This window comes from Cydia splendana, chromosome 4, assembly GCF_910591565.1.
Source record: "Cydia splendana chromosome 4, ilCydSple1.2, whole genome shotgun sequence".
In the NCBI taxonomy this organism is placed as follows: Eukaryota; Metazoa; Arthropoda; class Insecta; order Lepidoptera; family Tortricidae; genus Cydia; species Cydia splendana.
The window spans coordinates 11,944,728-12,067,958 of NC_085963.1; the positions used below are offsets into that span (position 1 = coordinate 11,944,728).

At 38.6% G+C, this 123,231-nt stretch overlaps 4 protein-coding genes across 4 annotated transcripts; 2 read left to right on the plus strand and 2 right to left on the minus strand.

Annotated features, from left to right (window-relative positions):
* The first annotated feature begins 7,207 nt into the window (after positions 1–7,207).
* On the plus strand, positions 7,208–36,161 carry LOC134789919 (zinc finger protein 423 homolog). Its single transcript, XM_063760612.1, has 8 exons — positions 7,208–7,732; positions 17,630–17,841; positions 30,861–31,003; positions 32,329–32,536; positions 32,947–33,582; positions 33,774–34,055; positions 34,346–34,648; positions 35,078–36,161. Exons 1-8 carry the CDS (start codon positions 7,630–7,632, stop codon positions 35,885–35,887), a joined length of 2,697 nt encoding a protein of 898 aa, XP_063616682.1. The 5' UTR covers positions 7,208–7,629; the 3' UTR covers positions 35,888–36,161.
* Positions 36,162–36,375: 214 nt separating this feature from the next.
* On the minus strand, positions 36,376–40,795 carry LOC134789873 (inactive CLIP domain-containing serine protease A8). Its single transcript, XM_063760542.1, has 6 exons — positions 40,082–40,795; positions 39,530–39,682; positions 39,354–39,451; positions 38,429–38,689; positions 38,092–38,293; positions 36,376–36,578 (listed from the first exon to the last, which is right to left on the minus strand). The coding sequence occupies exons 1-6, from the start codon at positions 40,793–40,795 to the stop codon at positions 36,417–36,419; spliced, it is 1,590 nt and encodes a 529-aa protein (XP_063616612.1). The 3' UTR covers positions 36,376–36,416.
* Positions 40,796–54,122: 13,327 nt separating this feature from the next.
* LOC134789921 (C-Maf-inducing protein-like) lies at positions 54,123–113,394 on the plus strand. Its single transcript, XM_063760616.1, has 14 exons — positions 54,123–55,483; positions 75,033–75,254; positions 100,926–101,054; positions 101,962–102,012; positions 102,448–102,519; positions 102,802–102,891; positions 103,808–104,046; positions 105,173–105,391; positions 106,413–106,689; positions 107,272–107,370; positions 107,593–107,748; positions 108,599–108,754; positions 109,341–109,485; positions 109,843–113,394. The coding sequence occupies exons 1-14, from the start codon at positions 54,713–54,715 to the stop codon at positions 109,965–109,967; spliced, it is 2,751 nt and encodes a 916-aa protein (XP_063616686.1). The 5' UTR covers positions 54,123–54,712; the 3' UTR covers positions 109,968–113,394.
* Positions 113,395–114,035: 641 nt separating this feature from the next.
* Positions 114,036–121,186, minus strand: LOC134789943 (Golgi phosphoprotein 3 homolog sauron). The gene is made up of 5 exons (XM_063760672.1): positions 120,873–121,186; positions 120,637–120,784; positions 119,206–119,304; positions 118,421–118,596; positions 114,036–116,059 (listed from the first exon to the last, which is right to left on the minus strand). The coding sequence occupies exons 1-5, from the start codon at positions 121,059–121,061 to the stop codon at positions 115,811–115,813; spliced, it is 861 nt and encodes a 286-aa protein (XP_063616742.1). The 5' UTR covers positions 121,062–121,186; the 3' UTR covers positions 114,036–115,810.
* Between the last annotated feature and the right edge of the window lie 2,045 nt (positions 121,187–123,231).

A 123,231-nucleotide genomic window follows, 5' to 3' on the forward strand; every position in this document is an offset into this window, starting at 1 on the left:
TCGCGGTACCAACAGTTACCTAAAACGGTTGACCTCGTACTTTGCATTTTGCCGAAAATCTAAATTGTTCCCCATTTCAACGTTTCCCAGCCCCGCTTAATGCGAGAACGTGTTCTTATTGTCTTTGGATTGCCATTTAGAGATATTTCTTTATGGCACGTATTTAACCGGTCAACTAATTAATCGAATTTGAGTAGTTTAAAAAAATAGAAATGGGCACTAAAATTAATAGTTTGGCACCAAAAAGAGAGCCTTAAAATATATCATTATGAGACAACATTTTATTGCCGTTACAGCTTTTGTTTATTTTTAGGCAGATACCAAATATTTATTTGGCAAATGAATTATTATATTGGAGACCATTTATGACGCACATTTTAAAAAGAAAACGGCTATCTATCAATTAAAAAAATTAAGTTCTTATAAAATATTTTGTTTGGTCACTACACGGTCAACCTAACACGCTCCTCCTCGCTTCGCTCATCGTCGCACCTATCTTTTGACTTGCAGAACACCGTGATAACTATTGAAATTAGTATTTAAAAATTTAAAGACCTAACTATTAGTATTATGGCCATTAGGTGTTTCATGATTAGGAATTTCGACTACAAGTGTAGGTATTGACCATTGGTAAATAAATTAGTGGTGTTTTGTGGATTAGGAAATAATTGAATTGAAACGTAACACGTTCACTGTCCCAATCTGACATGTAAACCTTATGGCTTTTTAATAGAGGCTAGCCGTGGCCCCACGTGAGGAGCACGGGCAGTAAAGGCGTTGAACATATCCAACTATCGGCGCGATTCGGGAAATGAATTAGAGATTAACTAGATACGATATAGTAAAGATGTGTGACGTCCCACGGGTAAAGGTGCCTTATGGCGGTTGGCGCTTACGCTTTATTAACGCCGCTCCAATATTATTGCGGCGCTATGCGACGTAAGCGCCAGCCGCCATAAGGTACCTTTTTCCGTGGAACGTCACATATCCACGTCCATAAAAATAATGATGTGTTATGTGTTTAAATTTCAATTCCACAACAGTATTTTTTCATAATACAAAGTTTTATGGTACACTGTTGCAAGGGGACAATCTGTCCTACTATGGAAAACCAACTTTTGGTCTTTTGGACAACCAATAAAGAACGGGTAAATTGTAGACAAAATGAAAAATCTTGTAATAATATTAATAGGAACATAACGGAATATACTAAAAAACTCATATTTTTATATAAATTTGTATTATCGATCAGGGACACTGTACGTGTGATGTTGAACATATAAAAGTTGATTCACCCTTACAATATTAGTTGCCAACTTATTATTTTAGACGCCAACCTATCAATTCAAGTTCCCTATATTTTTTTTGGGTGGCTTGATTTTGCTGCCAGTTTTTTAATAATATGATGCTTAAATTTGAGGCTAATATAGAATTATATGATTATATGCCCAGTGAAAGTCTCTGTTTAATATTTTAGTTGCCCGGTTAATAATAAGCCTTTCTTTATTCACATTTTAGGCTTATCTTCACTACAGTGGGAAGTTGAGTTAATTTAAAAATACCAATATCATATACTTACGATAATATAGCTTTAGGTAGTACTTAAATGTTTTATTACTGTAAGAAATGTGGTATAACTTTTAGTTTAATTATAATTACTCAACTACGCAATTAGCCTACGGTCAGACCTAGCTAACTGTGCACAGGCATTCAGGCTTTACAATGGCAAAATGTGGAGGTGTCAGCTTAAACTTAAACGATAAATTTCTACCAAAAAGCCGTTTATTATGGTACCTCCAAACTTTGTCACGTCAAAATTGGTGTAGAGTTAGCTTGGTCCGATATTACATACAAATGTAGAGCTTTAATAAATTAGTTTTTTTTACTTTTATTCATACCACGTCGATTGCATTATGATTCGGCCTGAAGGGATGCTGCCGTAGACAATAGACGCTTGCAACTCCAGAAGTGTCACATTGCACATTACCGAAATCTTTAGAAACCTGTACCTAATACAACGCTTCTTTTTTGGAATCCTTGACAGGAAGTTCATTTCACAACCGGAGCGTAGGTACTTTATAATTTATCCACCTCGACTCAATCCTTTATCTAAAGTTAGTGACAAAACTACCCAAACATTAAAAAGTTTCGAGGTTCAGTTTTGTGAATTAAAGATTAACGTGCCGATGGATTCCCGACACCTCGACCGCCACGTTCTTGCTTGAATACGCGCCTCGCGGCTGTCAGTCCGTCTCATCAAATATGCATGGCCGAAGCTCAGGCTTGCTCGTAATTATAACTGGGAATATATTGTAGCGTTTATCACTTCACCTTATAAAATAGTTCCCCGCCGCGTCTGTCTGTTTGTGTGTATGTATGTTCGCGATAAACTCGAAAACTATTGAACGGATTTTCATGCGGTTTTCACCTAACAATAGAGGTTTAGGTGTAGAATTTGTTAATGTTTTCGAGCAAGCGGGGGCGGATCGCTAGTAACTGATATTTCCCACTAGAATAACTTAGACAATAGACTCAAAGACGACATGCATTGCCAGTGGTGGTAGTGGTAATAAAGAAGTTACTTAAGTACCTCTTAGATACAATCTTCTTTTGTGGATATTCATTAGAGTACCTAGACCTAATCACAACATACATAGATATGAGTAAGTATGTGCTATGCCCCTATTAGTATATGGATAAGACAAATTGATAGATATAAGTTCAATACTCCTTATTATCTCACTCCATTAAAAGATAAAGGTAAAACAACTTGATTAAAGATTGATTTAATATAGAGGCAGAAAACAGACAGTCTTATCGCTAAAGAGCAATCTCCTCCAGACAACCTACACACAGACAGACAAATAGTTAAATTTAGCTATTTACGATTTACCAACTTTTAATTTTATCCAAATAGGATGTTTTTGTTAACATTTGTCTCTAAATCACAAAGTGGTCCCTTCAGACTAAGCTTAAAGTGGGAAACAAGTGGAAATATTTTTAGACCCTCATCAGACCGTCTGCGGTCGGCGGGTTCGCGCGATAAGAAGCACTTTTTCATAATACTTTATTCAGTACTCCGAGACTTGGCTCAGTGACAGTCTAATCGTCCATGTCAGGGTAGAGGAGGGGGTGCTTATTAATGTTTAACCCTTTTGTACTCAACCCTGCGCCCGACAACCGACAACTCGGTGTCAATCCCGCCCGGCTTCGCGAACTCTTGCATTTTTAATGTTCATTAATTTGCCAGAATCAGTACGCCCATTAGGACCTTGCTCTACCGCTATGTAATGGTACAAACAAACTTATTAGCTGAATGCGTGATTAAAATTCAACAGTATTTAGAATAGGATAGAATATATTCCACCAATGTGCGGCACGGTGCGGCACAAGCATTTTTGTACTGAATATGCTTGTCCCACACAATGCCGCACACTGGTGGAGTCCCGCCTTTAGATCGAATATTTCAAAAATACATACAACCTAGTAGAAAGCATGTAATTATACATGCAAACAGTCTGTAAGTACAAAGAAACAATAAAATAAAATAAAAGTACACAGGTCACACACAGGGACGTATTTACCCTAGGGCCAAGGGGGCCATGGCCCGGGGCGGCAGGCCGCGGGGGGGCGTCTCGCGGCTTTTTCTGGGCGCCTTTTATAATCAAACTTAGCTATATTTTTTATTATATTTTAATTGACATTTAAATTAATAAACAAACGAACGCTTCAAACCCCACCAATTGCTTAAAATATCTACCAACAAGTACCTAAATTCAGCAACATTTTCTTTCAAGAAGTATTAGGTAGTATGGCGCAGTGCCGGATTTACCACTAGGCTGAGTAGGCTGAAGCCTAGGGCGGCAGATTTTAGGGGGCGGCAAATTTGGGTCAAAAAATATTTTATTTGCTATTCAGATAGAGTCGACCAGAATTTTGTCGCTCCCCTATTTATTTGTAAAATTTAAATAACAAGCATTATTTGTCGATTTTGCCGCCCTCTGTCATGTCAAGACCCTTTATATTGAGACAGACAGACGGCCGGACGGACAAAAAAGTGATCCTATATGGGTTCCGTTTTTTTCCTTTTGAAGTACGGAACCCTAAAAATTTACCTACTATTTGCTCGAAAAAATTTCACGCTCGCTACGCTCGCGTTTTCACTTACGTACCTACATTATTTGTGACCCATCTGACAACATTGGGCGGTTCTTGTGTCTTCGTGGTATTGAATCTCACTAAATTGTTCCGATCCCATGCCGAAACTCAGTAAAGATAGAGTGCTCGCGATATAAGATACAAATACAATACTTTTCATGACTTTCTAGCACCACAGAATGAGGGATAATGGTACGGCCTGTGTAATACGCATCCCTACTACTGTCGTCTACATAGCAATGATTATCATTGATATGCAGCAATGACAGCACAGAACCTAGTGCAACGCCAGCGTTAATGTCCACACTATCGGAGCAGCTTCCGTCTACCATACGGCTCATGTGCGTCTACCGGAAAAAAGCTAGCGATCCATTTGTATAACATAGTCCCTCGAGCAGACTCGATGCCAGATGCGACCGAACTCCTTAGCTATATCCAGCCTGACTGCCAATGCCTTACCTTGATTCTCAATGGCCAAAACCCAGCAGTACCCACCGGTCAGCGATCAGATCAGGCAAATATAACGAGGTCGCATCGTCATTGAGTGACAAAAACGGCCCATATAAATCTGTATCTAGAATAGTGACATTAGTGACGTCACCTTTCTGCACTCAAAAGAATAAAAAATTATCTACCTTCCACTATCAGCGAAGAGCGCCTGAATAGCTTAGCTCTTCTTAATATAGAAGCTGAGCTGACAAACGTTTTAAATTACGACAGCGTCATTGATGATTTTGTCAACCAATTTGTACATAGGAAAACAATGTAAATGCCTATGTGAGTAAATGGTAAATGTTTAGTTTTTTTTATTTCACACCCCAAAGGTACTTGTTACAGGTTTTTTTTCTTGAATAAAATACTTTATCGTTACTGATGAAGGGGGGCAGCAAATCAAAATGGCCTGGGGCGCCAAATTTGTAAGTACGCCTCTGGTCACACAGGTTATCAATCAGGTGATTTCGGATAGGTAATTAAAATGAACCTATTCTTAACCCTTCTTTGCATGATTTTTTTTTGCCCGAAATTAATATATGTGTCACGTAATTGTTTACTGATCCTGGGAAAAATAATAAAAAAATTATAACATCAGTTTTTACTGCGAAATCAGTGTTAGAAATTGAATAGGCTAAATCATATTTTTGTAAATACAATTAGTAAGGGGTATAGGAAAAATCTTACTGCCATCAGAAAGGTACACTATTTGTGATATTCCTATGATACAGTTTGTAAATATAAAATAATTACAAACCCCGAAAAATCTGCCCAAAATCACACACTAAAAATCATCAACTTCCAGGTTTTTCCAAGTTTTCCGACATTTCGTCTTAAAACAAATGTAATTTTTATAAATTAAAATACTGCGTAATAGTTATGTAAAAAATCAGAAAATGGATTAGTGTTGAAAGTTGACAGTCTTAAAAATAAATATCAATCACCTCCGAAAGCACCTTTATTTCATAGGACAATGTTATGATGGAAATTTCCATCACCATGCATAGAAGGGATAAATTAATAGCTCCTATAGTAGAGAATAACCAATTGCATATAAACATCCGAGGTAATTTTGTATTTAATTGTAGCTAATCCTTAATTTATTTACGTTGCTTCATACATCCTATTGTCAGGGGTGCGATTACTTATGAATATATGTCAAGTTAATCCAGAAAGTGACCGCTGCGGCGCCATAGCCGTTGTCCGGGTAATGTATTCCGAACTAAAAGGTAAATAATCGTCGCTGCGGAATCGCTCTCTAGCGGGTCAACATGTCGAGCGCGCGGACACTGCTGCCGTGCCGGCTGGGACCAATACAACTTTGTTCTAACAATATGAATATGACCCGTAAACATTTTGGAAACCCTGTGTGGTTTTGCACTACGGTTATTTCGTGACGATACCACCAATATATTGTAAGATGATATCACTATGTAGGAATTCTAAAAACGAGTAGGTCTTTCTTTAGAAAGCCCGTTAGATGAATACCGATTGACACACAAGTTCACGCCAACTATTAAAATTATTTACATGCCAGCTCATAAAAAACTCTACCTTAGGTACTCTTCCTCTGAAAGTGGACATAATTTATACTTGAATTACCCAAAGGTACTAAATAAGGAAAAAAGCACTGGATAAGTATGTAACGGGCATAACGATGTACACAAGATTCGAATTTCGCTCCTCATTCATGATAGTACAATTTAACTCGTAAAGCCTTTTTGATGACGTGTCTTTTGATTTGATTCACTGAGAAAATTAAATTTACTTATAATAAATAGGTATAAGACATTTATAATGTCTACACAATAATATCAGAATAACACAGTCGTCGTACTACTAATGATATAGTTAATGCACATCACAAAAGTAGAAGACAAAAAAAAGAGTGGTATAGTGAGGTTAGTGAGCGGCGCGCGGCGCGCGGGGCCTGCGCCCATTGGTCGCGCCCACGCCGTGGGAGGAAACGGAGAAAATCCCCGAGACAGTTTTTCTTGATCACGTTCGAAATTCTAAAATTTCTAAAAGCTTTTAGCGTCGTGTGTCATTTAGCGACTCGTCATTACGTCTTGTGTGCTTTATTTTTGAATACGAAATGTGAATGTGTCACGAATGTCACGATTGATTGTTTCTCCCGGGAACTGAATGATATTCTATAGAAAATATTTAGGTGAATATTTAGGTACTTACCGAGTGTTTTTGATTTGTCAGTTTATTATGTATATTTGTACCTGATTCGTGACTTTATGCTAGACAACTTAGGTACTATACCATATCATGTAATTGCATGCTTGACATTACCAGGAGGAAGCGAGCACTAGGATTCATTTAGGATGTGTTTAGGATTTATTGCATACTAGATAGTAGTTTTGAAAACATTGGTTGACATTTTAAAGTTCTAAGTAAGTACCTACTAAAACTTTAAAACTCATAATGGCCTAGATAGGTACTACCTAATTTGATGACCAAATAATCTATCTTTACATATTTTTTCTGAACTAGAGTTAGTGTTGAAAACTTGAAACAGTTTAGGCGTGGGTGCAGTGGAGGGGGGATCGTGTGGGCGGGTCGGAGCGCTAGGCGGGGCGCAGGGTGCCGCGAGGTGCCAGCGCCCGCCGCGGCTCGCCCACCGGCCCGCAGTCGCGCCGCACTCGCCGCCGCCGACGCCGGCGTTCACTCAACCTTCAAAATACACAAAGTAATTACGATCCTCAAATTCACCTGTAACCAAGGTGCATGCCCTAAATGATTGTGGGTAATTAAGCCGATCAGCGGCCACCCAAATAATTGCCGTGAAGGAAGCGCAGCCGCGACGAGCGCCCCGTCAATTAGCGGCACCTGTTCCGCACGCGTACGTTAATTCGCACTCACGATAAACTGCACCCGCAAAAAAGTCCGAAATAAACTGGAACCGATGCACCTGCGGCAATCTGCTCAGTCGCGGTCTTAAGCCCGGGTGCTTCGCCTCGAGCCTCCGACATGATCATGCTATTCAAAGGCAACAGCAGTAGGCTGGAGCACCTCATTGAGAAGATTCAGGCCAACAAGGAGAACCACGACGTGACGTCCGAGGATTTAAAAGGTGAGCCAGGCTTGATTATGTGGACGGACAAGTGTGTATGACTTGTAATAACAATTAACACTTGTATGTATGCATCACTTGCTTATGAGTTAATTTAATACCTATGTGACCAATCTGTGCTCAAATATTTCAATTAATTACTTTATGTAAAGTACATATACCTAACTGTATGCCTTCATGTTTAACTTGATGTTTATACCGGCGTCGGGCAGTCGATAGTATGTAAACTAACTTTAAAGCTTATCTAATTAAGTTTCTTATTGGCTTAATATAGATAACGATACAATTTTGAAACTACGTAGGATTTCGGGTTGCTTTTTGAAACATGTAAAAAAATTAAGAATTTTTCAATTTGGAAACGGAAAATTTCGTTGATCGTATAAAATGTTCAAACCTCTGAAATTTGTTTATGTGGAAAATTTCGAAACTTTCCGTCGGCACGTCCGTAAATACGAAAGTCAACATAGTAGAGTCATTTTTGTCAGTACAAAAATGACTCTACATTGTTGACGTTAAACCAATCTAAGATATTTTATGCCCTTAATAGAGACAAATACCTACAAATATTCTTTATTGCTCAGACACTTATGAATAAATTAAAATAAAACAAACGACAAAAAATGCGACTTCCTGTAGGTAACTTATTCAATAATCGTGATCTGTAACAACTAACTTAAAGTTATGTTGCGAACAAATATATGTATACATCGGTACCTATACCTACCTAGTCAGTCAAACATAATTATTCTATGCAACTATGTAGCTACTTAATTGGTTTCATAAAATTGGTCCGACCTGATGATTATCGCGAAAACATATAATTTTAGGCATGAGATATATCTAATAAGCCTACAAAAAAAATCGAATGTGATTGTTGCCGGGAATTATTCTAGGGTGGTATTCCATCTGTCCAATATCTTGGTCCAATGTCATTGCGTCTCACTCTCTCATTGAGCAAAATGTGAGATAAAATACACATTGGACAAAAAAATTGGACAGGTGGAATACCACCCTTAGAAAAGTACTTCGGACGTTAAAATATTACAATATTTATTCAACCGCCAGATAAAGAAACCTACAAATCGTGCTAACTGACTAGTCAGTCTCATTATAATACGGTCCTTCAGCAAAACAATAATAATTAAGCGGTAATTAATTGGACGAAGCGGTTTGGCACGCGCCACGCGCCGGTCAATCCGCTTCAATCGCGAGGCAATCAAGCAGCAGGTGGATTCTTTTATTTATTTACGTCTACTCTTAGTTCTTTATTTATAAACAATTAGGCAGTATTTTGAAGTCATATAATTGAATTTATCTAATACATTTCAAAATAATAAATAAGTACATCGACATATTTAATTACACGAACGGGTCTACCGCGATATGATTTCATTGTTTTTCCATCACATCATCATCATCAGTACATCGATCCTGTATTTGTTGTACTTAATAGGTTTAGTCCAGAGGGCCTACTGCAAATTGCGGGCATCTTTCTCCTTTACTCCAATTAAGACGTAATTAGAGTTACAGGGGAAGATGCCTGCAATTTGCGAACTTTGGTATGGGGTCATCCATTAATTACATCACACGTTTAGGGGGAGGGAGGGGGTCAAGAAAATGTGACATGTTGTGACAAGGGGGAGGGGGGAGTCATACACTTTGTGAGGTCACTTTAACTTCATCAGTAACCGAAAATGTATTTAAATTATTTTATACGCTAATTATCATTTAAATGACAAGGTTTTGAAACGATAATCGTTTATATTCGTTTAATTTTATTTCTTAATCAGTTTTGGGTTATAAAATTACTAATATTTCTTTTGTCAAAAATATTTTGATAAAATATTAAATAAATATTTGCCAATTTCGTTGAAGAAATGTGACGTCACACCAGGGGGGAGGGGTTTGCCAAATGTGACCAAGTGTGACAAGGAGGGGGGGAGGGATAAAAAACCTAGAAATTCGTGTGACGTAATTAATGGATGACCCCTATTCGCGGTAGGCCCTCAGGAATAGTTAATGTTGACACTTTGACAGACAATTTGATATTCTGTATCATTTTAATTAGGTAGTACACTTTCCTCGTGTCTACATTAAGGCGCCATTCATTTATTACGTAAGACTATTTTTGCCAGTTTTTGACCCCCTCCCCCCTATACTATTTATATTACGTAAGAATCAATGAATACTTACACGTTTGGTTTGGTGGTCTTTATTTTTCAAAAAAAGCATTTTGGGAACGTGTATTTGTACTTACAAAGGTACTGGAGCCCGTTTAAGCTAACTCTGCACCGTGTTCGATAGCATAGAGTGTGGAAGTATTATTTTAAGCGGCTAACATCATAGAAATTTAAAAAATTTCGCACCTTTGTGATCTTACGCATGAACTATGAAAACCCTCGCCCTCCCCCTTGTAATAAAAAATAAGATATATTCGACCCCCCCCCCCCCCTAAATCGTCTTAAGTAATAAAAGAAGGGCGCCTAACCAACTCATTCGGGCTTTGTCACACTAAGATGCTTAAAATTACATCGATAATGTTAATATTTAGCATAAACGTTTTGCATAACGGCTCCAAATTATTTTATTGCACTGACATTTAACATAATTAATGACGATGTCCACAACTAAGAGATACGAAAGATCTCAAGAGGAAACGTTTTAGGTACTATTCCCACACACAAAAATGTAAAAACAACGACAAATTGTGGCGATGTCATCATTAATGATAAATTTCTATGAAAAGTGATGTTTATAATGACAATCGCTCACTCATCTATTTAAGCCAGTGCAAAGTTAGCTTAGACCGACTATATGCATAATAGTTTATCTATACCCCTTTCCGATTGCCTCCCGAACAAAACAAACTACATAGTACATATATATATTAATTATCAATATTGTGTAATATTGACAATCAATTTATATAGTAGGTAGAGTCTGACCAGCGAGTCGTGACACAACCTATTTTTTAAAATTATATGGCAACTTTTTTTCCTATCAAATAAGCTGTCAGTTTCAAGCTGTCATTTAATTTCATAGTAATTTTAATGTCAGGTGCGGTTTGTACTGATATTCCCGCGTTTTATTTGTGCACGACTCACTGGTCGGACTCTACTGGCTGTTGCCCGCGACTTGTTGCGATTTCAAATGTTTGTTATTGCAATTCTTTCTACTTACATTGCAGCAAAAAATAACAGTTGGTTTACAACACTTTACATTCGTCTGACACAACGACTTTCCACAAAATTTCTAGTCCTTCACTCATAGAAATAAGTACCTACAGCTCGCTTGCTCGGATACTTAGGTATTTCTGAGTAAGAGCGAGATGCACTGCGATTAATATCAAATGAATATAAAGTCGAGATCACGTGTAAATTTCGAAGGAGAGTAGGCTAGGCTAGGCCTAGTGATATCACATAAAGGACAATAAACAGCTCGCGATCGGCGTTGATTGCGCAGGCGCCGGTCGAGGTGTCCCAGACGGCGCAATTAGGATGTGCGCTTCCGCCGCCCACCGGCGCCGGCGCCACTCGCTGCTCACTTGCACGGCTTGCGTGGTGCATGTTACTGTTAATTATCCCACCACCAACTCCCCTCTCTAATCCGTACGTGCTAAGTACCGTTGACCGTCCTTACCTGCTAATATCCACAGGATCCTGGTAACGAGTAGGTACGTTTTCTTTACGACAACCAAAAACAAACGTTAATAAGTCAAAGGTAGGTAGGTACTTAATTATACTACTTGTTAGTGCCAATTGGCTACCTAAACAAATGAATTACACTACGAATAATTGCATTCATCTTCTAGGGTTTCAAGGGTTTGGTTACATACAACCTCGTTTTAGCATTGACAAGCTATCTATTTTATAGACTTTTTACATGAAACTTGAACGTCCCGTAAACCTGAAGAGTGGTTCACTTGGACCAACACACTACTTCTATTTTTTGACTTCATTTACCGTTGAATATGAACACTCTTCCGATCCTAGAGAAATCCCTTTGCCGGTAGACCTACAACTACACGTGTAACTGATTTCGAAAAAATGTAGAATTATACTTTAGACAGTAAGTAATCTACGTGTTTTCAACCACAGAAGGAAAATAAATCGTTGGCGTTGATAGATGATGGCGATGATGAATATTGATCGAACAATCTTAACTCAATATCCAAAAGATGTAGGTACAATCGCTCACAGTCCGCTTTAATACCAATTATACCAGGTGTGGCCTGTAACACGTTACCGTAAAAACCCGTTTTTAGTAAAAATGCGAATTTGACTAGATGTACTGTACCTACATACACATTAATCAAGGTACAAAGAAAGCTTTTTTTCTAAGTCGGTTCTGGCGCGCTGTTTGGTACCGTTATGGTAGTCCATACATCAGTTTTGGTACCAAACTGACTATTATTTTCGTAGTCAGTATTATTTATGTATGGAGTGAGCACTCTATGTAGGTACTTTTTTTCTTTGCTTAGATAGAGTCGAACCAAGCAAAATTTGCATGGCATTTGCAATGTCAAAGTATGGCGATGTCATCATTAATGTCAACGTCATCTTTGCAAATATGACGTTAATAATGACATTAATGACACTCCTTCCGTTTGGTCAAATCGGTGCACAGTTAGCTTAGTCGGACTCTACTGACAGACATCGCACAGCCTATACCGCTGAAGGTAGAGTTTTGGAATATGAAACATACCTATTCTTCATAAGTGTTGTCGAGCACCACTAAGAAAGGATTTATTGAAATACATCTCCTATATAAGAGAGGGTGAACGTGGGGTCGAAAGTTTTTACAACTTCTACGAGGACGAAAGTTAGTTTTTAAAAGAATCGCTTTGCAATAATGGCGGTACGTCTCTACAAAATCCGTAGGTCTTTCATAAATCATAAATCATAAATCATATATTTATTTGTAAACATAGGTTTTTACAGATATAATTGTACACTTAAAAAGAGTATCACTATGCTGATTTAAACTTTCACGATTATTAAACATTATCAAACTGCACAACGGGACTTAATCGCGTATTTAAGTTTTAAGATTTACCTCCGACGTTTCGAGGACGGCGTTGTCCCCGTGGTCTCGGAGCAGACCACGGGGACAACGGGGGTAAATCTTAAAACTTAAATACGCGATTAAGTCCCGTTGTGCAGTTTGATAGTATCACTATGTTTAGCCATTAGGCATACCTACAAATATTTTCCAGATGGTGCATGCATATTTACAAACTTAATCTATAAAAATAAAATATAATTTAGTAATTTACATTCCTACATATACCTATATAATTAATATTCTGTATCAGACAAATATTCTCCGATCGAGTAGTATGCTTTCGTAACTAAAAATTTAAACAGACTCTTTTTGAAAATACTAATTTAGTGATATCATCTGGCAGTTTGTTATAGAGTTTAGGGGCCATGCCGAAAATACTTTTGGCCATAAAAGCCGTTTTTATTGATTTTATATAAATTTTGTTGCAACGACGTGCACTATTGGTAACAGAAAATTGGCTAATATTATTTTTGGTGCAATGGTGTCATGGAGCACCTGGTTTTGTACCCTTGTGTACCCTTCAACGGCCAAGTCACACAACATTAACTATAATAATAAAGAAAACGCAGTAAGGAACCTTAGACTTAGCACGACTTTGTCTAGATTTCATTACTTTTTAGAGATAAACAAGCAGCTCCATCGAGACTTGGCTAGTTTTTTACAGAATGTTTTTGGTGGGATTTCACTTCTTTTTGTAGAAACGTGGGCATATTGATTGATTTTTTTATGTACCAATAGGAGGACGGGGCATTACCATATCTCTAATACAGCTGAGACCAGCTGAGGGTTCTTCATCAGATACTTCAGACCTTCGATTTTTGACATCAAATGAAGCGGCCCACCAAGTTGAATATTTTTTGTAAAGGCGGTATGTTGATCTCTAATAGTTTGGTTGGGCTCTTGTGTTTTCTAATCAGGGTCACCAGGTACTCCAGATCTTCGATTATCCTAGTTTTTATAGTTTTCCCTTTATGTGGCCATTAAACCCTAACTCTGTACCAAATTTCAGCTCTCTGAGTTTATGGGAAGTACTAGTTCTATTCTGAGTGAATGTCATAAATGCGAAACTTTGCTTTCGCTTAACTTCGGAACTAAATGACCTATTGACTTGAAATTTTGGATTTTAAGCATGTGATTATAGCTTACTGGATGACGAAAATTTCTGCGTTCTGGTCTTATCCAAAGGTTCTCAAATAGGGGCCTGAAAATGCGGCGAAATGGTTCCAGTAAAGGATGGTACGGCAGTGTTTGCTTCGCGTTCGACTTGGCGGGGGCACTGTCGTGCCCCCCGATACTTTACGGTCAACCAAGTGGGCTAACACAGAATTAGGTCAAAGCGGTAATATAGCATCAAATCATACGGATACTCTGACTAATTGTACAAAAGTTACCATCTTTTTGGGTCACATGGTCAGAGCAGAAGATCTTGATAGTGCGTAATGAAAAACCGGTGTTGCACCACAAACTTCTGACCACGCCTTATCGTAAACTGCATCAAAATACATGATGGTTGTTTAGGAACAAGGTTCCACATATTCTGCTTCATGGGTGATCTCAGTCTAAAAATATGGTATGTGACATTCTCGAATTAGGTACTTAATAGAAGGTTTTCATAAGTGTGGCTACCACCAGTTTGGCACTGATAAGTATAAACGCTATCGATAACGTAACATACTTTCTAATATGATCCCGCTCGTACTCGCATATTAGCGCGAGCGAGATGTAAAAAGTAAATTACGTAGACGTTAGCGTATATGTCAGTTTTGACACTGTCAGTGACTCATGGTACGGGTACAGTTGTTAAAATGTTTGTTACCTACTTAAAAAAAATTACAAAGTCAACCAATCAGTTTCACATTCTTGCTAAAAGGTTAAAAAAATACCTAGCGTAGCGTAAAAGTTATTTTTCATTAGCTTCCTTTAGTTCCTTTAAACAACATTATTATAAATGTTAAATTCATGAGTTGACACAGCTCGGCTGTATATTTTTCAGACGGCGGTGTGGCAGGAGATTGTCGGCACTAATATTTTTTATTTCTTACTTACTTTAATGTCGATACCGGAAGTTTTTGCCCTGTAAGGAATACACTTGATTAAGTAAGTAATGCCATATTAAATCCCTCGTGCAATGAAATAGATGCACGTGGAAATAAAGCAGCCGTAATGGCGCTGCGAACGTCTAAATTCAATTGTTATCATTTTGGCCATTAGGCGCCGCTACCGGCGTCCGGGGCGTCGTGGGAACAGATGGATATTAATAGTCCTTGTTAGGGAACGGGGAGACGCACTGCAAAAATGGTCTCTTAGACAACCGATGTTGCGCTTGTGAGTACCGCTAATATGTACATATTTATATACTGTGTATAGCCAAATTAAAAAAAAAGTCTTAAAGTTGAACTAGCGTATTAAATGGTTTACTTGTTTTTTTCAGAGTAAAAGAGTAAGGATTCGTAGGTAGGGATTGCAATCCGGTCCGGCGGATCCGGTAATCCGGCCGGATCCGGCACATTTTAGGAGCTACCGGATCCGGTTGAAATCACCGGATCCGGACCGGATCCGGGAAAATAGAAAATAAGACCACACGCAGCACCCACTGCGCGTTTTAGGTGAGATAAAGGCGACGGATAGAAGAAAGAAGTTAAACAGAATAAAGAACGAATGAAAAATTCCAAATTTAGTAAAATAAGATGATATTTAATATGACTATGATTGAGAACAGAAGAGGATTTCCTCTTCTTTCATGTTGGTGACACGAATCGGCACGATACGACGATTACTTAAATAATTAGAAGTAAAAATTAAAGGATGGAGATGCCATGGAAGGCATTTGTAACGACCGGTCTGGCCTAGTGAGTACTTAGTGACCATTCATTCAGTGACCCTGCCTATGAAGCCGATGGTCCTGGGTTTGAATACCGGTAAGGGTATTTATTTGTGTGATGAACACAGATATTTGTTCCTGAGTTATGGGTGTTTTGTACGTATATAAGCATGTATTTATCAATATACTATACGTATATATATCGTCGCCTAGTAGTACTACCTAGAGCTAGCTAGTACCCATATTACAAGCTTTGCTTGGTTTGGGGCTACGAGTAGGTCGATCTGTATAAAATTGTCCTCAAATATTTATTCATGAATTATTTATTTATTTGTGATTTAGGCTATAAAACTATTTTCACGGATAAAAAATTAAAGCAAGATAATATTGGAGCGCATTTCATACAATTTTGGTTAAAAGTAAAATATCTTGTTACTAGAATGGATGTCAGCGTTACAAATAATTCCATCAAAGAACAGTTACAAAAACTTGTCCTTTCAAGGAGTTCCATTTCCATTCCCATAATTATCCCATCAAATCAAATTTATATTTTTATTGTAAACGTATAAATTTGAGCAGAGTGTGAATGATTAATTATAATAAAATTAATAAATGACTTAGATTTCAAATATTTTTTTTTTATATTGATATTGACTATGTGACACTTTTTAATACATACTTAGTTTTATTTTATTGTTAAAAAGTTATTTCTTATTAACTTCAAATTGTTGTTTTATGAATACATTTGTAAAAATACCCTTTGTGTCTCATATAACGCATAAAACTTGAAAAATATGTCATTTAATTAACTTTAATATCCTTATACCTAACCGGATCCGGTCCGGCCGGATTGAGGCCAAAATCCGGCCGGATCCGGCCGGATTGAAAATCAATCCGGTTTGCAATCCCTATTCGTAGGTAAATAAATGGACGAGTTATTAGATAAAATAAAAATATACAAATGTTCAGAGTTAATCTGTAAGTTAGTAACGTTAGCAAATGCAAACGATAACTATTTGCGACAATAAATACGAACATAAACTGAATTTATTAGTATACTCTGTATTTAGCATTGCTAGGGTAATTTTCGTTACTTGTAGTCGTGGTTTCTTTTGGTAGGCACTGGCGGGAGCCCGGGGCCCGTGGACATTACTCATCATTTGCGGTGATACCGCTCGTCATTGCGGCCCATTCAATTTGTTTATATTTCACGCGCTCCCGGAGATATATCGCCTTTAACGCTGAAATGTGGGGCTTTCTCGATATTTATGATGGCTTTATCTGAGCCTAGAGCTACGCTGTCTGCCTTAATGTGCTTTACAGCGCCTGTAAAAGCGTCTCAGTTGTCATTTACTGTTTATTCCTTTACTTGGATTTTTTTAAAGAATGGTAGAAGGATTTTATTACTAAATGATAATAATAAATCTGTTTGATTGTGGGTCCGTATGTAAGTTAGGTAGTATTTTAATGTTTCTGTTATCATTATTAACTATGGAAGAATTGTAATTCGGCTTCCATAGTAGGGTCAAACAGATCACTGTGTTATGTCTTTCCTGTAGACATACACAAGAGTTAAGGGCTATAAAGGTTAATTTTCTTATTTAACCCTTATCCACGTGAAAAGGTCCTCCTTTTATTTAAAGAACTATGATAGAATCATTACTTACATGCCCACAAGCTGTTAACTATTGCCCACAGGAGAGAAAACTAGGGTGTTATCGCGAACAGCACATTTTTCTCTCCTGTGGGCAATAGTTAACAGCTTGTGGGCATGTAAGCAATGATTTTATCATAGTTATCTAAATAAAAGGAGGACCTTTTCACGTGGATAAGGGTTAAATAAGAAAATTAACCTTTATAGCCCTTAACTATTGTGTATGTCTACAGAAAAGACATAACACAGTGATCTGTTTGACCCAGTAATTGAGCCTTCAAACTAAGGTGCCTAAACCCAGATGACTCAGCAAAAAAGCGTCAATATCTTCTTACTTATTATAAACATTGTTGTACAGAGGCGCTGGGCAGCGTGGGCAGCACGGCGGGCAGCTCGTGGCCGTCGTCGACGCCGGAGCCGTCGCCGTCGCCGACGACGGACGCCGCCGAGCCCGGCGACGCCGACGCCGAGCCACCCTTCACGCTCGGCGCCACCGAGCACACGCCCTACCAGTGCCAGTTCTGTGACAAGGCCTTCCCGAGGCTGTCCTATCTTAAGAAACATGAACAGGTAAGTAGTTATTTGTTACCATCGACAACAAACACAGGCCTTCACAGGATGCCGCCGTATCTAATATGCACACTTAGTCACACCTCTATAATTAGGGGTTTAATTAGCTGTGGAATAATGTGCGTTTCAGGTGAATAATTTTCACTGGCACGTACTTATTCAAATTAAATTAATTCAGGCATCGGAGTTTTTGTCGCATGGTAAAACTAATAGCAAGCTATGGAGTCGACATTTGCCATAAATGTAAAGACTTATTCATACTCATACTCATGACTAATTTTATTTAATATGAGAACAGATTACTAAGTTACTACGTATATGAGTTTAATTTATTAAACCTCATTTGTTGCAATAAAGCCGAAAGTGAATGGAACTGACACCTATTAAGAAAATAACATTCCGCAATTTAAAAAGTTATGAATTAATTCTATCACTACTGTCATTGATTAGTTGTTTACTTGAAAGATATTTTACGTTTCAACATGTGTCTGTCTATACTTTCATACTTATTTAAACGAGAAATTGGAAAGATTAATCAGATGTGCGATTTGGTACAAGAACGAGAGGAACTTAATATGTATACAAAACACGATGGATATATAATGTATACATATAATAGGTATGAATCACGTATTTCAGTGGACGACGAAGTCGATGTGGATGGTGAAGATATCGTGTTTCCTTCGTATAATTCAGTGGCATAGGCAATAAAATAGTTGAAGTTATGAATTCTATTACATTATAATAGAAAAATATTTTTTATATAATTCGAATAAGATAATATACACGACCGACCGCTCTAAAGACATTTTAAGATAAATTAAATAAATGAGTATGAGTATGAATAATAGTTTACATTTATGGCAAATGTCGACTCCATAGCTTGCTATTAGTCTTACAATGCGACAAAAACTCCGATGCCTGTAAATTATTGTATCTGAATAAGATTGTATCCTAATTTGGAGAGACACAGAGAGTTAAACCAAAATATGTATTACATATTGGTAAAATAGATACTTGCGGATATCATCCTTGGTATGTTTGGGACGAAGCATGTTGCTGATTTGCATTTGTAGCCACCGGACGAAGCCTGCGTTGCGGATTTCTTACATATAACTAGAGATTTTTTTTAAACATTAAAATATATTATTAATAAAGATAAAATAGATTGAAATCTAAAACTTATAGAAAAGGACGAGCTGCTTAAGGTACCTATTAATAGCTGTAGTTACCTACAATGTGGCAATGATTATCATTTAAAATCACCTAGACAAGTTACCTCAAGCGTCTTTTGTGGTAGCATAACCTGGTTGACGGGGTGAACAATGTGGCCATTAAATCCGTCATATCTATGAATTCACAGTCCAGTTTCACCATGCAGCCACTGCGCTTCATTAGCAAGTAGATACCCAAAACGGCCCATTTACAGAGCCGGTGTGTAGATATGTATCTCAGCCGCCTTGCACCGAGCTGGTCTGTGACGTGAGGGCCATTACGCCGGCCGTACATCTCGGTCCCTTTGTGCGCGCCGCTCGCCCGCGATCTCGCTGCGTTACGATTACAACACACACCGCGACAGATCTAGCTAAGATAGGACAAATAGAAACGTCACTTTACATGCCGCCGCTCCCAAATCCGCCTAGATACAAATCACTCGTAAAGCGACAAAAATAACACCTTGTTATGATTTAAGCTAGCTGGTGCAATTAAATCGGCAAAGGTTATTGATTGCTAAAGGATTTCATTAGATTATCAGAAGAAATTGCACAGTCGCCGTTGCGTCTCGGTAGATATCGATCAGTGCATGCGCAGACGCGAACTTGTATCTTAGCCGTGGTCGCCGACAAATGTATCGGGCGATGATCGCGTCGGGCTCGCGCGCGACAGAGCGGTGACGGCCGGAAATAGGCTTGCGATAACAACTCCCTAGCCTGCGCGCCACACCTTTATCATCGCACCGCAGCTTGGGAAAGGCGTTCATTAAAAATAAATCAATTGGCAGTCCACACGCAGCCATTCGTCTCGGGCGAGCAGCGCCTCCGGGGAAATCGTAAAACTGTAAAGGAGAGTGCGTTAGGAATTGCTGTCGGAGTTAATTAAGACGTCTGATACGTATTGTATTTGATAGAGGTTGATCAGTCGGAGAGCAATCTCTGGGTAATAAAGCAGTCTCAGAGACGGCTGTGCCCGCGGTGGTGTGGCGACGGCATCACACCCACTCTGCGAATGGCGTGCCGTAGCCGACGTGTCTTATTGCGATTGCACTTCCAATTAAGTTGATCATCAGTACATCTAGCATCTACTTAAATTGCATTTATAACGTTATCCTTTCCCCAAGCTGGCTGTTTAATTTAAGACCAATGAGTGCACAGCATTGAAATTAGACTAGACGGATAAAGAGCAATAAAAGTGACAAGCACACGTTTCCTTTTTATTACATAAGGTTACATTGATGTCAAGTAGATAATATAATAATAAATAATAAATCTCCTATCCCAGATCGGCTGCTGCAGGGTCTGCTGTTAATTGGCAAAGACACTACTTTTTGCACATACAACAATCTATTTAACCTTCCAATCGGTAGAAACTAGATCCTTAAATTAGGTTAGTTAAGTAATTAGGCAATTTAATCCTGTACAATTAAAAAGTGTAGGTAAATAAATACTGCTCTTAACTTGGGTAAACAACGTCTCCTGAAGATCATAATTCTTATACTATAATACACAGACGTCGTAATAAAAGTCATATATGACGTCCATTGGTATAACTTGTTAGGTACTAAACCCCTGCTATGACTAGGTTAAAAAAGTATTTTTATAAGTTGTGTGCGTTCTTAAGTAGAGTAGGTACGAGTTGAAATTTCCTGAATCTCATTAAAATAAAACATGACACAGAACAGGCCATTATGATACACATCAAGAGTAAATTGTTGTCTAACATACCTATCGCTGGCTTGGCTACACGGTAGGCGCAGTGGGCAATTCTGACCCCGGGGCACCCGCGCGGTGTGAACCGCCGCCGTCGCTCCACCTGTGAAAGTCACGGTGCCACTCAGTAGCCGCCCAGTGCCCATTCCACCGTTTTTATTGACCATCAACGTTTAAAAACTTGTTTTAGGTGATCTTTACTCGGAAACATTCGTTGTGCGCTCTCACGGTGTTGTGGTAATAATAAACCGTGGTTATTCGCGTGTCTTTTCACCATAAACAGAGGTGGTGTTACGGCGAGAGGCCGGCCAGCAGGGCTCCGTGCACCCAGGGGCCGGGCTCCCGCAGCGCGCGCGGCGCTCCGCTTATTGACCGCTCGCACGAAGATGTCGATGCTAGATGAATTTCGCAATGTGTTCGCCACAGCGTGAATCAATATTGTAGAAGGTTCTTTATGTATGATAATTATAGTCGTATTCTATTCACTGTGGGATGCTATACAATTATCAAGTTTCTTTCATTCGCCTTTTAGTTGCGATTCCGTACTTACCTAATTAAATCATAGGCTCTGAGTTATTTTATTATCTACTCATGGCAGTTAAATAATTGCCTACTTTTTGTCTTTAAAATGGAATATTACGATACGATTTCGTTGATTGTTAGACTGAAGGTGCAGAGAGTTGGAATCAGCATTTTTTTGTCAACATTTTGAACGTATCATCGACAAATCGAATCGTAATCCAGATCCATGGAAAGCACTTGTGATTCAGTTTGCGCAGACGCGTGGTCCACGGGCATGAGCGCTAGCGGCTGCGATTTATCGTTTGCGGGCGATTGGATTTATTAATTCTGTCGGCGCGGGATTACTCCAATTAAGCGCGGGGAGTAAACATGCCGCTGTCATGTTTATGCCTTGTGCTTGGATCGCAGACTACTGCCCGCGAGTAGTCGTAAGTTAGTAAAGCAACGATGATGAAAACATCCGAGTTGAAAAAGTGAATCGCCACTTTATGAATGAATTCAATTTATACATCGTGTCCATGCAATTTTGCAGCTCGCTGTTCTTAGCTAACTCAATACTCATTTAAACTGGAAAATAGTGGATAGGATCTATGGAAAAACAAGGTTAGACACGGTCACATGTACTGTACCAATAGTTTAAGGTCACTTAGATTCTTTAGTGATGTCATAAATAATTACTACGAGTAGCAGGCAGTGTGCCCACCCAGCAGGCTGGTCGCGCATTTCCCCGTTGAATGGCGATGCTAATTCCCTGGGCGAAATACTGGCCAGCCCTTTGGTCACTCACCTAACTTTTCGACTCCAAAAGCCTCAAATATATATGTAGTCAAATGCAAGTACGTAGCTCTTAAAGAGCTGCATAAGCTATTTACAGACATGTAGGTACGAGTATAACGTCATGTCATTGTAAGTAAGAAAATACCTACTGATTGTAAGTATTATACTGTGGTGAGAGCGCGCGCGAACTGGCATGCGACTCCAGGGGTTTAGGGGTTTATCTAAACCTACTAGGTACGGGGCAATTAGTAGATTTTCAAAGGGAATCCTTTGGTGGTTATTGGGACTCGTGCTAAATGGTACACTGAGAAAAAAAATAGTTTAAAACAATTGAAATTTTATTAATGTTTATGCTTTAAATAGTTCCATATGAGCCTATCGAACCAAGCAGTCAATTTCACTGTTTGTACGTACGTTACGTACGAACGAACGTACATTAGTTGATATAGTAATAGCAGTTAATTGAGGCTTGCTAACTGAAATCACAAGAGCTACAAATTAATTTATGTGTCTACAACTCTACACCTAACATATAATCGGGTGATCAAGTTTATTTTCCGGAAGTATATAATTTCTATGAGACATGCCCATTATAACAAAGATATTGCCCACTAAGCACATAAGTAGGTACCTTGATTTCCGAGGCAAATGAATGCTTTGAATTTGAAGCAAATGTATATGCCACTGTACAGCTTTTTAAATAATGCGGTAACTCAAGTTAGATATCAATAAGTAGTTAAAGTTCGTCATTTCAGTATGTCTTATTATACCTCTATGTCTTGTGCTTGTGATTTAGTACTGAATTGTCGAATGGCGCCACACAGCACCATCTTCTCCAGCTGCCAATATCTGGTCACGATTTATTCTAAATTTAAATCATCTTAAACACTCAATGAATCTTTAAAAAAAGATCACTATTTTTTTAAAGAAAACAAAAGATGCCAAAAGTAAAAAAACCGGACAAGTGCGAGTCGGACTCGCCCACCGAGGGTTCCGTACTTTTTAGTATTTGTTGTTATAGCGGCAACAGAAATATCATCATCTGTGAAAATTTCAACTAGCTATCACGGTACATGAGATATAGCCTGGTGACAGACAGACGGACATACTGACGGACGGACAGTGGAGTCTTAGTAAGGTCCAGTTTTTACCCTTTGGGTACGGAACCCTAAAAATCTGAGTTTTAAAAATACCTAGTGAGTACTCTGCCAGTTCGATTTATTGCACACCTAGTGTGAGTGATACATAGATCGGTGGAAGTAGGTAGCTGTATTTACCTAATTAAAATGCAGCGGGCTCTTGGCTTAGATTACCTGATGTATGGTGTCCGCTAATGATTTAATTTAGATGGATAGCTTCCCATAGATCCTGCACAGACGTCGCCTCTAAGTTTATTGGCCTTATGTTTATGCACCCATTGAAATATTCGATATCTACAGTTTCATTTTCGACCTATGTACAGTCACCACACGAGATTGTTATGCCATTTAGGGTTCTTGGTAAATTGGAAATTCTATAGCGTAAGTATTGAACAACCAATTTAGCTTGGACCCTAAATGGCGCAACAATCCCAGCATAGTTTAAGGGCCGTCTTAAACTATGCTGGGGCCTTTGGGCACATAATAATTTGGCGCCCTTTTGGAAAGTAAAGAAAGCGAATTAAACTGTATGTGCCAAATACAGTAAGTAACGAAATTTAATAATTTGTACACTTTCTTAGATATATAAGAAACTTTTGTTACTTTATGAAATAAACTACTGGGTTATAAACTTTATTTGTAAGTTAGACACTTAGGTACCAACCTTTCAGTATCTGAAAATCAAAATCAGATTAAGTACCTATGATATGACCATAATCGTAAATAGAGGGAACAAGTTCCTTTCTTGTTGACGGCGGAAGCGCCACCACTTAGTTCAATTAGGTCCTTACACCGCCGGACACCGTTATCCATAATTGCTGCAAAAGATACTCTTACACTTTTATATAGGTACGTAATACACTCATTGCGGTGGCAGCACAGTTCCATTTTTATCGTCTGTCAATATGCCTATATCACTTTCGCACTAACATACGTCATGGAGTATAGAGTATAAGTAGCGAAATCTCTTATGGTAGAACAGTTTTAAAAGCTGGACACTCAGTCAGCTGTAAATAATAGTTCCAAATCTCTCCAGAGTAGCGCTAGAGTAGCTAAGAACGTAGGCGTTATTGACGGGGTGAAGTGCGCTGTCATGATTTGATTTTTTTAAATCAAATATTCTAGGTATTGTAGCGCCACCTATTTTTTAAGGTTTTTTATTGACGGACACTTTTATATACATGGATATTGATTTCCTTACCTCCACCTCCCATAACATACCTACGTGTTAGAACGTGACGGGCATGGGCATGGTGACAGATATAATTAATAAAAATGAGACGAAGGTCGAGTATTTTCGAAAAAAAAAAACAGTGACACTCCTCATCTGATAATAAAAACATTAATGGGCCACTGTAACCTCTTACCAAAAGACGAGTTGTTACGTTTACTACAGTGGAACCTGGATAATTGCAATCTCAAGGGACCGGCCATTTTTTGTCAATTAACCAGGTTTTTCATTTAAGCAGGTCGTGTCAATTAACGAGGTTCAAAAAATCGTTGTGTCAATTATAGAGGTTTTCATTAATAGAGGTTGCGTTCTGACAAATTTCTTTTATGGAGGTGCAAATAACCATTGAAAGTAGATTTACACGCTTACGTTCTGGGTTTCTGGTCTATATATAGCTTCTGTTTATACTTGCACTTTTACACTACATTAATTACTACTTTAGTTTCTTATTACTCATTTGGGTTTTAAAAAATCCCTTGAATTCTAGAAGAAAGTTTTATTAGAATGTAAAAAGCATACTTTGTTTTTGATTTAATCAAAACTATTTCACCTACTACAGGCTGTGATAGATACCCAATAAATAAATTGAATTCTGGATGAAGATATAAATAAAATGATCATTGCTATTAAAATATTGTTTCTGCTGTCTACAACTACATTATTTCAATTACAGAGGTAATAAGTAAGACTCGTTTCAATAATAGAGGTAAAAAGAAGAGCAAAAATAACGGATTTTTTTAGCACAGTGTCAATTATAGAGGTCTTAGTTGCGATGTGGTCAATTACAGAGGCAAAATTACGAAAAGCCCTAAAATCTAAATTGCAATTATAGAGGTTCCAAATTTTCAATTATAGAGGCCTTTTGGTCTCAAGGGACCGGGACCGGACTTTTGGTTGCAATTATTGAGGTTTTCCATTTATCCAGGTGCCAATTAAACAGGTTTCACTGTACTATTATCCTAACTATTAAAATTGACTATAGTGAATGAGCCAAGTTCTGGCGGCTTAGCACGGTCGCGTTTTTATCCCTTGTCACCATGCCTGTCACGTTCTAACAAGTATGTAAGTGCGAAAGGGACGCGCATAGTGATAGTCGATAAAAATGGAACCGTGCTGAGCCCGCAGCGATAACAAATTATAAAAAAAAATCGAATTTATATTCTATATCTATTCTGTATACATTTTTTATTCAATTTGGTATTCGTAATTAGATACCTGCATTCGAGTGATTATTTTTGTATTCCTTTAGTAACCGGTAGTAAGAAGCCTAATGATTGCCAAGATCATAACTCATAATCAGGGTGTCTATCTCCATTTTAGTTGCGCAAGCTCCGGCGGGTCGGGTTGTCGGACTCTACCAATCGTAACAATATCTCGAGATACTAACCAACTGTGTCATCGGTTGCACTGGTTTTGTAGAGCCTTCGTATCAAAAAGCTGCAAAGCTATAATAATAACACCCTGAGGCGAGCGAGCAGTTTGTTTTGCGTCTGTCTGTACCTGCCCGCCGCGGCGCTAACGAATTGAGATGTGGCGCTAATGGCCCGTCCGGCTACCCCGTGGTAATTGGGGGAGCACGAGACCGCAAACCCTTTTGGGCAAACAACAATCTTCCCAAAATATCAATACATATCTATCGATTCTGGCGACTTGTTACTTTATTATACTTGCGTTTCGGGTTCCACGACCATTTTTTTTAATACCCCTGTAGTAACGGTAACGTTAAATAAATACCTATCTAATGTAATTTGGCGATACTTAAGTATTGTTCATATTGTTATGCTTAATTAAAAGAAAAAACAATATACGGAAACGAATCGACAGTGGGCAAAACGCATGCAAAACCATGTGCTTCCTGACGTTATTGATTCGTTCCAAAATCGCTTTTGAAATACAGTTAGTTTGTTTAGAGAAAAATGTTCCATTGCTCAAGAGCGGCGTAGCAGAATAGAAGTCAATCATTCCGAACGCGTGTTTAGCATGATAGTGGACGAGTGCCGTCGAGGTGGTCAATTAGTAAAAGCGTGAAGTGGCTGTCACAGTTTGGGAGTGTATTGTGGTAGAGTCGGGCTCGGCTGGTTTGAGTTCACGTTGGTGCGAAGGCCGATGGCTCCCATTATCTCGCTGCCAGCCAAGATTCATAAGCGCTACATTTGCATCTTCATTATGGACTTATGAATAATCCTTTGAACGTGAAAATTTTCATTTTTACACGTATACTATTAAACAACCACGTCTGGTATTTAGTTTCCTGGTGAAATACAATTACTAGTTTGTTCTTTACACCGATATTTCTAAACAGAAAAAATACTTAATTGTAGCATTGATTACTAAGCATGCAGGTTGGTAGTTTCTTAACGACAAAATTTAATGGTATTAAAACTAAGTAAAAGTACTCATTTATTGACAGCCACCTTGCAGACACCTAGTTTTATTACCAGAAGTTGATGCACACACGGATGAAGGTGTACTTAATAAGCACTAAGTCGGTACCTATCGTGATTAGTTTTGAAATAAGATGATCGAGTTTGTGAACTTTATGAAGTTTGCTGACGTGGTTTACCAAAAAAATCTTAGCCTTTTTCATCGGCTGCAGTTATGTTGTGTTCTGTCTGCTTAGGTATACCGTGATGCTTTCTACTCATTTGGCATGATCAAATGCATTTTAAATACGTCGTATCTCGTATTTTTTTTACTCCTGTTAGTACTTACGTAATCGTTAGGTTAAGTAAAATTTAGTTTTAAGAGCTCGTTCAATTAAGCTAAATGAAACAGCAACCAGAGTTTAGATAATGTTATATTGATAGTTCTATTCTATAGTTCTGATCCGTTATAATAATCGTGCTTGTCACGAATTGCCCAATGAAGATGTTCCGGTGTGGTTTACCGATGTGTATCGAGCGAGCTCCCGCGCCGGATCCCCGGGAATGTTATCGGTTCCGTATCGATTGTTCACGCGCAATCGTGGTAGTGATTCAGTATCGATGTGCTTACTTATCGACTTCTTTTAGCTAGCTGATATCGACATTATAAAATTAGTGCCTAGTTTATTAAACAACACTTTATACCTGAATGTCTAACAGAACTGGGTACTCATATTCAGACAGGCATTTTTACCTACTTACTGCGTAGTGTTCTTAATTTCAGTCGGTCACCTAGATATAACTTATAAAATAAGGATGAGTACGACGCTTGTAATTATACTTATTCTTATATGTTTTTATTGAGTTTGCTCTCACAAAAATATGTAGGTACATGATCTTTAGAAATTTTGCAGCTAGAGTGTAACTAGTGTAAGGTAAAGAGTGGTTTGGTCAAGTGAAAGAAGGAATAGGCATCGATATCGATCTTCAAATTTGATATCTAATTTAAAAGCAAGTATTTCTTAGTCGTTTTTTGGCCTATAGAATACCAATTGTTATAAAATGCCGGCATGGGTGAGCTTCGCTGAGGAAGCCAAGTCATCCTGGGTCGGTTCTCACGACTTTTTATGACTGAAGCACAGCACCCGCACTTATTTCAATTTAATCATAGTATGGCTTACACATTTTAAGCGTTACTTTTACGGGTAGCATGGAAAGGTTTTTAGAATAATTGATATTATTTATTTGATAATATCAATAATTATAATTGAGACTTACTGAGACCTTTTTAACTGACTTAAATGTCTCTTTGTACTTAGTCATATAATACAAATACTAATTTATAATGTAGTAAGTAGCTTTAATAATACTTATATTCTGTTAAATTAAGACCTGCAATATATTGGTATTCGGTATTTCTCTAAGATTCCCACGTTACAGGCTGAGCCTATCGTGGAGATCACTGCTGTACGCTTCTCTTGGTATGCTAATTTCTTGAAACAACATATAAGTAAGTATTTTGTTTATTTTTTTAATTTCATGAGGTAGCATTTTGATATTTGGATCCGAATTAAGTTATCTGATCTGATCCCATATTTTTTAGGGTTCCGTACCTCAAAAGGAAAAAACGGAACCCTTATAGGATCACTCGTGCGTCTGTCTGTCTGTCTGTCTGTCTGTCTGTCCGTCTGTCACAGCCGATTTTCTCCGGAACTACTGGACCAATCAAGTTGAAATTTGGTACACATATGTAAGTTTGTGACCCGAATACGGACATGTAACGTAAACAAATGAATTTTAAACATGGGGGCCACGTTTGGGGGGTAAATGAAAAAATGAAAAAAAAAAATTTTTCAAACTATATCATGTTACATATCAAATGAAAGAGCTTATTGTAAGGATTTAAAATAATATTTATATATTTTTATAATTTTCAAATCAACAGTTTAGAAGTTATTCAAGAAAATAGGCAAAAAATGACCATCCCCCCCCCCCTATCTCCGAAACTACTAGGTCTAAAATTTTGAAAAAAATACATAAAATAGGTATACCTATAGATGACAGGAAAACCTATTAGAAATGTACAGTCAAGCGTGAGTCGGACTTAATTACAGTTTTTAATCCGACCCCTACGGATTTTTTAAAGAGATTTCACTCACGTTTCACATAAAAAATACATTGTTAACAGTGCCGGATTACTTAGAGTAGTAGTTTTCTTAGAGTAATTGGTGATAATTTTCTGATAACATAATCATTTTAAATATTTAACGGTCTTACCTACTTACGAGTAATTGTAAGGTCAAATTAAAATTATGTTTAAAAAAAATGTTAAATTGAGAGCTAGCTTAAAGTTTTTTGTACTCGTCGACTTTAATGGTTGAATTAATAAAGACTTTGTAACCAATAAGCAAAACAAGCACGTGCTTAGGGCACCACGTTCAGGAGGGGCACCAAAATGCCAGGTTGAAAAAGGTGAACAAATTTTAAAATTAGGGACAGACACATCGTTTTTACCACACGAGTTTTTTTAGCTGTCCAAAAGCTAATTTACAAAAATAATGGCGCGTAATTCTTTGGGAAACAATCGGTAGCAGTAGAAGAGTCGTGATTACATGCATAGATTCGATTTCAACCCACTCTTTTGCGGTTCGGTGTTAGGTCTTATGTGAGGCCTTCTGCCTTAATTACACTTGGGCGTGGATCCAAATCCAAGCTTTCCTTTCGCAGCTAGGCCTACTGCCTTTCTCACACTTCGCCAATTCAATTCCAAGCTCTGCTTTCTTGCATATTTTATGCATGAAAACAACCTCGAATATCGAAGCCTAAGAAATATCGAGCCCTATGCGAAGCTAGGCTGATAGAAAACTGTCCCATCCCTTGTCTGTATGAAATCCTGGATTCGCGTCTGGTTGGGACTAAAAGTAAAATTGCGTATATCGAAAAATTTTCGCGCTCGCTTCGCTCGCGTTTTCAATAACTTTATAAGGTATGATAAAGGTGACATTCGGGTGGCGACTGCAGCAACATTACTCTGTTGCAACGTTACTGCTGCAGTACTGTCAACTTCCGTGATAAAATTATGTGACTGATTTCCATACTAAAAGTAAAAATTTACAACTGTCTATCATATTGCGTTTTTATATCGAAAAATTTCCGCGCTCGCTTCGCTCGCGTTTCTATTACTTTCTAAGCTATGATAAAGGTGACATTCGGGTGGCGACTGCAACAGCATTAGGTACTCTGTTGCAACATTACTACTGCGGCACTGTCAATTTTCGTGATAAAATGATGTGACTGCATGATTTCCATTCTCAGCTGTAACGCGGCAATGAACTTCTCTCAATTTACCAAAAAATCAATGTAATCTTGATGACCCGAGGGAGAGGGGGCACCTAGAAATCCTTAGGGCATCAACATATCTTAATCCGGCACTGATTGTTAAAAATTGTGTAATATACGGAACCCTTGGAACGCGAGTCCGACTCGCACTTGGCCGGTTTTTAGGATTGTAAATGGTACCTACTATTATACATATTATGTATCCGTACTTACTCATATCGAGTAAGTATTATGTACAAGTTTATTTTCACCACACCAGCTCGGAAAGGCTTACTTTGCACTTCAAAAACTGATAGCAAAGTTGCATTTTATTCACATGTGAGGCAAAGTAATCAAATGCAAATTTTGAGTTGTTTTCTTATGTTTGCTGGTAGAATAGACTTTTAAATGATATGATTATTATTATGAATGTATTTGGAATTGATTTTGTTTTATGTTTTACATTTAATATTTGCTTCGGGTTGGTGTGGTGAAAACTTTTGTGTTTCACTCGGGGGCAAATTTTGTTTAACCCTAACAAATAACTAGATATTATAATATGCTATAAAATAAATAAACTTATACTAAGTTAAGATAATTATGATTTTTCTGTTATTTTAAATACTATATGCATCGATTACTGAAACCCGGACAGGCGATTCTGATAATTTGCCACATTGTCCCAACTTGGCTTCGTATCTGCCTCTTCAAACATTGCAATGGTTTTTATGTTTGGTTTCAGACCCATTCGGATCAAATGCCGTTCCGCTGCGAGTTCTGCTCGCGGCACTTCAAGCACAAGAGGTCCCGCGACCGCCACGTGAAGCTGCACACCGGCGACCGCAAGTACCGCTGTCCGCATTGCGAGTCCGCCTTCTCCAGGAGGTATGATATGTTTTGCTCACTGATCATACATGCACCAAGGACCAATATAGCCAGATATTAAATTAAATTTCCTGATAATATGTATATTGTATGGATTTTTAAAGAAATGGGCATACCTAGACTAGACAAAAAAACGTTGGATAAAATTAGCGCAAAGATACATACATCCCACAGTTACGTTATGTGTATAACTAGATAAGATATGGACGCATTTGTATACGAACAAAAGTGTGTCCCTAATTCTAAAGAATAATGAGCTTTAGGAGGATCCGTCCTAATGGTTGTCACCATAATTAGATTCTTATAAGTAGGTATTTATGGAATAGAAAAGCCTCGAAGCCAGTAGGATACAATATCCTTAAGTCAAAGCCTATTGATGTTCGTGCGAGTAATGCACACGGTAACGGTAAGAGGACGCGAGGTGCGACAATGGGCCTTTAAGATTGATCACCGTCGTGGCACAAAGCTCGCTCCTCGACCACGATGCGTCACCTTTTTCGTCACCTCGCCGCGGTCACGTGACTAATTCCACGCAATTTGTCGGCCCAACGAACCGCCGTCGAGTGAAAAGAGATGATGCGCTGACAAATGGCGTCGAGGGTCTCACAAAAATGAAATAATGGCCCGTACCTAAACTGGCACGACGAGCCCGGCCATTAGCGGAGGTGTTTGGGCGAACGCCTCTATTCTGTAGTTTGCGTGAAAAGCCTCTTTGTTAGTTCTGTTTGGTTCGTGCTTTATGTGGGCACTTATGTCTCATATGACAAATTGTCATCAGTGGTCACATAAAAGACGACTTTATCTCTCGTGGATGTTTTCGAACTGACATTTACATTTTTTGTGGGTGTAATTTGGGAATGTCTGACGCTCAGCTCATAAAATTAAAAATGAATCTTATTATATTTGTGAGGCTTAAGTATCAAGTATAAGTAAGTATCTGCTTAGAAAGTAAATTGTACCATCACGCTCCGCGATTGTTGCGCCATTTAGGGCCCTAGCTAAATTGGTTGTTCAATACTTACGCTATAGAATTATCAATTTAGCAAGAACCTTAAATGGCATAACAATCCCGTGTGGTGACTGTACTATTAATTAGGTAGGTATCTACACATTTATCTTCAAAATCAAAATTATAAGCATCTAATATGTACCACAGTCATCCATCAGTAAATAGTAAGTATAGTACTGAATAACAAAAATCAGTTAGGTCCTTTTATATTGAAAACTAATCATTTTCTTGCGAGATCCTTAATAATTATGCTTTTTAGGGTTCCGTACAAAAAAGGTATTTTTCTCTGTTTCTTACACGACTTCCTTTTTTCCAGCGATCACCTAAAGATCCACATGAAGACGCACGACATTCAGAAGCCTTTCCAATGCACCGTGTGCAACCGCGGCTACAACACCGCGGCGGCGCTCACGTCACACATGCAGGGGCACAAGCGCGACCGCGAAGGCCGGGAGACCGAACGGCGGCGCGCACTGCGTTGCCCGCGGTGCGGAGACGCTTTCCGCAGGACTGACCTCTTGCAGGTTAGTAATAGTCCTATATTGCTTGTTTATTCGATCGCGGATACAACACCGCGGCGGCGCTGAAATCGCACAAGTAGTGCAACTAGCGCGACCGCGATGGCATCAGGGAGACCGATACCTAAGTGCGGCGCGGCGGTGAGGAGTAGGTACGCTTCCCGCGATAAGGGGACTCTTTCTGAAGGACTAAGCTCTTCTTACAGGTTATTATGTAGTAGCGTACATAATATATTGTTAGTTTATTCAACCGCGAAGGCGCTCACGTCGCACATTCTGTCACATGCTGTTACATATAGGGGGTCACAACCAAGATCACGAGGAAGATCTCGATGAATCCTTAGGATATGATTCAATTAAAATTAAACTTAAGATTTAGTCCTTTAACAATCGGAAAAAAAATTGTCCGTTTCCAGGCTCACATGACCAGCGCCCACGGTGTTGACGCAACGGCACTCACTCCCCCGCGACGCGTCGCCTCGCAGCCGCCACCCACGCTCCTTGCTTGCATCTACTGCACACGAGACACCTTCACGAGCATGGAGCAGTTGCAATTACACGTCCGAGCCGCTCATTCAGCATTACTCAATGGCGAAACCCCTTCAGATCAGGTCGTCGAACAACCCGCGCCTACAGATCTCAGCAGGAGAGCTGAAGAACCGTCGGTCAAGCGTCGACGCTCGGACTCTGCAACGCCCCAACTGGCCTTGTCGCCTGGAACTCTGCTCTGCAATCAATGCGACGCGGCCCTCCCTGACTTTGAAGCGTTTCGCGCACATTTGAAAGGCCACCTCGAAGAGGGTGGGGAGTTGAATCGATCTAGCCCAACGCCGTGCCCTCACTGCGGGGCCTCTTTCGCAGATGCGGCGGCTTCGGAGCGCCATCTCGCCGCACACTATCTGGCGGTGTCCTGCGAATACACGTGCCACAGCTGCGCGCGTAGTTTTCCTACGCCGGACGATTTGCAAAAGCATCTACTGGATCTGCACGCTCATCACCTTTACCGCTGTTCTCTTTGCAAGGAAATTTTTGACTCGAAAGTAGCCATTCAGGTGAGCATTTATAGGTTTTATAAAGTACCTATATCGATTAGGTATTTGTAAGCTCTTACATTTAACTTCATAGTCCACAGCACTATTACTTTTATTTAATAATGATTGTCATCGGTTAGCCGTAAATAATGTGCTTTCGACAACGCGCTTGTTTTTCCTTCTCATAGGTACGATTTTTTCTTGCTCCTCAGGTGCACTTTGCCGTGGCGCACAGCGGCGAGAGCAAAGTATGGGTGTGCCGGTCTTGCGGCGGCACGCCGCTGCGCTCGGAGGCGGAGGGCGCGGCGCACGTGCGGGCACGGCACAGCGCGGCGCGCTGCGCGTGCGGCGCCGTGCTGGCAGGCGCGCGCGCGCTGCGGGCCCACGCGCAGCTGCATGCCTACCGCTGCCCCGCGCCCGGCTGCGCCGAGTCCTTCGCCGTGCAGTACCTGCTCGAGAGGCATATGCAGGCGCACCACGCCGTCACACACCAGGTTAGAAGGACGTTACTATATCACTGCTAACCATCTTCAACGTTTTCTAAGATTTACTTTTACAGTCAGTAGGTGTATAACTATGTTGAATTTTTACACACCTCAACAAACTCGACACACTCAAACACAACAAGTGTTTGATTTCATAATTTTTTTACGATGGTGCAAGAAATCTGAAAGTAACGGAAAAGTTTCAGATTATTTCGTTTTCGACTACCAATGACTTGTATTACTGACAAAAAAAAACAAGTCAGATTTTACAGGAATTACCTATGTTTTTCATACTTTAGGGTTTGAACGGCGACAGCACGCGACCAAAGCGAGTAGAAAACAACAACTCCGGCGACGGCGCGGACGGCTCTTGCTCGCCGTGCGCCGGGGGCGAGGCTGGCGGCGACGAGCGCCGCCGCAAGAACGGCGCCGTCGCGCTGCAGTGCGCCTACTGCGGCGAGCGCACGCGCTCCCGCGCCGAGCTGGAGGCGCACACGCGCGCGCACTCGGGCGCCGCCGCCGCCAGGCACAAGTGCCTCATCTGCGACGAGATCCTGCCCTCCGCTGCCGTGCTCGCCGAGCACAAACTCACGCATTGCAAGGTAAAGAATGCCCAATTTATTTCAAGATAAGAACTTTAACCTGAGTACCTACAGTCACGCCTGAAAATATCGAAAAGACACACACAAGAAAATACCAAAAAATGAAGACACAACTTTATTGCCCATACTATTATTATATTTTAACCCAGGCTGACATTTCAAAAATGACAATCGAATGTCAGTCTTACTCATCGAAAATAGAACACATGTTTGAAGTGCCGTATGTGGGAAATATATATCCCTTAGCCTGGTAAAGGGTTAAGGTACGATTTAGACGTGGCTGTATACCTAAACAACAACATAAATATAAAAACAATATTTAAACACTTCAATTATTTACTTACTCGTATTTGAAACCTTCATTAACTGCACTTCCTTCGTTGAGTTCTTATGGGAAAAATTTAGAATTGATCAAATTCGCAATTTCAGGTGGTAGCCGGTGACACGTGCGCTCGATGCCGCGCGCGACTGCCGTCCGAGGAATCTTTCCTGAGCCATATGGCGCGCCACCACCCTGCGCTGCCAGCGCCCTGCGTCGTGTGCCGCCAGACGCTCGCTTCCGAGGCCGAGGCGCGCCTGCACGCGCGTTTCCACCTGCGCTGCTCGGGTGATGAACAGCGCTGCGCTATTTGTCTACGCGCGCTGCCCGAGGGCGAGGCCGGCGCCGGAGCGCGCGCCTGCGCTGCATGCTACGCGCGCCACGCCGCGCCGCGCGCTCCTCCGCCCGCCGACCACGACTGTCGCCTCTGCCGTCGTGCCCTCGGTTCGCCCACACGTCTGCAGGCCCACCTCATTGAACACACGTTCGCGGGCATCGGCGCATTCACCTGCTACCTTTGCTCCGCCGTATTCACGAGCGCGGCCGGCCTGCAGCGCCACCTACCCGAGCACGCGTCAGCGCCGCGTCCCTACGACTGCGCTCGCTGCGGCCTCAAGTTTTTCTTCCGCGCAGAGCTAGATAACCACTCGTTCGTACATCTCGAAGAGGCAGAAATAGCGCAACGAGCGTTCTATGAGGCGTATGCGCGCGGCGCGGCCTCGGCGTGGGCCGCGCTGGCCCCGCCGGAGCCGACACCCGCCTCCGAGCCGGACGCGCCCGTCAAGCGCGAGCCCGAGATAAAGGAGGAGAAGACGGACGAGTACATCGAGGTGGGCTCGCCGCCGCCGCCGCCGCCGCCGCCGCCCTCGACGCCGCCGGCCGAGCCCGTCGTGAAGCAGGAGAAGCCCGACGAAGACTGAAGGGTCCGTCGACCTATTTCGTCCGTGACGCGGGCCCATCCCCGCTGCAATACTAGATTACGTCCCGACTAGCTTATGTTAGATAGATAGTTATGTTAAAATTAATATAATAATCGTTGAAATTTTGCGTTTAGAACGCCGTATTTTCAGTAAGTAAAAAAATAGCATCATTATGTTGATTAAGTGATGTATGTTTTATAATGTTTACATGGGTATTTGTAAAAATTGTTAAGTTAATAAATTATCCTGTTAAGCTTCATTTATCTAAGCGAAAGTTTGTTTTATTTTAACCTTAAAAAATGCTCAAATAACCATTTTATTATGTTAAGAAAAGACGCTTTCCACGAGGAATTACGTACATACATTGAACAGGTTGTTCCTATCTCTACCGCTCACGCGTAATTATACATATTGCTGTCCCGCACATGATGACGGCGGTCAATGACACTGTGCGGGATAGCAATATAATTATGCGCGTGCGGTTAATATACCATGGAGATAATGACATTCCTCGAGATAATTAATCCTCCTAAGCGGTAGCCACCTGACTCTGTATCCAGGGCAGCAACGCGGCGACGTTGACGTAGGCGGCGGGCACGTTGGCATTAGCGCAGCCGAGCCCCCAGGCCACCAGCCCGACCACCACCCACTGCCCGTTCACTTGGCACACGAGCCCCGAACCGCCGTCACCCTGAAACGATACAACTTCGATTTAACCGGTAATTACGGTACTTAGGTATTGCACGACAGAGGGGTATTAAGGAGTTATTAGGGAGTATTACTGCAATGTTCTGCCGCCAGAGTGCAGCACTAATTTGTTTAGTAAACCATAGACTAATGGTAAAATTCCATTTCTGACCGCAGCTGCACTACTGGTACTGAACGCGTCGGTGTTATTGTCAATTTCCATAGTAAAATGAACGGTAGTGCAGCTGTCGTTGGAAATGGACTGTCACCTTAACTTAAAAATTACTAGGCCTTAAACAGTTTTTTGACAAATTTTCACTATGACATTGATGCATCAAGGCGGTTTGTTTACAGACGGCCTACCGCGAAACCCGAAAATCGATATTTCTTTATCTGCCTCTCCATCGATCGAATAGGCAAGAGTGATAGAGAGGTAGAAACCGAACTTTCGATTGTCGTGTTTCACGGTAGGCCATGTGATTGGCAGAGTCTCTACGCAGAGTTTGCGTAAAATTCCCTTACCTTACCCACACTTAGTTCCGACATACCACAACATTATTAGTTCTAATACGTAGTTGACATAGAGCAGAGGGTGTTATTGAAATCACGTTTAATGAGCGATATTAACTTTGCCCTGCTTGGATGTCCTACTTTTCAATTACTAACGAAGCATGAAGGCACTATTACAAGGGCACTCTAATTTCACAGTTTGTGCTCTAGGGCTTTGTATAGGTACTTATTGGTGTAAATTAAAAAGTAATCATTAGGAATATTAGGGTGTTTGTTGACCACATGAAGTTAAATTTATTTTTCACATCACCTAATCAGAAAATGGATTTTTCTTCCTTGCTAGGAGGGATCAAAGTGGCACTTTTCTGTTCAAGGACATTTCGATGCCAGTATAAAAAAAGCCTGGCAAAAAAGAGTAGAAATTAAAAAGTGGCAACACTGTAGTGTCAATACTAAGATTTTTTTATTTTCCTCATAGTTGATGTGAAAAGCAGTATGTGTCACACGGTATCAAAATTATTTCGTCTTGGGCGTTAACACTTGAATCTCTGATTACGCTCAGGATTCTACTTTAGAATCCCTTACTACGTTCAGGATTCTATTGTAGAATCCATCGCTTCATTCAGGATTCAATGTACGCCCTTGACGGAAATATATCATTTTGATCTCTTGTAACACAAACTACTATTTAGGGATTACGGGGATTACAGTCGTCATCGTTGATTAAATCAATATTATACCTAAGTCTGTTGGTGTATCTATAAGGCCACTTACCTACTTATAATCTTTAATATGGTCACTACTAGTCATTTGTATACGACAAAGCGCGCAGAAGTCTTAATAACTTACAGATAAATATATACCTACCTAATTTTGTGTACTTCTTACTGTAAGCTGTTGTTGCTGCTGGCTGTAGCGTAGCACCCTTCCTATTGGTTAGTTCTTCGCTGTGTTACAGTATCTAAGAATCCACTAGGTATTTAGTATAGGTACTTATAGGTACTTACTGTACATGAATCCTTATTTGCTTCACCGCCAGCACAAATGAAGGACGTGGTGTCAAGAGCGAAGCCAGGACCTAGACGTGCCGCTTGCATTTGAGCTTGGCACGTTGCTGGGTCTACAATCGGCACGTCTACTTTCTTCAAAATCTGCTGGTATTGCCCTTGTAGGCCAAACATATTTTTACCCCATCCAGATACCCAACACCTGAAATCGATTTTTAAGCGGTATTAAAGCAAATTATTAGAGATTCCATAGGTAGTTACATAACAGGTACCTGTGTGTACGATAGTTTACAATCTGTAGATCTATATGTAATATATAACCTACCGTGTAACTTACCTCTGAACAGTATAAGTAGCCGCATTGGACGCTGGCAAGCATGCTCTGTTAATAGTAGTGACAGAACCAGGCATAGGCGTCAAAGGGACCGGTGTCGACAGTCGCAGTACAGTGATGTCATACTGCAAGGTGGTGGGGTTGAAGGAGGGGTGGCTGGACACCTTGGCGACAGTATACTCTTGGTATGGCACCGGCTCGTAGGTGCCGGCGGCGTCCCAATCACCCAAACGCACCTTGACGTTAGGAGCTGTGCCTGATACACTGTAATGTAACAATACTTGGGTACAGTCAAAACGCTTATTAGGATCCCAGGTTACAAGTTGTATGCTAATTGCTGCTACTTGCTGTGCCGCTGGGATTCTTTTGTTTGTTTCTACTGTAAGCGTGAAAAAATGATTTGCAAGACTGAAGTGATCCAATAAGTGTTCCGTGAACAAAGTTTTGCACGGTACACTAATTACAATTAATGAAAAAGTATACTACAACTTAAGAGGAAAGGGGACGGCCGCTTCTCCATACAATCGTAGTCCCTATTTTTCTCTCCAGATATTGATATTATGGAAAATATTTTTTACATAATGTGATGTATATTAACCATAGCTATGCACCTACGATTTGTTTACTACTGTTAAAATTAGGAGCGAAAATCAGATTTCATACAATTTTCTTTAAATGCTTCTAACTCTTATAATAATTTCGAAAAAAAATTAACGTAGGGGCATAGCTGTAGTTGGTAGAGTCTGTGCGGAAAGAGAAGAGTCGTGGAATGTATGGGGCTCAATACATTCTACGACTCTTTTCTTTCCGCACAGACTCTATACAACAAATTGTATCAAAATATTTTCAATAATGTTAATATCCAGAGAGGAAAAGGACTACCTTTGTATGAAAAGGCGATATTCGTCTTAAAGGAAATTGCACTTACACGTATGTAGACAGTCGATGAGTCACTGTTAAAACGTTGAATTGGTCAATCAGCACGCCTCCAGCGATGTAATCGTTCTGTTTTGTTAAAATTAGTGCCTGGAAAAGTAAACCACTGCGCATAATATCAGTACGTCACACAAACATTTATCTGAACGTAACTTTTAATATCCTAACCTGCCACGGATATTCTCCTAAATAGGCCTGACCAGCGGCTGGAGTGATCGCTGTGGCGGGTACTGTCTGCAAAGTGCCGCATGCTATTACTGTAGTCGAGGTGCCACAACAGAGTACCTGCCCGGCAGGACACGTCGGTCCTGATCCACCTCCCTAAAACGATGTGAAATTACACATTTTGTAGCCACAATAACTACTTCATAGTGATTCCTTGCAATCCGGAGGTCGCGGGTTCGAACCCCGGCTCGTACCAATGAGTTTTTCAGAACTTATGTACGAAATATCATTTGATATTTACCAGTCGCTTTTCGGTGAAGGAAAACATCGTGAGGAAACCGGACTAATCCCAATAAGGGCTAGTTTCCCCTCTGGGTTGGAAGGTCAGATGGCAGTCGCTTTCGTAAAAACTAGTGCCTACGTCAAATCATGGGATTAGTTGTCAAGCGGACCCCAGGCTCTCATGAGCCGTGGCGAAATGCCGGGATAACGCGAGGAAGAAGAAGAATAACTACTTCATAGTGATATATGATATAGGTATGCGTCACAACTTACCGGCGTTACAATTCTAATATCAATCAAACCACCTCCAGCATTAGATCCATTATTGCTGCAAGTGCCTGCTGCTACGCACCTGCAACCTGCTTGTCTTTTGCGAATTCGATGACTGGCAGTTTCCATCATGTCTAATCTGTCCAATTTATTGGCAGGAATCGTGTTTAATTTAATACTCCGTCGCTCCCTAGGGAATCTCACAGCGGTGTTGTAAGACGGCACTTGGGCACTATATCCTATAATCGGTGGAACCTGCAACGCCGCTGACGGCGCTGGGGTGGTGCCAAATCGCGGATCGATCGACGGCATGCCTGCAGCGGTTTCGTCAAGATTAATGATACAAACAATATCAGGGTTGTCGCAAAGAATAACAGGTAAAAGTACTCCACCTATTGGTGCCGTCGGAGCTGTAGGAGCGATGGCGGGCGGACCACCGCCACCACCACCACCTGGTGGTACACCGCCACCTGGTGGTACACCGCCACCTGGTGGTACACCGCCACCTGGTGGTACACCGCCACCTGGTGGTACACCGCCACCTGGTGGTACACCACCACCTGTCATGTCCATCGGAGGTCTAGTCATATTAGGGCTCGCTGTGGTTGTCGTTGGCACGAGTATAGGAGTAGGAGGAGCTCCTACAACAATAACGTTTGTAGGGGGCGAGTTGGCGGGCAGCATACCCAAACATGCAGTCAAAAGCCACAAACACATTTTGTCCAGTTAAATTATGATTGTTAACTGGAGTGCGAACCGCACAGCAGATGGTCTGCGACTGATGGTCAGGTATGAAATCGGAGATGGTGATGAGTGGGCATTAAATATGTCCTTACCGGGTGCAATTCATGGTATTCCCCTAACAATTGTAGCCTTCATGGTGTAATGCGCTTGATCACATAGCGACAAATTGTTGCAATTTACAAAATGTGAATAACTAATTTGTTTTACATTTTGTAATCCTATTCATCTTTTGTAGTGCAAGTGTTACAACTATGACATACATTTATTGACTGCTGGGTATTGACCACCTTATTCAAAATCATATGAATAGGTCATAAGCTGTCATGTAATGTAAGTGTCGCGAAGATATTCGCACTCCATTTTGCTTGTACGTGGTATATTGAAAAGGTACAAACCGAAAGGTACTTTTTTAATTTTAGGGTTCCTTAATCAACTAGGATTTTTTTAAGTCAACCACTTAGGCGGTTGGTATAGAAGGTAAAAGTTATGGGGTGATTTTCTAGAAGAAGGTAGCTAAGTTTTGGAACTAAAGTACTCTAGAGTTATAGGGGACTAGGGTAGTTTATTTATACATATGTACATTTTTAATACAAACCAGTTTTTTGCAGCCAAGCCTTCAACTAGTCCGTAGCTGACCATGATAAATTCTTACCAACTGCGCCAGTTAACCCTTAATGATAATGCAAAGGAAGGGGCATAATGTTTACCATCATGATTGACCGAGCGTTTCAGCTGGGGCAAAAATGCTTCCGTATGTCCGAATGTTCTCCTCTACAGGCAGGTCGCAATTCTCAAACGATTCTCGTAAAATTTTGTGAGCAGGTTCGATGGTTAAATATTTTTTTTTTTTCAATTTAGTTTTGGAAATGTTTCTAAGTGGTGGGGGCGGAGCTATACATTTATTCCGTTTTTAAGTTATGCTCGCGAGGTCTACAGCTCACAGAGTCACTAGTTAAGACTCTATATAAAAATGCTGGAATTCAATTTTGCGTAATTTCTAGCATTCTTCTGCCCTCTTTAAAGTTTAACGGTAGACCTTCTACATAGTAATAGGTTGCGTTGGCACCCCATACAACCATTTCCAGTCGCCGTTACGACGCGGTGTTGACACATCTTGTGTCGACACCGTCTGTTTCGGTCACAATTCCAGTCGCAGAGTCGTCGCCGTGTCGACACAGTTACCAGAAATGGGGAAGGGTCGACACATGACACAAAGTGACATAAAGTGTGGTCGCCGTGTGCACACATTGTTTCGGGTTTGCGACTACTTTATGCCAAAATCATTCGTTCATTTTGTTCCTGTCAAATGGAAACTGTCAGATGGAAAAATACTTAAATAAAAATAAGTGACATTAATACGCCATCTCTAAAACGGATTACAAGACGTAATTATATATTGTTTGCATTTATATTACAATAGGACTTAAATTATTATGGGGAATTAAACTGCTCGAGTGATTTGATAAACTAAGTGTAATATAATCAACGCGCCACCACATTGTTTTAGTTTAGCCGGAAATGAAATTGTTTACTTCTCAGTGCCTGTGTTCATAACTATATTATTTGAAGCATTTTTAGTACTTCGATGCGTATACTATACTTAAATAACAGAAATAACGCTTTACATACTACGAATCTTGTTAATTATGATGTATAAATATGGTTTAAGGCTGAGAAATATTGCAGTCACAAAGTAGTTGCAATGTTTCGACTTTGTGTCGACTCTGTGTTGACACATGACACGCGCTGTCAAAAGTAATAACAAAGTTACTGGTATGTTACTGGATTTGCAAAATGGCTCCTTGTGTTGATTTGTTTTCAGATATTCTCAAAGTGTAAAAATGCCGTGGTCAGAGATGGGCATTCATCGATTAACTGTTTATTCGACTAATTAATGGAATAAAAAAAGTTAATTCTCAAATTTTAATCGCCATTAGTTTAGTCGACCTAACATAGATTGAAATTGAATTAATCTGAATATTAATCGAATAAATTATCGATTAAATCTCGATTGAAAGTTGACAGGGGGCCATTTTTGTACGTAAAAATAATAGAAATGTCTTGCATGCAGATGGTAGCAAAACACTTTGTCATAAAAGTCGAGATGGGTGTCGATATATAGGTTTTAGGGAGTGCCGATTTCGAAAATAATGACCATTTTGGAATCCGAAATGGCGGCCATGCACTGTGTCATAAAAGTCGTCATGGATGTCGTTTTATACGTTTTAGGGGGCCCCAATTTTGAAAATGATGACCATTTTGGAATCCAAAATGGCGGCCATGCACTATGCCATAAAAGTCGTCATGGGTGTCGTTTTATAGGTTTTAGGGGGCGCAGATTTCGAAAATGATGACCATTTTGGATTCCAAGATGGCGGCCATGCACTATGTCATAAAAGTCGTCATGGATGTCGTTTTATAGGTTTTAGGGGGCGCAGATTTCGAAAATGATGACCATTTTGGAATCCAAAATGGCGGCCATGCAGTATGTCATAAAAGTCGTCATGGCTGTCGTTTTATAGGTTTTAGGGAGCGCAGATTTCGAAAATAATAACTATTTTGGAATCCAAGATGGCCGCCATGCACTATGTTAAAAGTCGTCATGGATGTCGTTTTATTGGTCATGCATCAATTTCGAAATCTGCACACCTGTTTCAAATAAGGTATCGGTAGATGCATTCTAGTAAGTGAACAACATCTATATCTACTATCGAAATGTACTTTTGATAGTACTTATGTAGTAGTACGAAATGTAATCTGAAAGGAATCAAGTAATATATATTCCTGTACCTAATGAAGAATCGACATTGATTTCTATTACTAGTAATTTGTAGTATTCGAAAAATTGATTCCTGATTCCTCAAATGGAATTGTACTTGGTAATTCGGTATTGTTAGATTACAAAGTAATCTAGGAATCGGTAATCAGATTACAAAGTAATTTCAAGTAATCGTGGAATCAGGAATCAATTACGAAATGCCCATCTCAGACTAAGTAGCACTGCATTCAATTGATCTGTTTGGCGAACCGCGAGTTCACAGTTCGGGGCGATGTATAGGTTTTAGGGTGTGCAGAATTCGAAAATGATGACCATTTTGGAAGCCAAGATGTCTACCGTACACTTTGTCATAAAAGTCGTCATGGATCTCGATTTATAGGTATTAGGGAGTGGAGAAATCGAAAATTATGACCGTTTTAGAATCTAAGATGTCTGCCGTGCACGTTGGTCATGGTCATCATTTTCGAATTCTACTCTTCCTAACACCTATATTGACCTATAAATCAACATCCATGACGGGTCATATGACAAAGTGCACGGCAGACATCCTGGAATCCAAAATGGTCATCATTTTCGAATTCTGCACTCCCTTAAACCTATAAAACGATATCCATGACGACTTTTATGACAAAGTGCACGGCAGTTATCTTGGATTCCAAACTGGTCATCATTTTCGAAATCGACACTTCCTAAAACCTATAAAACGATATTCATGACGACTTTTATGACAAAATACGTAGCCGCCATCTTGGATTATAAAATGATCATCGTTTTCGAATTTTGCACTCCCTAAAACCTATAAATCGACATCCGTGACGACGAAAGTTATCTTTATTTTCAGATCTAACAAATTGCTACAGAATACAAAGGACAAAAAAGAAGCGAGGAGGTAATGAAACAAGCAAAAATACAGATGATTCCTCGACGCAATTGGGTGATTCTTAAATTGTGTCCAGATTTTTTTGGCATAAAAGTTTTTATTTTTCACATATTACTCTCACAAGTTCCGTGACATTACGACCTTTTTTTAAGTAAATGTTTTTGTTTATCTATGAGGATCTCACTAGAATAATATAATCAAGGTATGTTTATATTTGATGATTGAAATAGTAACGCAAAAAAAAAAAATATATTTGTGTCTTATATTCCTGCCGAAGACTTTTATTTTACCTTTTCCTTCTACACAAGTTTGGCCAAGTAATAAGAATTTAGGGCTCTCAATTTTATTTTGACTTCTACAACAGTAAAGCTACGAGGCCATGTTTGGTATCGTTTTCGTATAAATTCGCAGTACCAAATTTAGTTAAGGTATCACATTGACACCATTCCGAAGTAAAAACATATAAACTTATTAAAATACTTTCTTTTAAACTCCTCTTCACGCTTAAACTGCTGAACAGTTTTAATTTAAATTTGGTACACATATATTTTGAGTCCCGAGACAGGACATAATAAGTTATCTCAAAAATCATCCTTTAAAGGTGTGAAATGAGGTGTAGGGGGGAATTCAGAATTGACTTCTTGAAGTTAATACTGTTTAAGTTTAGGTTTGAAGTCATGTTTTTTTATCATTTTTAACTAAATCAAAGATGTAGACCATCCCAAATTTCATATAAATCGGTTCAGCGGTTATTGATTTCCCGTACAAATTTCCACGCCACTTTTCACACCTTCAAAAGATGATTTTGGTTATAAGATCTATCCTATGTCCTGTTCCGGGACGCAAACTATTTCTATACCAAATTTCAACGAAATCGGTTCAGCGGTTAAGCGTCAAGAGGAGTTTCAAAAAAACCGGCCAAGTGCGAGTCGGACTCGCGTATTAAGGGTTCCTTACATTAAGTCCGACTCGCGCTTGACTGCACATTTCTAATAGGTTTTCCTGTCATCTATAGGTAAAGAACTATTTTGTGTATTCAGACGGACATACATACATACAGACGCACGAGTGATCCTATAAGGGTTCCGTTTTTTCCTTTTGAGGTACGAAACCCTAAAAAGATTTTTTTTTATTTTGTGGAATGGTGTGAATGTGATACCTTAAATGGATTCAGCACCCCAGATTTATACGAAAACGATACCAAACACGGCCTGGCACCTTCACTGATATAGATATATCAAGATAAAATTGAGAGCCCTAAATAAACTTTCAAGAGCGGATATCTCAAAAACTATTCAACATATCGAAAAAATTGACTGAATAAACTTGTAACAAATTAAATTAACTTTCATTTTGTATAAGTGACCATGTCGCTGAGATGCATAGTTTCCGAGATATAATCGAAAAACCGGAAAATGGGACCTTCAAAGCCCCCTCTCTCCCCCCCGCTCAAGGGCTACGGCCGGGGACTTTTGATATGTTCACCTCCTAACTTGTCAAACCGAGTTACGGAGTCAAAACTTGTGTTCCGAGCATTTCCCTCTACAACTTTTGGAGCATTCGTTGCCTGACCTAAGTAGCTTATTGCATTTCTTTAAAAACTTTTCTGTAAAAGGTTGAAGGGTGTTGGGTGTTTATATGGTTTCGGTCGATTATTATCATTTGCATTGCCCATGATGACTTACTAGAATTACGAGCACACGAGACACTAATAGTAGTTTGACAAACCTTGGTTTTCAAGAGGTATTTTATATTGACATTTGCTGTCACAAATTTGCTGTCAGATTTAGTCGCAAACCGCACGCAAAGTGCACACAAATGTGTCGACACCTTGTTACGGAAAAGTGTAGACACGGCGACGACACTTTGTTTCGAAACAATTCTAGACACATTGTGTGGACTCTGTTACGACACATCTGACATTTAGTTACCACTTTGTGATTCTGCGACTGGAATGGTTATATGGGACCCTTTGGGTGCGGACCCCTAAGGTGGATGGACGCGGACCCTAACCTATTTATTATACTCTGTATCTTTAGGTATTTAAATAAAAGTAAACAAATAATTTGTACATTTTCAGGTACCGTAAAATGGTCCTACTTTGCTCCTTGATGGGTAACTGTGCTCCATTTAAAAATGGACTTAACGTCTAATTATATTCCAACATATATATTTTTTATATACTCAGATAAACGATATTGTATATATATTTTGAATTGCTACGTTAGTCATAAAATTAATCTCTCTTTTTTGGTGGGGGTATTAATTTGCCGCAGAATGGGGTAACTTTTGCACCCCCAAGTAAACTCTAGGTAGGAGCAAAAATACCCCAAAATATGGGTATCTTGTGCTTCTTGATGGGTAACTGTGCTCCATTTAAAAATGGACTTAACGTCTAATTATATTCCAACATATATATTTTTTATATACTCAGATAAACGATATTGTATATATATTTTGAATTGCTACGTTAGTCATAAAATTAATCTCTCTTTTTTGGTGGGGGTATTAATTTGCCGCAGAATGGGGTAACTTTTGCACCCCCAAGTAAACTCTAGGTAGGAGCAAAAATACCCCAAAATATGGGTATCTTGTGCTCCTTATTCATAGATTCGTTTTATATGAAACAACATTTCATAAAGTTGATTTACCGATAAAATATGTTACATAAGATGTCCTTCTTAATATTCAATTATTCTGAAAAATTGAATAATGAATAGTTTAAAAAAAAATCAAAATTTTCTTAAAGTGGAGCAAATATTGGTGCAAAGTAGGACCATTTTACGGTAGTTATAACAGTTATTAGCTAACCAACCAAATACAAAACCGCCTGGATCTGTCACTGAACGACGTTACCTGACTTTAACCTACATCATGGTATAATAATATACTCCGCTTGGTACTCTCTTCCCGTCTTTTCGTGGTCACGTGACTGACACAAGCCTACGTCATCATGCGACAGCGCTATATGATAATATGCGATAGCGCTATATAAAGTGGCAATGTTATTGTGACGTAGGCTTGTGTCACTCTGGGAAGAGAAGACGTTTTATTAGACTATGACCTACATTATTTGATCGTGTAATTTTTGCATCTACCCTCAACTGGCTTTAGGAGCCATTTGAGGGTAGACTTTGTTTACTTTTATTGAAATACCTAAAGATACAGACTATAGCCATGTAGGTAGGTAACGAAGGTAGGCAACGAAGGTAGGTAGTGCAGGTACCTTCGCTACCACTGCCGCGCTGCCGCTGGCGCGTTTCGCGCTGACAGATTATTCATGATTTTATTTATGATTTATTTATTGCTAGAAAGTCACCGAACCATGTCGTGGTCAAAATAAGTAATCACGTATGGTGCGAACTGTAGAAATTATAATCGTAATCGCAGCGATTATAGAGATTTAAACTGAGTCACGTCATGGTCACGTTCCCATGTTTGAGTAGGTACTCGTATAAAACACTCCGGGTTGGGAAAACCATTTTCGACATTAAGGAAATTTAAAATGGTCAATTTAAATAGCATTTCACACAAAATTATTATACGTAAGTGGAAAAGGGATTATACGAGGTTTATGCCATTATTGTTTCTTCCTATTCGCGATTCTGCACAAAATAAATTCCACATAGCTGAGTTTGATCACACGCGTTTTACTTCACAGTCATTATTTCTACGCAATCTTGTTTCTTCCTATTCGCGATTCTGCACAAAATAAATTCCATACAACTTAGTTTGATCACATGCGTAATGCTTCACAGTCATTATTTCTACGCAATCTTGGTTTTGCCTTTTCACGATTCTGCTCAATATGAATTCCACACAACTGAATTTAATCGCACGTTATACTTCACAGTTTTTAGGGGTTCTTTTTCGAAAAAGAGCCCTTACATAGAGTATGATACTTATTTTAATGTAATAAGTATAAATTTAAAAGTGGAAAGTGGTAATAAGTATGCCGTACGCTATGTAGATTATATAATAATTATGAATGTACCCTCTAGAAGCGGAGAATGAAAAAAAATGTGTGAAGTATAATGCGAGCAATTAAATTCAGTTGTGTGGAATTCATATTGAGCAGAATCGCGAAAAGGCAAAAACAAAAGATTGCGTAGAAATAATGACTGTGAAGCATTACACATGTGATCAAACTAAGTTGTATGGAATTTATTTTGTGCAGAATCGCGAATAGGAAGAAACAAGATTGCGTAGATATAATGACTGTGAAGTATAACGCATGTGATCAAACTCAGCTGTGTGGAATTTATTTTGTGCAGAATCGCGAATAGGAAGGAACGGTTCTGGCCTCGAATGTCCAATTCCTTAAATGTCCATTTTCCTCGAATGTCTAATTTCCCAAATGTCCATTTGCTTGAAGGTCCAATTCCCGGAATGTCCATTTGCTCAAAGGTCCAATTCCCGGAATGTCCATTTGCTCGAAGGTCCAATTCCCGGAATGTCCATTTGCTCGAAGGTCCAATTCCTTAAATGTCCATTTTCTTCGAATGTCTAATTCCCGAATGTCCGTTTATCGAATGTCCAATTCCCTGAATGTCCATATCACCATGGAAATAGATCTACGGCTACAACAACGGGTACTGGGTTTCACGGAGTCGGATCGGACGTAGTGCGAAACTGCTCTAACGGTACCGTTTCAAAAATATACCTAGTATTGAATGTTATTCATTTGTGTACCATTACCAACGGATACCTTTTTAGTTGATACCTTTATTTTTTCTATGTACGTTCACCGATTACTCCGACATCCGTAGTCCGATTTGAGTAATTATTTTTTTGTTTGAAAGGAGCTACCTCCGAGTTGGTCCCATTTTAATTTGGTTCTGTTCTGATGATGGGATCCATGAGGAATTGAGGGAACTCCTCAATTTTTAAAGGCACATGCATGGTGTTTTGGGCGTTTTCTTAAGCAACTCGAGCATTTTCTCCCGAAAACCACCAATTTGATGAAGTAGACCTGATGATGATGATTATTTTGATGATAATGATGATGATTTCTTTAAATGTTACAAGTATGTTCAGCGATTAGGTACCTGTGATCCGATTTGAGTAATTCTTTTTTTGTTTGGAAGAAGTTACCTCCAAGGTGTTTCCGTATTATTTTTGGTTCTAGTCTGATGATGGAATCCATGAGGAATTGAGGGAACTCCTCAATTTTTAAAGGCACGTGTTAAGTGATTTCGGGGTTTTCTAAAGTAACTCGAGCATTTGCTTCCGAAAACCACCAATTTGATGTACTGCAACTGTAGCCTTACCACGAGTTTGACATTGACATATTCGCTAACGTCTTATGCATCTAAATGTAACTTTTTATGCATCTCGCTCACACTAAGGTTAGTACGAGCGAGGTGCATAGGAAGTAAGTTACACACATGCTAGCGAATATATCAATGTCAAACTCGTGGTAAGCTGGTAAGGCTACTGATCGGGGGTTAGGGTTAGGAGTTAAGGGGTCAGGGATTAAGGGGTCGGGGAGTGGCGGTTGAAGGGTTGCTGGTTCAGGATCGAGGGGTTCCTGGATCAGGGGTTGATGTGCTGTGAGGTTGAGTGATCGGGGGGCTGAGGGATTGGGTCAGTGGCGGGGCGGGCGGATGGATTTAGTTGACAGGAATTATAATTTCCCAGACGGACTCGAGAAAATTCCTGATTACATATTTACTAAAGTAATAGGTACACGAATTTAGTGTTAAACATGATCTTGTTTTTTATTCATGCGTCGCGCTCTTAACAATGCGTTAAAACTAAAAATGGTAAAATAAAAACTTTTTATAAAAAAAATGAAACCGACTTCAAAAAGGATGAAATAAAATATTATCCTTTTTATGTCTATGCGTTACCAACTGATATGTTTGAAGTCGGTGCCAAGCCAAGTAGTAACAATACCAGTCAAAAATAATCAGCTCTATGGCTATAAATCCCATTAGAACTGTACTAATAACTATTATAAATGTGTAAAGAATTCTGTCTGCCTCTTTGTCGCCTTTTCATGGCTAAACAACTGAACCGCTTTAGGTGAAATTTGGCAAGAAGGTAAATTCCTTGAATTGTTTTATATTTTGAAATGTAGTCCTCTGGATAAGGGACGGGAAATAACTCAGTCCCAATCCCACACTTGCGTGCTATAGACTGTTCGAGCATGAGTAAGAAATGCTCTTTAAAAAATACTACGGCAAAAAAATGCATTTATATTTACACTAATGTGCCGACAAATATGGTACGGACTGCGCCAAGAAGGTTTGATCGTGTGTTCTGAGGTGTGTTCTTAGGTCCAGTCGACGTCAATGATATGTTTACACTTTTGCACCTTACTCCTTTGTAATAAGGTGAAAAATGTAAACATATTTTTAACGTCGACTGTACCTACAGAAAGTACGTTGATTGTCGTCATGTAAGGCAATCCAACGTATGTAAATCCTTATCGAATCGCACCATAGTCATGGTATGCTTCAAAATTTGGCTTGGCACCGACTTCATACATATCAGTTGGTAACGCATAGACATAAAAAGGATAATATTTTATTTCATCCTTTTTGAAGTCGGTTTCATTTTTTTATAAAAAGTTTTTATTATCTTACTGATCATTAGAATAGCGATAAGAATTGCATGTCGGGTACGACTCTTAGAGTCTGGCTACTGAAATATTACACAATGTTTGGCGGGAAATTCAAAAAATCTTGGGCTGGTCACACTTTGTGTAGTAGGAATTATAGTTTTGATACTAGAAAATATTTTTGATTTTCTACAGTTTGAGTACAGTCAACGATAAATACATAATGTGAACACTTTCTCACCATATACCATTGTAACAAGAAGAAAAATGAAATGTAGTGTAAATAAGACCTATCTCGATAATACCTTAATATTAATCCATCACCAAAAAAAACAACGGGTTGCACTCCGGGAGTGCCGACAGAAGTGAAAACTCAATGACTAGTCCAAAATGTCTGCAGCACTATGTATAATTGACCCATCCTCCTTTCTATTGAAAAACTTTAGTTCCGAAATTGCTGGTCAGTAAGCTTGTTTAAAATTCGAAATTCAAATTTGTAGCGTTAATTGTTTAAAATTCGAATAGAAATTGTAAAGTTACCTTGCAGACCTCGCATCTAAATATATTTGGTCATGATATTTTGAGTTTTATTCACCAGTACTAGAGTTCACTTTTATTAGCGATTTCATCAAGATGTAGCTTTATTGAATTATATTTGAGTGATATAAAGTTAGAATGTAACTGTGAGATCCTCGTATTTCAACTCGTACAAGATTAGAACCTTTTTCATGTAATGTCATTGAGTTTTTCTTTATTGATTTAAATGCCATCTAAATGAGTGGCCATCTAAACCTTACGGTCATGTGATCGCCTTACGCTGTCTCGAGTTTATCATTTTTTCCCCACCTCAAAAAGTGCCTAGCGCCGCTAAAGAAGTTTTCACTTCAAAAATACATAAGTACTATGCCAAATATGCTAAATGCTAAGTATCAAAATATTTATAGGACACCAACCTTCTAATTTGTTTACATTTGTTTAGGAGTTGTAAACATTGCAGTTTTTCGGTATACAACGCTACACGTCGACTTCGCACATTGTCGTCATTATTTACGAGCTTAAATAATAGTTTGCGAACCTCACTCGGTATAGACATTATTAATATTATTTAAAATAAACCCCTTATAAACCGCAAATATTTTCATATCAGTTTGAGCCATGCCACAAAATAATGCGACAGTAAGCTGCCCGGGCAGCTTCCGATGGGCCCCACTTTTTTGGGCTGATTGTGTATCCTGTTCTCTTATTCTATATCAATGCTTTGAAAAATTGCAACTACTTATTGGACGTACGAGGAGGAGGCATTCAAGGAATTGGACATACGGGGATTGGACGTTCAGGTAATTAGACATACAGGGATCGGACGTTCAGGTAATTAGACATACGGGGATTGGTCGTTCAGGTAATTAGACATACGGGGATTGGTCGTTCAAGGAATTGGACGCACGGGGACTGGGCATTTGGAAAATTGGACATTCCAGGCCAGAACCGAAGGAACAATAATGGCATAAACCTTGTATAATCCAGGTAAAGGCCTAAAGAAAGAAATAACCTAAAATATTAATTTACCATTAGCATAATAATAAAATAGAATGGGCAGATAGAGTGGAGGCAGATCTCCGTGTGGACGGCGACCCTGGACGTGTTCTCTGTTTGTAGGCGCTTTTCTCTACAATACGTACCTACCTACGTAGCGTCATGTAGCGCGTAGCTTGCGCTGACAGTGAATGTGTCGCAGTACGATAGATAAAGCCGTTATATAGTTATAACCCTAGGGATATAATTATATGTCGTAACATAGTTATACGAAAGCGATTCATTACTATCTTACTAGGAATATAACTATAATACGTCTTTAGTTTAGTGATATAGTTATATTACTGGATTAAGTTTAGTGAAATAATTGTAGGTAGGAGTGCGGCGGTGCGGCGGAGGTATAGTTATATCCCTAGGGATATAGTTATATGCCGTATAATAAGTATTATAATCATCATATTCGTAGTAAGATAGTAATATCTTACTAGGAATATGATTATAATACGGTATTTGACTAAACTAATGTGGTTAAATGGTTATAAATCTGCCAGGGAATCAAAGAAAACAGTAAGTATATTTACCCCCCGCCGCCGACTCCGCCGCACCCCCGCACTACACTGCTACAATCATAATACTGAACATAATCTAGTAATATAACTATATTACTAAACTAGAAACGTATTATAGTTATATTCCTAGTAAGATATTACTATCTTACTAGGAATATGATTATAATACGTACTATACGGCATATAACTATATCCCTAGGGATATAACTATACCTCCGCCGCACCGCCGCACTCCTACCTACAATTATTTCACTAAACTTAATCCAGTAATATAATTATATCCCTAGGGTTATAACTATATAACGGCTTTATCTATCGTACTGCGACAAATGCACGCCCAATTCGAACAATACTTATAAGATGTCACAGCGGCACGATACCGATCTGTCAGTGTCTAAAGTGACGTTTTTGGTTGAAGACTTTTGACACTCACAGATTGGGACGGTGCTATGCCAGTTTTCGTAGTGCTACGCTCTCGTAGCAGATTCCAGCGTTTTCCCGCTTTGTAGAGGAAAGCGACTACGAATAGAGAACCCGCCGTCCGCCGAGCGGGTTCCCGGTATTCAATGTGTTAATGTCTTAATGTAGGTATGCTGTCGTACGCGAGTACGCGACGCGCGACAATTCAAGTCATGCTAGGGGGGGGGTCGAATATCTCATATGGTGCTCCCACACTGGCATTATTATTATTAGGTTTGTGGGTCACAGTGTTTAAATTCAAAATAATATCCTTTTATAATCAACTGAAATTATAGAATAGAATAGAATACCATTTATTTTAGTATAATAAGTAACAGTTACCTATACAATACATACACAGGAAGGTAGAAAAAAATGACTTATAACTAACTTATACACTGTATTATGACGTATAAATGCGTAAATACTTGCACGGCGTGTGCTATCAAAATCGTTGCAGACTTATCTTGGTCTGACTGTTAAAGCAACAGGAAAATTTTGTTAGCCTGAAAAAATCATGAGAAGATGCCATCTGTCGTTGGAATGGAGAACTACGAAGCTAACGTCATAACAACGGGCGAAGTTTAATTAGAAAACTTCATATCCGGCATTGAAGGCAGCTGAGTCAGCTCGCTAGATTAGGAGCGAGCGACCGGAATACCGATATAGATGGCGCCAGGCACGAACTCGTCGGGCGCCGCTTTCGCGCACGCTGAGCGCCGGCCATACGGACGTCAATACAAACAACAAGACTACAAACGAAACGAGAACGTTACGTATATGTACAGCTTACGACGACAAGCGCAGCCAGTAGACAGCAGAGCTCAGTTTGCGCACTCTGCTTGTATTTAGAGGTTGAGCGTGCACCCACTTGACTTGGGGAGATATCGTTATCGCGTGTTCGGATCGGATCATGACTGATTTGTGCTGTTTATTCTGGGGAACTCTTGCAATAGTTTTTTATACAGTGAGTGAACGCGTTCCGAATATTAGGTTTATATAGTTCAACGATTCTTAGTAGTCGAAATACAATATCAAAGTGTAAGTGTATGTATACTCATCTCGTCCTGATAAAAATGTGCGCATCTGTCGTTTCGATTTGTTTATGTTTACACAATCCAGAGCTCGAACTTCAGCTCCACCAAGGACCTGTCTCAGTCTGCAGGACATAATTAAAACATCGTATTCGACAGTAAGAGTTTTTGACGGGGAGATCAACTTGTTGCCTTTAAAAATGCCTTCATTTAGTCAAGAAATTAACGTGGATCTCAATTCCAACGAGAAAGACACCCTGAAAAATGAGCTAAGCGAAGAGAAGACGAACGGGGATAGTAGATTTGTGCCCACCGATCGAGGTTCCGACAGCGTTCCGGAGGGACTCAATACCGACCAACGTCTCGCTTTCGCCTTAAGGGATTTTCTCTCGGGATCGTCAAATGCAGTCATTAGTGACAGTGAGGGTGAGCCATCCCCTATGGCCTTGGAGCACGGGTTACCATTTATAGATGAGCCGATTGAATCTGAAGACGTGACGCAATCGGATGAGGAACGGCCTGCGTGCAGAGAAACGGAGGAGGTGCTCAACAACGCAGCCTGTCGGCTTAGGCGGTGGCGTGCCGCCTCGCGGAAGCTGAGGCGGCCTAGGATCATTGACAATTTGTGTGGGAGTGAGGACAGGAAGGGTAGCAAGTCGTGTAATGGTGGGCACACGGACCTGGCGGACCGGCTGCGGAGCCTGGCGGTGGCGGGCAGCATGTCGGCGTCGGCAGGCGAGTTGCTTTCGCTAGCGCCGCCGCCGCCGGCCGCCACCGCACCGCCTTCGCCTGGCTGCTTGCTCTCACCATCGCTGGCCGACCAAAGTTCTGCCGAATACTTTGTAAGTAAATTTGATACCAAAATAATTATAATTTTTATGCTGACAGCGAAGAGGGTTGTACTGTGCATCTTTCACTGCATAAGTCAAAGTTTGGCACCTAATTCGCACCCTTACTTAATCACCTACGTCATGCCTATGCCTACCTCATTTTCACATATGTTTTATCGTTACTCTGTGGGTAGATGTGCTTAAATTACCATCACGGTTAAGTTTACAGTGTAAAGATAATTGATAATCATCTACTAATTTATGGTCGGACCATTCCAACCACAACATTGTAAACTTTTAACCGTAATGAGTTAATGACGTTCGAATCTCAAGTCACCTTGAAGCTCACCTAGCATGTTTTCAAACAATACTTTCATTTTGCGATTCGTACGCACGTTTTATTGATATTATCCAAAAGTTTAACTCTGTATGAAGTACCTACAGTCAGCAGCAGACTTAATTATCTAGGCGGTGACAAGTTGTATGAAATGATTTGAACACAACTTTATAAACTGACATGGATGTCATTGGTCAAAAAATCGACTTCTCAACCGAACCGGGTCAAGGTCCGGGTCCGGGTCCGAGTCCGGGTCCGGGTCCAGAACCAGGTAAAGGACCAGGTCGAGGTCTAGGTCTAGGTCCTGGTGCATTCCAGGTCCAGGACCAAGTCCGGGTTCAGGTTCAGATAAGAGCCCGGATCCAGGTCCAGGTCCGACTCTGGGTTTGAGGCTAGGTCCGGGTCCGAGTCCAAGTCCGGGTCCGAGTCCGGGCCCAAGTCTGTGTCCGGGTCCGGGTCCCAGCCCCAGTCCCAGTCCAAGTCGAAATCGAAATCGCCAAACGTGTACTATGATCGTTGAAGAGTTCTGTACTGATCATTCCACTTTATCAAATGCGACAGTTTTTAATGACAATGCTTGATTGTCGGATGCAAATATGCCTTTAAAATTTGAGGAGTTCCCTCGATTCCTCATGGATCCCATCATCAGAACTCGAGCTTGACAAAAATGTGGCTTAAAAACTTAACTTGCTTAACAAACATAACGAAGAGGACAAATCGTCAAACGTGAACTATGCGTCGTAGAAGAGTTCCGTTCTGATCATCATCAGCAGTTCCACTTCATCAAATGTCACTTTTTTTAATGTATTATGCTTGATTTATGGATAAAAACACAAAAATCACTATATGAATGCCTTTAAGATTTGAGGAGGTCCCTCGATTCCTCATGGATCCCATCATCAGAACTGGGTTTTGACAAAAACGGGACCAATCTGTATACATACAATCAAAAAAAGAATTTTCAAAATCGGTCCAGTAATGACGGAGATATGGAGTAACAAACATAAAAAAATACAAAATAAACACAACCGAATTGATAACCTCCTCCTTTTGACATTTGGAAGTCGGTTAAAAAAAATGAATTTTTTAAAAAGTGACCGGGTGGCCGGGGGTGGCGGGTGGTCTCGTAGTCGACAAGATCAAGACGTTAGAATGTATTTCACCTGTCCAATTTCTTTGCGTCTCACTCTCTCATTAAGCAAAACGTGAGAAGCAGACGCAAATACACATTGGACCAAGATATTGGACAAATGGAATGCCATCCTTATCCACGTAAGCCGAAGAGTCTGAAGACGCCGACTCGTGGGGAACCGTTTAATCGCATATCATCGGTGTCATGTACTGATTAGGATTACTTCTGATTAGGAAAAAGTAGGCAAAAACATTTTTTCGTTTCAATTTTTTTGTTCTATGGGGCAGGCTTTCCAAGTCGGCCTATCCCCTATACAAAGGCAACATTTTTTCTGCTAAGTACTTTTCCTAATCAGAACACGATACCGAATATAATCCTCACAATTTTGTAACGCCTTGTATCTAAAGTTGGTCAAGCAGATCTTGTCAGTAGAAAAAGGCGGCAAATTTGAAAAATGTAGGCGCGAAGGGATATCGTCTCATAGAAAATTTGAATTTCGCGCCTTTTTCTACTGACAAGATTTGCTTGACCGTCTATATAAGACACCCATTTCGGTTTATAATAATTTATATATACTAGGTAGTAGGTAGTGTAACTACTTAAAAACTACAGATTAAAAATATAAATATTTAGTAACATAATTTGATATATTCCCTAGTTGTGAACAGAACTTTATATTATGATGTGTATAGTCCGACAAGAAATTGGGATTGCGATGGGACTAATCCCAATAAGGCCTAGTTTCCCCTCTGGGTTGGAAGGTTGGAAGGTCAGATGGCAGTCGCTTTTTATTAGTTGTCAAGCGGACCCCAGGCTCCAATGAGCCGTGGCAAAAATACCAGGATAACGCGAGGAAGAAAAGTCCGACAAGAAATTGTAGAAAATAATTGAGGGCGCCACTTCCTACGTAACTGTAACATTTTTGACGTAAAATGCTTAAACATGGCAACGATTTAGTTTATGGTATGGAATTTTTGGTATGGTATGGTCGCACTATACCTAGTTCATTTGGAATACCTCACCCGCTTAACTACTTTTACTGCTGTCTGTACGTACAATTCACCTTAGGAGCCGTAGGAGTCAATTGTTTAGGGTCATTGTGTTGGTGTTTGAGTATGGTTCAGGCTCGGAATACGGCAGTAGAATGAAATCAGAATAGGTACCTATGCTTAAAGTTCCTATATATGTAAACTCAACTGTACTTAGGTACGTATCGTATGACCTATAGCTATTACCTACAACGTTTTGAGTGCCATAGCCAACCAAACCGTGGCTTATTGATTTTCCATGCTGATAATCTTTACAGTTGTCATTTCTTAGCAGAGAAATAAATTTACCGCGGCCACAAACCAATATGGATAAAGTTACGAAACTAACGGTTATTTTTTTTTTAGTTATTACTAGTAGTTCGCCCCGAACTGAGAACTCGCGGTTTGCCAAAAATTATATAGAGCGATTGACTTTGTTGCACCTACTTACTCGTATAGTTCGACATAAAATAGTAGAAAATAATTTTCAAGAAAAAAAACCGACTTCTACGGGGACCGGTGAAAGATTATTGTACAGGTCCAAGTCCGGGTCCATGTCCGGGTTCAGGTCCAGATAAGAGCCCGGATCCGGGTCAGGTCTGGCTCCAGGGCCAGCTCCGTCAAAATCGAAATTCGAAATCGCTAAACGTGTAGTTATTGAAGAGTTCTGTTCTGATCATGATCAGCAGTTCCACTTCCATCAAATGCGACAGTTTTTAATGCAAATTCTTGATTTTCTGATGAAAATACACAAATCTCTATACGCATGCCTTTATGATTTGAGGAGTTCCCTCGATTCCTCATGGATACCATCATCAGACATCGGGCTTGACAAAAATGTGGCTTAAAAAACTAACTTGCTTAACAAACATAACGAAGAGGACAAATCGCCAAACCTGAACTATGCTTCTTCGAAGAGTTCCGTTCTGATCATCATCAGCCGTTCCACTTAATCAAATGCGACAGTTTTTAATGAAAATGCTTGATTTTCTGATGAAAATACAAAAATCCCTATACGCATGCCTTTAAGATTTGAAGAGTTCCCTCGATTCCTCGTGGATCCCATCATCAGAACTCGAGCTTGACAAAAATGTGGCTTAAAAACTTAACTTGCTTAACAAACATAACGAAGAGGACAAATCGCCAAACGTGTACTATGCTTCGTTGAAGAGTTCCGTTCTGATCATCATCAGCAGTTCCACTTCATCAAATGTCACTTTTTTGAATGTATATGCTTGATTTGTTGATAAAGCACATAAATCACTATATGTATGCCTTTAAGATTTGAGGAGTTCCCTCGATTCCTCATGGATCCCATCATCAGAACTGGGTTAAATATGACAAAAACGGGACCAATCTGTATGCATATACATACAATCAAAAAAATAATTTAAAAAATCGGTCCAGTAATGACGGAGATATATGGAGTAACAAACATAAAAAAAATCACAATCGAATCTCCTCCTTTTGAGATTTGGAAGTCGGTTAATAAATGAGGGTGCCACTTTCTACGTAGCTGTCACATTTTTGACGTAACATGCTTACACATGCCAACAATTTACCTATAGTCTGTCAGCCATTTCCGTCAGTAGAAAAAAGCGGCTAAAAAATGTAGGCGCGAAGGGTTATCGTCCCATAGAAAATTTGAATATCGCGCCTTTTTCTACTGACAAATTTGTTGGACCGACTATATAGTATGGACATTTTAGAGTTCCATTTTATTTAATTTCTACTATTTTATGTCCCACTATAGGCGGCAATGGATCAAAAATCGCGTGGATATACTTGGTCAAGCAGATCTTGTCAGTAGAAAAAGGCGGCAAATTTGAAAAATGTAGGCGCAAAGGGATATCGTCTCATAGAAAATTTGAATTTCGCGCCTTTTTCTACTGACAAGATTTGCTTGACCATCTATATATTGCAAGGTCTGTGGAGCTTTTAACTGATACTGTATATGTGGTAAGCCGAAATATTTCCTGTCAAATGTCAAATACCTATATTATGTTTATTTTTATCTTGCTAATTATTTCAAAATGGTAAATTTAAAAACGATATTATAAAAGTGCAAGCCGAGCACTTTCATTTGATACCATACTCGACCATACTTTCTTGCAAAAAGATGACCAGAATAGCAAGACCCCGCACAAATAGCTTTTTAGCCTTCTAAGCTCTTCTAGCTCAATAACCCCTTGATCGAGCCTGTTCATAATTTAATGACTAAAATATAATGCCCTCAACTACACGATTACCCAATTTCATTTAAATTAGAACAAATTTACTTAAGTTCTTGAGTATCAAACTATCCTCTGATGGTTCAGCTTAAAAACATCGAAATGCCGGGACGTGCCCCTAGCCAGCCGCGTGTCCCAAGTCGAATGTAAGAACTTCGTTCGCTTCGCTCGCTCGTTCGATAAGAGTTTAAAAATTTAAGTATGAAAACTGTTTTTCGCTCCTAATTTTTACAATAATCATAAAATCGAAAAAAGTCAAACGTAGGGTCATAGCTACGGTAAATATACATCAAATTACGTAAAAATATTTTCCATAATGTTAATATCCAGAGAGGAAAATGGGGACTACGTTTGTATGGAAAAGCGGGCGTCCCCTTTCCTCTTAACGTTTAACTTTTAGATTTGTTGTATAATCCAAATATCCATATTTTCTGCATAATTTTTATTTCTTTGTCAATAAATTATAAACAGCAATATATTTTGGAATACTACATATATTAACTAATCTGCGTTTTATATTTGATATCACAAATGTGTGTGCAGTACCATGCAATACATAGGTAGTTGGGCTGTAAGTTCGACAACGCTGCAGCAACCATTTTGCTGACGTCATTACGCGGGAGATCTTCACCTGCGCTGCGCTACTGTTTCCCGACAGGTCCCATAGGTACAACATAGGTACTAAAAGTTAGTGACAATTGCCGCATCTGAACTTGTTGTAGCAAAATAATGGACTAACCCCGCGGTCGCAATTATAAAGGCACTTTGCTTTATGAAAAAACCGGTCAAGTGCGAGTCGGACTGGCGCACGAAGGTTTCCGTATATTACGCAAAACACGGCAATAAAATCATGTTTGTTGTATGGGAGTCCCACTTAAATATTTTCATATCTCATGCTCTGAAAGTGGGTCGTTGTTGTTCTAAAAGGTGCGCAGAAAGTGATACGTTTATGCTCTAGCGCAGAAAAGTGGTGTACTCCTCTGCGTCCCCGTCCCACGAACAACTGGGTGGAAACAAAATGGAAAAATAGTGTCTTTATTTCCTCGCCTGGAATAATTGGTAATGGTTTAATTTTACTAATCCCACGTTGATCCTTTTTTTTATAAAAAATGATGTAAGTAAATTGTTAAAAACTAATTATTCTTGATTTCTTTCGTTGAATTCTTTTTATCGATTTCATAAGGCGGGAACCAAAAGGAATACACCAAAAATATTTTTTTAAACCTTACACTTGCGTAAATGAGCAAAGGCAGAATCTTATACAGCCACAGTTAAACGTTTGTACGATATTAAATTGGTTTTTAAAGTTATGTAGCACTATATTCATGAAAATAAATAAAATACAAGATAAAAAATCTTTTATTATTAATTTAATTGTTATTTAATATTTAAAATACTTTTATTATGTTATTACGTGGTGCGGCGTACCAAGGTCGCGGTGCGGTCTGGTAGTCTGTTGCGGCTTTTATAACGAAAAAGTATAAAATTAAAAAGTAAGAGGCAATCCCGCTGATTTTCATACTATAATGAACAAATCATTTTAAAATTACTGCAGTTTGTTAAAAAATGTGTGTTTTCGTAAATATTGCAATCTAAATGATTTTCGCTAGGGGTTATTAATCTTCACACATGTAAAGTCTCCGATTGCAAGTAAGTCCTAAGGAAAAATATCATGGCCGTAGGTCTATTGGGTACTTCAATTACTGATTTTGCGAAATTGCCTTGTCTGGTTTGGTTTCCTCGCATTCGATATGAAAAGTAGAGTGTTTAACTCGGGTGAAAGGCACCATTTCCGTCTCGGACTATTGGCGCTCTCACTGCGTTCGAGCGCCAAACTACCTCGACAGAAATAGGTTCCTTTCAACCCTTGGTTAACAATCTACTATTATTATATTCTGTTTTTAGTATGATTATTATATAAAGCCGCAATCCGATGATTGATTGACATAATTGTTCTCCCAGAAGGAGGTTCGTGGGGTATTTGACTTTGGTACGGTCGTATAGAGGGCGGCTAAGTGACCCCCAGAAAATTCCGACTTTTGGTCTACCGCTTCCGGTCAGAAAAATGTATAACGGCCTGGCGTAACGGTGAAACCTAGGTGGGGGGTGCTCGACCAAATGTCATAGAGGGACTCTGGCAGTTTTTGAAGCCACCATTTTTTTTTTCAAAATGGCCGAGTTTTTTTTTTCAAGTTTGTCCTAGCGCGCTGAAATTTTAGTCACGAAATCTCGAGGACCCCTAGATTCCTATGAAAAAATTTTTTTTGAAAAATGCTTCAATTGCGGAAAAACTGGCCACTTTTATTTTGTATAGCAACTTTTGAACGGTGCGTGATAGGTGGGGGGTGCTCGAGCAAATGTCATAGAGGGCCCCAAGACAAAACAAACGGCATTAAAAAAAATCAAAATGGCTGACTTTTTTCTTTTTTTATTTCAAGTTGGTCCGAGCGCGCTGAGATTTGGCATACGGCGAGCCTGGCGGCCCAAGATTACTATGTAAAAAATTTTTTTGGAAAAGTCCAACATGGCGGCGGACAGGGGCAAAATTCAAATTTCCAAGTAGGTTACCCTCCTTAGCCTTAGCCTCCACCCCGACTCCCAAAACGCGAGGCCGAACCCAGCGAAGGCCGAAGGCCCGGAGCGTCCCTTACGATTTCCCAAGCATACGCTCGCTCGAAGTGCTCGCATACGGATCTTTTCGTCCTAGCAAAAGTAAAACTTTATTTCTTTTTCCCTTTGGTAAACAAACTACTACACAATTACGACAGCACAAACAACAGCACCATTAACAACAACAGCTCCAACAAAAATACAACAAACAACACGCGCACCGCGGGGCCCTCGGGCAAAATCTAGTTTGTTGTTATAGCGGCAACAGAAATACATCATCTGTGAAAATTTTAACTGCCTAATAGGTATCAAGGTTCATGAGATACAGCCTGGTGACACACAGACGGACGGACGGACGGACAGCGGAGTCTTAGTAATAGGTTCCCTTTTTTACCCTTTGTGTACGGAAGCGGAGTCTTAGTAATAGGGTCCCGTTTTTACCCTTTGGGTACGAAACCCTTAAAGCATATTCGAAAAAAAATACATTTTCTATGAAAATAGGTCCAATCCAGTGAAGTAAAATAACCCACTCATGCATAGGTTTAAGTCACTCTTGAAATCCTTCAGGATTTTCTCAGCACCCTTTATGTACCTATGATTCAAATCTTGAACCACTTCATGCTAATATGGAGGTTATTCTATCTTGGTTATTTTATGAATTCAGCCACATACTATATTTAGGCCAAATTTATTATTAATATTTATACATACACTGGCTACATACATATCCTTCCCTATCTACTTGCAGTGCCTACTTACTTTTGCTTTTACCTAGGCGTCACAAACCCGGTTTCACCGAAATCGAAAAAACCAGAAAAACCGGGTTTACAGCCAATTGCCAAAACCGGGTTTTCACTTTAATAAAACCGGCTTTTTCGAGTTTTTCGATTTTACAGTTTTGTAAACATAGCTTAATTATTTTGAAGAGCAAATAAAAAAAAAAACAATATGTTTAGTGTCCAACGTTATATCTATTTGCCCAGTTTTGCAAATAGGCTGCTTAGGTGCTCCTTGGAGTTAAGGCTTCAATCCAGAATGCTTCGGAGATATTTAGGAAGGAAGTTGTGTCGGAGAAGATTGCGCCTGAATTTTACTCTCAGCTCCTTGTTGGCTATTGTTGCACTGGTGAAAGCAGAACACCTCTTGAAAGTGCTGGGGCACAAACGCCACTGAGAGAAATAGTCATCTAATAGATCGAGGTCCTTTTCCAGGCTATTTAGTTCCATTTCCAAGCTGTCTTTTTGTGTCACAAGGGGCAGGTCATCAGCATAAGCAAACTTCCGCGATGTGGTGTTAGGCAGGATACGACTCAACCATCGGTATTTTCAGACCTATGACAACTAATATTAGGCGGTGTTGAGAGTGTGGAAAATCCGCTAGCACGTACAGCTCGGTGACCACTGGGGTACCGTCTATTGCTCTTGTTGTGAAGACTAGGTCCGGGTTGTGGTCACTTCTCCATCGAGCTGATTTGAACGTTCCTTTGCCTTTGTGAGAAACGACTAAAACAGTGTTGTTCCTATCTGCCCAGTCCATGATCGCCTCCTCGTTGGCATCAGGTTTCCTATTCCAGCTGGTATGGTGGCTATTCAAGTCTCAAATGTAAAGGGATGGCGGGTGTTCCAAGTAAGGAAGGCGTGGAGTAGGCCAGCAGCTACGTGGAGGCTTATATATGCTGCATATCCGCGTTTCGCCGATTTGAATAATCGTGGTGGCGATGTTGTTGCCATCGATGTTATTTGAAATCAGGTTGACCAGGGCAGTAAGAGAAGATCGGCCGTATGTCGAAGTTCTATATTAATTGTTTATGGTATAATGCCGCTACCAAATCAAATCCCGGTATTTTACCTTGTTTAGCGAGTTGGGCATCATCAGCGGTGTATTTCCAGAAGGAGGACTATGTCAACACCGTTGTCATATAATAGGTTGCTTAGGCATTCCGTTTTAGAATTGCTGCTTAGTTAAAAACTTTATTGATGGATTTGGATTAATTTATTGATATGGTCTTGGTAAAGATAAAGTAAATAGAAATGTCGTGGAAGACGTAATATCAAAGCATTGATATTGATCCTAAAAATACTTGCTTCTTTTACAAATTATACGTAAAATCGAAATCACCGAAAAAACCGGTAACCCGGTTTTGCAGTTACACAAACACCGAAAAACCGGTTTTCTAAAATACGCACGGCTTTGTGACCCCTACTTTTACCCCTATGTCGACCTTGCCGGCATGCCGGCGTATTATGGATAGCTTTATCCATCTCTATCCACGTGATAAAATAACTGTCACTGTTTAACACCGTGGGATAGAAAGTGACGGACACCGTTTTATCACGCTGTCACGTAGACAAGAACGACCATCATATCCGTACTGCGGGAGTTGTGGTTAACCATCGCGAAGGTCAAAAGCTGGCGCCGACCGTTGGTGGTTGTCATTGATATTGTATAAATATGTATATGAATATAGATATAGAATATATATATATGATATTCATTTCAGTATTTATTGCGCACCTATTTACTGGTGCAAATGTGATGTGCATCAATTTTTATAATGTGAATATATGCCACTCTAGGTTTCCCAAATATAGATAACTTTTATAATAAATAGGTATCCAGTGACATGTAAAATCAGTGTTAATTTACATACTAGGTAATACCAGGCATGGCTCACTCCGCGATTTCGTCGCTTTGCTACAGGTAGCTAAAAGTACATCCGTTCCACACCAATTTTGGGGAAAGCCATAAGCCGCGCGTGGCGCTGTTGCCACCTAGCGGCCATATCTGTGCTGATCGTAACAGACGCGTTTTGTTAGAGAGTGAGTCTTCTGTACCTAGTACTATTATTATTTGTATGTCTTTCCCATCACGGAACAATGGTGTTCCGGACCTTTGGGAGGCGTGCGCGGAGCCGAAGCCAACACGTAGAGGCCCTTTTGACACTTTAATGAAATGTAAGGGGTACACCGAGCGGATGCTGCCCTTGCCCGTGTCATGGGACGCACGCAGAGGCAGCACCCGCCAGGGTGTAAGGACTATTGAAAGTTGATGGAATCTAAAATGAACTAGGTTATTGGGTGAAAGCGATGGACTAAGAACTGAGCTATGGGGTAAAAAACCGGACGCCTGCCTAATAAAACGGTATGCAATTTTATTTCCGGCAGACGGTGACTCGCCCTCACAAGATGGGCCCCCACAAAAAGCTACATCTAGGATGGCTCAAGGGCAACACCGGTGTGGTGTCGAGAGGTGTGCGCCGCTTCCTACCCAGTGGCTGTTAACAGCCACTGTGCCAACTCGCGTCTTATGCATATTTCACTTCCACCCCTGGAGCTTATAGCTCTAACGACTCCACTCTGGCCGGCCGGCTAAGGCAAGCCAGAGGCAGAGAATCCTGTACTATTATTTATTATTATTATTACTAAGAAGGCAGAACAGATTCTAAAAAGTTAGACCAATTAATATTAGACACTAAGGTGCGTAAGAATTAATTTTGATCCCTGGCATGTTCGTCCATAACAGAACAGATGCCCATCACAGTTAGATTGTATTTTGGGGAGAATTACATGTACTCATCGATACCGTTGAAAGGCAAATTTTATCGAATAAATCAAGTTTCTGACGTCATTTACTCTCGGACGTCGATGGTTAAATTTATTCATCAAACATAATTTAATCTCATGAATTATGACTAACATTCTTGAGTTTATGCAACTAACATAATCTTCGTCGCTATAAAATTATAAGTAAACATCTTAGGGACCTATGTCGGTAGAGAAAAGGGAAGTAGGTAGTATCACTAAAAAGAGGGGCGTATGAAGTGAAACTTAATCATCTAACTAGGTACGTCAAAAGCGGTAATTGCTCATATTTAATTGTACAACATAATTTAAAGTTAATAAGTTTTCCACTTTTAAATTTATTCTAAGCTTAATAGCATCATTCGCAGACGTTTCTGCTTGTTAAAAATTAAATTTATATTTGTATACGATCAGAAGTCTTTTGAAAATAAGCAACTTAAACATTATTTTTCATTTCACATGTTCTGAAAGAGGGTCATTATTGTATTAAAAGTGTGCAGAAAGTGATGTTTCTTTCTGCACTAGAGCATTTAACTTTTTTAAATTTGGTTTTAAATGGATTTGTTACTTATACAATTTCCGTTCTGATATTTAACTCCCCATTCCATAAATCATGATACTTTTACAACACGTGTGTTTTACTGTCCTCGTATTCGAAATGAAAAGTAGAGTGTTTAACTCGGGTAAACGGCATAATTTCATCCCTTTGTTAACGATCTACTTTTCATTCATCACACATTTTTGCGAGGAATTTGCTTTGTACCAGTTGTATCCTGTATGATTTTGTTAAATATCAAATATGTAAATAGCCTATTTTGTCTTTTCATCATCTTTTAATTTGGGGCGCTCTATGCACTAGTTTGTGTTCTGTCTTACCTATGTTATGCAATCCTCGTGTAGTTTCCATAATTACAGCTGGGATGCAGTCCGTCTGCGGTGGCTATAATCGAGTAGAATGGTGACGTTTGTAAATAGGATCATATTTTAATGTTTTAAGCCGTGTCTTGATTATTATTTGTGCATGTGTGATACACTGCGTACCGCCAAGGCGCTCTGTTAACTATGTCAACCATATGGCCCTAAACTACCACACACTTAAACAAGTGTGTGTCGGGTCATACATAAAGGAGGGTTATGTACCATTGCGCAACAATAAAAACGTTTTAATATACATATTTATCTTCCAGACACGAGTGGAAAGTTTTTTGAAACATGTAAAACTTAACGCGTCAAAATATTTTTTATAAAAAGTACCAGTATTCACCAGTACCTACCGTGTTCCACAAATTGTAAGGCGTCACGGTAGACCTCGTCGGAGATGGCGGGACGAGCTTGACGCTTTTGACAGAGACTGGTGGGAGACTTCTAAGGATAGGGATACGTGGAAGAATAAGAGGGAGGCCTTTGCCCAACAGTGGGACAATATGGGCTCATAATAAAACCAGTATTCAAATCCTGGCTCGTACCAATGAGTTTTTCGGAACTTATGTACGAAATACCATTCGATATTTACCACTAGCTTTTCGGTGAAGGAAAACATCGTGAGGAAACCTGCAAGTGCATTACATTTGCGAAGAAATTCAAAGGTGTATGTGAAGTCCCCAATCTGCATTGGGCTAGCGTGGGGACTATAGCCCAAGCCCTCTCGCGCATGAGAGGAGGCCTGTGCCCAGCAGTGGGACGTATATAGGCTGGGTTTTTTTTTTACGAGTATTCTCGTAACTATTTCACAGACAATATAATACGTAATAGGCAGAAGACATTTAATTTATCAGACTAATCACTAACCCATCGTGACAACGTCAAGGATATATTAGTAGGATTATTTCATGTCCATTTGCCTTTGTGGAAACTGCAAACTTGAACATGAATCATTTTTGCTTTCTCCTGCAGTAACGTCATCGGAGAAGCGTCGTCCGTTCTGCTTTCGAGGCGTACCGTGTGTAACAACAACGCTTCTGTCTCATTACGTTAAAAACAATGACTATGAAACGTTTAATATCTTATAAAATATCTGTGATTTAGTTATTATTTTAATTTAAGTATAGTTTTTAATTATAGTTTTATTCATGATGTAGGTACCACACTTACAGCACCTAATTAATAAAACTTCCTAATAAAAAAAAATTGTTGGGAGGGACACAAAAATAAATTCGACCACATTTAAGATTTACATGAGATTTACATAATTATTTATTTAGGTATAGTCTGTCCGCTTATCTAAGATCAAGTGCGCCATAGTAGATCTTAGAAATCGGACATACTATAGTGTAGGTATAGGTAGGTATTTCTTGTAGGGGAAAATTTCAAGCCATAGTTTTGGTACAGGTTATCACTAGGTACGTAATAAACTTAGATCTTTTGTAAAATCGGTGGAACTCCTCAATAGTTATAAGCTCTTATAGTAAAGGTTTAGGCAATTTGGTTTTTTTCAATGCTTCAGGTCTGCCATCTCTTATATTTATTTTAGTTTATGTAGGTATCTATTTAAATACCAGTTCGTCACCATATCATATGACTATATTACAAACATATGTACTTAAATTTTGTAAGATTCCACTAATAGAAATATGCTATTGGAAATAAAAGAAAATACAATTGAATGTTTTTAACGAACCTATTAAATAGTATACATATACATAGCCCAATAAAGATACGGTTACGCAAAACATTAAATTATAATAACCTGCTTTAATATTTAGTTTTTATGAGATATTTTAGAGAGATTAGAGGGATAACATTACATTCCACCCGGATAATGGACCGGAAGTGGGTAAACATAACGGTGTTTTTTTAATAATTAGTATTATTTGCAAGCAGCGATATTTTTATCTAAAACCAGTAAAAAGCGAAGTTGAACAAAATTGATACATAAAGAGCCACTGAATCTAGATACATAGCGCCGGTGAAACGCACTCATTAAGTAACCAAAAAAATATATTTTCTTAAAAATCCAACTTAAAAAGATTTGTAATGTGTGAAAACGTACTTGTGCCGGTAAGAATAATATAATGACAAATTGTTGGGTTCCAGAAAATACATTCACCGTAAGGAAGAAAAACTCTAAAAAAACTTCTATTATACCTCTAAATTATTTTTAAATAAACACAATTACAAATTAAAATAAATTCGACATACTAGCGGTCTGTAAAATGACTAGGGTACAAGTACCTCCATACATGTAGGGGGTACATGTTGTGGTAGGGTAAGATGCTTTAGCACGCGGTGGCCTCATGCATGAAGACCACGTTAGGACCAGCGCCCGCAGCCTGTATCGATTAGTTCTAATGCACAACCAGTTTAATCTTGACCATTCGTCTCGGCTACTTCACGCACTTATGCATGACGTGGAGCGCCGAGAACGTGAGAGAAGTTTGCCAATAAAATACTTAATGCCTTGTTATTAAACGTACGTACTCGTATTATTACGTATGTACCCCATTTATTTTAAAAGATCTTGAAAAATATTACACGGACATATTTACAAAATAGTTTAATAAATTAAATATTAGTCGCAAAGATGTGCGTACGCATATCATAATAAGATATCTCTTATTGATAGCATAAGGTTCACGTCACCGGTATCATATCATATGCGCATTGCCGATTCTGCAAAAACATGTAGGTACGTTCTACGTACATACAGCTGCAAAAGCGCATACCAACTTTATGAATAGTATTCATTCATAAAGTGGGAATAAGGTAAACGTACTAGTGTTCGACATGCTAATGCCCAATAGACGATACCTTGCTGTCACCTCTATTGACAATTACTTAAGTTTTAAGGTGACATGTACTGGGACCGCGTCGAGCACCAGTACGATTACCTTACCATGGGAATACAATTTTGCAGCTCGATGTACCTACAGTCCTTTAGTGAAGAATCATCGTAAAATATCTCGGCACTTTCTAATTACTATCGGAGCGTTCTTGGCACGAAATGCCTCTGTACCTGACTTTTCGCGCGTTATCTTTTAGACTTCAAAAGTGGGAGGAAAAATCACCCTGTCGATAGAGAGGTGCGGTTTTAGAAAGCGGCTATGTGCACATCGTTTCAATCTGATTATAGTGTGGCAAACATAAGGCATGTGACAAAGACTGAATGACAGATTTTACAACAACTTAGAAAGTCATTTTTTTCCAGTCATAATTATGGCTACTTTATAATCTTGTACACTGATATTTACTTTTACATTTTTATTTATTTCCTCAACGTGTCGTTACGGTCACAGTCGTGGTCTTCTCGCGACTTCGGGCATACGACACGTGCGAGGCTACCGTGATAAGTTATTGTACCTTCATCCATTGTATTCGCTATGTTTGGCCTTGGTCTCTGGTTGACGCCATACGCTGCATACAGCGACACTTTGTACGGGAAAGCTGCAACATTCATGAACATTTCTATATATATTAGAACGTGGCGCTGCGCTGTACGCCAGAGTGTTAACTGTACCCGTACTATGTACATACCACGAGTCACTCAGTGCCAACACTAATATCCCAGTACCAGTACGAGCGAGATGCAAAGAAAGTACATAAGTTACGTTATTCACGCTAGCGTATATGGCAGTGCCAAACTGGTGGTAGCTGCACTGGAGACCAAAGTTTTTAAAACGAATACCTATCTACCTGCTCCAACACATCTATCAATCCTGTCATGTACTGAACTCTTGGCTTAAAAACGTCAAACGAAAAAAGGAGGGCTCATGAATTAAATAAATCTAATTGAGTTGTCACTCAAAGAAAACAAATGACGAACATATGGGAAATACCGAAATAAATTAAGGATTTTACGTTTACCCAAAAATACTTGTCGACGTTTGTGTTATGAGTTTATGAGATGTTTGCAGTTGCCAACTTGCCAGGCACTACTTATAGTTCAACAATAATATAGTTTTTATAATTCAGTTTTTTACTTAAGTACATTTTTTTTTATTAATTAACTAAACAACATAGTCAACCCTAATAGTGGTTCTATGGTCCAGTCCAGTACCAGTATAATTTAATACCAATGCTAAGCCGGTTAACACAATTGCATTAAATGCAATTTTCCGCCTTTACTCTATTTTCTCTGGTCCGTACCTAACTAAAGGCAAATTTCATTTCATACATTTTTACCTATCCCATTTGGTTTGTTTTTACTCGAGTCGAATTTGTCACCTTCCATTTAAAGTTTTAAACGTAATAAGCGTTCTCTACTATGTCGTGCAAACAATACGTAGTTAGGTATCTTAGTGTACGGGGATGTTAGCTAACGTATGCGATACACGCGTTTTCAATATTATTACCAGTGATCGTTAATTTTCCAGCAATTTTGGTGCAGCATTGTTGGTTAAAAGCATCTGTATGCCCTACTCTAGGTGGAAGGATAATTAGAGTTAATAACAGTAATATTAACCTTAACCAATCCTCTCCCTAGAAAAAAAATGACGAAAATCCTTTATTTTTACTATGCTGCACCAAAATTGCTGGAAAATTAACGATACCTGATTATTACTATTATTAGTATTTTATGTATTTTTAGATTTCCCATGGGGCTGGTTACTTAAAGTAAAAAGTATGATTAAGTAAATGATCTAACACAATCACGTCTAATATCGAATATTTGAAATGAGTGCATTTCATCCCTCGGTGAATAATCTACTATTAAGTACCTACCTACCTACATCAATGTAAAAATGACCTCGGTCTCTTTAAAGCTAGAGTGAATAGGCTATTACTGAACCGGTGAGCTCCATCTTAGGCTCTGTCTTCACTGTCCATGGTGTGACTATAGAGCCAATCGCCGATCAGTTTATAATAAAAAAAATGTAATCAATTTTAATCGGTAAGTACCTACAAGTATAAGTATACGGACAGACGTTTTGTAGAGAACACAAAAAGAACTCCTTTGTTGCAACGTAACATACCACGACCTACATTGCGCGAATTAGTTTAATTCGTTCCATACGCCGACCTTGTTTGAATACCATTGATCCCTGATCGATAGAGATAGACTTTATAGTAGAGCAAAGATTGATTGTAATAACTAGTAACTAATAATCCGTACTGAATGATATTTATTGTATTAGGTAAATGCTTGTAAGTAAGCAGCTATAAAGTAAATTATCGTTTTATACAGTAGGTCAACGGGTATTCGTATTAAAATATTGATATTCTAAATCGTGACTAAGAAAAACAGGTACTAGATAGTGTAAGACGGTAATCGGGTCGGGAAGGCGAGCGGTGCCGAGCGCGCCCCCGTGACCCGAATTTTCGCAATGACGTCACAGCAGCAGCCCCAGCATGTGGGTCATGCGCCAGCCGGCTCCTCGCCGGCCTCCCGCACAACAGATTACGCCGATAAGATAACAACTGACAGACGCGACTAAACATGCACTAACCTACCTACCTACACACATTTTACTTGTTACCTACTACTTATTTAAAAACAAGGCTTCGAGATTTTCTTTATGACGTTTCAGCTTTTAATGGTGACCATTCACTTCGCCGTGTTTGTAAATCTATACCCGTTTTGCATCTATTTCCGTAGTACCAGAAAAACAAGAACGACGATGAGCCGTGTTTGCGTTTGCACAAATCAAATACACAACATGTTGAATGCTATCTGTTGCGGCGTCGGTAAAGAAGGGGCTCTCCACAAAACTGGAAAAGACATATCATGTTTTTTACCTGTATTTTATCCAATCCTCATGCATGCAACGTAGCGGTTCTTGCACTTTTCTTAAAAGAAAATATGTTTGGAAAGTATGTTCAAAGCTAACGTAGGTCGTTGACCTTAAAATGTGTCCACCTAGATGTATCATTAACATTCGATAACCTAACATTAAAAACTCACAAGGCAGCTTTTATATTAATATAAAAACAATAAAGTTATTTTTTTGTACCTATTAAAACGTGTGCTTAACTTGGAGTACAAGGTCGGAACTGACGTCAATCAGATTCGTTATTGCAGCTAGAGCGGTCGTCGTTTTTACTTCTTTTTAGGGTCCTGTGCTTCAAGGAGAGAATAATTGGATCCGCTCCCTATACTGTCAGTGTAATCGACAATAAATAAATAGAGTGGTGACTGCTAACTTTGGGCCCCTATTTTTTTTAAACCGAACCTAACTATCAATGTAAAAATAATCTTTGTAAATAACAGGCGTAACGATAGATAAGAAAATCTGCGTATATGTTTCTGGACTAATCCAGCATATAGGTACGCAGATTCTCATACAATAATGTGGTACCATTGAGCTTATCTGATGACAACAATGATGTATTGAAACCCGGAAAACGGAACATATGAATCAGTCTAGATAACAGTCTTACATTCCTTTAAAAAAATCGACTCACTCTTTATTTTGTTTTTTGTAGTAGTTTATTGTAGTCTCTCTTGTTCCACGGTCACATGACATATCTACACAAAGCGAAAAGGGAAAAATCATTTATTTACAAACAAGATGTATACAGTGGTATTACTAAAAGAAATTAATAACTATAGCTTAAATCTAAAATAGGCCCTTGAGGCATTGTACCAAGGATGCTGGCGGCATTTCCTCGCTGTATCGCAATGCTGATACGTTGTGCGAGGTAGCCGCCAGCTCTTCGGTCACCAGTTACGTAAGCAAAAATAAAATAGATTGGACACTTCTAAACAAACTATCATCGTGGATATTTTATAAGCTTTGAAAAAAATGGAATTCATCCTCTTTTTGCTAAATAATTGTATAAATAATTACTCTTTAAATAGGTAATGATGTATATACATAATGACTATCTCTTGTATAACGTGAGTGCCCTCTATTTCCATGCCTGTGCCTTTTGTGGCTATAGGATTCATTTTGAATTATTTTTCTGACCTTGAAACAAATTAGCTACATATTTATTTGCAGTAATTAATTCACTGTGTATTAGTAAAGTTTCATATCGGTTAATCTGATTTTGTGATAATACCTTCAAATTACCCGTACGTTCCGCCACGGTTACTTATATACGTGTAATAATTATACCGGATGTGGCCTGTAATATGAGCAAAAAATTAAACTGTAGGCTGTACTCCTCATACTGACCAACATTTGTTCAGCGACTTTTAAAAATAACTTGTGGTTTGATTTTTAATACACTTTAAAGTTTATTCTAAGACGCAATGTACTTATTGCGAATTTTGTTATGTTTTTTAAGGCGTGACAAGCAACGTCAATCACAATGATATGGCGTGGCGATGGCGTCCATTGAAGATAATATTAATTTTGTATGAAAAATAGGGAGTCTAAATACTTCATAATTTTTAAAAGTTGTTGAATAAAAGTGTCCCCGTTTGAGGAGTACAATCTATGTTTTAATTATTTGCTCGTGTTACAGGCCACACCCGGTATACCTAGGCAAATGACAGAAGTGGTTATTTTTTTTTTGTATTCGCTGAACAGTTAAGCTACTGGTTTTTACAATGATAAATCGTTTATATGTGTGTATTTTTTTTTCCTAATAGGTTGTAAAAATATACTTTATTAAAATAATAATCCTTAGTTGGAATACTGATTACACTGAAACAAATTGCCAAATATGTGTGACGTCACACCAGGGGGGAGGGTTAAAAAGTCATGAAATTTATGTGACGTAATTCATGGATGACCCCAAGGATGTCCTTTTGTTCCCAGGGCTCAAGTCCAGAATGCTGTGTGGACAGCGGCGGGTTGGAGAGCAGCGCGCCGGGCCCGCCCCCCGGGCCCCGCTACAAGCTGGCCAGCGAGGGGTCCCTGCGGGTGTGCTCCTTCCAACACACCCGCACCGTCGTCGACAAGATCCTCGCTGCCAAGTTCCTGCGGCGCTGGGAGACGCACGTCCTCTGCCTGCAGGAGGAGCATATAGTTTCTAAAACGGTAAGTCGGTAAGATGCAAATTCTCTGTTCATATCCTATCTAGCTTAAATATAACCCACATCTCAAAAAACCTACACTACATATTCGGTAATAATATATTAGGTGCTACTTTATTAGTTGCAGATATTTTAACAGATGATACTTTACTATAAAACAATTAACTTTAAATAGGATTAAGATTAAGAATATTTTTTTTTTGTTTTAATTTACCGAACAAAAAATTAAATTTCATTATGGTTCGGCGGGAAAACTGCAAAAGGTTATTAGGATGTAGTGGCCAGACAGTTATTAGGTAAAAGAGGTACTAGAATCTGTTCAATATCACATTAACAGGGTGTTTTTACGTAGCAAATTTGTTTTTCAGTTTTCTCCAAAAAAACATCGTAAAAGCTATAATGTTTCATAGTTAAATATACTCCAGGAACCGAGTACTATCAGCTGTTTAAACATCTGCAACTAATAAGGTAGCACCTTATATATACAGTGTGGAAAGATAAGTCGGGCCCTGGAGGGAAACTACCTTAAATCCTTAATCTGCTGGCCGATTTTACTTAAACTGCATTTCCTTTATTTTTAAAAATGAACAAAACTGCATTCAAAGATTTTCTAAAACTCGCTTGCCTCGCCCGGGACTCGAACCGACTAAAAATTGCAAAAAATAAACATTCGCAATTTTATTCTACTAGTCGATACAGTTAATGTTAATGATAACATTTCTCCAAGAAACATTAGGTCTTCCACTCGTCTGTCGTATAAAATATCCATAAAATCTAATATTTAGTACTCAAGATTTTTTTAGACAAGCCAAATTGAAGAAAAAAAGCAAAATCTTTAAATGCAGTTTTGTTTCTTTTTAAAAATAAAGGAATGTCTCCTTTAAGTAAAATGAGCCAGCTTAAGGATTTAAGGTAGTTTCCCTCCAGGGCCCGACTTATTTCCACACTGTATATCCAAAATGACTACCTACCCAAAATTTCTGAGACAGCTAAGTACTTCGTCTCGAAATATGCAGCCTGTGTTCATGTGTCTAGCCAAAATTGTCACCTTTTAACATCGTATAATTGAAACAGATTGTGTCATTATGACCCTGGTGTCGCAGTTACTTGGAAATATATATTACTAGCTTTTGCCCGCGACTTCGTCTGCGTGGAATTAGTAATTTGGGTAACATAATTTTTAAACAAATCTGCTTTTTATTACACCCTTCTTTTCACCCCCAAAATGGATGACTGATTAGTCAAAAATGGGACTAACTTTATTTGTAACGAATGGTCTTTTGAGCCCTTTTTTTAAGATATTATTTTCTTTTATTTATTTATTAATTTTGTATCTTAACTTAACTTCCACCTCCACTCCAACTTGGAGATTCGAGAAGTTAAAGTTGAAGAAGTTGGATAAGTTGTAGAAGTTGGAGAAGTTGAAAAGGTTGAAAAAGTTGGAGAAGTTGAAGTTGGAGAAGTTAAAATTGGAGAAAGTTGAAAAAGTTGAAGAAGTTCGAGTTGGCGAAGTTGAATTTGAAGAAGTTGGAGAAGTTGAAGTTGAAAAGATTGGTGAAATTGAATTTGAAGAAGTTGGAGAAGTTGAAGTTGAAAAGGTTGGAGAAGTTGAAGAAGTTGAAGTTGAAAAAGTTGGAGAAGTCGAAGTTGAAGAACTTGAAAAAGTTGGAGAATTTGAATTTGATGAAGTTGGAAGATAAAGAAATTTAAGAAGTTGAAAAAGTTGGAGAAGTTAAAAAAGTTAGAGAGGTTCAAGAAGGTGGAGAAGTTGAAGAAGTTGGAGAAGTTGAAAAAGTTGAAACAGTTCGAGTTGGAGAAGTTGAAGTTGAAACAGTTCGAGTTGGAGAAGTTGAAGTTGAATTTGAAGAAGTTGGAGAAGTAGAAGTTGAAAAGGTTAGAGAAGTTGAAGTTGAAGAAGTAGGAGATGTTTAAGTTGAAGAAGTTGAAGCTGAACAAGTTGGAGAAGTTGAACTTGAAAAAGTTGGAGAAGTCGAAGTTGAAGAAGTTGGAGAAGTCGAAGAAGTTGGATAAGTCGAAGTTGAAGAACTTGAAATAGTTGGAGAATTTGAAGTTGAAGAAGTTGGATAAATTGAAGAAGTTTAGGAAGATAAAAAAATTGGAGATTTGAAGAAGTTGTAAGTTTGAGAAGTTAAAGAAGTTAATGGTAATATTTATTTACTGACCCAAAAAAAAACATAATAATAACAGCAGAGGTACCTTCAGATCCACAGCGCAGGCTTCGTCATCATACAGATAGCTCATCCACCTCAGGTTTCGTCAAAATAACATGTATACTTTCACATATGTCATCCGCAACATGCATCGTCAAATTTAAAAGGAAAACCTATATCCTAATCCGGTAAGTACCCGGCACAAACGTCCCCAAAATACCAGCGACGTTCCCGCGCTGAATAGCCAACGATATACGCTGGACCAGGTACGAACCAGACCTAGGATCGCAACCCCACGAAGAATCCCAAGAAGTTAATGAAGTTGAAGAAGTTGAAGTTGACTAAGATGAAGAAGTTGCAGAAGTCGAAGAAGGTTAGGAAGATAAAGAAGTTGGAGTAGTTGAAGTTGAAGAAGTTGGGGAAGTTGAAGAAGTTGGGGATGTTGAAGAAGTTGGAGAAGTTGAGGAAGTTGAAGTTGATGAAATTGAAGAAGTTGAAAAGGTTGGAGAAGTTGAAGTTGAAGAAGTAGGAGAAGTTGAAGTTAGAGAAGTAGAAGTTGAAGAAGTTGAAGTTGAAGAAGTTGAAAAGGTTGGAGAAGATGAAGTTGAAGAAGTAGGAGAAGTTGAAGTTGAAGAAGTTGAAGTTGAAGAAGTTGAAGTTGAAGAAGTAGGAGAAGTTGAAGTTGAAGAAGTTGAAGTTGAAGAAGTTGAACCTTAACTTAATAGACGAAAGTTCAGAATAGATCCTGAAATAGATTACTTACTTTTCTTCTTGCACCATTTTTATTACATCTCTGTTTGGCACTATGGTTGACTGGTAGAGAATGCCTTTAGGCATTATTTTTTTTATTTTACTTTATTAGGTACACTAAACAGACATCGTACAATATCATGGGTAATACATTTGCACATTATGGCTTAAATCTAGCACGAGATCCAAAACAAGTGTACACAGCATGTTTTACAATTGAGCGGAAATATTACAAACTAATTAACACCATATTATAGCTACAGTGAAAAATATCAGAGAAGAAATAACTATCTAAACATTACAATATAATAACGAGTAACGAACTTTACATTATAAATACTATTAAACATCACAAATGAAACAAACTTAGAGGATTAAGGCAGATGTCATCAGTTAAGTGGGAGAAGAGAAGAGGACGCCAGCCAAGCACTTTCTAAACCTAGCGATGTGAGGGTCAAAAATATCAATATCAGTATCGTAATGTTTAAAATTAAATATATACCTACAAAAATTTGTACCTGGTGAGGTGTCGGGTCTCGGAGGCTAGACATTTCTAGAACAGTCCAGAATATTCGAGAGTATTCGAGAGCATTCCACAGCATTTCAGAACATTCTGGAATGTTGTCGAATATTCCAGAACACTTTCGAATGTTGTGGGATATTCTGGAACATTCGAAGCCGTCTCGGGTCTCGGTGGCTAGACATTTCTAGAACAGTCCAGACCATTCGATTCGAGAGTATTCGAGAGCATTCCACAGCATTTCTGAACATTCTGAAATGTTGTCGAATATTTGAGAACATTCTAGATCATTGTGGAACATTCCAGAATACTTTCGAATGTTGGAATGCAGTTTCGAATGGAACATACGAAGCTTCTCTTGTCTTCTCTTCTCTTCTACCCCCTTACGGGGACTATAACTATCTGTATGGGCATTTTCATTTAACCTGTACTTTAAAGCGCGACTTAAGTCGTGTTTGAGTAACGTCTAACCGTTACATTCCTGACAAAATGTAAGGGATTTGACATTGACCGTCAGTTTTGTAACGATTGCTAACCGGCCGTTAAAGGTGCACAGTTAAGTGAAAATGCCCGTATACCGACCCAATCGGTTCAGCGGTTATTGATTCCCCATACAAACTTCCACCCCCTTTTTCACCCCCTTAAAGAGGGATTTCTGGGATAAAAACTACCCTATGTCCTTCCCCGGGACTCAAACTATCTCTATACCAAATTTCATCAAAATCGGTTCAGCGGTTTAAGCGTGAAGAGGTCACAGACAGACAGACAGACACACTTTCGCATTTATAATATTAAAATATTAGTATGGATTTTCTCTATCATTAATCATTATACTACAACAGAATCGAAATCCATAAAGAGAGACTGATGAAATCAAATAAGTAGGTAATTACTAAATGATGACGTCATCGCTATATACTAGTTTATCAGTTTTCATTACGTAAATGTATGCTTTCATCGACATCAAACTTATTCTCTAAGCACCTATAACAACATGCGATAAAATTCCAAATCGCATAGAACAATTCGATGCACCTGGGGCTGAGGCTTATTCTAGTGCGTTCAAAACAATATCAAAATGATATAGAAACTAAATTGGTTACACACGCTCATTCGTTGTAAACTGCAAATGCATGTGTACCTATAAAGCACAAATACAGTCCAATTCGAACGTTATCAAAATGACATCGTACTGATGTCAGTGCACGTACGAATTTTATTGGCCTGCTGGTTATTTAAGTTAAAAACTGAGATTATATTGTTATTAATTTTTCGCTTACGAATACGTCTCTTGTGCAGTTATAAAACTTTATTCGTAATCAAACTGCATATACGTAGGCACTTGCTTATCATGTTTTCATACTTCATAAAGTAATTCCGTGAAAGCAGATTGACGCAAGTAAAACGCAGTTAAGCAAAGTTAAGTATGTCTGGCTGGATATTAAAAGTGGCTGTAGGAGAAAAAAAATTAAGGTGCAGATAGTCACTGCACAGGTTTACAGTAGCTGAATACTCGACTTGCACTTGTTTATTTGTTATTATTAAAATGATGTATGTTGTAAATAGTAAATACTAAACAAGACTATCAAGACAATGTAACTGTTTTTGATTGTTTAGCATATACATAAAATACATATTATACTTGCCTGCATTTCAATCAACATGCTTGTTTGGTCGGATAACTTTTGGAGAAAGGCAGTGCCATATGGCATCAAGTTATTTTTTTGAGTTAAATTTAACTTTAAAGATAAATTTATCTTTTAAACAATAAACATTTAACTAATCGAAGAAGAAATAAATATAGATAGCATTTAAAAATATTTTACTTCTTTGTGGTCGTACTTATCCGACATCCGATATCGGGTCGGACAAAGTGAAAACGGTAGGTAACAACAGGCGGACTTATCGCTAAACAGCGATCTCTTCCAGACAACCTTCAGATAGCGAAACTGCGAACATAGTTAAGTGTACATTGGTATTGGTAAGAGTATATTAGTAATAAACTTTTTAATAAGGATTGTATTGTACAACGTGTCTTTAGGTTAGTTATTTTATTTACTAAGTAATCTGCTGATTTCTTACTCTACATTTCTCTTACCAAAAAATATACCAACAATATATGTATATCTATAAATAAAACACTAATCCAGATAAAAACCCATTAACTTAATACAAAACACCGATTACTTACGGAAGGGTTATTATAGCTCTATAAAAGCGATTATTTGACAGCGTATCAACAAAAAATGTGCTAGTATTCGCATCATAAATAATACTTTCACATAACTATTGAATTTTTAAATAGCCTGTAATCTTCTCACCATCTGAACAAGCATAAATATGCGTCAATCCGAAAACAGCATTACTCATCACATACAGCTTGTGCGTAATGTTACAGAAATTGTGATCACTTCGACATTCTGGAATTTGGAGTCATTTGTTTTGATCACTATCGGAGAATAAAAAGATATGCCAGATAATATATGGTTTATTAATATAATTATGAATAATATATATATTTGCAACCGCTTTCCAAAAATGTCTAACATTTTGGTGAAATTTTCAGTATTCAAATATGTACTTATCAATTTTAGAGGACAAAAAATCGATCTATCGAGGTTCGTTGTTTCACCATCAAAGCCTAAGTGTAAGGCCTGAGTGGACGCTCGAGTTGAGCGTGCAGCGGGGCGGGGCGTGCGGCGTTAAACAAATGCAAACGTATGGGAGCGGCCTTAGTGCACGCCGCTCAAATCACGTGTGAGCCCGACGCCACGCTGCACGCCCCGCCGAACGCTCCGCTTCGAGCGTCCACTCAGGCCTTACACTAAATCAGTATCATGGTATAATAATATACTCCGCCTGGTACTCCATTCCCGTCTTTTCTAGGTCACCTAACTGACACGGGCCTACGTCATCATGCGACAGCGCTATATGATAATATGCGATAGCGCTATATATAGCGGCCATGTTGTTGTGACGTAGGCCCGTGTCACTCTGGGAATGGAAGACCATGTTTTATTAGACTATGATCAGTATCTTCAATGAACGAACGTAATAGTAACATTTACCCCCAATGGAACGGATACGATAATAAACTCGTACATGTGTAGGTATGCATATGGGACAAGGTGAGAGGGTGTTTGTTTGTTCGTGATGATTTCTGTAAATGTTGCTAGCGATAGTTCTTAAATAGGATTTACGCAATAATTTAGTCGGTATTTTTTAATTTTGAATTGTACAGTAGTTGTAGGTAGTTAGTAAATATCTAGGTATCTATTTTACATCTGCACTGACTGGCCCAATTACCCTCAATTAATTGAGTGAATAAATGTATGTTTTCCTGAGCGCGTCGGGAAAAAAGTTTAGGGTAGAACAGTGCAGTTTGGATTTAATATATGTAATAATAAAAGTAGTAGAAATATTTTTTTATTCTTCAGTGTTGCATTGAGCCACTCGTAATTAATTACTTAACATCGGTTTTTTTAACTAGTTACTATTAGACATCTAGCCGTTTATGTTGTTAAAACTTATATCCCAAAAACTTTGCCCAACTTTGTTAAATCGATTTTAATACGAAAATAGTACAAAATTAGGATGATTGAGCACTGTACAATTTCTCCATAGAAATCACGCACATATCAATTGACGTAGGTACATACTTATGGGATAGCTCCGGTTAAAATTAAAGAGAAGCAAGCGCACGACGGACTAGTCTGTGTGTGTAATATACAGGTTGAAATTTTAACCAACGTTCATACTGTACCTACATAATGACTTTATAGGTCATACTGAACATCTTTTATTATGGGAACAATGCCGAAATCACGAAAATAATTTGACATTCCGGTGAAAATTTGAGATGTCGCTGATTTTTATGGGACAGCCAAATTATTTTCGCGATTTCGGCATTGGCCCCATGTAACCATGTGGTTAAAATTTCACCCTGTATACATTGTGTGACTAATGGTAAAGTATAAATTTGATGTCAGACGTTTACATGAATTCCGCGTACCTAGTACACAGTTAGTGTACAGATAACAATTATTTTTAATTTCCTCTAGCGACTTGTCACCGTCACCTTTATCTGAAACCACATATTTTCTCGGGGAAATTTTACAAATAAGTACTCATCTTACGAAGAATTTCAAACAAGTAGGTATAAATACGTCATGTTGTTCTCCACAATGCCTAATGGTTACAGTCAGCAGCAGAAGTAGCTAAGCGAGTGAGGTGTTCAAAATTACCTGCTCACACGCTTATTCTCTTAGAGTGGCAAAGGTCATATTGAACAGAGATGGGCATTTCGTAATTGATTCCTGATTCCATGATTGATCGAAATTACTTTGTAATCTGATTACCGATTCCCAGATTACTTTGTAATCTAACAAACCGAATTAATAACTACAATTCCATTTGAGGAATCATCCGATTCCAATGTCTGGGATAATAACGATCAAAAGTATTTTGACATTGAGTAATGTAATTTAGTCTGGAAAATATTACGTAATCAAATTACTGGAGTAATCGATTACGGAGGAATCACGATTACACTTGTAGGTACTTAGATATATTCAATTCCAAAGGAATCAATTACGCAAGTAATCAGCGGGATTGATTACATCAGTAATTTAGATTACCAAAGGAATCGATTACTAAGGAATCATGATTACTGTAATGTAATATGTAATATAATTCCAAAAGGAATTGATTACGCCCAACTCTGGTTTTTAACACCTTTATAGCAACTTCTACTGCTAACTGTACCTTAGTATGTACTAAGTGTATGTGGTCAGGATTTACCTATGTAGGTAAAGCCTGACCAGTCATTATGATCATTGTCAAGACGGCGCTGTTATTTGGGCATTTCTATATAAAGTTGTACCCTCGAATTTTTCTCATGTCCCCTTACATTTTTTGCGATTTACTCTTAAGACTATTTTTTTAACTTGGCAAGTGCGAGTCGGACTCGCGCACGAAGGGTTCCGTACCATAATGCAAAAAACGACAAAAAAAAACGGTCACCCATCCAAGTACTGACCCCGCTCGACATTGCTTAACTTCGGTCAAAAATCACGTTTGTTGAATGGGAGCCCCACTTAAATCTTTATTTTATTCTGTTTTTAGTATTTGTTGTTATAGCGGCAACAGAAATACATCATCTTTGAAAATTTCAGCTCACTATCACAGATCACGAGATACAGCCTGGTGACAGACGGACGGACAGCGGAGTCTTAGTAATAGGGTCCCGTTTTACCCTTTGGGTACAGAACCCTAAAAATGAACAGCTTTAAAAACATCAATAATAGGGTCTAAATTCGATAAAAACGTTGTCCCCTCGAAATCGCAAATCGGACATACTCCGGGTTGGTTACGCAGTTTTCGCAAAGTAGCGATTTTTTTACCAACATTTTAGGTTTTGTTTTATCCTGGCAAACCTGTGACCATAGATAAAGCTTGTTTATATGTTAAATTTGATTTGAAACGGTTAAAATCGCGACCATCGTGGTCTGCTGGTGTTGACATGTAAGTTTACTCAATGTTCTGACTGTTCTGTCCGTTTTGTTCAACTGTTTACGCAGCTTAAACCTTAAGTAACTGGAATACTGATTATATTAAATACGATGTCTCATACAGTTATTTGTTAAGTAAATATGTTGAACATTGCGGTTAGTTTTGTATTATTTTGAATATATTTAATTCTGGTCCAGACAAATCGTTAAGTCCGTTTGGTAACAATTTGAAGCGAAACATATAGCCGGACTAGAAAAATGTAACCAAACGGACACGGTAAAGTCGCATGCACTATGATTATACATATGTATGTCGGAAACCGATGGTCCTAATGGCGGTGGGCGCATGGGCGTAGTACAAATACAAATACAAATAATTTATTGAGAAAAGTATAGTACAGTGGTTGTTCTTAAAGACTAAGAATTTATATAGACACAAGTGGTTTACAAATGCCTGAACTAGGATTCCCTGTGTTTCAGGCAGTGAAGGAAATATTAAAAAAATTTTAATTATTCACTTATAAACTATATGTGTTACACTATATAACTGTAATCACCTTAACAAAGAAGTAGGTTCTTAAGTATTAAATATCACAGTGCAGTAGGTAATCATTTTACGACTATTAGTAGGTTCTCTGTATTATCGTACGTCATTTTTTGACGGGCGGGTCGTAGAGCGTTCTTACAACAAGCATAGCTAAGTAGGTATAAGTCTAGTATTGCATTTAACCTGTTGTACAAAAATGGGCCCAAAAGGACAAATAATCTAGATGAAAAAATATTTTTTTTTGTAAGTCGTACTCGTAGTAACTCGATGTATTGACTTCCCAGCTAAATTAGTATGCTACCACTGCTACCAGTGCATGAAATAAACATTCGGACTCGTTAACCATACTAGCGCCTACTATATTTCAGTACTAAATGATAAAAAGAACTAATCACTATCAGGATGTATTTGGATTTAATTGAAAATAAAAAGATCACATGAAACATTCAAATCTTTATTCAAGCCAAACTAGGCCGGCTCCAACCCTACACCTCTGACCTGAGAAGATTTAGCCCAATATGGGACCGGCAACAAACTCAGAGGGACACATCTTTTCAAAACAACACATAACACATCCTTTCTTTATTTCACAAAAGTAAGCTTCTAATCAAACATAAGAAATCAAAATAACACTTGAAATAAAACACTTAGCTAAATGCTTAAAGAACGTTAGATTCTATAAGCTATCAGAATAAGCCTTCAGGAACGTGGCGAGTTAGGCACGAGGTATGGCTAACGATAACGTCCGATCTCTAGCGCGGTCCGATCAAGAAGAACTACCAGCGGCGGAGCCTCTCTGCTCCCGCCTCAAAGTCAAGTTGGCAAACCTGCTAGACCAGTCTACCAACATACCAACAAAAATGCCACCTCGTACCGAACTTCACGCAAGCTAAACCACTTGACGTTCCAAAGCCTTTTACCTGTCATCTTAGTTCAACAATGCGCCAATAGACGGCGTTATTCTCTACGCAACTTTATTTATTTCGTTACAAGTAATACGTAGCTCAACATTGCTAATCGATTTTATACAGGCGTCTAAAATTATGAACTGTAACGCTGCAATACGTCCTTCTGGAGTCACGCTCCGACATGTATACAGTGTGTTACCAGGACCCGGGCTTTTTTTAAGGGAGGTTAAAATATCGTATATCTATAATGTAACCATGACATTAATTTAATTAATAAACTATATTTCAGATTTCGTTAACTTTCTAACAAAATTTTAATTGCCCGCAATGTACAGCGCAGTAAATTGACAAGTAAGTGCTAATGACAGCTCTTCATACTTTGTTTATTACGAAGTTTATTTCAAGATGAACTTAAGATAACTACACCAAATTAAAGCCACTCTGGTCTCATTGATAAAGACTTTACTACCAACTAAATTAAACTTAAATACAAACTCCACATTTTAATAAAATAATACATTAACCCCACATAATACGAGTACTTGACGTTGGTTTGGTACCTGTCTGAAGTGCTCGAGAATCCTTTCCTCAACTTGCACTGGCATGATCCCGTGCATGGCCCTTTCAGGCTGACCAGGGGCGATTGGCATATTCTCACGAACTCGCTGAAAAGCCGCTGTTATCAATCGAGCATTGTGTGGATGTCGTCGATTTGGGAAGTGTTTCCTACAAAGCCTCAAGCCTTGAGCTGCAGTTCCACGTGTATCAACAACTCTCGAGCATTGTAACATATTTTAAAGAACGGCTAATACCAGTTTTTCTAATATTTTTTGGTTTGTTTTGACAACCCGACGTGTTGACGACTTTTGAAATTGTCATGTCAAAGTTGACAAAAAAACTCTTTAATTATGTATTAAAACCTCCATAAATGAACCCAATGATAAGGACGCCAATAATTTTACGATAGTTGTTACAGTTTTTTACCCTCGTACCACGACATGCCTTGTACCACGTGCGTTAGCGATATGAGTAACGACAATTACGCAGCACACCCACTACATTGCGTGTGCGAAATTTGGAAATTTAATTGAGCAGTTAATTTACATAATTATGATTTGCTAATACACGCAAACAACTGCTAATGGATCATATTATTACCAGTTTTAATAAAAGCCCGCAGGCCGGTAACACACTGTATAGTTTTTACCGTGACTTTATCAATACTTATTTATTTTATATGCGATTAATAAGAAATATTTTATTAAGTAATATTGAGTTTCTAATGTTCAAAACTCTATTTACTGATTTTAGTACATTATTTTGCAGTCCTTTTTTTATTCACTGAGAATTTGTGTAAATTTTTGATTAATTGTGATCTCGTTACATGCATGGTTATCCATTTGGAAAAGTCCCCTTGAATTCAAAAGTATTTTATATTGTTTATTCAAATTTAAAAGCTTAAATATTTAAGTTTTTTGACAATAATCACATATTTTTTAATTCTAATGATTGTTATTCGTCACATGGCAATCATGGCAATGATGCCAATAATTATTTAATACACCTAAAAATAAGGTACGGTTTGGGGTCACCTCGTAAAACCAAACCACCTATTGTTCCCAAAAATGTTTATTCTAAATAGTGCCCGACCGAAGGTTCGGTTTCGGTTTCGGTTTCGGCCAGTTTCGGCCAAAAAATCATGTTTCCACTGGAGTTTCGGTTTCGGCCAAAAACCGGCCGAACCTTTCGGCCGGGCCGAAACTTACGAAATGGTACTTCGGACAAAGACCAAAAGTTGGGGAATAAGTAGGACAACAATATGAATACCTACATATACTGATTCATGTATAGGTACAGAAATTAATTGGTTTATTATAAAATACAATTCCGGTCGACGTTCCACTGGACGGTCGACGCAGTCTTAAGAGGCTGTCAATACCTATAACGCGCACACTGTCTAATTGTATCGGAGTGAATGAGATAGCACTGTCGCATGTTACTGATGGGCCCGAGGCAAGAGAATAATAAGAAAACTCATCATCTTCCTCGCGTGATACCGGAATTTTTGCCGAGTCGTGGCAATGGGAATGGGAGCCTGGGGTCCAATTGACAACTAATCCCAAGAATTGGCTTAGGCACTAGTTTTTACGAAAGCGACTGCCATCAGACTGATATTCTAACCCAGAGAGTAAACTAGGCCTTATCGGGACTAGTCCGGCTTCCTCACGAGTACTCACGACATTAGAACCGTTTAATGGTGATTTTAAGCAGGGCCGGATTAAGCATGTCGGGGCCCCTAGTATCAGGTCGGCCCGAGTCGAACGATGTCTTTTTCGCTCTTATTCACTCACTTATTCAGTCATTTTCCTACATACCTCTAATGGCAAATTTTAAGCGAGGCTAAAGGCTACGCTCAACTAGTGCTGCAAAGTTGATTTTCTCAATAGTTTATATTTTGCGAGGCTGAACAGCTGACAATTGATTAAAACGAAGAAAAAACTCTTAAAAGTGTCCCTAGTACAGTTTATCATACGAATGCTCGACCTTAGTTAGCCTCACTTTTTGCCTCAATTTACCATTGGTTTGTATTCCACATGTCATCTACATCAGCTTAGCATTTAGCCTCGCTGCGCCATGCTCGGCCTGCGGTCTCGCGTTTTAATACAATGGACATTGGTTGGAGTCTGTGCTCAACTACTTATCCTGAAGCCTGAAGCACGGCTTTAACTTCGCATGAAAGTTCGCCTGACTGGGAACTTCGGACTATTAGGCCCAGTTGAAGATCGGTACCCGGCCTTGCGATATTTGTCAACAAAAAATTTCGCGCTCGCTGCGCTCGCGTTTATGGTTTTTAGTTTTTTAGGTTTTTTAGTTGATGTTAGTTTGACTGGTGAATGAATAGAGTTAGACCAAGAAAATTCTACAATGATTTTGATAGCAGCGCAACTAGTGCAAATGTTATTTATACGTCATAACTTAATAGAAGTTTTGACGTTAAAATAACACTTGCACTGCGTGTGTTATAAAAATCGTTCCAGAATTATCTTGGTCTAACTCTAGTAATTTTCTTAAAAAACTTAAGTAACATCAATTTCAAGGACATTGGGTGTTGACAGCCCCATAATATGTGTGTAAAAGCGGTTTTATGACATTTTTTCAACGATTTTAACAAATCTACAAAAGGTTCGGTTTCGGTTTCGGTTTCGGCCGAAACTAGAGCCCAAGCCGAACATTCGGTTTCGGTTTCGGTTTCGGCAAAAAAACATGTTTCGGTCGGACACTAATTCTAAATCGGTCAATGATGATTGTTTTTAGTGTGTTTATTAACATTTATAAACTTTAAGTAACCATAAAAAAACATTTGCTTCAAGTATGTCCTTTATTTACTACATCAAAAACTATTTTTAACCAAACGGACCACAAAAAACCTCTCTTATCCTATTAATATTAATTTTGACTGGTTTACCTACCCTAAAAATATGTCAATTCTCTTAAATGTTTGGTAAATTAAAATATATTTACTCATAGCATTACATGAAAAACTACCAAATAATCCAAATTATATTTCCAACTCGTCAAGTGAGTCATGGTACCGTAAAATGGGGTGAGTAGGTGCAAAACTGACATTCAAACCTCGATAACATTTTATTTTTACATATGCAAACTGAATGGTGTATATAATAAGTGTTCCGGACGTTTGTATTTTAGTTTTTAGGGTTCCGTACCCAAAGGGTAAAAACGGGACCCTATTACTAAGACTCCGCTGTCCGTCCGTCCGTCCGTCTGTCACCAGGCTGTATCTCATGAACCATGATAGCTAGGCAGTTGAAATTTTCACAGATGATGTATTTCTGTTGCCGCTATAACAACAAATACTAAAAACAGAATAAAATAAAGATTTAAGTGGGGCTCCCATACAACAAACGTGATTTATGACCGAAGTTAAGCAACGCCGGGCGGGGTCAGTACTTGGATGGGTGACCGTTTTTATAGATAATGGTACGGAACCCTTCGTGTGTGTGCGAGTCCGACTCGCACTTGGCCGGTTTTTATTTTATTTTGGGTAGTTCCATTTCATAACTTTGACGATAAACAGGAAATCCCACCTCACCCCGTAGTCCCTCGTATTTGGGGTGAATTGGGTTTTCATACAAAGGTGATTTTGGAAGATTGTTGGATCGATTTTTTTTTTATTATGAGTATTACTATAGCTCGATTTTAAATTGGAATACATTATTTTTGTAGCAGTAGCCTTAAAATCCCATCTCACCCCCCTTTCATCCCTTCTCTCCCCATTCATAACCCAACTCTCCCCGCGAACCCTACTCACCCCATTTTACGATACAACTTTAAACAGAAAAAGCCTTAAAATCCCATCTCACCCCCCTTTTCATCCCTTCTCTCCCCATTCATAACCCAACTCTCCCCGCGAACCCTACTCACCCCATTTTACGGTACACCTTTAAATAAATGCCTATTTTCATGTCAAAATTTATACCGAACCCGTTAAATTGACTAACCTTTGCCTCCCCAAAAGTAAGTGAACTGTCGCTCATTAGCGGCATTATGACGTTATTATGACGTTTGTTAACTAAATTAGCCGATTGTGGGTTTATCGTGAACCGCACAACGAGGTCAATCTGTTCTGTAGATAAGGGGGATTGTGTGGCATACGTGCGTCACTGATTTCACAAACCACATCATTTAAACAGCACCCGGACATCGAAATTTCTACACTAACTAACTAGCTACATATTTACTTACTTACATAAAAAGATAGCCAATAATTTGTATTAAGTACGTCCGATGATATGATTGTAGAAATATAACTAGGTGTTCGTCACGGGAAACCCTATTTTTCATTACATCAGTTGTAATGAGTTTTTGAAATGTTGGTAGGTACTAGTACTACTGCAAACGCTATATTAAGGACGTAGCAAATTCAGTATATTTATAATCATCAAAATTAACATTGGGCTTGAAACAGTGCTGAAATTCACTGAAAGATGTTAGTTAAAAATCATATCAACAACGAGTGTAACTTTTTGATGGTTTATAAAATATTGTTTAATCGTAGCGCCTTAGCAGTCAAACTGGTGGTAGCGGTACCTACAGTTGGATTGGTCGGACGCACCTATCGTTTAGTATTGCCAAGAAATGCACTGTGCTGCATTATTTGACGATGATAGGTATAATGGATTATTTAAAAATGGGACTTCTAGCCAGCTTAAAATAGGTATTATTTTTTAGGTCAAATTCTCATTGTCATTAGGGTGACATGCCTAGTTAGTGGAAGGATCTATTATACATGTATTATAACTACTAGCGACCCGCCCCGGCTTCGCACGGGTTAACTAATACACCTGAACCTTCCTCAAGAATCACTCTATTGATAGGTGAAAACCGCATGAAAATCCGTTCAGTAGTTTTTGAGTTTATCGCGAACATACAAACACACAAACAGACCGACGCGGCGGGGGACTTTGTTTTATAAGGTTAGTGATTTTCTATTATCTGGCTGGCGACATTTATGGCTCGTAATCATGCCACCGAACATGAAACATCGCTCTGGTTAGTTTTCAGAGTTTCACATTCAGCTGTTTAAACTCTCTGTATTGCTGGATCTGTCATCTCACGCAGTACCTAAGCGAGCGCTCACGACCGAAAGTACCTACCTAATTGTTTACACCACCTGCCTAAATGGATTTTGTTGATCAAAACACTACTTGACGTCATTCGCACTGAAACTCTGATATTTGCATCTCAACATAGACGAAACGAATATAGCCTTTCAAAAATAGGCGACGATACTTCGGGCGCTGTTGCTTAAGATTCAGGCGTTTCCAGTGTGTACAATGAACACGTCATTCGTGGCGTCCTCGGGTACTTAATGTATGTTTTAACTGTTTATGTCACTTGCAGAATTAAATGATTCAGTTTAGAACCGGCACAAAAACCAGTATTTTGCGCCATGAGTTGCTGTAGTGTTGACAACAAAACATAGAAGCAGAGCGTGAATCTCTCCACCTAAACGCGTAAGCGCCATGAATTTTTACGGCGCTTACCTTTCGACGTTATGGTCGCGTGGTACAGGCTGCGATTGCGACAATTTCATTGTTTAGTATAGCTTCTCTATAGTAATAATAACTCAATGGTTACAAGCATGTAACCATCAGCAGTACTTCATGGAGCTAAGCTCTCTGTATTAGGCGCAAAGGACTCCGTATTTTTGGTACTATTTATGGTATGTTTTATGCCTAAAATCCTGTACGGCTAGTAACCAACTTATCCGATGGATAATAAAAATAGGTTTACATTGCAGAGCATGACTTGCTTTGTCACGCGCGACTCCACATCAAGTGCGACTTTAAGTATTGTATCAGGTACAACAACGCAAGTCATGTCAAGCGCGGTCTGTTTTCGTTACTCTCTATTAATTAACCAAGAACCTAATTCAAAATTCATTAATCGTCAGTATCTTCATAAGTTGTTGACTGTGAGTTCGCCTGACAGCGGACTAATTAACAAAAGACAGTGGCGCGGAACGTCTGCACTCGCAAGATTATCCGCAGAGCGTCTGATGCGGCGCGACGCGACGCGGCGTGTGCGATGCAGCCGAATGTCAGAGGTCGGCGGGTCGGTGGCGGGTCGACTAGACGGAGATGTTCATCGATAGGAACGGATATCCTCAATTTGGATTATTTAGCTACCCTGTATTCTTCAAAGACATGCATATTCATTTATTTATTTATTTATCTATTATTATTCGGAGATCCAACAGCAGTTATTATAGATATATATACTTAGGTTTTACATATATGATAAAAAAGCCAATTAAAGGTTCTCACCTGTAAATACAGATTAACAATAACAATAGGTGGTTAGCACTATTTCACTATTAATTATTATATTTTAACGCCAAACGTGATTAATAAGATGCCCCGAGAAACAGAGGATATTAATAACGCATTTTTTTCTTGGTTATATCTTTATTGTGTACCTATGTACATAAAAGATAACCAAAACTTAAAATGGCCTGATAAAGATTTTTGAAAATAACTATAATGTATATGTACTTTTTTTATATATATATATATACAGGGTGGAAAGGCACGACGATCCTTCCCGGAAGTATTAGGTCGTTTAAGTGATACAGAGACGATTCCAACTTTTATTCAAACTATTATTAAAATTATGTATAAACTAAATAAATTAAAACAGAGACTATTGGTAATGGTAAGAATCGTTAATTGAGTAAAAAATAAAAATTGCAAAAATACTACTTTTTAACTGTGGTGATAACCCTATAGCATGTGCACATGACGGCTAGATTAAGGATCTCCGTCGGGAAAGCTCGGGACTTTACACTTTTTTCCGATCGTTGACAGTATCGCAATGATGTATGAATGACGCATAAATGTCAAATAAATCAAATGCATGCAAAAATATTACAAACAATTTTATTACTTTCTTAGATAATTACTTTTTTCCAATATTTAATACTATCTTCTTTTCACATACGGTGTTCAAATGTACCTCCGTGTATTACAACGCCGCCGCAGCCCGTACCCGAGTATGTCGATGCACATGCGATATAGTGTATGCTCTTCGTCATTTATCCTCCGCAGAAAGCACCAATTAGCCTTTGTCTCATTTCGTCCGCAGTTTCACATTCCGTTTGGTTTGGTACACCATATCTTTTACACATCCCCACAAATTTAAATAGCCACGAGCATCTAACATTTTTATTTGAAGAATATGACATTCAATAATAGACCGGGAGATAGTGACACATTTTACTGGGTCATTTGTACCAGTATGGCGGTTCGTCAGGGGTCTAAGCATGTAATGAAGGAAAGAAAAATGATGGTCATAGCGCTGGTACCGGCGGCCCAATCGCGTGGGCGTTAGTCGAACGTGTCGGATAAAATACGAGTGTCGAACGATTTGTTCCACAAAAATCCTCGTATTTTCCGATAGTCCATAAAAAAGAAGTAGGCGGTAGCGTAATGCCATACTTCTCCGGTGTGACTTACAGCCCGCCATACTGAGGCGAACACATTAATTAAAAAAAAACAATTCAACCATTTGTGCCAAGCTAATTTTTGCACAGGTGATCATCGTCGAGCAGCCATTCATGGACATCACCATGCCATACTCTTCGGACGGTTCCAAATGGCCGCCATACCGCCGCAAGGGAGTTAATTTTTTTTTTGTTAAACGATTCAGCGTTCCCGCGTGGATTGCGATTGAAATTCTCTGCGCGAGAAAGCTGCATGCCCGCGCGGGGGTCGCCCGTTGTCTCCCTCATATTTTATTGCACACCTCACACAGTTAATTAAATTTTTAAATATATCCCTCAAATTCAATTACCACAACACATATGGCGCCGTACACCGCCATCTTCTTACACACACACACACACACACACACACACACACACACACACACACACACACACACACACACACACACAAACATACTTTACACAATCCATGAATTTGATTTCCATGTCAGTAAGTTTATCTGTGAGAGCATGATTGAGCACTGATACTTATTTAAAATGAACTGGTATTATATTGTACATTTCCGAATAACAGTCACTACTGACCCTTCCATCATTTACCAGTAGGTAGGTACGTGTGATTAAGGTTAAACGCAGCTGTTAGTGTAATAAATGATGTAATTGCCTTTTTTCTACGACCAGATACATAACATATCGTAACAGATTAGAGGTCATGCACACTCGGGCAAGTCATAATTACATCGGCACGTAACCTATTTATTAACCGACGAAAGAAAAAATAGGAAAATGATGCTTGATGAAAATGAAAAAAAAATATTATGTATATTTTTTACAGAATTGTGCAAATGATTATTTTTTGTAGGATTTTTTTTTTATCCAAATTAAAAAAAATCACCTTATGTGGTTGCTTGCCGAACTTTTCAGTGCATTCAAGCATTCCGTTTAGTATAAATACTTCATAAATATTTATCTAAAGCCTACAGGAATATATGATCACGCGCCTTGTAGCAGAATTTCACTGAAACTAAATGTTTCATACTGTACTGAACTGTCACCGTATACATGAGAATAACAGCGCCCTCTTGACAATGATCATATTCCTGGTCAGGCTTTATAACTTGTGTATATAGTTGAATTATCGAGAAGATGGAATTGCATTTGTAGTGGTTGTATGCTGATAGTACAAGAAAATAGAAAATTCAAATATAGAATGCCTGTAAACAAACAATACTACTACATATGCAATTCCACGCTCTCGATGATTCAACTATAACATCTGTACACACTATATATATAACGTTTGTTTAAGATCACTTCTCGATATTTTAGCCTATGACTATTGAAATTTTATACAACTTGCCTCATTGTAACTATTTGTATAACTCAAACCTCGATTGTGGTCGCGAAACTTATCTACTAGTACTAGATAGATTGGATGTCTTTATTACTTCAGTTAATATAGAAACGTCACAGGTACCTATGATCGTTCATTACAATTATGTATTTCCTACTATAAACCACATAACCAGGAAAAATCATCAAATTACCATCGGGGATTTTGGCTCAGTTATTTCTAAGAGTGACGTTTTGACGTTATTATCCTCCTGGAAGCCGATTATTTAATTTCGACCGCTCGATTTCGTGTATTTCGTTCAATAATATCATTAATATCTCCATCCGAATTTAAAACGAGTGGTCAATACCAATTGATTCCAAACTATTGCTCGTTTTTTCAAAAATTAGCATTTTGCCGTTTTCCACCGATTTTCGAGACCCGAAATCGAGCAATCGAAATTCAAAAATCGCCCCCTGGGTGTTTATTAAATGAAAACCAGCTCATAAGATGTAATTTTTGTTTACCTTAGATAAAAGATAAACTTCATGGACTGATGATGGCTTGAGCCCAGAATGACTTTTGTGATAATATAGTGGTAATTGCAGAGGAAATCCCCACGAGCTTTCTTCGATCACGTAAACACTTGGATATTTCCCGCAGCAGTGTTCTTTTCAATAACTTGTATGCTTATACCGTGTAATGCTCGAGTATACAATATATATCGTCATAATAGGCACTCTATTACATCTTGTAAGATATTCAGCACCTCGTTGAAGTGTATGACATAATGAATATAACTAAAGTAACCAATATTATGTCGTCTTTGTGTGTTTAATTGTTACTTAAAATTTCAGTAATATTTCATTTCCTTTGTTATGTTTTTAATTGCACTTATGTATAAGGTATAATTATAGGTATGTGAACTCGGTGTCAACTTCTAAAATATAGAAATCGTTCAGTTATGAGACTTTAGTTACTTTTTTCTCCATTTTGATGTCGTTAATCATTTTGGTTGATCTGCAAATTATAATCAAATTTGGGGGACAGTTCTAATACTTACATTTTGTTATATTTGCATTTTCTATGCATTGACGTATAAAATCTCAGGACTGGCCTTACGGGCAATAAGAATGGGGCCAGTACAGCGGTGTGACACCACTACAACGCGATTTGTTGATGAGTTCGCATCACGCACGCGATTGGTTGATGAGTTCGCATCACGCGCGCTATTTTCGCAACTAGCTGCGTTAGGCTGCGCGATTGGCTCGAATTGGTGAGTCACACGTCACACCGCTGAACTAGTACCATTTTTAGTGCCCGTAAGGCCAGTCCATAGATATAATACGTCAATGTTTCTATGAGTTATGAGTTTCTATGAGGATCGCATGAAAGATTTATCTTTCTTTCCTTATGTGTCTTGCACTCCAGGGTCATCAACAGATATATATATAATATATAAATACGGATATAGGTACACAAACCAACTGACGTCAATGGATTTTTTAAACAACATGGGATAAGATTTCCCTAGAAATTTTGTTACGCAAAAGCTTACACGTTGCAAAGATAAAGAAACATCAACAGTTGTGCCAACACTCACGTGCTTCACGTTACATGCAATCAAATAGTATCTGTTTATTGTTAGGCACGTTAAAATTATATTTCTAAAGTGTGTTTTGTGTGTTGTTTCTGCTTGCAACCTTTGCGAATGTAATTCGTAAATATATCGGATCTGATAAGATCATGTGCAGCAAAATGATGACGCACGTTTTAAAGATGGGATATAGCAACTATAGTCAGTACCAGTACTTACAGGTCTATTTTTCAGATCGCTCACCTGGCATTCGTCTCAATAAAACCAAAACGAGAATCATCTGGAGAATTGTAATATCTGTGACAGGTTATCTCTAATACTTCGGCATTCAACCAATCAATCAATCAATCAATCAATTTATTTTGCTATAATAAGGGTTGGTTTACAGGTGTTATTACAAACAATTGCCAATTGCTCTGATCCCTGCGAGCGTTGGGAATGCTGGACAAGGTTAAGTTGCTATCGCTTACTGATCCGATGCTTCAGTCCAGTCTACGTTACTTATGCTAGTTGGCTTAAGATTAAAACTCGGTAAACAAAGAAATTACGGCGCTAGGCTAGATGTCGTTGTTCAGGGAGGTCGAGGTTCAGTCGGAGAGGGGCGTTCGGGGGGCGCGGCCGGGAGTGCTGACGTCACGGGCCTCGGGCGTTGCTCCGCGACGTCACGCTTCGTCCTCTATAAACGATGCCCCTTAACCTACATGGGCCAATCTCACTCCGCCCTCGATTTGATTCAACAGTCAACGATTTGTTTCGTGGGCTTGTTGCCGAATGACATTTATGAGGATAATGATCGCTATTTGATTTCACGACTTAATTAGCTTAATTGAGTTCATTATTTGATAATGAACAAATGTAATTTTTTATGCTATTTATTACAAATACAACATTGTTACGAATAAATAAAATAACATTGCCTAGTCGGTTATAAAGCCTGCCACACATGGCGCTATCTATCTACGCAGGCTTTATTAAGTTATAAGGCAGGTAGGTATCTCTTGATATCGACAGATTCGATATGGCCGATTCGCCATGTCCCAATATACCCACAATTATGGGGACTTTTATCCAAAACCGTAGAATAGAAAATAGAATTTCTTTATTTGCCAGAATACGTATGTTACAAGCTGATAACAGAAAAGGTTTTACATGTATTCAGTCGAAGACACGACATGCAAATAATTGATAATTTAATAATTTTAACATAAAATAAAAGTATAATATTGAAAAAACTTAGATAGAAATATACAACTCTATATTTTATATTTCGGAAAACACAGATCCATAGGTCACAATTTTACTTATCAGTGGTAAGTTATCACTATGTTAATATGACAAAATATATAAACATATTTAGTTTAGTTTATTTTTCACACCGGTAGCATTCGGACATGCAATGTAATCCAATGCTAAAAGCGGCTACAAGCCTCTTGTCGATTTCGTGAACTTGTGCGTTTTCGCATAGGCAGTGGCGTAGCTAGGGGGGGCGGCGGGGGCGGCCCGCCCCGGGTGTCACCCATTTGGGGGGTGACACCCGACCGTGAACATCAGTAGTGCCATCTATAAAAATTCGTAAAACTGTGGCAGATTGCACAACCGCCATTAAGGAAATAATATACAACATGCCCACGAGGAACCCGAGAGATTTGGACAGAATATTCCTGATCATATTTAAAGACTAAAATGTCCTATAAACTGTTTTGGAATTCGCCTAGTTTCATAGTCCAGTAGCACCAGCATAGCAATGTACAAATTGCAGAACATTCCCAAAAAGCGGAAATGTTCTCGAGAATGTTCTCAGAACATGGAAATTATTGTTCCGCCATCTTGGATTTTTTCCAAAAAACTTTTTTTTGACATAGGAATCTAGAGGCCTCTATCTCCCGCCATGCCAAATCTCAGCGCGCTCGCACCAACTTGAAAAAAATAAAAAAAAAGTCGGCCATTTTTTTTAATGTAGTTTGTTTTGTCTCGGGGCCCTCTATGACATTTGGTCGAGCACCCCCCACCTATCACGCACCGTTTAAAAGTTGCCATACAAAATAAAAGTGGCCAGTTTTCCCGCAATTGTAGCATTTTTCAAAAAAAAAAAACATATTTTGATAGGTATTTAGGGGATCCCGAGATTCCGTGGCCAAAATTTCAGCGCGCTAGTGCAAACTTGAAAAAATTAAAAAAATAGTCGGCCATATTGAAAAAAAAAAACATGGCGGCGTCAATATGACATCTGGTCGAGCACCCCCCACCTAGGTCTGACCGTTTGGCCGGGCCGTCATACATTTTTCTGACCGGAAGCGGTAGACCAAAAGTCGGATACTACACCTAAACTATCGTGAATATTCATGGTATAAACTACGATAAATAAATAAATTCTCGTTCTCGAGAACATTCTCAGAAGTTACCGAGAAATTCTCATGTGGAAAGTTTCGCAACTTTGGAAAGTTTTTTTTAATTATGTGATTATTTCTGTAATTGACAAAAAAAGTTAAAATTATTTTTGGGTGACAGTTTTACAAATTATAGCATTTACATTCTATGTACAAAAAATCGAAAAACGAGAAATTCTCATGTGGAAAGTTTCGCAAATTTGGAAAGTTTTTTTTTAATTGTGATTATTTCTGTAATTGACAAAAAAAAGTAAAAATTATTTTTGGGTGACAGTTTTACAAATTATAGCATTTACATTCTATGTACAAAAAATCGAAAAACGAGAAATTCTCATGTGGAAAGTTTCGCAAATTTGGAAAGTTTTTTTTTAATTGTGATTATTTCTGTAATTGACAAAAAAAAGTAAAAATTATTTTTGGGTGTCAGTTTTACAAATTATAGCATTTACATTTTATGTACAAAAATCGAAAAACTATTTTATTTTGGCGAAATTGACGTAAATTCTTTTAGTATTTTTTCCTTATTTTGGCCTCAGAAATGCATGGTTAAAATCTCTCGGGGTTCCTGGTATGTAACAATAATATGTTGGTGCCTCGTAGGTTTTTATTCAGAAAGTTTTTTTTAATTATGTGATTATTTCTGTAATTGAGAAGCTATGTCACTATTTGTAATTGGGTGACTCTGGACTTTTTGAAATTCATTGTGAAATGGGATTTTACAGAATCTCTTTGAAATCGCGCACTTGGCAAAAAAGTTTTTAATTTTTTTTTAACGTAAATTATTTGTATATCTTTCACGGGACAATGATGACTCGGACCTTTGGGAGGCGTGCGCGGAGCCCAGGCCAACATGTAGACCCTTATGACACTTATGAAATGTGGGTTACACCGAGCGGATGCTGTCCTTGCCCGTGTCATAGAACGGGCGCAGAGGCAACACCCGCCAGGGTGTGGACTATTGAGAGTTCATGGAATCTAACATGAAAGCGATGGAGTAAATTGTGAGCTATGGAATATTAAACGTAATTTTATAATTGTAAAATATTAAACATATTTTACAATTTTGATTGAATTTTGGGGTGACACCCACAATTTCCGCCCCGGGTGCCACCCATGCTAGCTACGCCACTGCGCATAGGTACTTAATTATTATGTAGAAATCATCCATGCGTGCTTCCGCAAATAACCTAGAAGTCCTGTAAAACCGAGGCAGACCCAACAGCTGAATTAGACGCCGCGCCGTAAGCCCGCTTCCTATATTTGATCCACAGGCACAGAATAACTAATAGTACTACCGTCTGCAAGTAATTAGAACGTTTGGCAGTATGACTAGCATTTTTTACGATTCAACTGATACAAATTGACCTTTCTTGCAAAGACACTAGAGCAGTGGTTCCTAACCTGGGGGTAATTACACCCGTGGGGGTAAAACTAGTATTTTGCGGGGGTAATAAGCTGACCTAATATAACAATACAAAAAACGTTCACGTTTTATTTTTTATTACCATTTTCCTAAATGGTTATAAAAAAAAAATATGTAATATAAATGGGGGGAGGAGGGGTAAAATCAGGTTCCCTAGTTAGTCATAGGGGTGACCAGACTGAAAAGGTTAGGAACCACTGCACTAGAGAGTACTTTCTTATACTTATCACTATTTCACAGGAAAGAATTCCTTTAATTCTGGAAGGTAGTCATTTCCTGAATTTTTTTTTTAATATGAAGAACTTTTGTAATGTACTTTAAGTACGATACGAGTAAGTAAGTATATTTTTTGTGGTGTGAAGGCCGAAAAGTCGAAATCGTTGATCAGATCACTAAGAGTAACAAAACAAAAGTAGGATGATTTTCCACCTGTAACACTAGAAAGTATTAATAATAGTGATTTTCCAAGAAAGTATTAATAATTAGTGATTTGATTGTTCCAGCCGTCCGGCATGCTAGAGCGGCCGCTGCCCTACAGCAGCATGCAGGAGGTGTACTGCATATCCCGGTGGGACACCGCTAGGAAGTACTGCCTTAGGATCGTCATGCCCCACGGGTCGCTGCTTTTTCAGGTAGAAGCTTTCTTGATCACATTCTAGCATAGTTAGTGCAGGCAAAAAATATTTGAGGATTAAAAAATACTTAACAATTGATTAGACAGTAAGATTACCTATTTTAAGATACCTATTTATTTATTTTAGGGATAGGGTTAAGCAAGCCCTATTCTTATCATAATAATCCTGCCCGCGAAGCTAACAATCCAGAGGGTCTATCACGAAAATCGGCAATATAAAATTCGTTATTTCAGTTTTCTGCCTCTCTATACTATAACTATATAAGAGTGACTGAGACGACTGAGAGGCAATAAAGGATGACTCACGCTACACCGGCCCGGGCCCGGGCCGAGGAGTCCGACATGTGATTTTCTATGATGGCTGATCGGTGATCACGTGGTGCTTTCCATCCATAATGCAATTTGGATTTTCACGGTAGGCACACTCTGGAAAGGGATTTAGTTCATTTGTAGTTAAAGAGTGCCCGCTGGTGTTTCAAAAGATATTTATTGTGATATCAAATTTTCTAGTTACCTTTGTGCCCAAGGTTTTAATTTTTAAAAATATGATGAAAAAGTAAAACTATAACAACATAATTAACTCAACACACTCACCGAAGAGTTGAGTAAATATTATTCAGCATCTATTATTTTGAAATTAGAATAATTATTTGTATAAGAATTTTATAAAGTTATAATTTAGATATATAATATAAATTTTATTTTATTTTTTACGAGTATTCTGGTGGATAAGACGAAATGGATGCATCCATAAATCCCCAACTATTCATTAAAGCGACATCACGATTGGAATTCCAATCCTCTAATCAGACCACTTTAGACTGTTAAAGGGAGACCTCGAACAAAGGCTTGTGCTAAGAATAGTCGCGATTAATTGCACACTCTAAAGGGTTAACTGCTTGCAGGCCAGCGACGCGTACACGAGGGACCAGTGGTATCACTCCATTGTATGGCGAGTGAGTATTTTACTAAAATAATCCTTGATCCTGAGGTACATACTACCACAGAATAAATAACAGTACTAGGTACAGAAGACTCACTCTCTAACAAAACGCGTCTGTTACGATCAGGACAGATATGGCCGCTAGGTGGCGACAGCGCCACGCGCGGCTTATGGCTAGCCACCAAAATTGGTGTGGAACAGATGTACTTTTAGCTATCTGTAGCAAAGCGACGAAGTCGCGGAGTGAGCCCGTACGTATCTCTATCCCACGCAGAAGTTAAATTGGCATTCCTGAAGATATAGGATAAAAAAAATCATGAAAAAAAATTACCATTAAAAACATTTTGCTGTTTTAAGTAATAATTCATTGTACAGTACAGGTTATGTATAAGTATATTGAATATTTAAAAAAAGCACTTACTGATGCGAAATCTTATTTACTTTGCAGAGAAATATGATAAGATATCGCAACATCCTCACGAAGAGTGATCGAAAGGAGGTTGTTATGAAGGAATTGAAGGTTAGTAATTGTTAGTTTAAGTTTTAACTATCTTTAAGCAAATATTGAATGTTTTTGCTACTTCAAGTAAATCTAGAAAACATTTGTTGAAAACTACAAATTGCCTGATTGTATTTTAGCAACCCGATAAAATTTTACATTATTTACCTACTCTAAGTATTTACCTATTGTGTCCGACAGTGTAAAAGCAGCAATTCTGAAAATGTATCGTCTACTAAAACATATTAAGTTTATTAGTGTGTGTAATATAAAGGTTGTCTATAAATAGTTGTTATTTGCCAGAACATGGTGGATTTCGCGATGACGACCCCCTTGCAGGACGAGAGTGTGACGCGCGCGCCTCTGCAGACACTGACCGACCTGCTGTCAGAGGTGAGCGACCGTCTGTAGTCCCCACATGTCTCCGAGCTCTCGACATCACCCAATAAAACTTTCCATTATTCCATACGGAGCAAATATATTATACAGTCCATAACTTGCGTTTGCGTAGGCGTCAGATATGAAGTTATCGTGATGTTTCGATCTTCTGAGTGACGTAAATGCAACTGCGAGCCTATTATGCGCACTTGTCGACTTGGCATTCTATTGTTGTACTTTACCTGACCTTACGTACCGGTGAATAGTTACTTAAAATAAACAAATCGATTAAATTTGAATAAAATAAGGAGTAATGTACGATTACGACCTCCTACTGCTGAATTATTTGGAACATCTGCGTATTTTATTAAATATTGGGTGGGTAGACGGAATGGCGCCACCTGTCATTTGATTGATTAGGTAGGTAGGTGTATGAATTTAGCGGATTTCACTATCATCATCAGCCTGTGGTTAGTGTGGTTGACCTGGGGAATACCCCAGCAGAGGGCTTATAGTTTTTCATGAGTTTTTATGCTTTCAAAGAAATCAAACGCCTGTGGATTTTACCCAGCAATTTCCGAATTTCAGTTAACGGTTACAATTACGAATTCTCAGTTCACAGTGTCTAATACGGTCGTACATACGTACTTAGGGCTAGCGTAGAATAGGAATGTTGTAAACTGGCACATAAAAATATGGAACAATAAAACATTAAAATAATCATTTTATTGTAAAACTGCTATAGCTAGCTTCGTTCCCGTGTTAGTGTTACGTTACCTATACGATTAATGTTCTGTGAGTAGGTTAGGTAGGAGCATAGCCGATAAGCCGATATGCTCTTGGGCGGCTTCCAATGTAAGATTTCTCAGGATAATTGCAAATGATCTGCATCATAGACAGTAAGTACTCATGTTTTGAAATACTGTTCCAGAAAAAGGATTGTCCCGAGTGGGAGCAATGGGCAGAGAAGGCGAGCATGGTAGCGGCACCTCTGCTCGCCGAGCGCTGCGCGAGCAGCGAACTGTGCGCGTTGCTGGCGCGGCTGTGCCGCCTGCGGCCGCGCGCGGCGCCGCTGCCCGCGCTCGCGCCGCCCGTCCGTCGCGTGCTCACGCGCAACGTCGACTTCGCGAGAGCGCCCAACGCCCGCCGACTCGTCAGAGATTATATTAGGTACCGTACCGGCCGGCCTAGCGTTTCAAAACATGTTTTATGACCCATGACGTGCGTGTGCTATTGTTATTCACGAAAACGTACGTTATGGCATCAACAATGTTGCTGCAGCTGGTGAATAAAAAACTGAGTTAAACTTGTAAACTAGGTGCTACATATGTTTATGGAATTGGATTTTTGGTACCTATATGTGTTGGTAGATGTTATTCTGGGGCACCATGAAACTATGTAAAAGCAGTGGTAAGTATCTCACTCAATTGTACTGGCGCGAGTGGCGCGCTCAGCTCACGATTGCTCCAAACAGTCGTTGTAAGGTAAGGCATAGTCTGATTGACTAGGGAAGAATAGAACGCGCAACAAAATGATTCACTGTCAGACGCTGTTTGTTAGACTAAGAATTATCTACGTACTTGATGGTAGCCCATTCGGTGTAGCTACGTCACTTTCAGTCACTCGAGTCTAGTTATCACACTCCACTTTACTAAGTTTATTAGTTTAGGGACCATTCTTGACGTCACTGACGTAGACGATGCTCCATTCCTAATTCGAACAAATAAAAGAGCGACATAGCTCTCTCTGTTGACGAATTAAAGGGCTCAAGGCCCTTATGCCTCTAATGGCTTAACCCATTTGCTACACGTGAAATGTGCTGTGCTGATTGCTGACCTGGGTGCAGCATTAGCCTCATAGCCTCATTTGTGTACAGTAAAGGTTAAATTATTAATAGGCGTCCAATAAACATTGTGGCTTTGCAGCAGGTTAGTTAGGTTCAGTTGCCGTGACGTCAATTATTGTTTTGCATACATACAACATCATTTTACAGTGATTTAAGACGTTATTTACTTAGAGAATGGGACATTACGATTCCGGTATTATGAAACATGTAATATTATATATGTACTTATGATGGTTGTGCTTCGTCGTCTAAATTGTCAGGAACTCAGGACAGCTCTGCTAGAGTAGATAGATACTTATCTAATTAGGAAAATCGTTGATGATAGTGCGAGTTTGGAATAGGTACTGATGATATTGTCTGGTGTGATTGAAAACAAAAAAAAGACAACACCTTTGGTCGTGTTTTAATTTATCGCCGTAAATGTACTATTCAGTTACCTTTTTGTTTTAGTGCTGTAAGCTCCCACAACTCGGGCGCGTCGCTGGTGCGGCGGTTCGTGGAGGTGACGCACGGCGGGCGCGCCGCGTGCCCGCACCCGCGCGCGGCGCCCAACCTCGCGGCCGTCGCGCTGGCCGCGCTCGACGACCGCTTCCGCGACCAGCCCGAGCCGCATCGCTGCGACGACTCGGAGGACGACGTCTTGTGCTTTGCTGATATCTTGGAACACATGTAAGATTTTACTCTTGTAGTGTTTGTTCAGCTTAGAGTACAGTTTATCATATTAAGGTCTCGTAATCGGGGGAAACTGAAAACCAGCGCTGTGACTGCTACTCTGTAACATAGCAAATGCCGAGTCCAACTATTGTTTTTACGGTTCCATACCAAAAAGGTAAAAATGACCCCCCTATGGTGTGACTAGGGAATGCAATCTCGATCTCGCAATTTCAAGATCTCGCACGAATTTTCGAGATTCAATCTCGTTGACAGGAAATCTCGATTTTAGCAATCGCGGTCGAGATCTTGATTAATATTTTCGAGATCTCGAACGAGATTGAAAGATTGATCCGTGTGAATTACTTTGTTGTTCAGGCAGTGCTATTGTATGCGGCCGGCTTTAGCTGACGATGAAAGCACTCTGGCGCGCTCTGTGCGGAAAAATCGGACGAACTTAACGTACCCAGTCACAATTATTTATGATTTTTGCTCGCTTTCCCTACATCTTTTTGTAAGTTGCTGAGTGCTTGTTAAAAATATCAACTGAGCATGTTACTGCCTTTGCTTACAATTTTGTAAATTTAAAAATAATTAATACCACTTTTTCATAATTACATGCAAATTAGACATATTATTTGTTTTTTTGTAATAAAAGTAGTTTTTTATTAAATGTTGATTAATTTGTTGATCTTCAAAATAAAACATGACGTAGGTACTCTACTAAGTAGTATATACGGAATTTTTAGAGATTTTTGCTCAAAATAACACATTTTTATTACTTTGTCAAATCTCGATCTCGTCGAGATTTGACAAAGTCGAGATCTCGAAACACCCTATCTCGATTCAGATTTTTCGTGCGAGATCTCGAATCGTCAATCTTGATGCGAGATTGCATTCCCTAGGTGTGACTATGGTCTGTCCGTCTGTCATATTGCTAAATATGTATCTTGAGAATTACTTATGTACTTACTAATTTGTATGTGTGTAATAAATAATGAATATTTGTCATGGTCGATTTACATTTGGTCGCGTACAGGTCAGAATACGAAGACTGGCTAGTAGTGGTGGGCGGCGTGCTGCAGCCGGTGCCGCTGAGCGGCGGCGCGCTGCGCTGCCCTCGCGTGGCGGCGCGGCTGGCGGGCGTGCTGCGCGCGCTGGCGCGGGACGGGCGCTGCGCGGCGCACGGCAGCGTGGCGGCGGCGCCGGCGCGCGCCATGCGCCCGCACCCGCCCCAGTGGCTGCGCGCCGCCTCGCCCGCAGACCCCGTGCTGGCGCTGCCGCACGACCACCTGTGTCAGCTGTGGGGAGACATGGTTACTTTTCATTTTTACTTTTGCTTCGAGTACCTTTCCTGTAAATAAACTTTTAGAAAATCTTATACAATAGTACATTGTGCAACATGGGGCGTAAGTTAAATATTGCAAACGAGAGTAAGTTAAATCGCGACGGCTTGCCGGAGCGATTTATACACTCGAGTTTGCAATATTATTACGCCCCGAGTTAGACACAATGTTTTTCAACACACTTGCGATATAAAAATTAAGTTTATAGACAAAAAACTGTTAATTATGGCACTAGAAACTTCATAACTCCCTAGGGAAAACGCTTTTTCTATAACTGCCGCTAAACCTGCGTGCAATTCCACATTTACTGAGCGAGTGTGATGAAAATAAATTTTACGTCTTTGAACTTATTTAATACGGCATATTATGAGATTTATGAGAGAATTTCCTTTTTACAGTTTTTTTAGAAGTTGATACTACCACCGAAATCACAACAATTCTCTCAACCTTCTCAATGCCTACTGAGTATTATATCGTTATAGTTCATTACTTAGGTATGTGTATATAGGTACTAGTTACTTGTCTTCTGAACTTTTTGTAATGTTATTCCAGGTTGGTAGTTTATTGAAATGCTGCGGAAAGAGAAAAAGTTTTCTGCAAAGCATGAGCAAGCAACTACCAGACTTCGTTCTAGTCGCTTTAACTGAACACGTGAGTAAATTTTAAACGTTAACTACCTTGCCATTATACTATGCCAAAGTCATCATCGCCAATTAACTTTCTAATCTGCAGTGGTTTTAGTAATTTTTTCCATGTAAAATGTATTTATATATTTGGTTGAAAAATATACCTTATAACTTACCTACAGTCAACTTAAGAAAGGTCTATAGTTGACCTAATACACAATGGATTAACAAATAAATAATGCTACAGCCTGCAGCCCTAGAAGCTCTCTGCCTCATGCTGGAGTGGGAGGTGGCGAGCGGCGAGCAGACGCAGCTGGAGATCATCGCGGCGCTGCAGGGCACCGACCTCGGCCAGAAGTATTACAAGGATCTTTGCGAGCGGCAGAATAATCTGCAGAGATTGGTTAGTTTACTGCCTAGGGGCTGTCCATAAATTACGTCATCGATTTTTGACGATTTTTGACCCCCCCCCCCCCCCCCCCCCCTCCTTAAAATCATGCTTCGAATGACCCCGTTTCCTCCTACGTCATGCTACCATCATCCGATGTCCAGACCCCCCCCCCCCCTAATTTGAAATGACGTAATTTATGAATAGCCCCCTAGATAAATAAACATAACTATTTTACTTTACGCAACAGGATATCTCGTATTTCCAGAAATCGAGGTTTCTGATAATATCAGTTCTTACGTACCTATAGACTACCTATAGATATATATTTGTCTATGTTACTTTTCTAAAATTTGGTTTGTTGGTGAAAAGTAGCCAAGTCAAATCCTTTATAAATTCAGGATTTTCTACACGCACAGAACTTGGCACCCGTAAAGATCTTAATTCTTTTGTCGGCGAGTCAACAACGACACATACCTATTCTTAATATTGAACTTGGCTCGCATTTCACATATTTATGTTTTTGTTGGGATATCAATATAAGTAAATCTACGTCCACCGAAATCATAAAGTACCGAATAAAATCTCAGCCGTGCTTGGAAGTTGAAAACTAAGGCTGGGTTTGTTAGGAACCAATATAAATAGAATCGCTACCTACACGCTGAGCAATGATAGGTTATATGAAGTGATTTTATTGCTTCATAACAAACGTATCCCTCGCTATACGTATCCTCGCACAGCTCTGGTGGAAACGGAAATGCAGCCTAACTTTCCCGCTAACAAGAAAATATCCTAAACATTTTTTCGTTAACGAATAGAACGTTTAACTTAGACTATCGTTATAATCTATTAATTTTTATTCCAGCAAGCAGAGGGTGGACCGCGACGGTTAGCTTTGCCGGTGCGCGCGACCGACGAGGACGTGGCAGCGCTGCTTGAAGCTGGCGCGCTCGGCAACCTCGAGTGCCTCTCACTCGCCTTCACCAGCGTCACTAGCGCCTGCGCACACCACCTCATCAAGGTAAGCAGCGAGCACCTAGGTGTGACTGATCAGGACATGGCAGCGGGATTCATTTTGGGCTCGTTTCGTGACGTTTCGTGTGGCGGGCGCCTGCCCCTTAACAACATTAAAAAAAATTAGGGCATCTATAACTTAAAATTCAAAAATGTAGGTATTCTGCTCTCCGGTCCATCTAAGCCTACCTATGTAGGTAAAACTAGTACAGGTAACCGTTAACCATTACACAGCGATTTTTCCGCATACCGTTCCATTTAGTAGTCGAATCACTTCAAACATACCTACTTGGAAATAAACAATGAAAGTGCAATTTACTGGCTATTACCATAGAGAAATATTTTTCTCTATGCTATTCTATTACCTAGATATATCGTAGGTAATCATTATTGCCATTAATAGGTATTAATTAACGCTGTAAATATTCCTTCCTTCTTTGGATTGTATTATAATTTACCATTTTTTGCTATAATTAAATGTACCTAAATGAGAATGTATTACCTAAGTGTCAATCAATAAATAAATAAATAAATATATTGACGAAACATAAAACAAATCTCAGACCTTGTAACATTATATAAATATTTTACAGCTGCCGTCGTTACGATACCTGAACTTATGGGCAACTCAATTCGGAGATTCTGGAGTTCAGCTTATCGCGGAGCACCTGCCACGACTGCAGGTCCTCAACTTATGTGAGACACCTGTCTCTGACAAGGGCATTGAAGCACTCTCAGGTAATTTTTGCCTGTAATTTTCTTTCTGTATTGCCTTAACAATTGCCGTTGCTGCGCTAGCTGGACTTGTTTACCTATGGGCAACACAATTCCTAGACTTCACGAAGTTGATTGCCGTCCGCCGAGCACCTGCTAATATGATTGTAGGATTATACCCAACTTGTAGTTTTGGGATTTTACTGAGTCAAGTCGTAGGTACCTAATGCCCCGCAACACAACCTAAGATACTTAATTAACATGCATAGGTAATTCATATCATATATTATAAACTATTGTTCGTTCCAGCGATTGACGCTAGTAGCGTCTATGTGCCATTAGTACCAGCACCTAGAATAACAGAAACTATTTGTGTTCCAGCTCTGACCAGCCTCCGTCGCCTGAACCTGAACAGCACGCGACTGTCGGCCGAGGCGTTCGCGGCGCTGCGCGAGCGGCTGCCGGGCCTGCAGGAATACGACATCCGCTACACGGAGGCGTGGTGACAGCGGACCTCGCCTCGCCCCTCCACAAGCTCCAACAACACCATCATATAAGCTTCACTCGATCTCAGATGTACTTTACAAACGAATTAATCTGACTACCAATCACTGCCGAAACAGGCTGTAATACAACCAGCATCAAATAACAGAGGTGTGTTACTATCCTACCTAATTATATTACTTAGACCACTTAGGCTTTCAATAATCTATTTGATGCTGACTGTACCTACAATTGTCTAACTAAAGCAAATGCTAAATCGATTGCAACTAAAAGTTTTGTTTACAAATAAGTATAGGTAATTTAGGAGTTTGGTTTGTTGATTTAGAGATTAATGCGTTTGTAACCTGCAATAAATAATCACATTTTTCCGGTTATATGGTAAGTAAGTATCTATATTTAGGTCGAATACTAAATATGTTTGTCCTTTAACCTTTTGAACGCCACAGACGGCAATTGACGTCAGCGCAAGATCGTGACAACGACGCCAAAGACGGCATTTGACGTCGATCGTTTTTTGATGAAAATCTACTTAAAAACACCCCACTTTTAGGTTGGCATTATTTATTCGCAAAACTAAATTTTACCCCCGTGGCGTCAGTGGCACGGCAAATGGATGCGCCGTTTGGCGTTCAAAACGTTAAAAACTTAATGCCAATAGGTATCTAGTTTTATAGTTGGACAATAGCATTAAACGTTTGTCAATGCCGTTCATGACTTGTTGCTAATCTAAGCGTGCTTAACGCAGGTCGCAGAGCATTATTAGAAGAAAGTTCACATTTAATATTAATGATTTAAGGTTTGTCAGCGTTAATATTGTGGTTTAATTGTGATTCCCAGTATTTGTCTATTGTTTCCCATTTTATATATTTAATATAGGCACAAAAATTACGAATTTAATAATTATTCTATGTCAGTAATTCATTACTCGGTTTTGTAGAAAATTCATTGGTCTTTAGGACTTCAATGTAAATAAATTTAGTTTAGGTATAAATGCGATGTCAGTGAGACTGTTTACACCAATTAGGTTTAGCGTTTAGAAAATGTTAAGATGTTAATGTCTTATTCTATAGGTATGTATTATTCTGTAAGGTGTATTCGGGTATTACCGAATGTCGGATAATTCCGAAAATCAGATGAAAATCACCCTTAATTCCATCATAATAAAAGTCTCTTTTCGGAATTATCCGCCAGTTTTCGACATTCGGAATTACCCGAGTAAACCTTATCTGTTTATTTCCACCCAAATACCTAAATGGAGAATTTTCATATTATTTAAAATAACTTACGTCATTATAAATAAATAATTCTCAGTGTTACCTAAAATTCACATATTTAAAGTTCTCTTTATGAAAATAGCGTGAATTTAACATATAAATTGCTATTGATATCCAACAAATCCAGTATTTAGTGTAATGTAAATGTAGACTATTGAATTCCAATTATAGATATTTAATGATGTGCGGACGGTAAATTTCGAAAATTGCAAAAATTTCCACATTTTTAATTTTGTCGAAACCATACTACTTTTACATATTTTTTGTTAAGTTTCTAGAACATTCCCAACTTATTGGATACCTTCCGTAAATTACACATATCTGTATTTCAATGCTGCAATTCAATTTGATTATTTTAGCCCCATGACTGCCCCAATCAGTATTGTATGTCGTAATACTTATAAGTGACCTGCGTGTATCTACTTATTCCATAACGACTACTTTGCGCACTAAATCCTGTAAATAAATATGTAAAAGCGAGTACATTTGCATATTCCACTGTTGTTCGAGAGCTAGGTAAGATGTACATACTTAATTCTTAGTGCCACCCATTTTGGCTGGCAGTAAACCTTTATCGTAAAACCCTGTTCGACTATCCATCAGTCGGTACTGAACTGAACGGTACCATAGGTATAGTCTGTAGATTTGAAACAAGCCCCGACGGCTAATCCTTTGTCTATTCTTAAGTAAAACCGCGCGTGCTACTTACCTGCAAAAAAGGGTCTAAATTATTCCATTTGCCACCGGAATCATCTCGATGACACATTTTAGACTGGTTCTGTAGCGTTCTACTCGCCGGCACTCAGTAACCGTAGTACTGAGTGCCAGCGAGTCAAAGCGACCACACACAGCCTAGAAAAATATTTTTTCCATTAGTTCATTTTGAATCTTATTGCAATTTCCATTGCTGTTAAAAATATACAGACTATACTGAAATACAATTCGCAACCTAATCCCTGTAAATATCTAATAAATCTAATAATTAAATATAATTCATGTTAAGTAACTGTTAAATCAAAAATAATCGAGAGAATACCAATTTTAACTGAATAGACCATCTTATTAAAATGGTGACATACAGTTCGCCACGGTTACTATTGTTGAACTACTCGCGTCCGTGTACGATGCTTGCCGCTGTCTGTAAATCTACAAATCAATTGTAGGTAGACAACTTAGAGTGGGCACTATGAAATTTGTTTATGTACTTACATAAGCACTGTAAGCATACCTAAGAGAATATTAAATATGCTACCTAAGTCTAAAAAAATATATCTATACGAATTCATATGATCGACGGCGAATAGTTTTCAAAGAGATAGAAAGGTAGTCACACAATCACCCTTTCGTTTTCCATTTACACTAGTAATTTTGTCTACCTATGTCGAAAGCAGTATTGCAATAGCGTCCGTCTGCTGGGGTCAGTCACAATAAAATGTATATGCGTGTTTATTGTAGGATTGCTGTTGAGTCGGTTACCTAGATAGATACATGTAGTTATTTATTAAAATAAAAGTTACGCTTAAACTACCTATTACTATAGGATTATTTTAAGACATGTTGGCTGTGAGTATTAATCCGACAAGCATTTTTGAATGTTAGTGTGCTCTTGTGAGGTGTTTCTTAATTGAAGTACAATCTCTTAATTGTAAGTATGTATATATATATATTATATTTCACACAAATTATTTATATGATTCTTATGCGTAAGTCTATCCAGTTTTATTATATTTTAGTTCAAAAAAAGTATAGTCCTGAGGCGCTTTTTACACTTGGGCAACTGTTATATTCTAGTCGACAACCCCATGCTAAAACTAAATTTTTGTCGACGTCGAATTAGGTACTCGTAATCGCTCCAGTGAAAATACGTCTTTAAATATTGGTACCTACTACAATTGCGTTACTAGTTGCGCCTCCTGAAACCAGAGGGGCCAGAGGACGCTTATATCTAAGCGTATTGTATTTGTCATTATGAAACATTTCAACATATCTGAAATAATAATTAAAATACATAATATCTAAGGTAATAAAACATCTTAACATGGCAATAGGTAATAGCCGAGCCAGATTAGATAAGCATCCGAGCAAGCTATAGGCACACTAGTTGCGGTCGAAGTCAACAATAGGTAAATATGTACAAAACAGTCAACAGTCTTATTCTTATTTCAATGACTGAATTTATACTTAATTTTTGTAGGTAATTATAGCATAAGTATCTAGAATGTATTATAATCTTATTTATTTTGTATGGGTTCTACTATCCTGTCAAATAATTTAGAATGTTTGTTGTTTTAAAGACTCTGTTGAGGCAGAAGGGCACATGTTTACAGATGGATTTTCTTTTGTAAATAATATAAACGTCACTTATTCATTAATATGTAGGTTTGTTATCCAACCATGCAACTTGAAGTGAATGTAAAAGATGTGTCTGTTCAATTCAGTGATGTTTTTAATGTATGTACCTACCTACACTACACCTACCAATAAACAAAACATAAACGGCAAAAGTATTACGTACATTGAAATTAGTGTCACGAAGAGGTATAAGACTTATTTGTCCAGTGTGAGAAGTGTGCGATTTTATAATAAAACTTATTTTAAAACTTATAATTATGATCGTTTTATTCCTAACTGGGGACATCGCATCATGCATCATAGATGCATCAGGGACTCTACCTTATTCTACATTACCAAAAAAAGGGTTGGTAAAGTAGAACTGCAGTGAAGACCAACCAAATGAGGGCAATATGTACTTGTAAAATCAGTTCAAAGACAATAAAGATAAACAAAACAGCTCAGTTAATAGGTACTAAGGAATATATTTCAATAATTTTAATACCATTACATGTATGAATTTTATGATACATTTTATAACTATTTTTTTACACACTTCTTAAATTGTGAATTTTGTTTTCGATTTATTTCCTTAATTTTGTAAAATATCATAGACTATTTATGTACAAATATAATTTATTAAAACAATGTCCCAACGTATAACGTGTTTCGAAACAAATGATAAATAAAAGGAAACTTATCTTACACCACGATTTAAATTTAAGCTACTTAATAACTAGGTATCGACTCTTATGATTCATGACACATACGAGTCACTCCAATAAAGGCGTTCTGCGTTTTTTTGAACATTTTGTAAGCCTGGTATCCATTACAAAAGCATTGAGGTAAAGTAGTGTTGTTGCCTCAAAAAGTTTTAGTCGACACAAACCATACTAAACAGTGATACAATACCTAAACCTAGAGCACCTGCAGTGGTAGCATGATTGAGTTTATGCCTGTTCTAGATAACAGCTCCGACTTGATATTAATACGTGGGCCATACTGAAAGTTTCTGGATTCTGATATATGAGACGACTTATTTTTTCTAAGTGGCCAGTCCAGGAATTTTCAGTATGACCAAAGTAAGGCATTATATCCGACTTAAACGCAATCATGCTAGATAGTCTGTCCTTGTAATAGTTGTAATACCGTGGCACCAGAAACTTTTAGATATTACTTGTCATAACTCGTATCAGGATTGTGTTTTGAGCTGAGCCACCATTCATTTAGGTATATCACAATAATGTTATATTGTGACACATACAACATCACCCATTAAGTTACTTAATTTAAAAGCAATATTCATAAAAATAAATCTATCGAAACTGCATAGAATTGCAAAACAAACAACGAATGGAAAGTACTACGCGCGAAATAAACTACTTTTAAAAACTAATAAATTTAATGTGGATAGTGATATCTTCATATCTGTTACTAACAGTGTTTAGAGCTACACAACTTAATTACTCTGACATTTATAGATACAGTTCAATACAGCAAGGCAAGCGTTCCTATTTCTAAAATAAACCATAGTCTCTAGTGAATAAAGAAGACAGAAAGAAATACTACAAATTCAGACACTCTTGGATCCATATATAAAAAATATACAAAATCATTAACTTATTTTAAACATTTCAATGTACCAAAAGATCTAAATCAAAGTCACATCATGCTCAGAAAAGCTTGAGTTCGTTTTATTTAAGTAATACCATCAGCACATAAATCTACTTAGGTACATTAAAATAATATTGTTACATTTAACTGGGTTACACTTTACAAAATAGGTACATATAAAAATCTAATACACAATCTGACATATCAAAAATTAAGAAAAATTGTGCAAAAATTCCAATGTATGTCAGGAAGGAATAATTTAAATCAGGAAGCTGGGATATCCTTTGTCAGGAATTTTTGACTCAAATCTGAACAGCTCAAACTTAAGTAATACTGGCTTTTATTTGACATACAAAACCCCATGACTGATGACACTATTAACAACTCACTTCTTACTATAACGATATTTAACTTGTTTCGATTAGAAAACCGACGGCGATTGAAATCTCATAAAAGTAATCATCTCCCACTCGGACATCGCTTTGCAAATAATTACATTACGGAATTTGAACTATAAAGTCGCCTTTCTGTTGATAATTTCGATACGAACTTTAAATTGCGCAACTTCCTGGTTGTCAGCGATAACGATATAATCGGTACGCGTGAATATTGTTTATGAATAATTGTTATTTAGTGAAGGCGGCGAAGACGGCCCACATGATCTCGCAGGCCTCGGGGCGCATGGCCTCGGCCTCGAAGTCCAGGTCGAGGAGCGTGCGCACGCGACGCGTGGCCAGCTCGTAGTCCTCGTCGGAGAGCGGCGCGAACGCGTTCTCCAGCACGTCGGCCGAGTGCGCCAGCATCAGCAGCGCCAGCGACCGCTTGTCGGCGTGCGCCACGTCCGTCACCGAACGCCGCAGCGCCGCTTCTTGCACCTGAAATATTTAAAAAAATATCGTAATTTCTGATATTTAAACAATTAACTGCTCCATCTCCATCGCTATTGTTGTGTTGAAAACTATTACAATGTGTCTTTTCGAATATCAATAGTCCGAAATACTTGAATTTACAACAGAAAAAAATCCTTCTATATTTCGAGTATACTATGTATGTATTCGGTTACCCTCTACGCCAACCAGTGATCTACACCTCTCTTTCTGTGAAGTACTCATTCGTAAAGGCCTTATAGGGTGGTATTCTACTTGTCAAATGTGCATTGCGTCTCACTCTCTCATTAAGCAAAATGTGAGACGCAAATACACATTGGACCAAAATATTGGACAGATGGAATAGGTACCAACCTCAATAGATTAAAAAGATATTATTAGTTATCTTCAAAATGGATTTAATTGGATACTTTGAAAAAATAACTTAACTTACGCTCAGGAATGCACCTTTTAAATTAACGCCAGTTCAAAAAAATACCGTGTGTTTACTGTTGTCTTACCAACTTTATACTGACAATTTTTTTTAAACGAATGTACATGGTGGACCCGGGACAGAGGGTCCTGGCGCCGCTGCACAAGGAGGCCCGACCCCAGATAAACTGGGAATATGGGCAAGGACAAGAAGAAGAAGATACATGGTGGTCAAAAAATAAGTGCATTCCCGTTGCCAGGGAGGTTTTGGGATTATACTGAGCAACTTTTACTATGGGCACAGAATAATTAATAGTACTACCGTACAGAAAGGAAACTTCCTACAAAACCGAAGTTTGACAGCGGTTCAGGGTCGAATCATGCTGTCCCTTTCTAATATATGGCACTATCCCTTTAGGCTATTTAGGGTTGTCAAAAATCAAGTGATTATCTTATCTGTGGTCGTGCACGCAAAAGGAAGTCAAGTGGTGCCAACCCTAATAATTGCTAGGAGCAATGCTGAGCCGAGTTTGACCGAAGTCAGGAGTTTCGCACCCCTGCTATGGGACCAACCACGAAATCGCGAAAAAAAATGTGGCTGTTTCATACATTTTGGCTGGTCCATTTTCTATGGGAGGGTTAGTTTTTTTTTGCGATATCGGGGTTGATCCCATAGTAAAAGTTGCTCAGTATAATCCAAAAACCTCACTGGCAACGGGAAAGCACTTATTTTTGGCCACTCTGTAAGTATATTAGACTTGCCAATCGAATTCCTTTATTACATAAATGTATGTAGTATGTAATGAAACGTGGCTTAATGTTGCAGACCTGTAGTTATAGCTGTCGTAAAAGCTGCATTGGTAACTTCATGATATTCAGTTATTTTACCACGCTCGGAAAACATATAAAAACTCGTAAATGCGCGTTTTCCCAGAGATAAGACCTAGCTAGATCGATTTTTCGCCCCCGAAAACCCCCATAAAGCAAATTTCATCAAAATCATTAGAACCGTTTCCGAGATCCCCGAAATATATGAATAAATATTGCTCGTTTAAAGGTACAAGATTAAATATCAATACATGTCTTATTATTTTAAGACATGTTCACATAATTAGTGGCGTAACATAGAAGTAAACTGCGAGTTAACGTGAAATATTTTGAACATTATAACAATAGAACTGTTATGAAACTTAACCAAAATATGCCAAAACAATGCACATAGGTGTGACAGCGGCACTAAATAATCACCATCCTGTTTTACGCGCACATTGTTTCGTCAGTTATCAAACAAGAATAAGCAAACAATAGAGTTGCTATTTGCAATGAAAACTAGTTAGATTATGAGCAAAGCCAGCCCTAATGCAATTTGATTGCATTACTTAATTAGCATCACCCATTTCTAATTACTCATAATGTTCTTTAACAGGTACTTGATAAGATTACATCATGGTCATTAGCCGTCTAAAATAAAACAATTCGGTCAGTTTTCTACAAGAGATAAAAAGGGTGGATTATTATTATAGAAATGTTTTTCAATATGTGGTGGAGGCCCTATTGGGTGGTCACAGAAGGTCGCAAAGCCTAAGTAAAAAAGAAATAGAACACACAAAACAGGCCAAACACAGCAGAAGAAGGGAAACAAATATTTTATTTCATTCCATGCAGTGTTGTGGATTGTTTCCTCATCACAAGGGGGTTTCATCAGGAGAAACGCTGAAGACTGAAACTGATAGAGGGCTTAATCTTTTGGTGCCTAAGGTGCCATCACATGACGTCCATATAATATATCATCAGTATAAAATATATCCATTAAAGCCCGGGTTCCGACGGGTTAACTCTAGGTGGTGTAATGAATTATATAGTTTTTACTTTGGAATTGATTAGCATCAAGCACTGCTTTAAAATCAACATTATTGTAAAAGCCATTTGATTACCTACCTTTTTAACTAAACGGCACTTCACTACGTTGTCTGTCAGGGGGTGTGTGGTCATATCAAAGAGCAAAAAGTTTTGCTTCTCAGTCGTCAGGACACCTTTTTCTACTAAATTCTTAGCCAGCCTTTCACGGACGTTTTTTAATTGATATTTGAGTTTCATGGGATTCCATGTTTCACCTGGAAACAAAACAGATATTTCCATGAGCTAAATAAAAATATAAATGATATAAATGAAATGAAAACATACCTAAAAAGCTATTTAATTCACACACAAGAACACATACAAGACCACACACTAAATTATTATATATAATTTTAGTAGTTTTTTTTTACTTTATTCATTGATTTTAAATCCCTTATTGCTAATACTGCTCAATTAATGTGGTGACACTGCCTATGAAGCCGATGGCCCTGGTTTGAATCCCGGTAAGGTATTTGTGTGATGAGCACAGATATCTGTTCCAGTATTTATGTAATACATATATCATTGTCTGAGTACCCACATCACAAGTCTAGAGCTTACTGTGGGACTTTGTCAATCAGTGTAAGAATGTCCTATAATATGTACTTAAGTTAACAATTAATTAGGCAATTAGCTAAGTCTACCCATCTATGTTTTAAGGGAGTTCCCTCTGCCCACAAACTGCCCTGCAGTTTGGCAGAAGAAAAAAATCTGTATAATAGGGTTTATTTCATCTGAATAAATGATTTATTTATAAAAAAAAATATTTATTAATAGATTAGGTTATTCAATTTCATTGTAAACAACCGGAGTGTGATACTAACCACTAAGGTATTCTATCCAGCTTTGTACAGATTCAGGTGGATCAGTTTCTTTCATGTGTTTCAAAGCTTCATCCAATAGGACATCTCCTGTAGGTGTATCTGAAAACAATATAGTAATTTTTTATGTGAGGAAACACCTTATAGAATTTAATTATTTACCAGCATTATTGTGTACAGAGTAGGTAAAAACCGTATAAATACACGTCCGGAAAAAAAATGCGATTTACGCCAAATGTCGGGGTTTTTTAAAGTCTTTGTCCGGGTTCGGCAAATTTAGAGATGGTAGCACTACTTATAAGCATACCCCGGATTTTTAGGGTGCGGCAATTTTCTACTCTGTAGTTCGTTTATTTTGCATTAGAAAAAGACTATGCGTCCTTGACGTGTCTTTTAATTGAAAAACTCTTTTTAAAAATCAGTAACTATTACTTTTGAAAGCAAAAGAATGTAAATAATCGTATATGATTTATAATTGTTACATATTTGCCGCGACTTATTTTTCAATAAAAATACACACCAAGATTGTTTACCTTTTTTCTAATGCTAAAAAAACGAACTATAGCCAAAAAAAAAGTTAAAAACTGTAAAAAGAAACTATTTGAACATTTCTAAGCCCGTTTGGAACTTACTAGGTACCTATTTTTTATTCATAGTTTGGCAACTATTTTACAATGAACAAAGTTATAAACACATGAAATCATTCCCACACCCAAAAATGTTGGTATGCTTATAAGTATACATTGAGAAGCACTACCTCCCTTAATATTGGGATTTGGAAGTATTAATATTATCACAAGATATTTTGACTACAACCAGGGGTGCGAAACTCCTGACTTCGGCCAAACTCGGCTCCGCTCGGCTCAGCATTGCTCCGAGCAATTATTAGGGTTGGCATCACTTGACTTCCTTTTGCGTGCACGACCACAGATAAGATAATGACTTGAATTTTGACAACCCTAAATAGCTGAAAGGGATAGTGCCCTATATTAGAAAGGGATAGCATGATTCGACCCTGAACCACTGTCAAACTTTGGTTTTGTAGGAAGTTTCCTTTCTGTACGGCAGTACTATTATTTAATCTGTGCTACAACTGTCTCAGTTAAATGTTTAACCTATAAGCTCTTTTTCCCAAATACTAATATGTAAAAGTTCAGTTGGACTAATAAAATTGTAGAATTCAAACTGTAGAGTTAGTATCTGGGATTTAATAACAATAAACCTTGTCTGTTTCATTTTAAGATTACTAACTTAGTTTACCTCACCACATAAAATTAGTATGATGACACAACAATACCACACTATTAAATAAATGTACACATACAATAAAATTCTATCAGAAGTTATGTAAAAGGTATAGCAAACCTTTGATAGATGACAGCTATCATCAGCTAAATCTTAAAAAGAGAGAGGCAAGTCAAATTAAGTAGGTACCTGATTTTACAATGACTTTCCTAGACAGCAGTCCCTTTCTCCTCATACCAGCTTTTTCCAACTCTACTCGACCTCTTAAGCCCAGTTCGATGAGAATACATCCTCTCAAGCCGCTCGATATGCAGTCATTCCAAAATGATGTGTAACCCTGAAACATTCGTCATTAATGAACACAATGAAAGGAGGCGACCTAAACCAGCTACATACTTATTTCTGATATCGCAAAATATGATTACCTCTTTATCCTTTAATCCTAAAAGTAATACTTCTTCCATTAATGTCAATCTTGTTTCTTTTGAATCTCCGTCATCATAGCTTTTATCATTTTTCTTATCATCGATGTCGTGGTTTTCCTTCAAATTACCATCTGAATTATTGTCTTTTGCAACGTGTTTACGTTGTACCAAACCCTCAGTTCTATTCATTTTACATTAAAACAAAAACGGGGCACTAAATATTATTGAGGACGCAGCACTTGTAAATATAAAATGAATTCCTATTTGCAGCGAATTGTTGACGTTTGCTTTGCAACACGAATGTCGTGAACGTCGGGAAAATATGGCCGACGTTTGCGTTTCGTTTTTAACATTCGATTACCATTATAAGCAGCAACATTACAAATTTTATAGTTCGAAGCACAAGAACAATATTAATATAATTATTGTTATACCATATTTTGCATATAATAATTATTATGCAATACGTATGTAATTGAAATTATTATTTCTTTCGTTGGCTTCTCTTTCATTCAATTTCAAATTTTAGTCCGGTAGCAATAACTTTTGAAGTTATAAGATTATTAATGTTGCTTATTTTTTACATATAGTTTCCAGACCACACACTAAACCTAATAATAATAATTTGTGTCATCCTAGGTACTTGCTTAGGTAGAAATTTAGGTATTTCTTTTTTTAAACAGCATTCGGTAAAAAAAATATTCTATATGAAATTCTTTGTTTCCCTGTAAAATCAAAGTGGCTTCCTACGTACACACGCATTTTGTGTCAGTTTCATCCACGGGTATAATGACATTTAATAAATACCTAATAGTGAACCTAAAATGCCTAAAATAAAATTATAGTCGGTAAGTGAAGTGTTGTACTTCACAGGATATTATAATATGTTATTCAAACAAATGTGTGTCAAATTCATCCACCGCTTTTATTTTTAATATTTTGTTTTCTTATAAACATCATGTATCTGCCACAAAAAAAAATTCATGTTATTAAGTTTACGTCTACATTATTATAATGCCACATCGAGACAACATTCATAATTTGGGTCATTTTCAACAACGGTTTTTTACTATTTGGCAAAATAAAACTTTGCATGAACGGCGTACGCGGGGAAGGCTACCTACGCGGGTAGGGTGCTTGTTACATGAACATTATGGCTCCTCTACACGATGGGCCAACGCCGGCCACTCAATGAGATAGCAATATCACTTGCTCCCTCTAACGCATAAATGCGTCCCTTGGAGTGGCCGGCGTTGGCCCATCGTGTAGAGGAGCCATTACAGTGTATTTATTTCATTCGGAGGCATAATTACATTAAGTCTTTTCATAATGTGGGAGTAGGTATGTTGTAAGTATATTTAAAAATAAAATGTAGGCTCCTCATACAAACCAACATTCGTGACGTTCGCAATCAAAAGGTACCACTTTATCTTTACCATAAGGACTCTCTGACAGGTTATTTGTATAAAGATACAATAAAATTTCGTCTTTATGGTAAACGACAAAGTGGTCCCTACCTTTTGAATGAGAAAAATAACATTTATTCGATATTTAGTACACTTTTTAAGATTATTTTAAGACGCCATGTATTGCTAATTTTGTGATGTATAAAGCGTGGCAAGCAACGTCAATTACATTGAATACAAGACTTCATAAAAATCATACATTTTAAAAGTTATTGAAAAAAAAATATGCTCGTTTGAGGAGCAGAATATAATTGTTTTAATTATTTTGGTGATATTACGGGCTCCACCGGGTTGGTATAATCATAAGAAAAAATTTTGCGATTATCGTTAGCCACGCCCCCCACAACATAGCATGAATTGAATGCAATTAAAATATTTGCACTTGCATGCGCAACTATAATATGTACCTAGTTGATGTTGATACACAATATAAAGACTGATTTTATTAATTTTTGTAATATATATTATTACGATACCTTTTGGTTCAATTGGCGTAAAGGACAAAATGCTACTTTTCAGGAGACGCGAAAAACTGCATTTTTTTAAAATGTTTATACTTAATATATTTTTGTTGTTTATCGAGGTATGTTTTTGATGTGTATTGGAAAAGTACTCAAAATGTTAGTCTCTTTAACCTGAATTAGCGATTGCTATAGATATGATTACACGGGCGTAGCCAGGGGGGGGGGGGGGGCTAGGGGTTCAACCCCCCCCCCCCCCGAAAAGTTCAGAATATTAACATTCATAGAATTAAAATAAGAACAGGCGTGCGGCATATTTCATTGATTACTAACTATTACCTATAGTATACGGTGGTTTGGATTTTGGATTTCTCCGCCATCGTCGATTATCGGATCGCATCAATTACTTTCTAAGATATGTTAAAGGTGACA

Excerpts from the sequence above, each read along its gene's own strand:
- LOC134789919 (XM_063760612.1), top strand. The coding sequence starts at position 7,630 with ATGATCATGCTATTCAAAGGCAACAGCAGTAGGCTGGAGCACCTCATT. Across the intron at positions 7,733-17,629 it reads GACGTCCGAGGATTTAAAAG|AGGCGCTGGGCAGCGTGGGC; the intron begins GTGAGCCAGGCT and ends ATTGTTGTACAG. Across the intron at positions 32,537-32,946 it reads GCAGGACTGACCTCTTGCAG|GCTCACATGACCAGCGCCCA; the intron begins GTTAGTAATAGT and ends GTCCGTTTCCAG.
- LOC134789873 (XM_063760542.1), bottom strand. The coding sequence starts at position 40,795 with ATGTGTTTGTGGCTTTTGACTGCATGTTTGGGTATGCTGCCCGCCAAC. Across the intron at positions 38,294-38,428 it reads GCTACTTATACTGTTCAGAG|GTGTTGGGTATCTGGATGGG; the intron begins GTAAGTTACACG and ends AATCGATTTCAG. Across the intron at positions 36,579-38,091 it reads CAAATAAGGATTCATGTACA|GGTGACGGCGGTTCGGGGCT; the intron begins GTAAGTACCTAT and ends GTATCGTTTCAG.
- LOC134789921 (XM_063760616.1), top strand. The coding sequence starts at position 54,713 with ATGTTTACACAATCCAGAGCTCGAACTTCAGCTCCACCAAGGACCTGT. Across the intron at positions 55,484-75,032 it reads AAAGTTCTGCCGAATACTTT|GGCTCAAGTCCAGAATGCTG; the intron begins GTAAGTAAATTT and ends TTTTGTTCCCAG. Across the intron at positions 75,255-100,925 it reads AGCATATAGTTTCTAAAACG|CCGTCCGGCATGCTAGAGCG; the intron begins GTAAGTCGGTAA and ends TGATTGTTCCAG.
- LOC134789943 (XM_063760672.1), bottom strand. The coding sequence starts at position 121,061 with ATGAATAGAACTGAGGGTTTGGTACAACGTAAACACGTTGCAAAAGAC. Across the intron at positions 119,305-120,636 it reads GAAAGTCATTGTAAAATCAG|ATACACCTACAGGAGATGTC; the intron begins GTACCTACTTAA and ends TATTGTTTTCAG. Across the intron at positions 118,597-119,205 it reads CTGGATAGAATACCTTAGTG|GTGAAACATGGAATCCCATG; the intron begins GTTAGTATCACA and ends TTTTGTTTCCAG.